General features: G+C 45.5%; 2 protein-coding genes across 3 annotated transcripts; both read left to right on the plus strand.

Annotated features, from left to right (window-relative positions):
- The first annotated feature begins 7,530 nt into the window (after window positions 1-7,530).
- On the plus strand, window positions 7,531-28,915 carry OSER1 (oxidative stress responsive serine rich 1). Of its 2 annotated transcripts, XM_066586470.1 has the most exons (4): window positions 7,533-7,702; window positions 24,881-25,004; window positions 26,374-26,487; window positions 27,577-28,915. In XM_066586470.1, the coding sequence occupies exons 2-4, from the start codon at window positions 24,928-24,930 to the stop codon at window positions 28,241-28,243; spliced, it is 858 nt and encodes a 285-aa protein (XP_066442567.1). In that variant the 5' UTR covers window positions 7,533-7,702; window positions 24,881-24,927; the 3' UTR covers window positions 28,244-28,915. The 2 variants fall into 2 exon arrangements, with proteins under 2 accessions (XP_066442568.1, XP_066442567.1); XM_066586471.1 differs by lacking the exon at window positions 24,881-25,004 and having other exon boundaries at window positions 7,531-7,702.
- A 17,248-nt stretch (window positions 28,916-46,163) lies between these two features.
- Window positions 46,164-114,108, plus strand: JPH2 (junctophilin 2). The gene is made up of 6 exons (XM_066586388.1): window positions 46,164-47,041; window positions 54,275-55,046; window positions 107,265-107,383; window positions 107,787-108,661; window positions 110,870-110,959; window positions 113,183-114,108. The coding sequence occupies exons 1-5, from the start codon at window positions 46,663-46,665 to the stop codon at window positions 110,948-110,950; spliced, it is 2,226 nt and encodes a 741-aa protein (XP_066442485.1). The 5' UTR covers window positions 46,164-46,662; the 3' UTR covers window positions 110,951-110,959; window positions 113,183-114,108.
- The last annotated feature ends 30,071 nt before the right edge of the window (window positions 114,109-144,179 follow it).

Below are 144,179 nucleotides of genomic sequence, written 5' to 3' on the forward strand. Positions count from 1 at the left end.
AGCCTATTAATGACGCCATAATAGTTTGGCGGGCTGCCCTGCACCTTAAAAGGTGAACCCCATTGGTACTGCCACCCTGAGCTCCCCGACGTTTTGTTTGTTTTTATATTTCCCATTCTGTGATATGTCCTCCCACCTGAGACCCTAAGGCTGGGTTCACACAGGGCGGATTTGCAGCGGCAATTCCGCGTGGAATTTTGCCGCGGCAAATCCGCCCGTGGCCGCTAATCTCGGGATTAGCCAGCCATGTGGACGAGATTTCTCAGAAATCTCGTCCACACGGGACGGCCAATCTGCTGCGGTAAGTCCGGCTGAAACTTTCCACCGCGGCCACGCTCTCCTCTATGGGAGCGCCAGCCACGGCGGAAAAGCGAGCGGCCGGGCCGCTTCAAAGCCGCCGTGGGTTTTTCCGCGGCGGTTCTCCCGTCGGAGATCTCGCGGTTTCGGCTGCGGCCAAACCGCGGGATTCCGACGGGAATACACCTAGTGTGAACCCAGCCTAAAAGTGGTTCCCCCTTGGCCTATAAAATTCTCTCGGCGGCTCCTTGTTTGTAGTGACCTCTTCTGCTTGTAGTGCTTGTTGACCACTAGATGCCTCTACGACGCAGAGAAGAGATTTCCCCCCCGTGACCAGAGTCTGAGAGGGGCGCATTATTGGGAAGTGAGAAGCTGGATGGTCGTATCGACGAATTGTCCCCCACCAGGCCGTTTTGACTAAACTGTTAGGGGGTGTTGGGACCAGTGGATGTGTGAGGGTACACAAGGTGACCAGGCTCAGGCCCCCCGACAGACCACCAGTAGAGAGGAGCGTCTGACCAGACTGTTAGGGGGTGTTGGGATCAGTGGATGCATGAGGGCACACAAGGTGACCGGGCTCAGGACCCCCCGACAGACCACCAGTAGAGGACCGTCTGACCACACTGTTAGGAGGTGTTGGGACCAGTGGATGGGGGCACACAAGGTGACCGGTCTCACGATGCCCTCTACAGACCACCAGTAGAGAGGAGCGTCTGACCAGACTGTTAGGGGGTGTTGGGACCAGTGGATGTGTGAGGGCACAGAAGGGGACCGGGCTCAGGACGCCCCCTACAGACCACCAGTAGAGAGGAGCGTCTGACCAGACTGTTAGGAGGTGTTGGGACCAGTGGATGGGGGCACACAAGGTGACCGGGCTCAGGACGCCCCCTACAGACCACCAGTAAAGAGGAGCGGCTGACCAGACTGTTAGGGGGTGTTGGGACCAGTGGATGTGTGAGGGCACAGAAGGGGACCGGGCTCAGGACGCCCCCTACAGACCACCAGTAGAGAGGAGCGTCTGACCAGACTGTTAGGAGGTGTTGGGACCAGTGGATGGGGGCACACAAGGTGACCGGGCTCAGGACGCCCCCTACAGACCACCAGTAGAGAGGAGCGTCTAATCAGACTGTTAGGGGGTGTTGGGACCAGTGGATGTGTGAGGGCACACAGGGTGACCGGGCTCAGGACACCCCCTACAGACCACCAGTAGAGAGGAGCGTCTGAATGTCCGAAAAAGCACCAGCAGCTCCAACTGTTTCGGTGTCCACCATCCAGAGACAGGGGGCGCCATCGTTACACCCGTGTCTGTCTGAAACATTTCCAGGAGCTTGACTGAAAACGGAATCCATAATAGTGGCCGTAATAGAGACGGAAATCAGAATCGCTAGCGCAGACGTGAATTTAGTCTAAATAATATTTCTTAATACCTTGGAATGAGACAGAGTTGCAAAAAGTTAAGAGTTTTCCTAATTTTATGGAACTACAGCAGGCACATTGCAGAAGGGGTGGCGTTTATGCTAATGTAGTATAATAAAGAGCATTTCTGGGTTGCACATTGTGGGGCTCAAAATATCCCATAATTTGGGATTCAAATGTTGGAACGTATGCTATTATAGAATTACATATCTGCAACTTTCCAATACAGTTTGGAGATTTTTGAAAGATGTGTAGAAAAAACTGCCTTGGTTGCCTACAGTAACCAATCACAGGGAAGCTTTCAGTTTACAACAGCAATATTAGTAATAAAAGCTGCTCTGTGATTGGTTGCTTAGGGCTGTTTAAATCATAGTGCAAATGTCCTCAGGCTGAAGATACAGTCAAATCTACGTATAGTGGAACAGCCTGCCAGACACCGCCATCTGCGCAGAGCAGTATGAGAAGTATAGCCCAATGGACGCCGACATGAATAATGACATTTCCACTACGCCGCTCGCTGGGTGAGTTTGCAGAGAGAACATTAAAGGGTCAGTATTACCTAGTGGGGTACAAAGGGGACATTATTATATTGTGGGGGCCCTATTAGTTAGTGGGGACACAAAGGGGGCACTATTACTGTGTAGATTAGTGTGGGAGTACTATTACCCTGTGGCAGCACAAGGAAGACATTATTACATTGTGGGGGTACAGAGGGTCACTATTACTTTGTGGGGGCACAGAATGGACACTATTACTTTGGGGATACATAGGGAGTAATATGACCTTGATATGGCATGAAGTGGGCACTATTACCTTGTGGGTGGCACAAAGAATGATATTATTATTGTGGGGCACAAAGGAGGCACTATTACTTTATAGATTAGTGTGGAAGTGCTAGTAACCTGTGGAAGCACAAAGAAGACATTATTACATTTTGGGGGTACAGAGGGGACACTGTAACATTGCAGGATGCAAAGAGGTACTATTACATGGTCAGGGCACTATTATTTAGTATTAGTGCGAACTCTTATTTCATGGGGTACAGAGGGGGAACTAAGTTTGTGGGGACACAGAGGCGGCACTACTACTTTGTGGGGCACAGAAGGGGTGCTAATAGTTTGTAGAGACACAGAGGGGCACTATTACTTTGGGGATACAGAAGGAGTAATATTACTTTCCTAGGGCATGAAGTGGGCATTATTACTTTGTGGGGTGGCACAAAGAAGAATATTATTATTGGGGGCACAAAGAAGGCATTGCTTTTTGTAGTGGATGTTATGCGAAAATTATGACTGTATGGGGTACGCTATTACCTTATGGGGCATAAACGGGGGTACTAATAATGTAGGGGCCATGTTATAAATGTATAACCTTTTGATTATATATATATATATATATATATATATATATATACACACACATACACACACACTTTTTATGGGGCATAGTGTGGGACATATTTTTATTTTACTGTTTTTTTCTGGGGGCGAGGGGGCCCACTCATGTCCACCAAAGTGGTAAAAAAGCCCTGTCTTGAGACAACCCCCTGAAGTACTCCTATCACCCAACCAGGAGGAAAAAGCTATTTTGTATTTAAAAAAAACTCTGTAAGTCACCTATAGATCCACAATGAAACTGTGTTGCATATGGAAGGAATTATTATAAATGAGCTGCCCCTAGTGGCTGGAGTTGTACACTGCACACCCAGATTTACAGCTCATGTTATGGAATACTGTGCAGTACTTCTTTAATGGTTCACAAAGCCATAAATATCTTGTAGGAACGTTTCCATGACGTGTCGCCCTGAAGGAACCTTAGGACCCGGAGCCTGTGTTACTCAGCTGGCACGCACACTGCTGAGGCAAGCTGAACACGAGAGATTGACTTTCCATTAAGTAACAGCAGTTGTGACTGAGCAGCAGGTAACGAGGTGACTGGTGATCATCTTCCTGTTATAGAAACGTGACATGCCATCACAGTCATCTTGGCATGGCACCTCGTGTAACTGGAAGTCAGGCCCTAAGTATTAACCTGTAGATTAGGTATGAAGTATTACAAGTCCATTTGTGGTCTGCAGAGAGCTGACAAATGCCTGGCGCTGGGCATGAGGGGGTAAAGCATGGCGCAAGAATTCAGAGACCACTAACGAGAGAATCCCTGTGTCATGCCCCGACCTCTCAGGTACTTAACACGGTCCGGAGCGTTCCTTTATAGGGTCCATTACAAGAGCGTTCCTTTATAGGGTGCATTACACGAGCGTTCCTTTATAGGGTGCGTTACACGAGCGTTCCTTTATAGGGTGCGTTACACGAGCGTTCCTTTATAGGGTCCATTACACGAGCGTTCCTTTATAGGGTCCATTACACGAGCGTTCCTTTATAGGGTGCATTACACGAGCATTCCTTTATAGGGTGCATTACACGAGCGTTCCTTTATAGGGTCCATTACACGAGCGTTCCTTTATAGGGTCCATTACACGAGCGTTCCTTTATAGGGTGCGTTACACGAGCGTTCCTTTATAGGGTGTGTTACACTAGCATTCCTTTAAAGGGTGCGTTACACGAGCGTTCCTTTATAGGGTGCATTACACTAGCATTCCTTTATAGGGTGCATTACACGAGCATTCCTTTATAGGGTGCATTATACGAAAGGTTCCTTTATAGGGTGCGTTACACTAGCATTCCTTTATAGGGTGCGTTACACGAGTGTTCCTTTATAGGGTGCGTTACACGAGCGTTCCTTTATAGGGTGCGTTACACGAGCGTTCCTTTATAGGGTGCATTACACGAGCGTTCCTTTATAGGGTGTGTTACACTAGCATTCCTTTAAAGGGTGCGTTACACGAGCGTTCCTTTATAGGGTGCATTATACGAAAGGTTCCTTTATAGGGTGCGTTACACGAGCGTTCCTTTATAGGGTGCATTACACGAGCATTCCTTTATAGGGTGCATTACACGAGCGTTCCTTTAAAGGGTGCGTTACACAAGCTTCCTTTATAGAGTCCGTTACACGAGCGTTCCTTTATAGGGTGCATTACACGAGCGTTCCTTTATAGGGTGCATTATACGAAAGGTTCCTTTATAGGGCGCATTACAAGAGTGTTCCTTTATAGGGTGCATTACACGAGCGTTCCTTTATAGGGTGCATTACACGAGCGTTCCTTTATAGGGTGCATTATATGAAAGGTTCCTTTATAGGGCGCATTACAAGAGTGTTCCTTTATAGGGTGCATTACACGAGCGTTCCTTTATAGGGAGCATAACACTCAGGATAGATCATCAATGGCACATCGGGGGGGGGGGGGGGGGTTCCGACACCTGGTGCAAAAAGCTGATGGGCAGTGGTGCCAGGTGTCAGACTCCCGCTTATTTCCTATTGGTGACCTATCCTTTGGTTAGGCCATCAATACGGTTACATCATGGAGCTTTGGGGTTTGTACAGAGGGGGATCAGAAGCCAATCCCGCTCCATACAATGTGGGTTCCGGCTGTTTCTTACAGCTGACACCCGCCTGCAACAGCTGGGATCAGCACTCCCGCTGATTGCGACTGTTAACCCTTTCAATTCTGACAGCAGTATTTAAATACCCTGACCAGAGTGCAGGGGTTCCCAAACAGTGGGGTGCCGTTTGTTTGCCACTGCAGCTGGCGGCATTCTGAAAGCCCCTAGAGTTGCCATATCAGATTACCTATCAAGCCTTGCCAGTGGAGTGGCTTGGTAAGATTGCCTGTTAGATCGTGGCATAGTGTAATACTGTAGTGTTACATCGTACTGCCGAAGCGATCAAACCATCGCAAGTTCTTGTCCTCGATAGGGACTAAAAAAAATGTAGAAAATCAGTTTTAAAAAAGTTTCAGTAATTATTAAAAAGAATAAAAAGGGTTATTCTTTTAAATTAGTGAATATAAAACTGCGCTGCGCAGACTCTCCGTTCCCTGACCTTTGAACCCCATCATGTAGTTTAAGGCTCAAAGGTCATGACAGTTCCCATTAGGACGTCGCCCCTTATATATTTTTAGTTTTTACTCCCCACTTTTAAAAAATCATAACTCTTTTATTTATCCATGGATGTAAATAACAGAGGACTTGTTTTTTTTTGCGCGACGAGTTGTATTTTTGACTGTCAGGGCTTATTCACACGTCCGTATATCGGCCCGGGTTTTCACGCCCGGCTGATATATGGTATCCCTTTCTGCTCTGCCCCCGTCCCACCCCTCCCATTGCAAACAGTGGGGCGGAAAGGTGGCGGGAGCTCAGGGCACTGCTCCCGGCCCGCCTCCTCCCCCTGCAAAAAGGGACACCGTATATGGGCCGGGCGTGAAAACCCGGGCCGATATATGGACGCGTGAAAAAGCTCTTACTATGTAATGTAACATATAAGGTACTGAAAAACCTTTTAAAAATTCTAATTGCAGTGAAATGGAAAAAAACACAATTTCGCCATCTTTGGAAAAAAATACCATTTTCTGCCGCCATCTTCTGGCAGCTATAAGGCCGGCTACACACGGCTGTGACGGGCTCCGCCGCGGAATTCCGTGGTGGAGCCTGTCACGGCGCCCCCCCCAGAGTCCCCAATAATTACCTCCGGATCCGGCGTCCTACGTCCCGTATGATGCTTCAGCGCGCATGCACAATAGAGCTCGTGACGCGCCGGCCGCGTCTTATGACACGCCCACAGTGTCACATGACGCGGCTGCGGTAGGCGGGGAAGCGGTTTCACGCTTTCTTCCGCTGTGCTACATCGGAAGATAGCGTGACGGACGGCTTCCATCTTCCATTGACAGTTGTCCGCGCATACACCCGCGGCAAATAGAGCATGCTGCGGGCGAGGACGGGTGGTTTTACGGTGCGGAATTCCGCACCGTGAGCACTGAGCTTTTAGGTTCAAAAGAACCTAATAGCTGCGGGCAACGCAGCGGATTTCCGCCGCGTAAATCCGTCCATGGGAAGGAGTCCTAACATTGGTATTTTTTGGTTGTGTGAGGGCTTGTAGTTTTGCAGGACGTCCGGACGCAGCGATGCCAAATATGTTTTTGTTGTTCTTTAGCTGTTTTTTTTTTTAGTAAATAATGGAAAAGTTTTTAAAAAAACAACTTTTATTACCTTTTAATTCTTTTTAAAACTTACTGAAACTTTTTTAAAATTGATTTTCTACATTTTTTCTTAGCCGCTAAACAAGAATTCACATTGCGGACGGCCCGTGGATTCTGCGGGAAAGCAGGAGCCGCCGAGGGGGAGAATCTGTTTACATAGCATGTCTAGGGACGGACATTGCTGCGGAAATCGTGGCAGGTGTCTGACCGCGATTTCCGCAGCGATAATCTGTCCGTGGGCATTCGGCCTAAGGCTGCCTTCACACTTGCGAGAAAACGCAGAATTATGAACCCCATGCTTTTCAATGCATTTATTCCCATTCGCAACGTTTTCTGTCCTGCGATGTTGCGAGATTTGGAAACCGCTGTCTGCCCTATCTTTCTGCGTTTTGCCTTTTTCACCGCCCGTTTCCCTACGGAGCCTCCGTTTCGTGCGATGTGTCTTTCACATTAAAGTCAGCTGAAGGCGATAGGAAAATTTATTTTTAAAGTTATGGGGATGAATTAACACGAAAACCTGAAAAGTGGCTAGTGATTAAAGGGTTAAAAGAATGCTGTGACACCAGAGAGAAACTATTTACTAGAACCCTGTGAGGTAAACTCCAGCACCCCATACAGTAGATTGTATAAACAGCAATATGGCGGCCAGCCCAAGCGTTCCAACCCAGAGTGAGAGCTGACACGCAAGCCCGTCACGTGACCCGCTCCGCCTCGCTCGCCGCTCTAGCCTGTGTTTTGTCACGTCTCTATCGCCGCAGGCCCATGACGTCACCCCCAGCAGGCTGCAGAGTCACCGCCGGGTGTTCTGCGCAAACAAGGAGTCTTGGAGGAGGACGGAGCTGTGAGTGCGGACCGCCCGGCAGCGGAGAGGACGAGGACGGGGAGCAGGCCTTCATGGTGAGGGGGAATGACTGGCAAAAGCGCGGGAAGAGGGCGGGGGAGGGGTGTTTAGGAGGTCCTCGGGTCGGGGTGACTGTGGGTGTGCCTGAGGAGAATCCCTTTAAGGGGGTCTCCAGATATAGCAGGAAGCACGTGACAACCTCTTACTGGAGCCCCCATCTATTAGAGGGGCACACTGGTTAAAACTGGAGCCCTCCTAATGACTTCCTCCAGGGATTTGCTTATGGTCATGGCTGACCGGTGACAACAGCCGGATCCCCATTTGTGTTGTGTGGGTCATGTGTCTGACCGCAGTCATGTGACCGATCTGTGTGGTGACAGGGGGTACCAGCTGTACATGTGTGGCGCTAGAGAGCGGCTGGGACGTGCCAATAACTTTCCCGATATCGTGGAGGGTTCTAGCGACCGCCATAATATGGTAATAAGCGGCCATGAGGTCTTAAAGGTGCAAACTGGTGCAGAGGAGACCTGGAGGTGTTGCCCATAGCAACCATACTGATCGGATCGGTTGCTATGGGCAACACCACCTGTTCGCACATAGGAGGCCTGTTCAGACCGCCAGGCTCCGGCTCTTAACAACCGGGAAAGAAAAGACCTCAAAGTTTGGCAGGTTAACCCTTTACGTGCCACAATCTAACTGCAGCAAGTAAGCAGAGAATGGGGTGGGTTCTTTCTGCCACCCGTCGGCACCCCGCCGTGGGATCACAAGGTACCGATGGGTTCCCATGGCAACAGGAAGCTTGACAGAGACCTCCATGTCTGCCATGTAACTCAGTCTGTTAGACCCCGCCTCCCTAGTAGACTGCACTACATGGGTAATGCAGCGTACTATCCTGGCCAGTGACCAATCGCATCCTCAATCCTCTTCAGCGAGTAACAAAAAATAAAGTGTTTAAGGAAAGAAAAAAGTTCAGTAAAGTTTAATTTTAAAGGAAAAAAAAATTCAGTTGTAGAAAAGTTGACGTTTTTTTCCCACAAAAACCCTTTTAAATGGATAAAACGCCCCAAACCATTTTAGGCCTCCTTCCCACGAACGGATTTCCGCCGCGTAATTCGCGGCGAAAATCCGCTGCGTTGCCCGCAGCTATTAGGTTCTATTGAACCTAATAGCTCCATGCTCACGATGCGTAATTCCACCGCGGAATTACGCACCGCGATTTCTCCCGTCCTCACCCGCAGCATGCTCTATTTTCTGCGGGTGAGGACGGGCTGTACGCACTGACGGCTTCCATTGCAGTCAATGGAAGCCGTCCATTCACGCTATCTCCCGCTGTAACCAGCGGGAGATAGCGTGAAAAAACGCTTTCCCGCCCACCGCCGAGCGTCATATGACGCCAAATGACGCGGTCCGGCCGCGTCACGTGACACGGCTGGTGACGCGAGAGCGGTGGGCGGTGACGAGCGGTGACGAGCGGTGACGCGGCGGTGGTGGGCGGGGAAGCGATTTCACGCTATCTCCCGCAGGTAAGTATAGGGGCTCTGGGGGGCGCCGTGACGGGCTTCACAGCGGAATATTACGCTGCGGAGCCCGTCACGCTCGTGGGAAGGAGGCCTTAAACTCCAAAACTTTATAGATATGACCGCGTTCGTGACGACCCGGACGACGGCAATGTGTTGTGGATCCTGCAATGTGCCAATGAAAGTCACCTGGTCCTTAAAGGGGTTGTCCCGCGGCAGCAAGTGGGGGTATACACTTCTGTATGGCCATATTAATGCACTTTGTAATGTACATTGTGCATTAATTATGAGCCATACAGAAGTTATTCACTTACCTGTTCCATGCTGGCGTCCTCGTCTCCATGGTGCCGTCTAATCTTCAGCGTCTAATCGCCCGATTAGACGCGCTTGCGCAGTCCGGTCTTCTCCCTTCTGAATGGGGCCGCTCGTGCCGAAGAGCGGCTCCTCGTAGCTCCGCCCCGTCACGTGTGCCGATTCCAGCCAATCAGGAGGCTGGAATCGGCAATGGACCGCACAGAAGACCTGCGGTCCACCGAGGGAGAAGATCCCGGCGGCCATCTTCACAAGGTAAGTAAGAAGTCACCGGAGCGCGGGGATTCAGGTAAGTACTACCCGTTTTTGTTTTTTTTTATCCCTGCATCGGGTTTGTCTAGCTCCGAACGGGGGGGGGGGCTATTGAAAAAAAAAAAACCCCGTTTCGGCGCGGGACAACCCCTTTAAAGAGACAGTCACCTACTTGTAGCCCTCTGAGCTCAGGCTGTGGACTGAAGGGCGACGGAGTCTCTTTAACCCCTTAAGGACACGGCCTGTTTTGACCCAAAGGATACAATGATTTTTGGGGGGGTTTTCATCTCTACTTTCCAATAGCCAAACCTTTTTTTATTTTCTCATTAACATGACTGTATGAGGGCTTGTTTTTTGCGGGACAACCTGTAGTTTTTACTAGTAGCGGTGTTGGGTACAGGTAATATAATTTAAGACTTTTATGTCCCGTCCCCCCCCCCCCCCCCATTTTTTTTTTTTTAAGCAGGTAGAGAAATCAATTCTGACTTTTTTTTTGTTGTTGCCATGGCAACCCACCAGCACTCCGCGATGTATTCAGAGGTCCGATGATGTCACAGAGGGAGCTGCCCTCTCTGTGAACCATTACACACCGCGATCTACATGGCTCACTTTTGAGACTGCGCCTTCCACATGATGTAACTTTACGTCCTCCTGCATTAAGTACCCCCTAGTTGGAGTGTAAACATACGTCATATAGTGATAAGGGCTTACGGTACAAAATAAGTCGGTCACTAAGAGGTAAAGGGGTTGTGCCAAGTTCTAAAACTATATGATATGGGAGAATTCTATAATCGGAGGTCTGACCACTGGTATTTCCACTGATGCTGAGAATGGGGGTCCGGGCGGTCCCCGAGTGAGTGGGGTGGCGGTCACACAGACGCGTTGTGGCTCCATTCACTTGACAGTGCCAGATTACCGATTCCAAGCTCTTCGGCGCTTTCCTTGAAGTGAACGGAGCAGCAGCGCCCGCACCATATCCACTCCATTCATTCAAGGATCGATCGGACGCCGTTTTTGGGACCAGGGAGACCCCACTGATTATAAAGTTACCCCGATCCTGTGATCCTGGTGCAACCCCTTGTATGAAAACTGCGGAAATGGAGATGGTAGGTGTTCGTTTCAACAGGTTTGCATCCATTTCCAGTATTTTGTGCCGGAATGAATAACATGGCGGACTGCGCTATTCTTCCTGGCGTGGAATGCTGGAAACGAAGGGAAACCTGTAGAAATGAAGACTTACCCGTCTCTGTTTCAGCAGTTTTCATTAATGGCCAAGATCGCACCGAGGACAGGACCCGAACCTTCTTCAGGGTAGTAATGGGGACCCAGTCGGCACGCGGGACAGAACCTAGCGAGGTGGACCGGGCCCTGAGGCTGCTTTCACATTGGGTTTCCCCTGCAGCGCCGGTCCATCTTCCATGGAGATGGACCTCTGAAGGCCCCGTGTATGTGCGATCCCTGTGGTCTCCATCGCTTCCATACCGATCGCTTATTTACACCGGAGGGACAAGTGCTCCCGTCCAGTGTAAGGCTGAGTAAAGAGATCTCCGTCTCATATTCTCCACTTTAGCGCGTCCAGGCTCCGCCCCCGTACAGTTTTTTGCATGGAGGACAGAACCAGCGAAGAGGAAACGTAATGTGAGGGAATATAAGAGTACCTTCACACATGGCGGATGTTCCCACAGTGGAACATTCATAGCAGAGTTCACACACTTGGTACGGATTTTGGTGCCGATCCCTTCAATTAAAATGGTGAAATCTGCTGCGGATCCAAACAAAAAACGGCTCCAAAATCCGCAATGTGAGAACTTACCCTTATGTGTGTTTTCAGGCCATTATCACACAGGGCTGCAAGTTCGCTGCTATGGGAGGATCTGCATCTAATCCGCCGTATGTGAGCATCGCCTTAAACTGTCGGATTCATGGCGGAGCAGGTCGGGCCCTTAGCCATCAGACACCGCCCAGGACAGATTTTTTTATCTGCTTCCGCCTTCTCCTTTACTTAATGAGCCCTATGTACTAAAGAGTGAAAGTGGAAGTATTACTATAGGACCCAGCGATCACGTGACCATCGGGTGCCCTCTGTCACAGAAGGGCTGCAGAGTCCTTGCAGACCCTGATCAGCTCTCTTAGTGACTAGGGGATGTCTTCCCCTGCAACTGCAGCTACTATAGATGCCAAAAAGACCATGTGAATGACCCCCAGAGGTCTTATGTGATGTCATGGGGGGCATAGATGATAAAAAAAATGGTTACAAAAATAAGAAAAGAAGAAAAAATTACAGAATACAATTTAAAATATCTAAAAAAATGAAATGACCCAACGCCAGCAAAAGCATCGCCGTATGCGCCCTGTAATCCCAAACTATACACATTCTATATCAAAACATCCCAAACACATTGAGGAAGCCATTCCTGTACTTTTTCACATAAGCCGATTCTCCTTTGAATGAGCGGGTGACGTCGCTGCTAATTCGTTTGTGCGGAATGTGTAGCCGGGCAGATTACCGATGAGAATCGCTCAGTTCTCGTTCCGTGCTTCGCTGTCTACGAGCGGCGAGTGCTTAACGACATTCCATCTTTCGGTGCGTCTTGTTTCTACGGCGCACAAACTGCAACAAAAATGACATGATGGCTTTATTCTATGGATCAGTACGATTACTACGATACCAAACTTGTATAGGTGTTTTTTTTTAGCTGTACTACTTGTATTTTTTTTAAGATATTTAATTTTTTATAATTATTTTCTGTCTCTATTTTCTGCGCACAATAACGTTTTTTATTTTTCTGTCGACATAGCTGTGTGCGGGCTCATTTTGTGCGGTACGTCCTGGCGTTTCCATCGGTACCACTTTCACATACAATTGACTTTTTAATCGCTTTTTATTACATTTTTTCTCGGAGGTAGGGTGACCAAAAAAGTGCATTTCAGGCGTTCTTTATTTTTTTTTTTTCGGACCACGTTCACTGTGCGGGGTAAATAATGCATTACTTTGATAGAGTGGACTTTTACGGACGCAGCGATACTAAACACGTATTTTTGGTTTATTTTGATTTTTATTGCAAATATGGCAAAAGGTTTTTTTTTTTTTTTACTTTTATTACTTTTTTTTTTTTAATATAAAACTTTGATCTTATTTTTACACTTTCTTTCAGTCCCCAGGGGGGACCACAACCAGCGATGCTTTGATCGCTCCTGCAGTATGACGTAATGCTATAGCATTACGTCATACTGCATTCTGACAGGCAGCCTATCAAGCCACCCCACGGGGATGGCTTGATAGGCAGTCTCCTAAGGCAGCCCTGGGGCCTTTTAGAAGGCCCCCGGCTGCCATGACACCTGCACGGCCGAACCGATCTCACCACAGCGGGGGCCGTACGGGACCCCCGAACACCGTTCGGGGGATTTAAATGCCGCTGACAGAATTGACAGTGGCATTTAAAGGGTTAATGATCGGCTGATCGCGGCTATTGCCCGCGGGTGTCAGCTGTAATAAACAGCGGCGCTATCTCCCTCCATACACGTCCTGCAACAGCTGGACGTAAAAACACTATTGGGCCGTCACTACGGGGTTAAACATAGCGAGAAGTTAATGAGTCGGCTAAAAATGAGCGAAAAATAAAAAGTGAATGCGAGTGTCTGACGGCGGGCGTTTAGACGTAACCATGTTGCACACTTTCGGTCATTCTAACAACTTTTCCAACTATAATCAGTCCGTCTAAATGGCCAATTGAGGCCATCATGGTGCCTCGCCAGCCTGCGGTCACATGATTGACATGACGGATGTGAGGCCTCCTGCACACGACCAGGTCGGATCCGGCATGTGGGTCTGACCCTGTGCCCGGCCGGTGACCCCGCTTACCTGTCCGGATTCTTCTTTACCTGTACTGTGGAAGCATCGGCGTGCAGGCGCAGTACAGATTATGCCGTGCGGGCCGCTAGGCTCAGTGCGGGACGGACGGCGTCCATTGAAGCCCTCGGAGCTGCCGTAAATGATGCCTGTCGAAATGTGGTCTTACATTATACTGTAGGAGTGATGAAGCGACCGAGGTGGCGCTGTCTTCCTTTGCAGGTACCTGCGTGTTCTGCAGACTCACAACCTTACTGAAGATGGAAACAAATAAGTGTAGAACCCTAAACCTCCAATGGGGGAAATTACTGCAAAGCAAGAGTGTCTCCTACCAGCCAATCAGATTCCAGATATCGTTTGTCAGGGGCTCCTGGAAAATAAAATGTACAATGTTACTGTCCCTGTTGAGCGGCGCCCCGCATCTCCTTTGTCCTAGTTTTGGTAAACCTCCTCCCTTCGCCTCCGACTTGTACGGCTGGTTTCTCCTTCCGCCGTCGCGGTCGGTGGCCGTACATCAGGGTGCAGCGATTACATAACCCGGCGCTGGACTTCGGCTCCTCTTCTTGTTTACTAATGAAATACCTGAGTAATTACTGGGCCAAGGGTCAAGGTTTAGTTGTGACATGAATAAGTGCTTACAGTGCGCCACACACCTGCTTGTTGTCAGTGAATGAAAGCATTGATGGTTCATATTCAGATGCTGAGAAGATTTAGTTGTTTTTGTTTTTTTTCTTTTTTACTTTTTAAGAAAATTTTCCTTTATTTTGAACAAGCTGAAAATACCATGGTGAGGTTTTTTTTTTTCATAGGAATTCCTTAAAGGGGTTGTATCGCGGCCAGTTTTTACCTGAGGGCCCTTTTGCACCGGATGGTCTGCCGGGCATCAACGACTGCCTGTTTACACGGACCGGTCCGTCATTCAGGTTTCTGCATGCAGAAACTGAACCGCGAACGACTCCTCGCTCAGTCGGAGCATCTATACTGAACGATTTATAGGCACATGTAAAAGGGCTCTATATGGAAAGATGGAACAATGCCTCTATGGCGCCACCTATTGGAAGTCTGCATATTTGCAAGTCAGCGTCAGACTTTTTAACAAGGCTTTTTACAATGCTTGTTAAAACGTTTGCCATTGACTTGCAGGAATGCTGTCTTCCAATAGGTGGCGCTGTTCCATCTTCTCATTTGCATATTTCCCAGAGGAGCATACATTGCCTTATTAGTCTCCCTAAGTAGAAACTAGACCCGTCCTCATCCAAGTTTTTACCTGTCATACAGAGTCCAGCCATATGGTAGCGGCAAGTGTACCACCAGTCCATTCACTTCAATGGGTCCGTGGCTCATGAACTATCCATGCCCCCATATCCTGTCCTCTTTCCCCGCTCATCACTCCCCCGTGTATTTACTTCCTAACTTTATGGCACATTTATTAGGACCGGCATTTCAAAAGTCGCTCTTTAATGTAGTTTCTCCCGGCGCACGCCTCTTCATATATGAGGTGGATCTCGTCCGCGCCATCGCCCGTGCAGAAATCTATGCTGCTCAGAGCTGGCGTGGATATCTGGTAGGTAAATAATACATAAATGTTGTTGGTTTGAGGGGCCACGATCCCCCTCTACAAGCCCCACCCCTTTTTGGGAAAGTGGCATGGAGGAGCAAAATTCACAAAGCGAGCAAGACTTGTGCAAAATTTAGCAACACTTCTGTACCGGACGCTGAAGACCTGGGAAACCATGTAGGAATGAAGCATGGTGCTGATTGGCCCGAGTCTCAACCAATCAATGCTAGGCTTGCATACTGCACTGTCTAACAGCTCTTCAATGACCGGTAAACTGCCCAGCGTCCCCTTCGTCCCCAATATCACCGCACCCTAGATCCACGGCATGTTTTGGTCACATGACCGCAACCATCATGAGACCTCATTGGGCCCCTGTGAGTAGAGGGTTGCAGGCGATGTATGACGATCTGCGCTCACCCTGTTTCTTGGGATTGTACTATATTAATTCCTCCATAGGAGCAGACTGGTTGCGACCAAACCTCGCCATGGATCACTGACCTTAGAGCTTTCTGTTGGTACGCACCCTGCGTATGTTAAATGGGTTGTCCCACCAAGTAATGTTGTCCCCCATCTACTGGATCCGGAATAAATAGCTCTGTGCTGGGGGTCTCGCCGCTGGAAGCCCCACCGATCCTGAGAATGGGGGCACTGAAGGTCCTCAAGAGGAATGGCGCCCCGCTGAAGCTTACACGCCTCCACGCCATTCATTTCAGTGGGGCGACCAGACATGGCCAGGCGCTTGCTATCCCTAAAAGTCCCATTGAAATGCTCAACCGCTACCCATTTATTTGGGGACCTCCACGACCTCTGTTCTTGAGATTTTTGGGGGTCCTACTGGTAGGTCCCTAATGACTAGTTAGCCCCTATCCTAAGGCATAACCTTGTTTGGTGGGATAAGTGCTATAAGGACAGGATTTCATCCTCTAAATGAATGTTTCTATTTGCTGACAGCAAGCAGAGGTTTTCATGACTCCTAAGAATTGAAACAAAGTATATTTAAAAAGTTGTGAAGCGTTTCCACTGGATGGGTCATAAATAGTAGACTACTGGGACCCCGTAATTACCGGAAGAGCAACCCCAGTTCCCCTCAGCTGTAAGGTTAGGAGTAGTGTGACTAGACCCCGTTGTGCTGGCAATTAGTGGGTGTCCCAGTTCTTGAACCCCCCCAACAATTTACCCTCTATTGCCTATCCAGTGTAGAGCTGATAAATGCTTCTACCTGGAATACCCCTTAAAGGGATTAACCGGACATTTACTAGTACTAATGACCCATTCTCAGAATAGGTCATCCATAGTTGTATGGCGGGTGCCCGCTGCCCATCGGACCCGTGTATTCATGAGATCTCCCAACCTGTGTTCTGAACGCAGCTGTTGAACCCCGTCGTCGTGCCGAGCCTCGTTGCACATTATGATCCTGATGTCTCCGTCCTTCTATCTAGATATCTGCATTGTGGGGGCCAACACATGCCCTACTTAGGGGGTATGGTTAATGCCAAAGCAGGGAGCTCCTGCCTTTGCGCTGTGATGCCAGTATTGTACAGTCCGCTCCATTAGTGACGGCCCATTTAAAGGAGAATTCCACCTCCCGCCTCGCTCCGTGGTGCTATAAGAGGTTGTGTGAATCGGCAGCCGGGATTTGTGGTTGCATAAGACTAATTAGATTACCTAATGAAGGTTGTATGTGTTCTGCGCTGACTCACCGAGGTTCCTGCTATTTTTGCCCCAGGGAGTGTTTGACGGTCGGGTGGTCACGTGTCTCCTCACATGACCCTTCACCGTGAGCAAGGCTGCAACTTTGTAACACCTTGTTTCACTTGGTCACTCTTCTGACGCTCTGCGGAGGCTTGTCGATCCCTTGTACTGCACACGGCACTGCATGCAGTGTGGCCGATCTGTGCGCTGAACTACTCCGCTGCACAGTCTTCTGTCCTCATGGTTTGCTACAGTGTATCAGGACAGGTAAGGGGCAATACGCTGTGTTTGCAGTGTACGTCAGGAGGATGCCCCTGATGAGGATCCCCTCCCGCAATGTGCAGCAAATAGAACCCATTGACGTCACGTGGTGTTTTTTTTTTTTTTTTCCCCCACCTATTTCAAGCAAAAAACAAAAGCGACCTGCTTCATTTTTAAGTGAAGGCGCCCATCTGCGTGATTTTGCAGGGTTAAACGATACCACCTGGGCCTACTAGTTCAGCTGACCCACCTGCCAAGTCGGCTGCCCCGTTCTACTTAAATGTGGGCTGCTGGGACCGTGCCAATGTGAGCGGCACAGCAGTGCAATAACGTACAGTTAAATACACCCATACCGGCGCAATAACTCTCGCAATAGTGAGTGTATATGCGCCTACGCCTGTGTGAGGCCGCCCTTGGGGCTTATTCACACGGACTAGAGTCTCTCGTGTTGAGATGCATGAAACTCGCACACGTATGAACGTTCTTTTTGAATGAAGTTATTCACGTGAGTGATTTTTATTCCCCGCAGCGATGCCGCAAACACTAAAACTGCAGCTTGTATTATCTTTTGGCATTCCCGCGGAACGTCTCACCTATTGTTCTCAGTGTTTTAGTTATTTTTTTTAAATTAGTATATTTACGCTAAAATAAAGTATAGCAATGGACGTTTTGATATATAATATGGTTTTGGATTACAGGGCGCAAACAGCGACGGTTTTGGGTTATTTTATTTCTTGTGTATATATTTTATTCTGTAATTTTGTTTTACTTATGTAGTTATTTTTATTTTTTTCTATGTCCCTCATGACATCATATAAGACCTTGGGGGGGGCATTCACATGTATTTTTTATTTATTTATTTATTTTTATTTGACATTTTTGCACTGAACCTGGGGGATCCATAGGAGCCCCAGTTACAGGGAGAAACCTCCCCATGTAGTGACAAGTCACTGGCAGAGCTGATCAGGGTCTACGGAACCCTGCAGCTCTGCTGTAGCAGGAAATCCTGGCGGTCATGTGACCCACAGGCTCCTGTTGTGGAAGAAACACTTCCATTTTCACTTTTTAGTAAGTAGCACTCATTGAACACTGTGTATTAAGAAAGCAGGAGGCAGAAAGGGTTAAAACCTACTTCTCCCTCCTCCGGGTTCTCAGCTGTGTCTAACAGCTGAGAACCCGTCCTGCTTCTAATTGATTGCAGAAGCAGAAAGCTTTAATCCCCACTGTAATTCTACATACGCCCGGGCTTTGTAAATTTTCAGTGCTTGGTCCTTAATGGGTGAAGGGCATCACATGGCTCTTGCATGCCGGCGAGTGCGGTGCAATGTTTCCCACGTCACAGACCTCTCACCAGCCAAACCAGAATCCAACTGCACACTGATGAGGAGCAAAACCCCGAAACAGCTGTCTGTGTATGGATTCTGGCTTGCTTTACAATTCCCAATCATTGCTCTAAAGACCTATATAAAGGGTTGGACATTGATTTGAAGGAATGCTGCCATCCAATAGGTGGCGCTGCAGAGGTATTGTTCAATCTTCCTTATTTGCATATTTCCTAGAGGAGCATGCGTGGCCTTATAAGTCTCACTCACTTCTTGGTACTCCCCTGTCTGATGTGTACACACGGCACATCGCAGGTCCAGTGGATAGAGATAGGACAGGCCTTGATTCCCCTTCACAGTCTGTGTGAAAAATAGCTTGTGTATAGCCTCATAGGTTATAATAGGGCCGTGTGCCGTCCATGGAATATACAGACAACGCACAGACCGAAATTATGGCTGTGTGAGTTGGTCCTTAACCCCTTCATGACACGGCCTATTTTGGGCTTAAGGACGCAACAATTTTTGGCGGATTTTCTTCTCCGTTTATTTTTATTTTTCCGTCGACGCGGCCGTATGAGGGCTTGTTTTTTGCGTGGCGAACTGTAGTTTTTATCGGTGCCACTTTTGGGTACATTAACTATATTGTAAAACTTTTATTTTTTTTTTATGATAGCAGGGAGAGAAAACGCATCAATTCTGCCATCGCTTTTTTTTTTTTTTTTTACACCGTTAATCATGCAGCATAAATGAGACATTCCATTTTTTCTGCGGACCGGTACGGTTACAACGATACCCAAATTCTTACTTTTTTTTTTAGGTTTTCCCACTTTTCTGCAATAAAAACCCTTTTTCTTGGAAATCTTTTTTTTTTTTCTAAATTGCTGCATTCAAAGTCCCGTAACTTTTTTATTTTTTGATGTACAGCACTCTATCAGGGCTTATTTTTTGCGAGACGAGCTGTAGATTTTATTGGTACCATTTTGGGGTACATACAGCTTTTTTGATCACTTTGCCTCAGTTTTTTAGCGTTTTTTTTAGCGTTTTTTTCCGTGCACAGTCAAAAGCATGTGCAACTTATTGTACGCATCGTTACGGACGCGACAATACCAAATATGTGGGGTTTTATTTTTTTTTTTACCTTTTTTTATGCTAATCTGAGAAAGTATAAAAAAATGTTTTTTTTACTTTTTTTTTTTAATTCTTTTTTTAAATCTTTCTTTTTTTTACACTGTTTGTGTCCCTCTGAGGGACTTTAACCACTGCCCTGATGATCGCTGTCATAAGGCATGGCAGAGCTACTGCTCTGCCATGCCTTATCGCTTGTACAGCGATTATAGGCATAGGCAATACAGGACGCCAGTGTCTGGCGTCCTGTTGCCATGGTGACAGGCCGGGCTCTCGCGATGACATCGCGAGTTCCGGCCGGAGACACAGAGGGAGCCGCGCTCCCTCTGTGAACTTTCTCTGCCGCGATCTACTTAGATCGCGGCAGGGAAGGGGTTAACAGCGGGGGGCGCATCTCCGATGCCCCCCCCGCTGTTGCAGCGGGACGCCGGCTGTGACTGACAGCCGGCTCCCGCTGCGGGATAGCGCGGGATCATATGTGATCCTGCGCTATCTTTAGGACGTAAGTTTACGTCCTGTTGCGGGAAGTACCAGGCTGCCAGGACGTAAACTTACACCCTGCAGCGGGAAGGGGTTAAAGAGAGTTTCCCAGCTTTCGCTAATCATGGCTGAGATGGAAAAAAACCTTCCTCTAAGAGCTCCTTCACCCGGGCGGGTGCAGTCGCAGTGCATGAAAATAGCATTGTTTCCACGAGCTGAAACTGCGCATATTTACTCTGTATTTTGTTCTTGCTGTCTTTTTTGCACACATTTTTACTGCGTATTTCGCGCGTGCCGAGATAACGGGGTTCGTTGCTTTGGTTTCATTGCTTTCTCCTGCTTTCATGTGGAATAGAAGTTTATCATGCGTATTCACTGCTTTTTTTACATGAAGGTTCCCGCATCAATTCATTGCAAAAAACCACATGTATTTCAGCCCGTTTTCACCCTTCAGCTGTAGCGCTGGCCGCACGCAGACTTCAGATCCGTGCTGTAGAAGTAAAAGATAAGTGACGTCACTTACTGATGTGGAAACTGTCAGTAATCTACGTGCGGATCCACGGGGTGCAAACTGCTAATCTCCAGCAGAAATCTGAGGATCTCACTGTAAGCTAATGTCATTACCCCATCGAGGCTTCCTTTCTACAATTACCGTATATACCGGCGTATAAGACGACTTTTGAACCCCGAAAAATCTGCTCTGCAGTCGGGGGTCGTCTTATGCGCCGGTAATTCAAAAAAAAAAAAAGTGTAAAAAAAAAAAATCAGTACTCGCCTCCCCCGGCGTTCTGTCGCGCTCCGGCAGGATGTCGCTCGCTCCTCGTCCCCGGCGCAGCGTTGCTTTCTGAATGCGGGGCTTGAAATCCCCGCTTCCAGAAAGCTAGTACACACGCCGGCAGCCATGACAGCATTGAATGGCTGTTATTGGCTGAAGGCGCACGTGTGTTAGCAATCACACCCATTCAATGATGTCATTGAATAGTGTGATTGGCTGAAGCCACGTGTGTTTTAGCCAATCACAGCCATTCAATGATGTCATTGAATAGTGTGATTGGCTGAAGCCACGTGCGCCTTCAGCCAATCACAGCCATTCAATGCTGTCATGGCTGCCGGCGTGTGTATTAGCTTTCTGGAAGCGGGGATTTCAAGCCCCGCATTCAGAAAGCAACGCTGCGCCGGGGACGAGGAGCGAGCGACATCCTGCCGGAGCGCGACAGAACGCCGGGGCAGGTGAGTAAGGATTTTTTTTTTCTCCTCTGTATATCGGCGTATAAGGTGAAAGTTGGGGGGTCGTCTTATACGCCCCGTCGCCTTATACGCCGGTATATACGGTACATTCAGATTTTGTTCAGCAGTTTCTTCCCCATGTTGTTGCAGAAGTTCCCACAAATGTGCTGCACTTGTAGTTGCTTTACTGTCTCCCTTCTGTCCCGTTCACCCTAAACAAGCCCAATGGGGTTTACGTCTGGAGATTCTGCAGCCGTTCCATTCTTAAGCCTACCGGCTTCTGCTTGTCTTCTTAGGCCTCCTGTCCACGGTCAATATTTCACTACGTTACCCGCAGCGATAATCCGCACGCGGGTTACACAATGAACGCTTTCCATAGGATAACTATGGAAAGTGCAGCCCGATGTACATAAGCGGAAAATCGTGGCAATTTTCCGCTCTCGTATAAAAATCACGGCATGCCTCAATGAACCTATCATAGTGATGGGTTCATCACGGAAAATCGCAGTGACATAATGTTCCCCCCATGGCGGTATATCGCTACGCGTGTGGATAGCCGTTAAGTAGTTCTGATATAACCTAGAAGTATGTTTTGGATCATACCTCTGATGTACGCCTTGTTGGCCCTGACCAAGAAGGCGTACACCAGAGGGTATTGCATGGTGTATCAAACTGCTGTGGTGGCCCTTTCTGTCCAGTGTGCCAGTCATCCTGTATCTTAGACTACCTGAAGCGTACTATGCACTATGTAGTCAGACAAGCAGATCAGCCATCTTTGTTTTCCAGGCCAGAGGGTCACTTTAATGTATCAGCCTGGAGTCCAGACTGTTTATCTCTCAGAGGATCGTTTAGACTAGATAATATTGTAGCTGTGAGAACAGCCGGGCGCTGCGAGCAGGGAACAGCTGGATGCAGAAGACAAGCGGGGCCACCCTGCTTGTCTTCTGCATCCTCCGCTTGGAGCATAAGGTGATCGCTCAACATTTGAGCGATCACCTTACGCTGTTAAAGAACGCAACGATCATCGCTCAAAACATTTTTTTGAGTGATGATGCCTGTGTCTAAACCAGTCTTAAGAGTACCCCCGTTCACTGACTGCAAGCAGAGGTTTTGAAATTTAATTGCAGCCAATGTGTGTCTATAGAATTTAATTTTACATCCGGTCGGTTCCTCCACTCTGTAGTTAGATTCACAAGAAAGCAGCCTGGCACATTTGGCCTCCACACTTGGAAGACTTCTGAAGACAACTCCTATTCATGTGTTCTGTTACCCTCTTGGTGCCACAACCAGTTTACATTTTTTTTACGTAGGCAGGGTGTAATAGGAGTGCTAAGATGGCAGAGCTGTAAGCCTTTATGAGGTAACCAGTTGCTATAACCTCCTGCCGGCACCCTACAGGTGATCTAGGGAGCCCATATCCCTCTAACGGCTTGGATGCCATAGTTGCCATTGACCATGGCTTCTAAGTTGTTAACCATCCAGGATTGGAGTTCTCTCTGATTACAGCTGTTGCTGCAGGGTGCCTGCTGTAATATGCAGCTGACACCTAATTTGGATGGAGCACACACACTCTGCTCCTGAGCCAGCATCATACACTCCGCTACTACATGTGACGTACATACGTGTCCTGATGGGCTTAAAGCGTTCCTGTACCTTCGACTGTTCAGAGTAAGCTGCCGTGTGTACATGAGGGGTAAGGGGCGAACTACACTGCCATATCTTTTTCTCTGTTTAACGTACAGAATTTGAGTGGCCTGAGCTCCTACTTGGAGTTTGGGGCAGAGGACCCGCAGTCAGCCTGGGTCACACTTCCAAATTTTGTACGTTAAATGGAGGCAAAATACGGCGGCCTGTATTTGGTCATTTTATATGTCTTGTATCTTGCCTTTACCACCCGTTCTCCACTCTCCAGGCTGTATTACTCTGTTTTCTCCGAGCTGGTGGGTGTAGACTGCTGCTATGATGTCTCTATACACTGTACACATAGGAGAGCAGGATCTCTTCTCTATCTCTGAGCTGGTGGGTGTAGACTGCTGCTATGATGTCTCCATACACTGCTCACATAGGAGAGCAGGATCTCTTCTCTATCTCTGAGCTGGTGGGTGTAGACTGCTGCTATGATGTCTCCATACACTGCACACATAGGCGAGCAGGATCTCTTCTCTATCTCTGAGCTGGTAGGTGTAGACTGCGGCTATGATGTCTCCATACACTGCACACATAGGGGACCAGGATCTCTTCTCTATCTCACTGAGCTGGTGGGTGTAGACTGCAGGGATGTTTCTATACTCTGTGCAGATAAAAGAAGAGTTTTTGCTCTCATCTCTGTACTGGTGGAGGTTGATGGCTGCTGTGATGTCTTTTATACGCTGCACACAGATAAAACTGCACATTCTGCTCACTAACTGTCTCTAGTGCACACACAGAGAAATAACTACATCATAGTGTACAGCAGTACAGAGCAGTGTAGATGTAATTTCAGTAGCTCTAACACAGTAAACACTTACTATTACCTGTAACGGCACGTCTGTATGAGCCTCTCTCCCTCCCCCTCCTCTGTAGACTTCTATGGGCAACATTAGTCCTCACCCTTCTCCACTTCCAGCTCTGTCTTGTCTCTGTTACTAGAGACAGACTTCACATGACAAGTCATTAGACAGCTAATTAGTAGGGAGGGAGACCCCTAGCGGCTGGCCCTTTAGAGGAATTTTTCAGTACAAAAATGTCAGTTTAGGTAAATTTGCAGTTTATTGTCATATATAGTAGAGTATTAATGTGATCAGCTCATAGGCAGCTTCCTCACACTAACAGCTGATAATTAGGCCGTCCAGCTTTTAGTCTGAGGGTCCCCATATCAACTGGAGTTACTCGTTCATTCTACAGCGGGTTCCCCCATACCCGAGTGTTCGGATTGTCTGATCGGTCGCGTGTTTGGGGAGGTAAACAGCAGACAGATAGCTCGGGGGGAACAAAAGGATCGGACATTGAATTTCACCCATTTCTTCTTTCCCCTGACATCTGTTGGGTGAGAATTGAGCCGCCCCCACACACATTAGAGAGTTGTCCGGCACCACGGTTATCGGACAGTTTGGACAACTAAACTATCTGTATGGGGGGGCCCTAAACAAAATTTATTAAATAAATGTAAAAAGGAGACCGCCTGTCCATATACCATAATTGGAAGCCCCTCCATGAGCAAAAAGTGCAGAGGCGCTAGAAAGGGCTAATCGCCCCTGAAGTGTAGGACAGTTGCGTCCAATATGGCGATGGGCAGATAGCGGTTCAGCATCTCCCTCGGCTGGCCGGCCAGCTCTGTGGATGACGCACTACTCATTGTGGGTTGATGACGGCACAGATTGGGTTTAGCGGTCCCTGTCTGATCGTTTAGACTCTGATTTGTAGAAGTGTGACGGGTAACGGGCCGTCAGTACGAGAGCGCCGGTCTGAGCTAGAAGGCTTCACCTCGTGAGACCTCGCAGCATCTGTCAGGCCAGAGCACACAGACACGTTCATGGCACTCGGCGGCTGCATCTCCGCGTCCGGCGCCGGACAAGACGCAGCTTTGTTCTTATCATGCCCATTCTGTACGACATAAGAGGTTGTTTTGTCTCACCGGCCTCCCTGCTGTTGTATTCCAGATCTCAGCTGCAGTTCTTGCCTTCACATCTGCCTGCGAGAGTCAGTGATGGAATCGGAAGCCAAAGATGGCGACGAGGACAATCTTCAGAGCGCGTTTAAAAAGCTGCGGGTCGACGCTGAAGGGTAAGCGACTCCGCTGCATTTCAGCTTTTATCTCTGCAGTGGGCAGTGTCATGCCATCTGTACAGCTCTGATGCTGAATGCCATGTCTACTAAGCTGCGTCATCGCCAAACTCTGATGATATTGATAAAGTAGCGGGAGGTCGGTGAGACGTGGTTTTCTAATCCTCGCATCATCTCGATACGACACCCAAATCGTCAATTTTTTTGAAACGAACAAAATTCGCCCGAAGTTCGTGACAAATGTGGATTTATGTAGGTGATTTGTGACTCGTAACTTGCACATCTCGAAAACATCTGTCCAAATGATCCCAAAGTAGTTCTCTCGTCCTTCTCTTGATTGAACATACTTTTTGCAAAGATGCAGGTAAGTTTTGGATGGTTTACTTGCTGCAGTGTGAAACCACAGGAAGAGCCGACAGCCGGGATCCTGCTGTTGGTTGCGAGCAGAGAGACCTCCGTTCCCGACCGCTTAACACCTTCCATTCTGAGATCGGTAGCAGTCGCAGAATGTATGCAGGTGATGGAGGAAGAGGGGCTTCACCCATCAGCTCCCTGCAATCTGATTGCAAGATGCCAATGAGCTGAGCTACGTGGCAGACATGGGTGTCTTTGTCTGACCTCCCACAGCCATGGGGACCCCTCAGACCCTTCCTCCGGGAGTCTGGTGGTAGGCTGATGGTATATGCGTAGTTCACTAGATTATGGAAGCGGTGCAATGTGCTATGCTAGTGATTGAACGATCGCGTCTTCAAGTTTCCTTGAGGAACAAAAGTGTCAAATGTTCAATAAGCTCAAAGTTCAGTTAAAAAAAAAACTAATTAAAAAATGCACATAGTAGTAGGTATCGCCTTGCCCAGAACGACCTGAATAATGAAAATATTTAGTTATTTATCCCACACCGTAAACATAATTTCTCTTTTTCTTTTAAATCCAGAATTGCTATTTTTCATCTGTCTGAGTTGCAAAAAAAAAAAAATACAATCAAAATCTATTTAAAGAGTTATTTATGCAGCGCAGTGAAGGCTGTAAAAAATTCTAGAATTGCTATTTTTGCCAATCACACCTCCCAAAAAAATAGAATTAAAAGTGTTTACTACGGTATTCCGAGCTGCGGCATATATGCGCCGCAGTCTGAACAGGCGACAAAACGAGAGATGCAGCCACAACTTGGTCGCGGCTGCCTCTCATTCATGCGTGTTTGTTTTATTTTCGCATTGCCCGTGTGAAGGAGCCCGCACTCTGGGAGCTGCAGCTCTGTTAAATCATGCCAAATCCTGCGCCGTGTGCTTCTGGCCTTAATCGGATCTAGCTGCACTGGAGAGTCAAGGAGTTAAAGATTTGGTTTAACCCAAGGCTTCTTGTATTACAGATGTACGGCATCAATGTGTGGAACCGACGGCTCTAGTTCAAGATCATGCGGACGAGCGACCCTCGAAGATGCCAAACCTAAAGTATTGAGTTCTATAAAGGAAAGCTGGCACGGGTAAGACTTCACCGAAGCGGAGTGATAGGTGCTCGCTGGCTGTCCATTCTCTTATTAGGATGCATTCATATGTGACATGCGTATATGTAATATATATATATATATATTTTTTGGTGGGTTTGAAAAGCCTAGCCTGCAAAGTTTTTTTCTGTCCCACAAAAAATGTGTGGAGATGTTTATTAGAGAAGAAGTAGAAGTGAAAAGGTGTTTTTTGTTGTTGTTTTTTTCCCCCTATAAAAAAAAAAAGGAAAAAAGCATCAAATTGCACAGCGCATATACGATTTAAAAAATATAACCGGATGCTTAAAATGCTTGCGTTTTATACTCTATTTTATTCTTTTTCATATACATACCTGAATGTGCCAAATTTCTTAAAGCAATCTTCCAGTTTCGGGCCAAAATTCTGCCCTGGGACCAGAGGGGTGGAGAGGATACATTACCTGTGGTTGATTGACAGCCGTCATTTAGTTTTGCCGGTTTGCACCTCTCCTTTTTTTTTTTGGGGTGTCCAAGATAACCGCCACCATCTTCAGACTACACAATTGCCCATATTGCATTGGGAGTGTTAGGACTACTGGTGCACTATACCTGCTTTATGATTGGCCCAGGCTGCTTATGTGATGAGTGCTGGCCAGTCACAGAGCTGTGCATGGTGTACTTGGGAAATGGCGGCAGCCATCTCGGCTACCTGAAAACAGCACCTGGAACCAGACAATGGCCAACAAAATCAGTTATAGTTAATCTATCCCTTCCACCTTCTGGTCCTTATACCAAATTTTGTCACAAGCCTTGAGGGTTGCTTAAAGAGGCTCTTAGCCAAAGAAGCTCCAAAGTTATTGTCTGTGCACCAGAAAATGAAATCTCTGCTTGAGAGAGCCGGACCACCATACTGGGCCTCTGCGCCCCGGATGGCATCTTGAGCCTCCCAGGTGACCAGCAGCTGCCTCAAATCATTAGATCAGTGAGGGTTCTGTGTGGCGGACCCTCGCCGATCTACTATGGATGACTTATCCTGAGGATGGCCTATATTTAGAGTAAGCCCTATGCAGACTGAGGTCCGTCTATTCATCTATAACCTTTTGTTTGCAGATCGTCAAGAAAAACCACAAGAGGAGCTGGAAGAACACCACGAAGACGACGCTCTAAATCCCCAGTCCTTCACCCCCCAAAGTTTACACACTGCAGTACAAAGACCACATGCAGCACTCAGCTAAAGCACAAGAGCCTTTGTGACCCAGGAGAAGGAGCCGCCACCGGCAGCCGTCCTGCTGTCAGCGACCCTTCCGGCACCACCATCAACGGCTACAAGAGATTTGGTCTCGAGCCTTCAGAGACTCCATCACAAATGGGTAAGACAGATTCTTCGGTTCCTCTGGAGCCCACTGGAAACTCAAAGACCAGCAGCCTTCCTTCGGATTTCCACTCTGTATCTAAGCTGGGCACGGCCGCAAAATGTACTTGCAACGGTAGCGACTGCCAGTGCGACAACTGGCAGAACATGGAAGTGTATTCCTTTTCTGGCTTGCGGGACATGCTTACAGAATGCGAGAAGACGGTGAAGGAGGACTACTCTCAGTCTTTACAAAACAGAACTCAGACAGCAGGCAACGGCTCTTCCGGATCGCCTCGCTCCTGCTCGGAGCAGGCCAGAGCGTCGGTCGATGATGTCACTATAGAAGATCTCGCCGGATACATGGAATACTACCTGTATATTCCAAAGAAGATGTCGCACATGGCCGAGATGATGTACACCTGATTGTCCAGCCATGAGGCATGGGTGAAAAGTAACCGCATGTAGGTCGCCCCTCAGCGACTTTGACACCCTACACATCCACTTTTCACCATTTTGTGTCCAATAAAATCCCAGCGTTGCATCATTCTTGTTTGGATGACGTCTTAAGGCCCCAATAAAACCGCAAGCAATCGCGCCATTTAAATGATGTTACGGCTGGTTAACATACGGTAACGTTACCTTACGGTGTCATTGGTGGTCATACGCCCTGAGTCTATGGCCACATTCAATGTCACTAACTGATCATGTAGTTGCATGGAAGCGCCAGTCTCCACATACCGCTGTATTTTTAAGGGTGGGGCAGGGGGATTTCCAGCACCCATTACAAAAATCTACAAATGGAATTTGGGAGGGTGGGGTCGGACCGGTATAATTTTTCATGCAGTCTCATGGGAAACCCTTCTGTTCATTGCAGTGTTACTTGAATGTCGGTCACGTTAGGTGAGCATTTTGCGTGTTAAACAAATAGAGGAAGTAGGGTCTGGATTGTGAAGTGAGAACGGCTTCTATTTAAAGTAAGGTAGAGTGTTGCCCCGCCCCCCACCTCCCCGTTCCAGCCGATGTATTGAAATGTTCTCGAGCCTGATGCTAAGGCTCAGTAGATTAATGTTGGCTAATAAACACTCGTTGAAATGACGTCATTGTCCTGTACAGCGTCGTTTGTCCCTTTTTTCTTTGGAGTGATGATACAATGAATGGTGCATGGAAAGAAGGTGTAAGTATGTGCCCCCCTCTCCCCGGGGTAACCTGACTAATGCCCCCTCAGCCCTCTGCTTGCACTACTGGAATGCTTTTCTTATAACATACTCATTGAGTTTAGACCACTTATAAAAAGGTAATGGTTCAGCTAAGGCCCCCAATGTGCATGGGCCGGTTTGCGGAATCTGTACATGGGACCCAAGCTGCCCGTAGGGAGACATGGGCATCCGCTAATAACATAAAGCATATGGATTTGATTTGTGGACCTTTTCGGTCCGGAAAAAATGCAGCATGCACCCTTTTCAGTGCGGATCCCGCACGGATGACTTCCATTGAAGTCAATGGAAGCCGTCCAATCCGCGGCCCGTCCGCAATTAAATTGTGGACGGGCCATGGATTTCGTGGGAATGCAGGAGTTTAAAAACAAAACTCCACTGCGCAGGTGTAGCAGCCCAGTGCTTCCGCACACATCCGCAGTGAAGAAAATGAAAACCCAGACGGGTAAGTAGAAGACCTGCTGTGACCACGGCCGCGGGCAGGCTCCGATCTGCCCGTGGACATGAGGCCTTAATCACACACAGAGTCTGGATGATCTCCGGACTCTTCTCCGTCTGTTGTGTGCTCAATGTGAACCTGCTCAGAGAATGGCGCCCAATGGTGGACCTGCCAATTCTGGTGTTCTCTGGTGAAGGTAAGTCGAGCTGCGCGGTGCTGGCTGTGAGCCGAGGGCCCCCTACAGCAGGGGTCCCCAACTCCAGTCCTCAGCGCCCCCAACAGGTCATGTTTTCAGGATATCATATAGTAAGAACACCTGTGGCAATGTCTGAGGCACCGACAATAATTACATCACCTGTGCAATACTGAGGAAATCCTGAAAACCTGACCTGTTGGGGGTCCCTGAGGACTGGAGTTGGGGAACGCTGCCCTACAGGACGTCCTGTAGGCGGTGTATGATAGTTTGGTCACTAGACCGCTGTAGGGCTCTTCCTTCAGTTCAGGGTTGATGCCCTTCTCCTGTCCGGCTCTCCTTGTGTAACGGCCGTGTCCTGATATCTGCTCCAGGCTCTTGAGATGCTGGGAGACATGGCAAACCTCCTTGTGCCATCCTGGAGGAGCAGAACTACCTGTACAATCTGATTGGGTGCAGGTAGCGCCTCATGTACTGGTAGTGACAAGGACACTAGCCATACATGGAACTACAGAGGAATCGGGAAGAAGGAGAGGAATTGTCTGCAGTCCCTTTTTTGGGGTCTCTTGCTGTTCGCTCTCTGCTGCTCCTGTTGTCACTTCCAGCAGGTGAAGCTGATCCCCAACCGCTTCCTGACTGCGCAGGTTGCTGTCTATGAAGTTGGGGTGCGCTCACACACACAGGTTTTGTTCAGGTTTCTTTTATGCAGTTTTTGAAGCCAAAACCAGGAGTGGATCCAAAAAAGTTCTGTCTCTATATTTTTTTCTTTCCCTATTTGTGATCCTCACTTGGTTTGGGGTTCAAAAACTGCATCCAAACACCTGAGCAAAACCAACAGGTGTGAGGGCGCCCTGCGGCCAAACGTCTAATCGCACGCTGTGCTAATTCATTGTATAAAATGCTGGAGGTCCTATCAGAAGCCAGAAGGCCCCCGGTATAGTTGATGGGATCCCTTCACTGCCTTCATAGGATCCATGGGGGTGGAGCTTCCGTTTTGCTGCTACCATAAGGGAGTAGGAAAAAAATCGAAATGGGAACCCTTTAACCCCTTCACGCCACAGGACCTATGCTTACATTCTGGCTGGGAAGGTGCTCCTGCCGATGGACGTAAACTAAATCCCATGGATGGCATGGGTCAGAAGCTAAGCCCATGTGGCCGCCTGCTGTTAACCCCTTACATGCTGCAATCAATGTTAATCATGGCATGTAAAGAGTTTACAGAGCTGAGGGCGCTCCCTCTGTGATGTCATTGGCCCACTCACGGAGAGCTGGTGAGTCGCCATTGTGACTGGCCGCCAGCCATGGTCTATGATCGCTATAAATAACATAACTACTACAATGCATTTTCATAGGATCGCAGGTTCAAGTCCCCTGTAAGGACATTTAAAAAGTTCTTAATTTTTCTTTAATAAAAAAAAAACTAAACTTTTGAACACTCCACTCTATTTTAAAATTAAAAAACAAACACATTTTGGTATTGTTGCATCTGTAACAACCGATGCAATAAGTTGAACTTTTGTTTTGTTTTTAATCTTGTACAACAAATTCTATTTAAATAAAGGATCCAAAATGCTTTTATTAATTTCACCTTCCAAAAAAATGCAATCGGTGATAAACAGCCGCCTGTTACCCTAAAATGGTACCAATAATCCCATAACAGTGAGCCATAGTGCCAGTCCAAGTGCCCTCAGAACCGGCGGTCATCACAGTGCCTCAATAACTGCTCTAGCTGCCCTGCACCTTTAATGGAAGCCAGTGCTCTATAATACCAGCCCTGACATCTCTGTGTTATTAAACCCCTTCTCATATGGCTGCACCCTGACACAATTAGGGCTGGTATTGTGCCCCCCAAATCGTGGCAGTCACATTGCCTCCTTACCAATTACCCCATAACTGTGCCAGTCACAGTGCCCCAATAGCTTCTCTAGTTGCAATGTGTCACTCATAAAGCCCCTTAAACATTGACCCCATAATAGTTTCCTACCTAGTGTCATATCGGTGATGGCTATAGTTCCCCCAATAGTAGTGCCAGCCCAAGTTCCTCCATATTAGTGGCCATTATAATGACTTAAGTTTATATTCACACAGCCAAGTGCGATATCGAGCCAAGAAGATGTGCAGGAGAGTACCCGTATATCCACAGTTCCTCCAGCACAGATTCAAGGTACCTGGGAATAAATGGGCCATTTAGGAAGAGCAGAAGTTCCAACAAAGTAATAGTCTGTAATATTCTTCTTGAAGATTGGCGCATATTAAGGCCTTTGAAACCTTTTTTTTGGCTGAGAGCCATTGGGAGATGGGGAAGGTTTTGTGCGGGTCTCTTGCTCAATTGATTATACGCATTTTTTTTGGAATTCTCTGCCTCTCCCTTTACATGCACATATATCTCGTAGAACAGAGTTCCTGTTTAGGATCATCCAAGACTTGTGGAAGCCTTAAAATAGTTTATGGGTGAGACTCCAAGTCGCGTCCAACCCTGACATATATGTAAAAAAGCCTCATGGAAGGAGATGAAATTCTTGCTCCAAAGCTTGAAATGTCTTAATTTTCCCTTGATGGGTTCAATCAGATATGAAATTTTACAGTTTTTTTTTAACCCTTTGCAATCCAATTTTGGATTAAGGGCTTTCTAGGGGGCTTTGTCTTTCTGCCATTATACAATGGCGCCATCTGCTGGCTAGTCGGTACTGCAGTGTGTGACATACTGGAGAGGCCCCCAACAACAGAGCGTCCAGTAATATACAAGTAAGAAAACCCCGCGGAACGTCTTCCGACATCGAAGCTGTACAGCCTTTGATCGGAATGTCTTCAGACAGTGGATTGGAAAGGGTTAATCCAAGGTTTGATATCTGTGTGAAGGACAAACCCCTCCAATGGGAGTTGAGCAGAGACTTGCTGGGTAGAGTTGTTAATAGACTCTATCCAGGTGAACCAAGATGAAAAGGAAGCCACTAAAGGTGGACTTCCAGATCCAGGTATGTGCCGTACGGAGTCATGAGATGTGTGCGTAGGGATATTCTACCCATTAGGTTGTGTTCGATAGCGGCTAACTTTCTATCGGTGAGGGCTTACACCATTGCCTAAGACGTTCTCCAAGAGAGAAGCCAAATTGGAGCAAATCTTTAGAAAGGGCTATTCAGACCATTGGTATTCAATGAGGTAAACCTAACCGACCTTACAATATGGGCAGAGCTGCGGATAAAGATACCGGGCTGTATGGTAGCGGTATAATAAGTTGGTGCTCAAGCTAAAGCAAAAGATAGAACCTTCGAGGCACATTTTGAGTCATTTGGTAGACCGGTCTGGAGAGAGAAGTAGAGACGCTTTCTGATCTTTCGGCTGGGGAAAGATTTCATTGCTTGAGGAGGGAGAGGCCTTCTCTTCCACGTATGATGTGGGTTTTGCCTCCTTTTATTCTCCAGGAGCTCCATTTTATCCTATCAGGATGTGATGGCTGAGAATTTTCATTGCAACTGGATTGTGGTTTGGGATAGATCCGTGAAGAGTCGGACAAACCAAAAGGGTTCCGGAAGATCTGGTGGCATCCTTGTAGACTTTCTTAATATGGTGGTCATCCAATCTGGTGATGACATCTTTGGATAATGCCTTGGGTAGTCTGTGTGCCCGATCTATCAGTAGATCTAGAGGTTGGGAGAGCAGCTTTTATAAGGTTTTGTAAATATGGTGTTTAAGGAATGCCTCTGAGCTTTATCTTGTTCCTCTTGTTGCGATCCTCGATATCCACCATCATTTTTAATGAATCTGTTTCGCCTTCCGGTGAATAATGGGCATCTACCACATCGTTATGGGCCTGAGTTATTTCACCCATTTTAGATTCGGCATGATCCCTACCTGCTTCCCAGCTTGTCTATGCAGTTCACTCGGGTTGTGGAGCAGGTCAGGTCATGCTGTAATCGCCCCTGAGAGCAAGAATCATCGCCTTAATAAAGGATTCTGATGCAGTCCTGTTAGAAGCAGGTAAGTCCTTAATGGGATCTTTGTCTTGTAAGACAATACTAGAGTCTCATGCAGAACCTTCCTCCCTTATGGATCTCTACTTAGCAGGGCTGCTAGAAGGTATTGCAGGGCAGGTACTGCAGTCTCTAGACCTATCTGTGAGGCCTTAATGGAGTCTGGCATCCCCTGCATCTGCTCCGCGGGGGAGTCATTTCTGGGGCTCCCCTCTACCATTTCCTCAAGAGCAGAGGTTGACCATGGGGCTCCGTGTGAAGAACTGCTTTCCCTAGCTGTGAAGCTAGGCGAAGAGGCCGTGTGTAATATGCAGTCGGCACCTCCTTGCCTGGTGTTATAGCGTAGGTCGTGGCAAGTGAAGAACTCTGTTAGCCTCCTGGGCTCCTTCTTGGCAGTCCTCTTACTGATTGTGGCTGTCACTGTGTCTCTCCAGCCCGCTGTAAGTGCGCTGAAGATGTCGCTGGGCACTGCTCATGGAGGTATGGGCACGGAGTTCAGTGACACTTGTTTTGGTTACTTTTCGAGCTCAGTTAGGCAAATGAACGTGCCTTGGGGGCACAAAACGTACAGTAAAATACGCCCATGCGTGCACAAAAATGTATAGTCCATTCCACAAATACGCAACCATTGGGAACGGTCATTAACATTTGATCGTGGGGGTCTACCATTTGGGACCTCTGTCGATCAGCTGTTTGAAGGAGCTGCAGCACTCAGGTGAGAGCTGTGGCTTCCTCACTACAGTGCTGTACATTTCATAGTGGCTGTTTCTGGTATTGTAGCTCAGTCTCATTCACTTAAACAGGACTGAACTGCTCTCAAGCCATGTGATGAATGTGTCCTCATTGGCCTGACAAGAGGCCACAGTGCTCACTTGAGCAGTGGTCCCAAGCAGCAGACCCCCACCAATCTGATATCGATAGATTATCTGTCCTCAGAATAGGTTATCTCAGTGCTGCACGCCCCTATAAATTTAATTTCTGTTACAGAAAGTGCCAATAACGGACTGGCGTAGCGCACACAATACATGGGTTTTTATTCCCCACTATTAAAGGGTTTGTATAGGATTAGAAAAACATAGCTCTGTTGTCTTCCAATCACAGCGCCACTCCTACCCACAGGTTATGTGTGGTACTGCAGCTCAACCCTATTCAATTTGATGGAACTGAGCTGCAATACCAAACATAACCACTAACCATGTGTGGCGCTGTTTGTTGAAGTAGCCTTTTTTTTTCCTTCTAATCCTAGTATTTCTTTTCATGAGCGTTAAATTGCTCCCTGCTACCAGCTATGTCAGACCTTAACTGATGGAAAGTCCAGAAAACTCCCCTCCTTCAGAATCACTACTTTATCCAGAAACAAAACTATGGACTTTATCTCGCGTCCTTGGAAAAATAATGTAGCATGTGCTCATGTCAGAAGCCATAACGATCTTGACACCTTGTTATAAGATGAGCCGGGAGGTCACCGAACTGGATCCTGAGCGCAGTAACTGTGGCCTTCCGTGCCGGTGCCCATTGGGGTAAGCGGTGCCAGCTTAGGTTTCGCAGCCAGATAGGGTTCACCAAGCAGAGCTGAGCAGATAATGCCGCGGGAATGTGGAGCTGAACAGGTGCCTCAACCACCAACATCTACGCCATCCACTCAAATTATTTTTACTTCCTCTGCTGACGGCTGCTGGCTAATTTTGTTCAGCCGCAGAGGGGTTAATAACAAACCAGCAGCAGGGGGGCGACGGCAAAGCTACAAAGAGTTAAGACACTGAGGATGGAATTTCCCGTCTTGGAGCCTCTCGGATCCTTCTACGGAATGAACTATTTTGTGGTTTGTTTCTGACGCATCTGAAAACTGGCATCGTTAAAGAGGTTCTCGGTTTCCTACAGTCCCTACATGTTAGAAGCGTTCCTTGGCACTAAGCTGATGATAGGTTGTCACTCTTTTAGGACCCCTTGTGCCCAGCTTTAATCTTAAGGAATGTTACATTTACCTGCAGCTCCTCCGCAGGAGCTATAGAGCATTACACAATGCCCAGTCACATCAATGAGTTGCCTGTATAGTATAGGGCAAGGCAGTCCTCCAAAGCGAGAGATGCTCTATTAACCACTCTTGAGGAGGATCTTGAACAGAGCCCCTCCCCCTCTATTAAAGGGAATGTATCGCCTACATTTTTTTCTTTACTAATTGAAATCCTGTAGTAAAACATCTTCCATTTGTCTAATGTTTTTATATTCTTATTATAGTTTTTTTTTTCCATTCCATTTTCTGTACATGACTTTGTGGGTGGTCATCTTACCTGAGCTGCTCTTAACAGCATTTAGAGATATGCTTTACAGCAGCCTCATGGGCCACAGACACAATGGACAGGAAGATCTCATTGACTTCTATGGGAGAGTGTTGTGGGCATACTCCGTGATCTGTGCAGAGAGGAGGAGGAGGTGAGATATGATCTTTACGTATAATGAATGGTGGATCCTGTGTTCTCTATATATAAGTGTCACCTCTCAGTGTATGGCCGGCTGCACACAAATGTGTCAGATTCCGCGTGCGGGAGCCTACAGCGTTAGCCAGCTCTGACCCTGCATACCTTCGCTTTCTGGTCATGCGCCATACAGATTTTGTTTTTAATTGTTTTTCCCGCTCCGTCGCTAGGCAATGACGCAGTTTCCCGTGGCCTATCTGCAATGTCAATTGCGGATGGGCTGCGGGTCAGATGGCTTTCATTAACTTCAATGGAAGCCGTCTGTGCGGATTCGATTCAAAAATAGAACATGCTGCGATTTTACATCTGCTCGCGGAAATCGCAATCGCTATCCGCTTATCTAAATGGACATGTGAATATTCTATATTTTCAATGGGTGCGGAATACCGCATATCGTGCGCGTGGGTGACAATGGCAGATTCCACAATTGAAAGTCAATCGTGTGAGACCAGCCTAAGGCCCCCTGTCCACGGCAGTGTATTCGCCGGTGGTAAACCACCGGCGAATCACGCCAGCCAACGCTTCCCATAGCGTTGCTATGGAAAGCGCCGGCACTTGTCCACGAGCGGAGAATCACTGTGATTCTCTGCCGCACCGGGCAATTCGCAGCATGCTGTGAATTGCCTTGATTCTCCACGGTCAGCCTATTGCCCGTGAACAGCCGACCTTATCCTGCCTGTCACAATAGTGAGATGACGGCTGCAGAGTTTTCTCTACAGAAGAAGTGGCAGATCATTAGTAAGCCTAGTGGTCAGGGTGAGAACTGCAGGATTATAGGATTTTTAAAAAAAAAACTTCATTTCATCAGAAATAATAATCATTAACAAACTTTTCTCAAAAATGTTTATAAGAAAAACCTGATTTTATACCACAGGTCACTTTCCAATGCCACATTCCCTTTAACTCATAATTCACGAATAAGGTATATGACAATGCGTTTTCTAAACTGAACATCCCCTTTAAGTGACTTCACGAGGAAGGAATCACGGTGAACACTACAACAGTCATTTATGGCATATCTGTAGGATAAAAGTGGGGGACTGAGCCCCATGAACCTGCTTTGCAATCCAAAGTTGGCAGCAGTGTCCCAGAGAGAGGGCCTTTCATTGGACGACCTCTCAGCTCTCCTGACATGTCTGTTTCAGCACATAATCTACTTGTAATCTTCGTAAAATAACAATTCTGAAGCCTCTGAATTGTGATGTCCCTCTGTTATTCCTCCTGGAAATGCATGACTACATTGACAACTGGGTATTACCAAACCTATTTCAAATAGGAGTGTCCTGATACAATCAGTACCCATCGTCCAATCAGTGCTGATAGTAGACGCCAACACTTTTGTATTGGGGAACTATCATTAAAGGGGTATGCACAACTCAACAACATGGCCACAATGGGAACACTGATGAATATGTAGTGCCAGGAGGGCAGAAATAGCTGAGCGGGGCTGGGCTGGAGTCAAAGGGGGCAAGCGATGGGACCATTATGGAATATCCTGTGGATATGCCATGAAAGTTGCAATGGAAACCCCTTTAATTTATGACTAGAAGGGCCAGAATTCCCGACACGGAAAGAATAATCACAAGTGGGAATGTAGACCAAGTCCTGAGAATCCTCCTACCTATTTAGTTCCATATTTGTGTCCGTCACGGGGCAACATTAAAGGAACGACTAAGGACTCATAAACATGGCCAACAGTTGAATGGAGGCCATACGGCTGCAACGCATGGAGTTGGAGCTGCACAACCTCCATATGCTGCCGTAGAGGCGATGCTGAGTGCCGCATGTACGGAGAGATTCTACCCTACAGGCATTGCTTCTAGGTCTGGCCTCCATGAGGGTGGTACAAGTCGTACTGTCCTTGCCAAATAAAGGAACCACCGTGCCACCACTTTCCTAATTCCCTAGAAAGTTGGCAGACCTGAGCGGCAGCCCCTGGGGCCCTGAACATTTCTCTATATGGGGCCCAGAAGTTTCAAGTGACATTTTTATTCTCATCCTACAATAAACCTAAGTAGGTCTCCATGTGAAATATGACATGGTAACCCTACTGGCGGCTCCATACAAGGTTTATCTATCAGACAGCTCTGTGCATGAGGCCAGGACTGTATACAGAGCATTTGTATACAGGGACCCTTCCCACACCCTGTTGGGGCTCCTAGCGATTAGCTGTAATAGATAGCAGCTAACTGATTGGCCCATCGCTGCTGGCCACTGACCACAAGAACGGGGATCTCAAAGGTACCTGAAAGAATAGAAGGGCGCTTGAGCATGCGTGCTGCATCTCCATTCATTTTGGTGGGACTGCTGAAGATGGCCGAGTACATCTCATTATCATCACGGGTAGGATTACAATGAAAGGTGACACCTATATATAGAATACGCAGGATCCACCATTCACAATAGGTGATGATCCCAGCACACCTCCTCTTCCTCCTTGCATAAGTCTCAGAGCATGCCCACAACATTATCCCATAGAAGCTAATGGCTTATCTTCTGTCCATTGTGTCTATGGCCCAGGAGGCTGCTGTAAAGCATATCTCTAAACGCTGTTAAGAGCAGCTCAGGCTAGATGGCCGCCCACATACTACTTGAAGACAATAAAGTTGCTCTCCCACAAAATTAAGTTAACCAATATCCACAGGATAGGGAGTAACGAGCAGATCTGTGGGGGACTGAATACTGGGATCCCCACTAATCAAGAGAACAGGGTTCCCCAAGGTACCTTAAAGAATAGAGCGGTGCTTCAGCATCTGTGCTGCATCTCCATTCATAACAGTGGGACTGCTGAAGGTGGCTGAGTACATCTCATCATCATCACAGGGAGGATTACAATGAAAGGTGACACCTATATATAGATAACACAGGATCCACCATTTATAGTATGTGATGATCACAGCTCACCTCAGCCCCCTCCTTGCACAAGTCACAGAGCATGCCCACAACACTCTTTTATAAAGTCAATGAGTTCTCCTCTGTCTATTGTGTCTATGGCCCACGAAGCTGCTGTAAAGCATATCTCTAAAAGTTAAGAGCAGCTCAGGCAAGATGGTTGCCCACATACTCATTGGGGCAACTACAAAGTTAACCTGTATCCATAGGATAGGAAATAACAGGCTGTTCAGTGGGGGACTGAATACTGGGATCCCCACTAATCACGTAAATGGGGTTCCCAAAGGTCCCTAAAAGAATAGAGCGGTGCTTGAGCATGTGTGCTGTATGTCCATTCATTTCATTGGGACTCTTGAAGATGACTGCAAGTGCTTAGACATATTTGGCAGACCCACAAAATGAATGGAGCGGGCAAGTGCATGTGTGACCAGCATTAATTCAGGGGTGCCCAAAAACCCTGTTTTCTTGACCGGTGGGGTTCCCATCAGTCAGACCCCTACCGATCAGTTAGTTAGCTCATATCTATAACTTTATTTCATGGGGGAATCCCTGTAACATGTATGAGGCAGGATGGGGGCAGCTTTTTGATCTATAATTTAGTATTTAAGGTCTTCCTTGTCCACAAATAGCGCCACTCTTGTCCATAAGACAGTTTTGGGTATTGCATTGACTTGAGTGGATCTGAACGGCAATACCATACACCTCCTATAGACAAGGGGGGCACTATTTCTGGGAAAAGAGCCCTGACCTAAGTGCTGAGATCGCTCCTTATGGTGGAGCCGGGTCAGGCAGTTGTCGCCGGTTCGGTCACTTTACCTCCCAGTTGTGCCATAATCTGCTTCTAAATGGAGAGTCATAAAAAGTCTATTTTGTGAGGCGCATTCTGTAGTAAAATGCACGGGCGGCCGGGTCACTGAATCACCGCTCTTCTATTTCAGGAATCTCATTTCATAAATACAAAAAGTTCTAAAAATAAGTTGGGATAAATAGTGACGGTCGCCGTGAGAGCGCTCCGCTGCGGCGCCACATTTAAGGTGGCTCTTCGATTTCTACAATCCTACTTGTTTTAAAGGGTCACTTCAAAATCTCAGTGTCCCCCCCCCCCCCCCTCCTGCTTGGGCTTCCAGTAATCAGCTGTAATATGTGGGGCAGCACGTGTTTAGGCTAGGGCTATATGGCGGCTTTGGTCGTACGGCATTGCATCTAATAGCCAAATCTCAGGTCTAGAACAGTCATGTGACAGCAAGTCACAAACTTCTTGATGGAGTGACTTTCCTGACACTTGATGTCATGCGACCAAATTCGCTGCGCAGCCATAGGCTAAGGCTGCATGGCATCATGTGTCGCACCACATGAAGAACGCAACGTCGAGTTATGATGTGCTATCTAATGATTGTCTATGTGGTCGTTATTTCGCAATGCCCGCTTCCATGGTTGTAAGGGCTCATTCACACGGGCGTATTCTCACCACCTATTTCACATGCAACTCGTGAGCTGTGACCAAAATGGACTCTTGCGACTGCCGTGTCACAGTCGTGGAAAGTCGCTTACCACAACACAACCACATAGACAATCATTAGAGGTGATGTCGTAGTGCAACACTGTGATCTACATGCCGCACGACACATGTTGCCGTGTAGTCCAAGACTTAAAGGGGTTTTCCATGCAGCGTTGGCTGTCAGTGCCAGGATACATCAGGTTGGAGTGGAAGCCGCTACTGTGACTCCTGTGTAGCGGCCGGCGCTTGTGATTGCAGCTCCAGATGATTTCAGTGAGACCACAACCAGCAATTACACGCATCGGCCACTACACAGGGGTTGGAGCAATGGCTTCCGCTCCAATTCCAGTGTATTTCGGTACTGACAGCGGGCGCTGCCTGAAAAACCCCTTTAAGGTGTCCATCAGGTCCATTTTTTGATGGTGTTTTTACACGCTAAAAAAATTCATTGTAAAAAAACTATAATTTTTTCAAAATGGTGCTTTCAGTTTTTAGAGGTGATTTTTAGACGACAGTCGGCTAAACAACAGCATGAGCGCTGACATCACCGATAAGGTCCTTAGCGCTCGTGCAGAGCGTTTAGACAGATAGACCTCGCCGCTGGATCACTGGGTTCTCGCTGGCTTCTCGCTCAGCCCTTCACCAGGGACTTTGGAGGAGTCACTTGTATTTATTTACTGCTTATCTATTTGAATTCCTGCATAAATTACTTTTCTCTAATCTACCTGTATGATCCCCATTTAGAATGTGTCCATGATTGACAATGCCGTCCAGTGTACATCTAGTGCCATGTATGCAGTCCTTGAACAGGCCTTCGAGCGTGCATACTGCTGTATGTGAACGTGGTGCGTCTTTGGAAGCCCAAAACCTGGATCTAAATGAGCAGCTTGTGACACTGAGATCCACTGGCCACATGGAAAGGAGTTTGCTGCTCACTGAGCGGGCAATCACTGGGGTAGATGTGGGGGTGGAAGGTAGTTTGGGAGAGTAGGACAAGCACACAGCTAGCTGGGTGACAGTAAGAAGGGGTAGAGGGAAGAGAACCAGGGAGGCGAGTTCTGACCTGGCACACCCCAATAAGTTTGAAAAGTTGGCTGATGAGGGGGATGTCATTACAGGGTTAGCACTGCTGCAGCACGATATGCCCTCTGACCACCAGGGGGATGTCTGCTCCAGTAAGAAGGGGAATAGGAGCGCAGGCCAGGCTAGACAGGTCCTGGTCGTGGGAGACTCAATTATTAGGGGGACAGACAGGGTAATCTGCCACAAAGACCAGGATTGTCAAACGGTGTGTTGTCTTCCTGGCACTCAAGTTCGACACATCACGGATCAGGTTGACTGATTACTAGAGGGGCTGGTGAGGATCCAGCATTCATGGGACACATTGGCACCAAAGACAAAGTTAGGGGTAGGTGGAGGGTCCTTAAAACGATTTCAGGGAACTAAGATGTGAGCTTAGGGCAAGGACCTTCAAAGTAGTATTTTCTGAAATACTACCTGTACCACGTGCCACACCACAAAGACAAGGAAATTAGGGAGGTAAACAAGTGGCTGCAGAGTTAGTGTAGGAAGGAGGCGTTTGGGTTCCTGAAGAACTAGGCCAACTTTGCTGTACCATAGGGATGGGCTGCAGCTGTGCTGGGATAGAAGATGGCTAGAAAGTAGCATTTAAACTAGAGGCTGGGGGAAGGACAGCCATATAATCATAGATTCGTAGAATTGGAAAGGACCGCCAGGGTCATCAGCTTCAACCCCCTGCTCCATGCAGGATTAACTAAATAATTCCAGACAGATGTCTATCCAGCCTTTGTTTGAAGACTTCCATTAATGGAGAACTCGCCACCTCCCGTGGTAACCTGTTCCACTCATTGATCCCCCTCACTGTCTAATATCTAATCTGTGTCTCCTCCCTTTCAGTTTCATCCCATTGCTTCTAGTCTTTCCTTGTGCAGATGAGAATAGGGCTGATCCCTCTGCACTGTGACAGCCCTTCAGATATTTGTAGACCGCTATTAAGTCTCCTCTCAGCCTTCTTTTTTGCAAGCTAAACATTCCCAAATCCTTTAACCGTTCCTCATAGGACATGATTTGCAGACCGCTCACCATCTTGGTAACTCTTCTCTGAACTTGCTCCAGTTTATCCATGTCTTTTTTAATTTGGGGTCCCCAGAACTGGACACAGTATTCCAGATGAGGTCTGACTAAGGAAGTAGAGGAGGATATTTACCTCACATGATCTAGACTCTATGCTTCTCTTAATACATCCCAGAATTGTGTTTGCTTTTTTTACTACTACATCACACTGTTGACTCATGTTCAGTCTATGATCTATTAGTATACCCAAGTCTTTTTCACATGTGCTGCTGCTTAGCCCAATTCCTCCCATTTTGTATGTGCTTTTTAAATTTTTCTTACCCAGATGTAGGACTTTGTATTTCTCTTGTTAAATACCATTCTGTTAGTCGCCACCCACTCTTCAAGCTTGTCCAGATCCTTTTGAATTCTCTCTCTTTCTTCTCCAGTGTTAGCTACCCCTCCTAGTTTTGTGTTATCAGCAAATTTGATCAGTTTCCTCTCAATTCCCTCCTCTGGATCATTTCTAAAAATGTTGAAAATCACTGGGCCCAGGACAGAGCCTTGGGTACCCCACTTGAAACAGTCTTCCACTCTCCCTTAAATCGATTTCAGAGACCTAGGATTTAAACTTAGGGCAAGGACCTCCAAGATAGTTTTCTTGGAAATACTACCTGTACCACGACCCACGCCAAAAAGGCAGCAGGAGATTAGGGAGGTAAACAAGTGGCTTCGGAGTTGGTGTAAGAAGGAGGTGTTTGGGTTCCTGAAGACCTGGGCTGACTTTGTTGTCGGCTACAGGCTCTATCAGAGGACAGGCTGCATCTCAATGGGGAGGGTGCAGCTGTGCTGGGGGAGAAGATGGCTAGAAGGCTGGAGGAGTGTTTAAACTAGGGCCTGAGGGGAGAACAAAAAGAGTAATGGGGGGAAGACAGTGTAGACAGTGACCTTGGACCAAGTAATAAGAATGGGGGTTGAGCAGAGGGTGGGGTTAGTACAGTTAGAACTGACAGAACAGCTAATAGGACCATACGTAGCATAATAAATAGAAAGAACAACAACAACCATATAAATTGTATGGCAACGAATGCAAGAAGTCTGATTGGTAGAGTGGGTGAGCTTGAAGCGAGAATGCCTGAAGAAATTTATGATATAATAGGAATAACGGAAACATGGCTTGATTATAAGTGCGATTGGGTGGTGAATTTACAGGGTTGCATTCTCTTCAAAAGAGATCATGGGAACCAGAAAGGGGGAGGGGTATATCTCTACGTTAAATCGTACTTATTGCCGAGGCTACGGGAAGATATAGGTGCAGGAGAAGAACACGTGGAATCTCTATGGGTAGAAATACAAGGAGGGAAGAATAACAAAATCCTGATAGGGGTTTTCTATAGGGCACCAAAATAACAGAAGAAACTGAAAACTTATTAATAGGGCAAATAGAAAAGGTGTCAAACCGCAATATAGTAATCATTGTGTGAGATTTTAATTATCCAGATATAATATGGGAAGACGAAACCTGCGAATCTCACAAGGGGCAATAAGATCTTGAGTACAATTAAAGATGAAAAATGAAGGAGGAAACCAAGGGCAAAATGATCCAGCAACGATGTAAAATCCTTAATACTTTATTGTGGAAAAATCATTGAAATATGTAGAGACATACAAATGTCGGCTAGCAACCGCTAACGGATGTCATTGATGAATTGATGAATGGCTGAGCACTGCTTGCGATTGGCTGAGCGCTGTGACCATTCACAGGCAGCGCTCAGCTGTCATTCAATGATGTCTGGGCGCTGCCACTGATTGGTTACAGCACTCAGCCAATCAGAGGCAGCGCTTTCTGGAGGTGGGAATTTTTCAATCCCCAGCCTCCAGAAGACAGAAGACGACGGACAGAAGAACCGGACAGCTCATCTAGATGAGTTTTTTTTCTTTACAGCTAGGGATGATTTTCAGGGAAGGGTGTTATATTTGAAGCCCTTTCCCGAAAATCATTGCTGCGGGGGTTGCCTGCAACTCATTGCTTTCAATGGGGCGGTAGCACCTCCTGCAGATGAATGTGATATAATTCTGCTTGCGAGAGCGTGACATCCTTGCACTCTGAATGGAGCCCGATCACATCCTCTCTTGAGCTTAACCATGCTCCTTCACTGTACTTTTATGCGCTGCCAGCCTGTTTGAGCAGGTGGGGCAGCCTAAAACCATGCGCAAAATCACCCATGTGTAGAAGGCCTGAAACATAAAATCTGCACCAAAATCCACAAATAGAGTTTTGTTGCGGATTTTGAAGTGTTTCCGTTGCGTAAACTACTGTATTTGCTTAAAAATCTGTGTAAAGGCTCCTCCACACCGGCGATTTTGCATGCGTTTTCGCACACGAAATCACTTGCGCAAACTGCATCCAAAAGAACTCTTAGTCGTTTCAATGGGTTTCTTCAAATGGAGTGATTTTGTGCCCGCATTTTCGCCGGGCGAAAAAATACGCAACATGTTCTATTTTTGTGCGCTTTTGTTCATTTGAAGCTCAATAGGAGTCTATGGGGGAGCGCAAATGCACCGCCCCCCTGCATAAATTGTGCACATAACTGCGCGATTTTGCGGTGTTAATTGCTCACACCGAGGACTGATTAGGCTGTTAGCTGGTTCAACAATGTACAGTAAAATGCGCAGAAACGCGAGGGAAAATACATGATCATGCGCCCTTCAGAGCGCAATTACGTCATCCTCCTCTTGCGAGCGTATCTACGCGTACGCTCGTGTGCAGGAGTCCTTAGTTGATGTTTGAAAATAAAGTTTACCAGCGTGACCTCAGTGCAGGAATGACCGCGACCAGAACACAAAAACGGAACACAATCCGCAGCAGAAAATCCGCACATAAAAACGCAATTACAGATACAGATTCTGCAACAAAAACTGCAGCAAATTCCGCAAAGATCGTTAACTGCGGCCGTCGGCAGAAACGCAACAGAATTTCCGTAGCTCAGACGCCGTGAGTGAAGGTAGCCTAGGAGTGAAGAAGTCCTAATCTGCATGTAATATACAAATAACATACGGTACAGAAAATACGCTAAGTGTACATGTAGCTTAAAGGATCACACAGCGTATTTTTTTTTAAAGAAAACTCAGTTTTGGTGAGTTTTTTTAGATGCATGGTGTTTTTATTTTCCAGAAATACAGTATATTCCCGGTATGGAGATTTTTTTTTTCTTTAGATGTTTTCTTATAGACTTCTCAAAAATAAATATATATATAAGTATAAGAAAGTCATAAAGAAATCTTAAAATTCATGATTTTTTTTACAAGCCACAGAAAAAAGTTTTTCAAAGAAACCCCAAGTCTCCTCCAGTGTATCTCAAGTGTCTCACACACACACGCACACACACACACACTCACACACACACGGCATGAAGAATTCCCAATCAGCCAGCAGATCTATTTTAAGACCCCCTCCTTTTCTTAGCAGGCTGCCCCTCTTCTCCACTTGTTCTGCGCTGGTCGGAGAAGTAGCCATTGAGCAGAGCAGCGATTGGGGTTTATTTTTGGAACAGCTGGGATGCAATAGCCTTGTTAGGTCTGTTCTAACATTCACTCATCTGCAACCCTCACACATTGTGAAGCCTGGGACTCTGCCCTGCTCCAGCCTGAGCAGAAAGAGGGAGCTTCGCTGCGAGAGGGGAGGGGAGGGGGGTTCATAGCCAGGACCACCGGAATGATATCATGATCAATAAGAGCCAAATAATGCACGGATATGGACGGACTGCAGGGCAGTTTAACCCTTTCGAAACTTTGACTCAACTCAGGCTGAAGATATCCAATCAGATTCCTCATCTCTACACCGTGAGAACTCGGATTCCCAGCAACTACCCCATACAAGCTTTATGATAAGGCTTACTAGCACCCCTTCGAATCCTGTGCTCTATCTATGAGGATTTGTGATCTCCCATCATCTGCGGTTCTGAATAATTTTAGATTCATTTTAATGTAATTCTTAATTTTTTAGAATTTCAAAAAAAAGTTTAAATAATTTTTTTCGAGTTTACCCCTTCTGATCCGAAAGTCTTCCTATTTTTGAAGGTACAATGAGTGGCGGTCGGTTTGATTTTGATGACGGAGGAGCATACTGTGGTGGGTGGGAAGGTGGGAAAGCCCATGGTCATGGAATCTGCACTGGGCCAAAAGGCCAGGGTGAATATTCGGGTTCTTGGAATTATGGATTCGAGGTGGTAGGGATCTACACCTGGCCCAGTGGTAATACCTACGAAGGATATTGGTCGCAAGGAAAAAGACATGGCTTAGGCATTGAAACCAAAGGACACTGGGTGTACAAGGGTGAATGGACTCATGGATTTAAAGGAAGGTATGGAGTCCGTCAGAGTATGACCAGTGGAGCCAAATATGAAGGAACATGGCAGAGTGGACTACAAGATGGATATGGGACTGAAACATATGCAGATGGAGGTAAGAACCTATGAATGATGGGGTAGGGGGAACTACAGATTCCGGCATGTCATCCCAATCAACTTACAGAATGTTCAAAGTATCCCGATCATCCCATTGAGGGAGATGTACTGTATGTCCTAGTGTATAGTAAATGACTAAGCAGAAGTGGAGCATTGTATGGTGCCTGGTCCTCTGCACAGTGAGTATGCTGTTATATCAATGAGTCTTTTACTTCTAGTGGGGTTTGTTATTTTATCCAGAGCAACACCCTATACCTTACTACATGTGTACAATGGTCGATAGTGCATATTACTCCTATGAGGGAGGGTGAGATAAGCGGCTGCAAGACACCCCTGGCAGCTCGTATCTCAAGGAAAATAATAAGGTGAACAGGTTAAATCCAACCTGTCCAATCACCCATCTGCAAACCTTGGTCAAGGGTCAGGAAATCTCCATAGACTCATAAAGGGTTGGGCTCCATAGAGGATTGGGAAGCCTCTTTAGACTATTAATGGGTTGAGACTGTATAGGGGGTCATGAAACCTCCATAATCCAAATAGAAGGTTGGGACTCCATAGAGGGTTGGGAAACCCCAATAGACACATAAAGGGTCGAGAAGTCTTCAGAGATAGTTGGAACTCATTAGAGAGTCAGGAAGTCTCTTTAGATGCCACATCCCACAGATTTCATTGGAATCTGCTGCTCAAGTCTTATGTCTATGGTGAGCTAAAAGAGACAGCAAAATCTCCATACTACAGTTACAGATGTACCCATGTTTAAGTATACTGCTCATAGTTGGCCACTATTCATTCAGCCAACCATTCACTGAATCAACAACAACCCCATAGACATAAGCACCTCTTTGTGAAGGCTGCAGGCATTGGGCAATCACTCTCCACTTATTCATGCTTGGAAAGTAAGAACAGGATATGATGTTAAAGGGAGTGTCCTTTGGGTTCCACCTCGTTCCTCGCCCATAAAACAGTACCCATGAGTGAGAGGCAACAATGGGAAATGGGTGGCATAAAATGTCACCCATTCATTGGCTATCAGACGTGTTAGTGTTCATATGTCTTAACAGATCACCAAATAGTTATTGGAACTTGATATTTTCGATAAATAAATTTGACTGTTTATGGGCGCTGTGGTCATTTGTACTTGTCCATCCAGTACTTGTCATGAAAGCTCAGACATCTGATGGTGGGCAATGGATGACGCCAGAGCTGCAACCTTCCACTTGGCCACCAGTCTTGGAAACGTTCAATTGTTTAAAAATGTCCCCCATCACTCACCCGAAGGTGACTAAACAACTCTACACAACAAACGTACTGTCAAACATAGGGCTTAGTGGTAATGAATGCCTTTAACCAGCGACCTCCAACCTGCGGCTGTCAGGACATGCTGGGAGTAGTAGTTTTGCAACAACTAGAAAGTCCTATGCTGGAGACCGCTGTTTATGGGCTCATTAGAGAGTCGTATATATGCAGCGTATTAAGTGCATATATTTTACCTGCATTATGTGCAGTGAATAGAACCCGTTGATTCCAATGGGTTCATTCAAAGCTGCATATTTTTTACGCAACTACTGGTCGCGTGAAGGAAACGCATCATGCTCTATTTTGCTATGTATTACACACCGAGATAGCCCATTGCAATTAATGGGCTTGCTTAAATATGCAGGAAACCTGTGTATTTGCTGCATATTTGCGCTTGAAACCAGGGGAGTTTAGGGCGTTTTTTGCAGCATTTTCGTGCTCTGTTACGCATGGAATATGCAATAAATATTTCAGGTTTCGGTCCGTAAATACGCTGTGTATGTGTGGTCCGAAACAGCATGGCTTTGTGAATGAGCTCTTAGACTCTATTTTGGAAGTTTCATGGCCCAAGATGGCTACACAAACCAGGGCCAAAGCTAACCTAAATTTTTTACCATGGCTGTGTCTTCAGTACCAGTGTCCATTGCTGGACCTGTGGGTCTGAGCAGATTAGGTTGTTGCAATGCAGTGATTTTATCCCTTTGAAAACCTTGGGAGTGGAGCTATAGAAGCGGAAGACGTAGGATTATCTCCAATTAGTGGCGATTCTGTCTGCACTGGTGGACCAAACAGACTGGTGGGAAAATAGTTGGTACTTCATGGCTATTCCTGTCTGTGGTCTTCAGTAAGCCATAGAAAGCCCTAAATGTTTATTAGGCAAATAGACCAGATGGAGAAAGTCTTGTTGAAAGTAGCCAAAGCTGGTCCCGAAGCTACACTAGGACTCAACATCCATTAGTGTAGAAGTAAGGTCATCATGATAGCAAACTAATTGTAGAGAAGCATAGATAGACAGATGCCTCACCATCAATTGTGGTTGGTTTCTACTCACTATAGGACCTTATTAGACTGGTTGGGTTCTCGACTTAAATTAACCAGCACTGATCGAAATGCATGTTGACTGGTGCTTAGTAGACTTTTCTTTCACACGGGCCAAGAGTTAGCGTATGAGGATGAGCATCCATAATTATGACAGTTCATCTCCGTAGGCTGGCTGTACATCTTCCTGTTCACATGGGGAGATGTACAGCCAATCAGCAAGCAAGCTGACACAGAATGATTGGCTGACGAACAATTATATGGTCCAATTGTTGGGTGAAAAAGTGTTTAGAGGAACATTCAAGTGTGATAATCAGCCCATGTAAAAGGACCTTCTATAGTATTTCTCAGGTCTGAATGTTCCTTCGAGCTCTCATTCGCCCAACAATCAGGCCATGCAAACGGACCAACAATCAGCCGCCGAATGAGCTCATTTGTTGGCTGATTATTTAGTTTCAGTGAGCATAAAAATGCTTGCTGATCAGTTGGACATCTCTGTATATGAACAGGATGATGTACAGCTAGCCTATGGGGACGAATGATTGTAATTATGAATGTTCATCTCCATGAGCCGATTCTTGGCCGATGTGAGGGAAAATGACATGAGTGCTAATCGGCTTGCATTTCAATCAGTGCTCGTTGGATTAGACCAAGAACTTAGCTAGCCTAAAAGGACCTTAAGCTTTGGCCACCTCCTGGAAGGATCATGATCATTGCATGAAGATTCTCCAAGATATGTATAAGACTTTAGATGTCAATAAGTTATGCTTTATTTGCACATCCAAACATCTTCTCATTAAGACAATGTTATCTGGAGGATCCATGAGCTGAGATCTCCATCGGTTCCCTAGAATGAAGGGAAGAGCATTAGTTAGATTTCTGTATTGGTCATGCACCACCAGCTTCCCCCACTTGCATTTCCAAGTGAAATACAGTTTTTTAAGGGGCACATTGCTACCACCTCTAGTGATTGGTGGGGGTCATGGCCCTCTGACTCCACGCATGAACTTTCCTTGTCCATGTAATTCCATATAAGATACATTCCCATAGCTGATATTTGGGAACACTAATTGTACCTTGCAAATTACTCTACTGGTGACCAAATGTTATTACACCATTGACCTGTCTGAACATATTTCAACACATACAGACGCCAAACAAGGTGATTGGCAGTATAGTCCATTCAAACAGGTACTGAGTCCTACAAAGTGTCTGAGGACATCTTGCCCAACCTTCCAGCCAGAGATGTAATATGACATTCCTGAACCCAGATGCAGAACCTATTACAACCCTGTCTGAGCCCTTACATTTCATAATCTCAAGTAGAGGTCCTGTATCATTAGCACCCCTATAACTACACCAATACATACTTAAAGTAGTAGTTACACAATGACAGAAGCCCAACAGGCTGGAGAGCTCTGCTCTAAAGTGTATTCACAATATACAGATATATACTGACATGCCAAAAGTCATGAGACTAGAACTAATATAGTGTAGGACCCCCTAAGTGCAGCAACTTGATATTACATTGATTTCACAAGTGGATAGAAGATGTTTGGAGAGATGTTCAGCCGTCTGGATAGACACTTACAGCTCTGTGGCATTCATAGGTACAGGATCTCAGGTGCGAATGGGAGTCCCCACCACATCTCATAAATGCTTGATTGGGCTCGTATGAACTCTCTAGAATGCTCCTTGAACCAATTCTGCACAACTTGGGCTCAATAGCATGATGGATTATCCTGCTGGATATCCCATCATTGTGAGGGTACATGAAGTCATGAAGGGCTGCAAATGGTCACTATGAAGTGAAACGCAGTGGGTACCGGTCAATAACATATTTAGGTGAACTCAAACCACACCATGAGAACCCACCCCACACCAGTATGGAACCACCACCAGCCTGAGCAGTGCCTTGATAACGACTGGAGTCCATGGCTTCATGGGGTCTGCAGGACATAGAAACCCTACCATCAGCCTGGAACAATTGGTACCATGACTCATCGGACCATGCCACACGTTTCAAGTCCTCTAGGGTCCATTTAGCAACCTCACAAACCCAGGGGAGGCACTGTGTAGTGGTATAATAGAAGCGCTGTGTTGGGTCTTCTGCTCCCATATCCCCTGGAAGCTAAAGAACGCTGTACTGACCCTTGGGATATGTGCCTGAGGCCTCCTGCATTGTATGTGGATGTGATTTCTGCCGCATGGAAAATTCTAGCCAGACGCCGTTGGTCATAATCATTAAGCATATATGGTCGGCCACTCCGCTGCTACTGTGGGTGGTAATGTCCTCTATGACATATTTCCAGTACACACGTGATACTCTGGATTGAGGAATGTTAAATGCCCACACAACTTCAGAATTGGAATGTCCCATTCGTCTGGCATACACTATCATGCCTCGCTCAAACACCGATAATTCACTTCCCCCCGCCATGAACACGCTGGCCAGTTTGCAAACTTACTCACAAGATACCATCTCAACCCATACAAGTATAGGCGTTCCCAAGTCATCACCTTCATCATCAATTTATGTACTTTTATCCCATCACTTTTGGCACCTCAGTGTATACAGGCAGTTCATTGAATATAAGCTATATAAAGTGAATATGACGCCTTCTTCGTATAAATAGGACATATTTCCCCTTAAGCTTGAAAATCAGTCAACAGAAATATCAGATCACTGCTCAGACTATTCAAGGGATCAGTTGATCCAAAACATGCTAGATCAGCGTTATATATATTGGGTCTGTAAGATATAATTTCTAATGCTGTGTGTTATAGTATGGGGTGTAGGAACATGATACGTCTGGAGTACTGATACTGGCTCTGACACCTTATATTTATAATGTGTAGTGCTAAGTGTATGGAGAGCGCCATTCATTCAATATGGTCATCTGCTACTTCTCCTTCTTGGACATGATAACCCCAGTGAAGTATGTTGGTGTCTGATGGACTTCTGACCTGAACTAAATTAGGGACAATGTCGCTTGTGTATATGAGAAAAATCCTCTATACAATTGTGGCCAGCGCTAGAGCTGAGGAATAAGTGGCGCGTTATTTTTGAAGAATGGCTGCTTGAATAATACGGAGGGGGGAATGAAGGCGAGATTGTTCTCCGAGCTTACACTCATTGGCAGGACTTCAATTATGGTCAGTACAGACATTTCATACAGCAGGGTCTAAAACCATTCTCCCAATACTAGCTGTGAATGGCTCATTGTGTCTAGACGCGGTTCACTGTTACTGGAGATATGAGAGTGTTACCATTATTGATAGGAATAGTAACTGTTATTATTATGCCGTCGTCAATAGACATTTCAGTATGTGCTATGTCTACTACTACAGGGTGGACCACGGTAAAGTTGCCAATACTTCAACAGTATAAGAAATGAAAGCTGCGCTGTGATTGGTTGCAACGTTTCTGTGGTCCACCCTGTATTATACTACAAATACTAGTATTGCTCCAAATATTATACTCTCCCCACCACTACTATACTACTACTACTACGATGACTCCCAACCGTCCCAGATACTGCAGGACAGTCCCAGATTTGGGATGCTGTCCAGTGGAGAGGGCAGAGGTCGCACTGATTACAGCAGCTACGCCGCTGGATCGGGGCTACAAGTGAGTTAAATGCTTCTCACGTGGATGGAGGTTCACAATGGGGGTCACTATTAAGACTGGGGCTACTAATAGGGGCACTATTACTACTGGAGTTACTAATAGGAGTTGCTATTACTACTTATGCCACTGTGTGTGTGTGTGTGTGTGGGGGGGGGTGTCACAATTTTTACTAGAGCTACAATGGGAGTTACTATTACTACTGGAGCCACTATGGGGGACCCTTACTACTGGGGCCACAATGGGGGTCACTGTTACTATTGGGGCCACTAACAAATGTGTATGGCAATTGTTCATTCAACAGTTGCTTGACTGCCAACCTGCTTCTGTCTGATATGTGTGGCTACCTTGAGGTATCAGATCACTAACGAGGATGGTCTCAGAGGCAAAGGAGGTGATAGGGGGTGGGGACGAGGTAATCACAGGGTTTTGTGCCAATGGGCACCAAAAAGTTCAGTCGTGGCTTCTACTTCTTTTTCAGGAGAATGTGGTAGGATATCATGTAAGAAACAAAATTTGTCCACTCTAAGATCCTCACAAGATCAAGTGCAAATTGTAAACGTATCCTCCAGGTCCCTTAATAAAGGTGAAAGGGAGGGTAGCTCCTTCACGCCAGTAAATTCCTTTGATTTATTTACTTGGATGAAGGAAGTGTATTTACTTTTAGATGGCATAAACTTTTTTAAACAAAGGCACTTGAAGAAGGGTCAACAATCGGGAATTCCGATGGAAGAGATGCCACATATGAGAGATCTGGTGGAACTTCTAGAGAGTAATGATAGAGATAGACGGGAGAGACCAGTTACTTCATTACCATCATAAGTGCAAAGATGCCCCAAAAACAGATGTTTCACCTATTGATTTTTTTGGTATGTTTGTATTAAGCGAAATGGAAAAAAATAACTTCTAATAGGAAGGTTCATAATCTGACATATACTAAGAATGATGAGTTTGGATAAAGGGGGTAATTGTGTGACTTGACTAGGATGACTACAAAAATATGTGCTTGAATATTATGAATGACTTGACTTGTTATAGAATCTGTCCCTCCAGCCCTCTACCTGAGTTTAGGGTGAAATTAAGAATGATTCTTGATACATTTTGATGCTTAAGATCATATCTTCGAATAAGATGTTCTTTTCCCATGTGCATATGGTGATCCCCAATGGATTGTCTAAGTCTGACACGTGATTTAATGAATCTGTGTTATATATTTTAAAGGAAAAAAAGAGTTAAACTTGTTCTTTTTGTTTACCTTTTTGTCTTCAGGGACCTACCAGGGTCAGTTTGCAAATGGAATCAGAGAGGGCTACGGCGTCCGTCAGAGTGTCCCATACGGAATGGCTGCCGTTGTTCGAAATCCTTTGCGCACCTCCCTCACCTCCCTTCGTAGCGAGCATAGCAATGGGACTTTGGCCCAACACGATGCCATGTCAACTTCTCCAGATAACATAGTGTCTCCAACTATCACAAGAGGTGGTTTTGCCCTTTCACTCTATGCAGACGCTGAAGCCCTAAAGGGGCAAAAGAAAGGTCTTTTCAGAAGGGGTTCCCTACTAGGTAAGCTAAAGAAATCTGATTCAAAGACATCGCTTTCATCTCAAAGGAGCAAACTGAGCTTCTTGAAGAGTATTAGCTCTGGAGCTAGTGATGCAGCATCTACTGTTAGTTTTGGAGATGGGGCTGAACCAGAAGAATTTCCACCAGTTGAGGCTGACATTGATGCCACCACCACTGAGTCCTACATGGGTGAATGGAAGAAAGACAAGAGATCAGGATTTGGAATCAGTGAGCGTTCCAGTGGGCTGAAGTATGAGGGAGAATGGTTGGACAACCTGAGACATGGCTATGGTTGTACCACCTTTCCAGATGGCACAAAGGAAGAAGGAAAGTATAGGAACAATGTTTTTATTAAAGGAATGAAGAAGAGAGTGATCCCCATAAAGAGTGCGAAAATCAGGCAGAAAGTAGACAGAAGTATAGAAGGAGCACAGCGAGCAGCTGCCATAGCACGACAGAAATCTGAGATTGCCGCATCCAGGTAAGAAATCATAGAAGGGGATGGTATTTTCTGTTCATATGTGCTTTGAGAATCTAATGTTAAACTAGATATATAAAGTGTGATTCTACCTAAAATATATACCCACCCTACTTTGGTTTATCTGTATGACTGTTAATCAAGCATTCTTGAGATCTGCAATCCTTGAGGTTTACTGCTCTTGAGATCCAGCATACTTGAGGTGTCTTATTCTTGACATCCACCATTCTTGAGGTCCACCATCCTTAAGGTCCACCATTTTTGAGATTCACCATTCTTGAGATCCACGATTTATAAGATGCGGCTTACTGGGCTTCCTTGGTCCTCCAGAGAAGGTGATTTTAAGGGTCTACTCTCCATATACACCGAATCTGTGCATGTCCACTGTTACTTGTATTGTAATTCTTGTTGCTATAATTGCAAATAGAACTTAACATCAGTAAGATCTAATAGGGCAAAGTGGTCAGTGCTTGACTTCAAAGTTGCCTTCAAATTTGGTTGTCTTCTGCTGGACCTTTGAGGGCCGAGAAGATGTATTTGAGGTCACCAAAATCAGATTCTTCCCTATTGGATGAATTGTTAGCACAGCTGGGAGTACCGCTGTTACTGGGAATCATTGCTACCTTTATTCATTGGGGCTATAGGCTGAAATCCAAGATGTATGAAGAGTTTATATGTCTTTAAAGGAATCCTCTATTGTTTTTTGTCATCTGCATGTTATAAAGGAATTTGCCTACCAAATTATAGTCGAGATGTCCAGTTGGACTGACATTTAGAGTATTTAAAACATAGGAACAGCGCAAAACCAATGGAATTCTAGATTATTATTAAAGATTTCTCGAAAGTCCAAAGAATGCCCAATAATGAAGAATATCCAATAGACTGGCATCATGTTGGTTTCTTGGGTGCCAATCTATTGGAATATGAACATAACACAATGCTGCAAGTATGAAGTCATTATGATAAGTGACTTACGAGGACTCCGCACAACCTCCGAGTTGTACAGAGCCATAACGTGCTTCACATGCCAGTTTTTAGGGCCATACCGTACCTTCATATGCCTCCGACTTCATATTTCTGTTGAACTCCAAGGCATGCTTCATTGAATGCTGTATTATTCTATACATATATAATATCTATTCTTTATTCTATATGGTGGACCACCGAACACTATATGGCAACACATTGGTTGCAGAACTATAGGGACTGCATGTACCCTATGCAGTGGAGTAACTTTAGGAGGTTCAGAGGTATCAGTTGCACCCAAGCCCTGGTTCCTGATGGGGCCCCAAAACCTTTCTATCACACAAATATTTTGTTTGGTATATGGTAGGTGAGAGGTCCAAGTCCAAATTTTGCATTACTGCCCAAGAGCTTCAATTTACGCCTCTGGCTGTGTCCATGAGGACTTAGTCTGGAAAGCCTAAAAAGAAAAACAGGTGGACACTCAGCATCCTCTTGAAAATCAAAGTAATTGGAGATCAGGAAGTCTATGTGTAGAATGTGGCTGGTGGTCAAGTGGACGCTTGGTATGAGGACGCTGATGGATGTGGATAGTGAAGACTTCCATAAACCTGTCAAAAAACATAATGAATAATTCACTTTAGTGAAACTGAGCTGCAATACCAGACACAACCCATGAATAAGTATGGCGCCGTTTCTGGAAAAAAAAGCAGCCATGTTTTTTTAGAATCCCAGACAACCCTTTGATATAAAGGACATTCGTACTTGTGTTCTCCAGGACTCTTGAACGAATGTGTTAGTAGTGGTGGTGGAGGGGGTTGCTAAGAACAGGGATGTATCAGGTCAGGCACCAGTGATGCCATTTATTTTAACTTTTGAGACTTTCTCTGTCAGAAGTTTCCTTAGTGGGAATATTTGGCTTCAACTCTTGTTTCACAGTAAGAACAAAACAGAGTGTTCTACCGGCTGACGAAGAACAGATCAGGCGTCTCTCGATTGTGTTTGTCCTTATATAACGGCCTATTGTTGGGGAATGAGCTCCTACATCATTAGTCTTTATCTTGTAGTTCTCCAACTGTTGCATAACTACAACTCCCAACCTGTGCCGTCATGCCATGCTGGGAGTTGTAGTTTTGCAACAGCTGGAGAGCTACAAGTTGGGAACTACTGCTCTAGATACATTTTAAGATAATATTGGAGAGGATAACTCAGTATACAGGGTTGATCGAATAAGACATCTGCAGGGACTTCTATGGTCGGATAGAGGCACAGAGGTCTCTGGGCATATAGACTTTATACAACGCCAATTCTCAAACACAACTGCACAATCAGAAAATGCAAGAACAAGTACGGAAATATAGAGAGGACATGGTGCAAGAAAGTCAGTAGATACAAAAATCCCTGAAAGTTACTCTTCTAGTTACTTGGAACATAATTTGGTTGGCACTCTAGGGCATCTCTGTGGTAGACACCATGGTGGACTTCTCTGTGGTAGGCACTATGGTGGACATCCGTGTAGTAGGCACTATGGTGGACATCTGTGTAGTAGGCACTTTGAGAGAATTCCTGTGGAAAGCACTCTAGGCGGTTGCTCTGTGGATGTCACTATGAGTGGCACCTGTAAGGCTGGCAATCTAGGAGACAACTCTGTTACGGGTGCTCTAGAGAAACTTCCGGTGGCAGGCACTCTAGTGGGTCATCTTTGTGATATACACTCTAAGGCTAATCTGGTTGGGATTCTGGCTGGCACTTTGTAGTCAACTCCATGGTAGGCTCTGTAGAGGGCATCTTGGTGACAATCACTAGGGGGAACTTTTGTGGCAGGCACTGTAGACATGTCTGTGACAAGCACTTTAAGAGGTATCTCGGTGGCAGGCATCCTAGGTGGCAGCTCTAAGGCTGGCACTTAAGGAAGCATTTCTGTGGCAGGCACTCTGGAGGAATTTCTGTTGCAAGTGCTCTAATGCTTATCTTTGTGGCAATCTAGCAGGCATTCTGTTGGCATTATTTGGACGTAGCTCTAGATGTCACTTTGTATGCATCTTTGTGGCAGACTCTCTACGGGGCATTTCTGTGGTAGGCACTCTTCAATCATGTCTGTGATGCACACTATAGACTTCTCTGTGGAAAGCACTGAGGGGGGTATCTCTGTGGTAGTCACTCTTTGTGGAATCTGGTAAGCATTATGAAGGCATATGGAGGCATTGTATGGGTGCATCTCTGGTCGGCAGTTTGTAGGCATCTCTGTATGTCTGTGGCATGTTCTTTAGGGGTCATCTCTGTGGCAGACACCCCAAGTGGCACCTATAGCGCTGGCACTCTGTGGCAGGTACCCTGGGCGTCATCTTTGTGGATGGCACTTTTGGGGGCAATCTAGCAGGCATTTTTTTGGCATCTAGAGGTGTTGCATGGGTGCATCTGTGACTGGCAGCTCTGTAACAGGCACTCTAGAGGGAATCTGGCAGCTGTTCTGGGCATCTGAAGGCATTATATTGGTTCATCTGCGGTAGGCACTTTAATGGCTCACCGATGTTAAATGCTGCTGACCTGGAACCTATCTTAACTAGTACGAAGAAGTATAAAAATACTTTTTTTACTTGATGACCTTCAGAAAGTCCAAAATTAGTCTAAATGATTTTCCATTTCCATATGGAATTTTTCCACTGCTTGTTCTACAATATTTAGCTGTGTGGGAAAACTTAAAATTAAAGGACTTATCTGAGATTAGAAACAGGGGTCTCTGTTTACACTTTTGACTTGAATAGAGCTGAGTTGCAGGACTGGACACCGCCTATGTACAAGAGTGGCACTGTGTCTGGAAACATGGCAGAGCCATTTTACTAATCATGGACAACCCCTTTAAGTAAATAATGAGACCAAACTGAAAGGAGGTTTCACTCCTCATTGGTATATATTGTAAAGTCAGCTTGTTGATGGTTTCCAAACCCAAATCTCAAAATAGGAGAAATCACCAGAAAAGGTAAAAGAAAAATGTATATTAGAAAGAAAAGTGAATTTACATTTGTTGACTATAAAGCTAATACAAATCTAAAGTAGAGTTTCCCTGGCACACCTATGGCAATATATGAAATTTAAAAGGTTTTTCCTGAACTACACTCTTGATGATCTAACCTCAGATTAGGTAATCAACAGTTGATTGTCAGGGGTCCGCTGGTTGGGATCCCCACCAATCAGCTAACTAAGGAAGCTGTGGCACTAGGGTAAGCCCTGCTGCCTCTTCTCGGGCATGTGATGTAATATTCATTGGTTACATGGCCTGAGAGCAGCTCAGTCCCATTCAAGTGAATGGGATTGAGCTGCAATACCAGACAGAACCACAATAAAATGTATGGCGCTGTGCTTAGTATGGACTAAAGTGATGGCAACACTCTGCTATCACTTCAATCAGCTGATCGGTGGGGATCCCAAGTAGCAGACCCCTGATGATCAACTATTGATGACCTATCTCAAGGATATATCATCAATAGTATAGTCCCTGAAACCCCCTTTAATATAGCTCATATTGTGAAAGCATATCCTTCATCTTTCAGCCGCCTGTAGTTCCTCCTTCCAAGCTCCTTGTAAATGTTCAGAAACCCAACCATCAATAATAAAGTCATCTACTGTAAAACAGTAAATAAAGGTGGGGAGGAGGAAGAGGAGGGGGATGCAGCTGCAGATTCCTCATAAGTGTTTAATAAAGGGGAGATTAGAAGGAAAGTAGCAGGAGAATCATTTGATTGAGCTGCCTGAGGAAGGATTGTGATTTTTTTTAATGATAGATACACTTTGAAAAAAGTGACATGGACATCCCCTTTAAGTCAATAGTATTATATGCCAATTACGATACGTATGTCTCTATAATAAGTGATTGTGCACATGATGTAACACAGTATGGCAGTACAATGATATAAAAATACCCATTTTACTAGACTGGCCTAGGCAAGGGCACATATCTGCTTTTATACTATTTTTCTTGGCATGGCCACGTGCCCCAGTGATAGGATGCTGCCAGGGGTCTAAACATTTGACACTTGATGAATTGATGGTTTTTGGCTGCAGAGGATTCTGTATCAGGTGTCACAAACAGATCCATTTGCTCTCAAAATAGCCGCTCCCCGTCTCAGTTTGACTCCCGCTTGCTTTTTTTCAAGCAACTCTTTTGCACTTTGTAGAGCGATTTGTGAAGTGCCAGTAGTCATTTCTTAGCGCAGAAATGTCTTTAGTAGCCAAAGAGACTAGCAGCATGATGACAGGACCCTCACACCGCAACATAGCCAGAGTCTAAGTAGTTGACATGCCAAATTAAAAAGTATAAGTGTGTGACTGTGGGTTGGCATGATGGGTGCAATTCAGGACAGAGAGATACGTATGGGAATGGCGAACCCCATGTCTATGTTGGCCGTTTTATTTGGCATCCTATGTGTAGTAATAGCAACTTGGAGAAGGAAGTATATTAGATGGAGAACCCAATAATGTAAAAGGGATAGGGAATAAATTGAAGATCGGTGGGGTACCAACTGCCAGGACCCTCTTGACAATGGGGATCTGGCTCATCCCTGAATGAACGGAGATGTTCACTGCCGCTCCATTCGTTTCAGTGGTACTGCTGGAAATAGTTGAGCGCTTGAACTATGCCATCTCTAGCAGTCCCATTGGAATGAATGAAATGGCTTTTGCATGTGCAAGACTTGTTGCATTCATGTAGAGGCGCTCTAGAGCCCCATTCTCAGGATCAATGGGGATCCCAGTGATTGGTCAACCATTGATCAGCTAGTTATCCCTTATCTTATGGATAGGAGATAACGTGTTTTTGTGGAAAACCCATTAGAGGAATAAGATAATTGCAGCTACACAGGCAAGGAGGAGAGGAGATTTTGGGGAAGGTTGTACCATTTTGGGATTTCGGATTGCTGGACGGTCACTACGAAAGATCATTTTAATTAAAAGTAATTGTCCAGGATTAAAAAAACATAGCCACTTTTTTCCCCAGAAGCAGCGCCATACTTCTCCACAGTTGTGTTTGGTATTGCAGCTCAGGTCCATGAAAGTGAATTGGGCAAAACTGCAATACCACATGCAACCGGTGGATGGATGGGGCACTGTTTTTAAGGGGAAACCAGCCACGTTTTTCTAATCATGAACAGCCCCTTTAAGTATACCCATGTAATACCCTATAGAAAGCCTAGTTTGTGCATCTGCTCCATCAAATAGAGCCTCAAAGTCGTGACCATGGGGACCTTCCATTAACATAAAGGGTCGAAATGCAGATAGGTTTTGTCAGCCTATAAAGTTACCCCTCAATTCAAACAAGTCTATGAGGCAAGGAAGCTCCCAAATATGATCCCTACTAGTCCTTCTGATTGATTGGAGAGCTTATTACAAGGTAGTGGTGGTCTTTCAGCCCCCTAAAGGCCATAAAGCATAGTTCTCTGCTCACATTTATGTTCGGAGCAACCGCAAATTATTTTTACTTTCAGCATACCTGATGGACCCCATTGATACCTTCACTAGGTCTTCTCTCATCTTATAGATGACCTCTGTTAAAAGGGAGCTTCCATTACTAGCCTAACATATAGTGCACCCAAAATATGGAGGCCATCCACACTAATGGTGTATGATTTGGGGTTGGAGATCTACTCATGAATTAGAAAAAACACTCATTAATAAAAACATCAAGCACCGAGAAAAAGTTGTCGGAACAGAAATAAACTTTTTTTCTGTGATTGTAACGTTGACATAAGTAAGTGGTTACACTATCAGAGCAAAAGGACCATTTATTGAAGAAAATTGACCCCTTGAAGGGAGGCTCTAGGACCCCGTTGTACCACCTTTAGCTTGGATACAAGATGTGATGCCAGTGGGCATGGAGGCTCTAGGACCCCATTGTACCGCCTCTAACTTGGATACAAGATGTGATACGGGTGGGCATGGAGTCTCTAGTACCTTGTTGTACCGCCTCTAGCATGGATACAAGATATGACACGGGTGGGCATGGAGTCTCTAGTACCCTGTTGTATCGCCTCTAGCTTGGATACAAGCTTTGATATGGGCGGGCATAGAAGCATTCAGGTTCTCTATGGTACCCTGCAGCATATCACTCTACATTGGCTGTAACTGAGCCTCTAGATCGTGCAAACTCGTAGGCTGTGGAAGTTGGCATCCCTGATGCCATGTTCTATTGGTGATAAATCTGACGACCGTTTTGGCCACGGAGGTGTGACAATGTTGTGGGGCTCCTGTGCCTCCCTTGTGTGTGCGGCTGGTCATTATCCTGCTGGAAGCCACTTGGAAGCCGCCATGAGAGGAACACACGTGGCTGCAGGATGTCCTGAACATTTCGCTGAGCTGTCATTGTCCATCACTCATCGACTAACTGTCGTATGCGATGCCCCCCCCCCCCCCCCCCAGACCATCACACCAGCAGGGGGGGGGGGGGGGCAGTGTGCTGCTCCACAGCAAAGCCAAGATTGAGGCGCTCACCCTGGGGTCTCCAGACACAAACACAGCCGTTGTCGGCGCCCAAACTAAACCTGGATTAATCGCTGAAGACAACCCGGTTCCTCTCCGTAGCATCCAGTTTTGTTGTTCACGAGATCACTGCAAACAGAGGCGACGGTGGGTGTCAGAACCCGTACATGTAATGGGGGCCGTTAGACCAGATATCTTTCAGTCAAGTGCCTAGAAATTCCAGTAGACACAGGGGTGTAACAATGGTGCCACCTGTCTCTGAATGGCGGACAACGAAAAAATTGGAGCTGCTCGTGCTTGTCGGACAAACAGACGATCCTCTCTACTGGTGGTCTGTCGAGCGCGCCCTTGTATGTGTGCCCTTATGTATCCACTGGTTCCAACACCTCTTAACAGTCTGATTAGAACAGCCCAATGTGTTGATATGACCATCCAGCTTCTCCCATCCCAATAATGCGCCCCTCTCAGACTCTGGTAACGGGGTAAAATGTCTTCTCTGCGTTGTAGAGGCGTCTAGTGGTCAACAAGCTCTACACAAGCGGAAGAAGAGGTCACTACACACAAGGAGCCTCCGAGAGCCTCTTATAGGGCAAGGGGGAACCACTTTTAGGGCCTCCGGTGACAAGACCGTCCATCTAATCACCACAACTCATTTACAGATCTGCCTGAGATGGAACTGCAGGACGGGTTTACAGCAAAATGACAACTTCTTCTAGGGGTCAGATTTTCTTTTTGATAAAGAGTGCACATAATGTTTTATTACCGATGACGACCACATTACATGTACTGTATTTGAAGTATGTGACTTGGCGCTTGGATATATATTTATATATTCCTCTGGGTGCACTCGGACACCTTGGAATGTGCGGGGTGTGTCTAGGTCACTGTAAGTTGATGAGGTGGCACAAACTGTTCAGTTCCAGTTTCAGGTTGCAGTAATGTTCAGCCGAGTAGGCACTCAGAGTGGTCGCTCCCCCGCCGCCACTCTAGAGCCTCGTGACGGTGATATTTCATACCATGCAGTGCTGCAGTCATGGGCGACTCCTCTGAGTGCACGTCTGGTGCACATGGGGCGGCCCGGATAGACATGGGTATTACTGTACCTGTATATTTTCTTTGCTCTGTGGCACCAGAAGTTTTAATACCGGGCCACTTTTTAATATTTTTTTTTTCAATTATTTTTTTCAAATTGATTGCCTAAAATGAAGAAAACTCCAGAGAAGTCGCTGTGATTTACCAATCTGGGGAAGGCAGTGTGGGAAATGAAAGCTGCTCCGTGATTGATTGTTATGGACAGCAAAGACAGGTTTTTTTTAAGACAGTCTCATAAAGCTGCCTGAGGCGGGCACTATGGGGACCTCTGAAACATGCACAATAGGGCATCTGAGACTGGCACTATTGAGGCACTTGCGATTTAAACTATGGGTGTAGCTGAGACTGGCACAATAGGAACATGTGACACTGGCACTATTGCGGCATCTAGGATGTGCACTATGGGGGCATGTGAGACTGGCATTATGGGAACATCTGATGCAGGCACAATAGGGCATCTGAGACTGGCACTATGGAAGCATCTGAGATTTGCACCATGGGGGCATCTGAGACTAGCACTGCGGGAACATCTGAAGCAGGCACAAGAGGGCATCTGACACTGGCACTATGGTGGCAACTTAGATTTGCACTATAAGGGCATTTGAAGCAGACACAATAGGGCATGTGAGATATCAAAACTTGTAGAGACATCTGAAACTGGCACTGTAGGGTTGTTTGAGGTTGTGGCCCTTTAGGGCTATCTATGGCAGAAGTACTATGTGGTTGTCTGCGGTAGGCACTATGGGGGCATTTGAGGCTATAAAACATGGTAGCATCTGAGGCAGGCACTATGCGGGTGACTGTGGCAAGCACTAGGGGGTAGCAGAGACAATGGTATTTCGTGAGGCATGTGGCTGGCACACACTGTACCTCCCAGATATTTTGTGCTGCCCTCACTGAGCACAGCATAAAGTAGTGACAGACATGCTGCAATTGAGATAGGTCTGGCATATTCATGAGTTGCCGCTCGCCCCAACTGCCCGCCGTGATTGACATTTTTCTGGCTGTTACATTGAATATAGATAAAAATGTCAATCATGATGGATGGGCAGGGCAGTTGGCACCGCATGAATACACAGGACCTATGTCAAGCTGGGCGCTGTGGACGTTGGACTTCTGTCATGAAAGAAGTTTTTGCTATATATGTGCGAGAAAACTACAGAACATTGCCTGATACGTGACAGACCGCAGCAATCAGAGTGTCTGTTACTACTCAATAAGGGAGATGGAACAATACCGCTGCAGCGCCACCTATTGGAAGGCAGCATTCCTGCAAGTCAATGTTAGACTCTTTATACAAGCCTTGTAACAATGACTGTGAATTGAAAGACAAGCCAGACTCCATACACAGACATCTGTTTCGGGGTGTTTGCCCCTCATCAGTATGCAGTAGGATTCTGGCGTGGCTAGTGAAAGGCCTGTGATATGGGTCAGAAATGCTTAGGGAGAGTAGGGGAGTGAGTTAGGCTTGTATAAAGAGTCTAACATTGACTTGCAGGAATGCGGCCTTCCAACAGGTGGCGCTGCAGAGGTATTGTTCCATCTCCCTTATTTGCATATTACCCAGAGGACCATGAATGGCCTTATAAGTCTCCTCACTCATTCACCTTCTAGGTGTCTGCCTAAGGAGAAAAGATAGCGTTCCGTTACTACCCAGTGAGGGGTATCAAGTGCCTGACAGGTTCCCTTTAACGCCTTCCCACTACAGGACGTAAGTTTACATCTTGCCAAGGAAGGTGCCCCCGCAAATGTATGTAAACTTACGTCCTACAGCCTCCCACAGTAACAGTGGGGATCGATGAGACACTGATCCCTGCTGTTAACCCCTTACATACCAGGATCAATGTTGATTGTGGCATGTAAAGGGCTTAGACAGGGAGGGTGCTCCCTCTGTGATGTTATCAGGCTAATGGGTTGCCATGGCAAACGGATGCCAGACAATGCTGTCTGGGTCTGCTATGGCCTATGATTGCTCATAATAGCGATAATACATTTAATAGAAGTCATACAATATATAATATGTACCCAAAAAAATGGTTCCAATAAAAACTACAGTTCGCCATTTAAAAAACAAGCCTCATATGGCCGTGTCGACGGACAATCAAAAAGTGATGGTTTTTGAAAAGTGGAAACGAAAATCCCCTCCTTAGGACCAAAATAGGTCTGTCGTTAAGGGTTAAAGCTTACTTTCGGGACAGTTGGGGCAAACAAAAATCTGCTGCTCTCATGTGGACCGATTTACGTACTTGATCACTATTTATAAAACTGTAGGCTGGCTCCATTTCGCTTCATAGATTTTAGCAGTTTTATCGGGTTACTCGCTCCGTCCTCCTTAGACCTGCTGAGAGGCCCCGAGACGATGGCTGAAGGGTTTATACAAAAAGTCCAAGCAGTTGTGGAATTTACAAGATATAATCATGGTCACCTCATACTGTATCTATGCAAACAATGTCCTTTCCTTGGTATGGAAGTGACAGCAGCATATGAGACAAGTGAGAATATCCAGCTCATGACTGGTCTGGGCTGACGAAACCTGGAGGACAGATTAAAGAAATCCACTAAATAAATGTTTATACAAGAAGCTGGCGCCGCAATGACGTAAACCATCTGAAAGTCTATAGGAAGTCCGCGGGAGTTTTTATCATAGAATTTATAGTTGTGGAGACACTTTCTCATTGCATGGACTTCTAAGTCAGATCCTACATGGGAGAAGAAGGTTGCCATCTTTCAAAGACTTTCATAGTGGAGACTTTCGTAATCCTAAAGACATTCCCAGACTCCAAGGCTGATATTAGGACCTGAAATTCGGCACCATGTCCATTACCCTTGCTAGTGGGCTCCTCATTTAACTTCCAGCCTTGGAAGATCCTAAACCTTGACTAGAACTATATTCTTCTTGGCCATAGTATGGTGAAAATTGGGAAACAAACTCTTGTCTCTTGTCTAGCCCAACAATTACCTGCTGCTAAATGTGCTAAGGTCTTCCACCTTGACCAGGATAGCGATGTTCTTATTGGCCATCGTATGGTGGAAACTGGGTGACAATTGGGTGTCTCTTGTCTAGCTCTACATTCTTCTGGTGCTACAGGTGCTAAGGCCAATGGTTGTCTTAGTCATCTGAGGGTCAAAGTACAGACTGTCTTCTCAGAGGACAGACACTGAGGAACAGGAATGGATTGAGGCAGTCTGGGCCCCCAAGTAATAATGGTCATTGCCCCCTTACCAATCACCATATTTCTAATACAAGTTAGCCGGGTTAACGCAATGCCTTTGAGTAAACCCTGCAGTTGAATTTTAATGGACTTCTGGTCCTCTTCTGGACAAGGACCTCTCGGCACTGTGGTGATGCCCAAAGGGTCAATTCATGAGCATGCAATGCAAATGCTCATGCCTATTCCAATGGTTACTGCACCTTGTTTTTTTAACTCTATGAGAAATGATGACAGAGGCAGTACCTTGGACCACCAGTACTACCCCGATCCCATCTGCCAAAGGCTATGCAGAAATACACTCATTGTAAAAATAAAATCCATCCCCTAGAAGGAGTTCTTAGAATCAAATGAAACTTTCTCTGTGTGATTGTATCATTGCTATAAGTAAGTGATTACAATCTCACAGCAAAAGGATTTTTCTTTTTGTGAAAAATTGAACATCTGGAGGGAGGCTCTAGTACCTTGTTGGGCCGCCTCTAGCTTGGATACAAGATGTGATACGGGCAGGCATGGAGACTCTAGTACCCTGTTGTACCGCCTCTAGCTTGGATACAAGATGTGATACGGACGGGCATGGAGACTCTAGTACCCTGTTGTACCACCTCTAGCTTGAATACAATATGTGATACGGGCGGGCATGGAGGCTCTAGTACCCTGTTGTACCGCCTCTAGCTTGGATACAAGATGTGATACGGGCGGGCATGGAGGCTCTAGTACCCTGTTGTACCGGCTCTAGCTTGGATGCAAGTTGTTATACAGTTTCAATGTAGAAAGAAGGCAGCGTCCACACTGCTAGATGAGATAAGACCGACTTTATTCCCCCTGGTCCATGGTGGCAAAGTTTTGATCTCAACTGAGATCTTTGTCAAGCCCGACAAAGATCTCAGTTGAGATCGAAATGCTGCCACCATGGACCAGGGGGAATAAAGTCGGAACTGTTGGAACTGTTTGTTGGATCTGGGTCCGATCCCAATCTGGGCTGGCGTTCACCAGGTGATCCAGCGCTGCAGCAATGGCAGTCCTTCCCGTCTTTGTTTAAGAACGGCTATTACCTGACCACTACAGCCAATCAGCTACAACTGCTGCTGGGAGCCAGGAGAACAGCATGTGACTGCTGCGGCCTGTCATTGGCTGCTGTGGTCAGGTGGTAGCTGTTTGTAAACAAAGGCTGGGGATTGTGGGAGCTACAGCCCAGGATTGTCAGGGGAATGAACAGGTGAGTACAGCTTTTGTTTTAACACAGTTGCACCAACATTTATAGAAATTGTCCGCAGCCGGACAACCCCTTTAATGCCTCTCCCTCCCATTCCCAGCACCCTATTTATATATGATGGTTTTCTTCCCGGACTGTATGTATCAGGGGCTTTGGATAGAAGCAGCGACTTGGCTCCAGCTGTCATGCTCTCCGCAGCTCTGATAAACCATGGCTGTGCAATTCCTAATATAGTCAGGGAGTATGTGCTGACTGCAGCGCGCCCGGGACATCACTTATCCCATGCATCAGGGTCCCTGGCGGAGTCATTCCCACCGCCTGCTGCTGCTGAAATGGAGATTTCATAAGCTGAGCAGAAGGAGACAGAAGTAACTTGGCCTGTGCAGAACGTGACACCCAAGTTATAGGAGTGTCATCATTTCCCAGGGCAGCTGGGGCTCCGGTATTTCAGGGCGACTGTCAGCGCAGATTGGACAATTGATATGTGAATTTTGATATGGAGGATCAGTCATGGCGATAAGACGTCGTAGTGGTGTATTATGGAATTCTGAGGGTCCCTCAGTCATGACCTAGCAGCACATATATAGGAGACACACAAAGACATGCATACACACATACACAATATTATGCTACACTAAACATACACACGTTATAAGTGGATACATACACACATAGTAACATAGTAGGTAAGGCTGAAAAGAGACCCCAGTCCATAGAGTTCAGCCTGTCACCCACAATGTTGATCCAGAGGAAGGCAAAAAAAAAGCCTTACAGGTAGAAGCCAATTTTCCCCATTTAAGAGAAAAAAATTCCTTCCCAGCTCCAATCTGGCAATCAGAACAATCTCTGGATCACCGCCCCTTCTGAGCAATCAGTGATATCACATGTTATATTGTTACACTCAAGAAAGGTGTCCAGTCCCTTCTAACACTCTTTTAGTGAGTTTGCCATCACCACGTTCTCAGGCAGAGAGTTCCATAGTCTCACTGCTCTTACAGTAAAGAACCCCCTTCTATGTCGTGTAGAAACCTTCTTTCCTCTAGACGTAGAGAGCGCCCCCTTGTTACAGTCCTGGGTATAAATAGATGATGGAAGAGATCTTTGTATTGTCCCTTGATACATTTATACATAAGCATTAGGTTGGCCCTCGGCCGTTTTTTTTTTCTAAACTTAACAATCCTAATTTTGATAACCTCTCTGGGTATTGTAGTCCGCCCATTCCATTTATTACTTCAGTTGCCCGCCTTTGTACCCGCTCAAGCTCTGATATGTCCTTCTTGAGCACCGATGCCCAAAACTGTCCGCAGTATTCCCTCTGTGGTCTGACCAGTGACTTGTAAAGAGGAAGAACAATGTTCTCATCATGCGCCCCTAGACCTCTTCTGATGCACCCTATGATCCTATTTGCCTTGGCAGCAGCTGCCTGACACTGGTTGCTCTGTTAAGCTTACAGTTAACTAAAATCCCCAAGTCCTTTTCCATGTCAGTGTCCCCCAGTGGTTTCCCATTTAGTGTGTAATGGTGACATGGATTTCCTCTGTCCGTGTGCAGAACCTTACATTTACCAGTGTTAACCCTCATTTGCCACTTGTCTGCCCCCAACTTATCCAGCTCCTCCTGCATTCTCTCTTGTGTTAATATCTTTACATAGTTTTGTGTCATCTGCAGATATTAGTATGTTACTGCACAATCCTTCTACCGGGTCATTAATAAATATATTTAAAAGAAGAGCCAAGCATTGTCCTGTTATATACCAACCTTTTATGCGTCACGGTATCAAACGCTTGGAAAAGTCCAGATACACAAGATCCGCACAAGTATAGTCCACCAGCAGCAAAAACCCTTCTTGGGGTCAGGCTGATATATGCCAAGCCAAGTCGGAACCAAAAAACCAAAAGGTTCCAAGTATAAGTCCGTATAGAATAATGACCGGCAGCATAGGCGGACATGCAAGGATACAAAAAACTCCTTTATTGCCCTATTACACGGATAGCGACTAGAGATGAGCGACCGCACTCGGCCACGCCCCTTTTTCGCCCAAACACCGTGATTTTCGAGTACTTCTGTACTCGGGCGAAAAGATTCGGGGGGTGCCGTGGGGAAGAGGGAGAGAGGGCTCCCCCCTGTTCCCCGCTGCTACCCCCCGTGCCGCCACGCCTCCCCCCACCCCCCGGCGCCCCCCAAATCTTTTCACCCGAGTACGGAAGTACTCGAAAATCGCGGTGCTCGATCGAGTAATTACTCAAAACGAGTACGTTCGCTCATCTCTAATAGCGACGTTTCGGCCTATGTGGCCTTCCTCATGCTAAGGATGAGGAAGGCCACATAGGCCGAAACGTCGCTATCCATATAATGGGGCAATAAAGGAGTTTTTTGTATCCTTGCATATCCGTCTATGCTGCCGGTCATTATTCTATACGGATACACAAGATCCGTTGACTCTTCCTGGTCCGGTCTAGAACTTACCCCCTCGTAGAAGCTGATCAGGGTGGTTGGACAGCAGCGATCCCTCATAAACCCGTGCTGATACAGAGTTATACAGATATTGTTCTTGCAGATGCGCAATAAAAGACATTTACATACATAATATATGAACATATACACATTCGTTATACATCTGTAGACACACAATATTATACTGTACACACACGGTATAAACACAGATGGATACATACATACACACAATATTATACTGTACATACACGTTATACACAGAGATGGATACATACTTACACACACGGTATACACATAGATGGATACATACATACACACAATATTATACTGTACATACACGTTATACACGTAGATGGATATATACATACATACACGGTATACACATAGATGGATATATACATACACACACGATATACACATAGATGGATATATACATACACACACGATATACACATAGATGGATATATACATACACACACGGTATACACATAGATGGATATATACTTACATATACGGGATACACATAGATGGATATATACATACACACACGTTATACACATAGATGGATATATACATACACACACGATATACACATAGATGGATATATACATACACACACGGTATACACATAGATGGATATATACATACACACAGGGTATACACATAGATGGATATATACATACACACACGATATACACATAGATGGATATATACATACACACACGGTATACACATAGATGGATATATACATACACACAGGGTATACACATAGATGGATATATACATACACACACGATATACACATAGATGGATATATACATACACACACGGTATACACATAGATGGATATATACATACACACAGGGTATACACATAGATGGATATATACATACACACACGATATACACATAGATGGATATATACATACACACGGTATACACATAGATGGATATATACATACACACACGTTATACACGTAGATGGATACATACATGCACGGTATACACATAGATGGATACATAAATACATACAGGGTATACACATAGATGGATATATACATACACACACGGTATACACATAGATGGATATATACATACACACACGTTATACACATAGATGGATACATACTTACACACACGGTATACACATAGATGGATACATACATACACACAATATTATACTGTACATACACGTTATACACGTAGATGGATATATACATACATACACGGTATACACATAGATGGATATATACATACACACACGATATACACATAGATGGATATATACATACACACACGGTATACACATAGATGGATATATACTTACATATACGGGATACACATAGATGGATATATACATACACACACGTTATACACATAGATGGATATATACATACACACACGGTATACACATAGATGGATATATACATACACACAGGGTATACACATAGATGGATATATACATACACACACGATATACACATAGATGGATATATACATACACACACTGTATACACATAGATGGATATATACATACACACAGGGTATACACATAGATGGATATATACATACACACAGGGTATACACATAGATGGATATATACATACACACACGATATACACATAGATGGATATATACATACACACACGGTATACACATAGATGGATATATACATACACACAGGGTATACACATAGATGGATATATACATACACACACGATATACACATAGATGGATATATACATACACACGGTATACACATAGATGGATATATACATACACACACGTTATACACGTAGATGGATACATACATACATGCACGGTATACACATAGATGGATACATAAATACATACAGGGTATACACATAGATGGATATATACATACACACACGGTATACACATAGATGGATATATACATACACACACGTTATACACATAGATGGATACATACTTACACACACGTTATACACATAGATGGATATATACATACAAACACGGTATACACATAGATGGATATATACATACACACACGTTATACACGTAGATGGATACATACATACATGCACGGTATACACATAGATGGATACATAAATACATACAGGGTATACACATAGATGGATATATACATACACACACGGTATACACATAGATGGATATATACATACACACACGGTATACACATAGATGGATACATACATACACACACGGTATATACATAGATGGATATATACATACACATTATACACATAGATGGATATATACATACACACAGGGTATACACATAGATGGATACATACATACACACACGTTATACACATAGATGGATACATACATACACACACGTTATACACATAGATGGATACATACATACACACACGGTATATACATAGATGGATATATACACACACACACGGTATATACATAGATGGATATATACACACACGTTATACACATAGATGGATATATACATACACGTTATACACATAGATGGATATATACTTACACACACGTTATACACATAGATGGATATATACATACACACAGGGTATACACATAGATGGATATATACATACACATTATACACATAGATGGATATATACATACACATTATACACATAGATGGATATATACATACACGTTATACACATAGATGGATATATACTTAGACACACGTTATACACATAGATGGATACATACATACACACACGGTATATACATAGATGGATATATACATACACACACGTTATACACATAGATGGATATATACATACACACACGTTATACACATAGATGGATATATACATACACACACGTTATACACATAGATGGATATATACATACACGTTATACACATAGATGGATATATACTTACACACACGTTATACACATAGATGGATATATACATACACACAGGGTATACACATAGATGGATATATACATACACACGTTATACACATAGATGGATATATACATACACACAGGGTATACACATAGATGGATATATACATACACACACGGTATACACATAGATGGATATATACATTCGCACACACAATGTAAAACACTTATATACACAATATTATACATGAACATAAGCATATTCAGGCTGCCTTCACACTAATGCTGGGTTCCCACTGGACGGCTTCCCTGCGAAAAACGCGAGATTTCTGCGGGATAAGCGCAGTTTCAAAAACCTGCAGCACTTAGCCACGGGTTTTGGAGCGGCTTCGCCGCATGCTTTTCCGTTGTGGTCGGCTCTACTATAGAGGAGTGAGGCCACAACGGGAAAAAAAAAGGAACTGACATGCTGCGCTTTGGGAATCCGTGCTGCAGCGCCGGCTAGTGTGGGCTTTGCCGCGACAGATTGTCCGCCCCGTGTGTACGCGATTTTTGACAAATCTCTTCCATATGGCCGGCTAATCCCAGGATTAGCGCCCGCAAGCGGATTTGCCGCAGCGAAACTCCACAGTGAAATTCTGCGGCAAATCTGCCCTGTGTGAACCAGCCTCAGGCCGCCTTCATGCGAGGCACGAGGGATTTTTCTCCCACAAGGCACCGCAATGGTGGAATCAAATCGCAGCATGTTCTATCTTGTGCGTGCTTCGCATCCCAAAGGCCACCGCCTCTAATGGGGCCGCAGCAGCATCACACCACATGCTGGGTGAACGCCATGCGAGGTCTCCCACTGACAACAGTAGGAGGAACTCCACGGCCCTCCAGTGTGACTCCCAGCCGCGGCGGGGGGTACCTACATCCCAAAAGTGATGGGAGGCTGTTTTGACATGAAAACACCTCACATCCTCGGGGATTTTACATGGATGGCGAGCGCGATATGGGGGCGGGATTCACGGCACCATAACACGCTCATCTGTGTGAAGCTAGCCTTACTCCTGAACACGCACATTTACTCTACATAGACACATACAGATACACACAATGTTACTGCTTAGGCTACCCACACACGGGCGAGCGTGATATCAGGGCGTAAGACTGCGATGTACCCACGGATGCCAGGCAGTTTTCAGGCAATAACTCATCACATTGGGGAAGTTTCGATCCTCTTGCTTAAGTTTACAGGATCGGAAGTGTTCCCCATTGATTTCAACGGGACACCCCGCATCGCACTCACATGTACATCGCCCGGCATGCCAGAGCCATTGGAGGCATTAAAGCTCCCATCGAAATCAATAGGCACCGCGTGCGTCATTTTTTTCCAGCACTGTGATACGGTACGTGGAAAAAAATCGCTCATGTCTATGTCTTCATTCAAAAGAATGGGATTCATATTCATGTGCAATTTTCTCGGCCGCGTGAAAACTGCCTTATTCAGACTTCCGAATGCGCAAATGCGTGTGAACACGGTACTGTAGTACTGTACTTTCTGTGCACGCCAGTTCACATGCGTGTGCGTCATACCCTTTCCGTGGATTAAAAGGCTATTAGCCTACTGAAGTCCAGATGTGTTATCTTTCGGTTTTGCACAGTGTTTCACGCATCCCCTTGCGTATTTGAGCACCTCCCATAGACTTCTATGGAGGCCATTTTTAACCACGCGACAAAGGGTTAATATTTACTGGGATGTTATGCTCCGCAGACTATATCAGTCTCCATTCCCATGACTGTTGATCCCTGGTACAATGGATGGCATCTTGTGTTCTTACTGCATGGTGTAAACTATCTATTTAGAGCGCGCCCGTAGCGCAGCCCGGGGGTCATGTGGGCGCTAATGCCTAAATCACTGCTGCTCATGAGTCACTCCACTGTTTTCAGTAGCTGGATGGGAGTTGGAGTGACTCCCATTGACTCCCATACAACAGACTTTGCTTCGGTTTCCTTATAAGGGGATAAGCCGGGTCTAGTGATATCTGGAGGTTGGAGCCTCAGACCTCCGAGGTCACCGCCGGCGTCACTATACATAAGCACCTATAGCCTCTTCACGGCAGTATAAGGGCTCCTTCGCACGGGCGTATTTGTGTGTGCAATACGCAGAGAACAGAGCCCATTGATATCAGAGGGTTTGTACACATTTTCCATTTTTGCGCCCGTTCAAAAAAAATAGGACCTGCTCTATTTTGTACGTATTTGCACACCAAAGAGGTCTATGGGAGGTGCGCAAATGTGTGGGCAATACGCTGCACAGTTCCGTGAAAGAAGAAGACATCAGGAACTCGTTAGGCTGCGCACAAGTGAACGTGAAAAATACAGTAAAAGGCGCCGATGTGAGCGCAAAGAGGGCTTCTTCACACGACCGCGTTTGTACGGGTATTTTGTGCGTGCGCTAAAACACAGAATAGAACCCAAAGTAGGACCTGCTCTATTTTCCTATGTAGAAGTCTAGGGGATATTCGCAAATACGCAAGTGGAAGCGTGAAACACTGCGCTAATCACCGGCAAAAGAAGACATCTCGACTTCATTAGGGTAATTAGCCTTTTAATGCATGGGAAGGGTGTGTCGCGAGTGCATGAACTGGCCCTGCGTGCGCAAAAAGTACAGTAATATGCGTAGATGCGCGTGCAAATGTACCTCATCCAACCTTCATGCACAAATATACTGTGCTGCGGCGAGTGTTTCTGCGCACACGGTTGTCTGAATAAGCCTTCATAGCGCAAATACGTTGCGCAGATGCGTACACTAAAATGCAAACGCCGCTGTGAGGGAACCCGAAGGCCGACTTCACACCGGCGCAAGTGTATTTATCTGCGAATTTGCGCACTGGGCATTGCATTTCTGCGCACGCGCGTGCGTATTTTACTATATTTTTTTCCGTGCCCGGAAACACGCAAACATCCTCTTGATAGGCAACTAAGTTTTATTCGTTTTTTGACAATACGCACGAAAATAGAACATTTTTTTTTCGGCGTGCGCAAAATACGCTTGCGTGGACAAAACCATTCAAATCCATGGGTCCTATTCACTGCGGGATGCGTGGGCACATTTTGCACTTGCAGTACGCAGTCCAAATGCGTTCCGTGAATAAACCCTCAGGCTGCCTTCACACTGGTGAGACATTCACGCGATTTTTAGGCGATCCGAGAGTGCGTGAAACCGCAGAAATATGAAGCCCTCGCTTTTCAATGGTTGCATTCCCATCTGCAATGTTTTTTGTCCTGCGATGTTGCGAGATTCGAAAATCGCCGCCCGCCCGATCTTTCTGCGTTTTGCTTTTTCTTAGTTGTCCATGTTTTCCTGCGGAGCCCCCGATGTATCGCAACGCGTGAACTTGCAATGTTCGTGCGATGCGTTTTTAACATTAGGATCTCCTATCGTCTATCACGCGAGAAAAACAAAGGCGTCAGCGATGCGATGCTCGATGTTTTTCCAGGAAAAAGACATTGCTGACGCTCAGACATGGCGGTCGCTGGCATGAAGGAGCCCTCCGTGTACATTCACAGGGGTGAGTTTTTCGCATTGCAAGAGGCACATAATTCGCACTGAAATAGATCTCATTGTTGTCAAGATGGAAAGGACGGGGCGGAATCTATTTTTCGACAGATTCGAAAGGGGCACTATTATGATGGGAGCCACTGACGGGGGGCACTATTACTATTGGGGCACCGAAAGGGAACAGTATTACTATTGGGGCACTATTATGATAGGTGCCACTGACAGGGGGCACTATTACTATTGGGGCACTGAAAGGGAACACTATTACTATTGGGGCACTATTATGATGGGAGCCACTGACAGGGGGCACTATTACTAGTGGAGCACCGAAAGGGGCACTATTATGATGGGAGCCACTGACAGGGGGCACTATTACTATTGGGGCACCGAAAGGGAGCACTATTACTATTGGGGCACTGACAGGGGGCACTATTACTATTGGGGCACTGAAAAGCAACACTATTACTATTGGGGCACTAAAAGGGGCACTATTATGATGGGAGCCACTGACAGGGGGCACTATTACTATTGGCTCACTGAAAGGGGCACTATTATGATGGGAGCCACTGACAGGGGGCACTATTGCTATTGGGGCACCGAAAGGGAACACTATTACTTTTGGGGCACTGAAAAGCAACACTATTACTATTGGGGCACTAAAAGGGGCACTATTATGATGGGAGCCACTGACAGGGGGCACTATTACTATTGGGGCACCGAAAGGGGTACTATTATGATGGGAGCAACTGACAGGGGGCACTTTTACTATTGGGGCACTGAGAGGGGGCACTATTATGATTGTTATACTGTGAGGGGGCACTTTTACTATTGGAGCACTGAGAGGGGGCACTATTACTATTGGAGCACTGAGAGGGGGCACTATTACTATTGGGGCACTGAGAGGGGGCACTATTACTATTGGGGCACTGAAAGGGGGCACTATTACTATTGGAGCACTGAGAGGGGGCACTATTACTATTGGAGCACTGAGAGGGGTATTGTTACCACCGAGCCACTGCAATAATGGAGATATAAATGACGTCATGATAAGCCACGCCCCACTTTTACCTTAGCTGTTATTTTTTGGGGACAACAGTGGCAGCCCTATCTGCACCCCATTTAGCCCTGATGAGTGATGTCACTGCCGGACACATAATATAATTACTAATATAAACTCCAATCACACAACTTTGGTAGAATCAGTTTCCCCCATACTTGTGCTGAGACAATAGCGCCACCAAGTGGTTATAGTGCTCACGGTACGGCCAATATCAGATGACAAGATGTTTATTACTCGCATAAAATTATCAGTTTGTTCGCCAAGAAGATCCTGTAATTCATCGCTTCTACCAGATGGAGACGTAACCTGATGCTCCTAGATTTCAATGCAAAATCTGTAACTGAGACCCCCATGGGGGAAGGGGTCCTCATATGTAGCAGAAGAGCTTCTGGGCCCTTGAGGCACCAGGTCCTGGGTGCGACTGTTATCTTTGCACCCCCCTCTGGATAGGTCACCGCTTAGGGTAATGCACTGTACTTTGCAGTATGGCAGAGAACATCCAACATCAGTAATGAGTGCAGTCCAACACTAGAGGGCAGTACTCTACTATATATAGCCGCTGGCAGTATACCGTATCCTACTCTATTAGAAGCAATGTCTTTCTCTATATAAGACCCAGACTGTATATAAGACCCGGACTGTATATAGAGCCAGGCTTCTTTACATTAAGGCTGCATTCAGAGCGTATACGAGTCCGGCACGCAATATACTGTATGACGGCGGAGTAGCTTTCACCTGGTTGAATGCATTTACTGGATCACAGATTGATATGTCTCTTCCTTCGGGTGCATTAACGTAGGCAGGTTTCTCACACTGCGAGACGCACATAACTAAAATAGACCTCGTTTTTTAAAAATGGCTCTATTTGCGATTTTTCTCTCGCAGCGAGAGACAGAAAAGTCGCCCGCTTGTTGTATTTTTCTGCGAGTCAGCAGAACCCTCGCCCATTGTTTCCAATGAGTGAGAAAAAAAACTGCATCGCATTCACATGTTCGTGCAAGTTCCACATGAGTGCGATCCGACTTTTAGATTTTTTACCTATTGAAAATAGACGCGATTTTCACGCTGATGCGAAACGTGCGTGGAAAAAAATCGCATATCCTGCGAAGCGAATTTGAATACGCTCACAGTGAGCATCACAATTTTACAAGCGTAATATCGGACCAATATCGCACTCGCCTGTATGAATGCACCTTCATTTACATAAATTATAGTGGAGAGAGGAATATGTGCAATCGTGCACTTCTCAGCGCAACATATTTGCGCAGTGAACAAGGTAGATTTGCGCACGTATCGGCGCGTACCGTACTTTATGTACACACAAGGAGCGTGTTCACACCGATACGCACCGCCCTGATTGAAATGGTTATTTAGCCTAATGGGGCCTCATTGTGTTGTTTGTCACAGAATAGCGTATTGCGCATTTCTGCGCATATTTGCGCACCTCCCATAGACTTCTATGGGGACCTCTGCTGAGCAATATGCAGAAAGCTACAACACGGCCAATTTTTTTTCAAGCGTACAAAATCCACATGCAAAATCGTTGAATGCGCCTAGCGCACATAAATTGCTTGTACACGAGCAAAAGCGCACAAATACGGTTGTCTGAAACCGACACAAGACAACAAAAAGTTCCAGTTGGTGTGCAGGAAAGCTGAACAATACAACCACTAGAGGGCGGAGAAGAAAAGCGCAAAAATAGACTTTAACCCAAAAATAGCAAGCGGATATTTTCGGTGTGATGTATACGGGACGCGCTTCATACCGCAGTGCATTCTGCCAACCTTGAATTAGGCCGTTTTCACACGAACTATAAATTCGCGTGAGATTTTTGCATTGCAAGACGCACAAATCTTGCAGGATAATGAACCCCATTCTGTTGAATGGGTTCATACACATGAGCGATTTTTTTTCCCCCCTGGATTGCAGCATGGAAAAAAAATGGCGGCATGTCCTATCATTGGGCATTCCTTTAGAATGCATTGCATCGCCCGTTGTTTTCAATGGGGCCAGCAAAGCATCGCACGGCGTGCGAGATGTACATACGTGCGATGCGAGGTTTTCCATTGTAAGACACTCCACGGCTAAACGCTGCTTCCCTGAAGTGAGCCAGGGGAGGGCGCTATGTAATGTAGGACGAGGTGTGTGATGAGCATCAACGTGGGGCTGCTCTCACAGCGGTGTTAGGGTCAGGTCAGGATTTCCGTCTCTCTGCTCCATTTTTGGAGGAGAGGAACTGAAATCAAACCGTAAGAGAGCGGGTTCGTTATTTTCCCAACTGGTTTCAATGGTGTTTAAAACAAGAGGAGAAGCTTCTGTTTGCTTCCATTTTATCAGTTTTCCAGCTTTTTGGATAGAAAAATAACGCTGCAGACTGCGCTATTATTCCATCCGAAAAAACGTAAATCTGACAGAATGCAATCGATATGCAGAGAACGGAATGATTTCAGTCGGCTCGTTCTCACTTTCCATTTCGTGCGCATGGAAAAAACAAAGCATGCTTTATTTGGGTGCACATTTGCACACCAAAGATCCCCATAAAAGGTCCCCACTCAATAAGTGAAAGAAGAACACATGTAGACCTCATTAGGCTAAATAGCCGTTTAAATGCCAGCAGGGTGTGTCCTGTGCCCACGTGGACGTGCCCTGTGAGCACAAAAGGTACTGTAAAATGCACTGATACATACACAAAAGCGCCTCATTCACGGAGCAAATGTGTTACACTGAAACGTGCACAATTGCACATACGTATGTCCGAGTGAAGGACTCCTTATCCTGTACTGATCCTGAGTTACATCCTGCATTATACTCCAGAGCTGCACTCACTATTCTGCCGGTGTAGTCACTATGAACATATATTACTTATCCTGTACAGATCCTGAGTTACATCATGTACTATACTTCAGAGCTGCACTCACTATTCTGCTGGTAAAGTCACTGTGTACATACATTACTTATCCTGTACTGATCCGGAGTTACATCCTGTATTATACTCCAGAGCTGCACTCACTATTCTGCTGGTGAAGTCACTGTGTACATACATTACTTATCCTGTACTGATCCTGAGTTACATCCTGTATTATCCTCCAGAGCTGCACTCACTATTCTGCTGCTGGAGTCACTGTGCACATACATTACTTATCTTGTACTGATACTGAGTTACATCCTGTATTATACTCCAGAGCTGCACTCGCTATTCTGCTGGTGGAGTCACTGTGTACATACATAACTTATCCTATACTGATTCTGAGTTACATCCTGTATTATACTCCAGAGCTGCACTCACTATTCTGCTGGTGGAGTCACTGTGTACATACATTACTTATCCTGTACTGATCCTGAGTTACATCCTGTAGATCTTTTATTATAAAAGTATGAAACATAACAATAAAAGCAAACTGTAACAATAGTAAATAATAATAATACAACCGTATGCAGAGATAAGGCCCTTCACCCAGAGTCCATGGTCCACAAACAAAAGAAACCCCATGTCTGGACTCCCCTCCCCCCGGCCGTACACTCGCACACACACTCAAAGCAAAACACAATATACCTAAAAGAAGAGCATCCAGCTATCCAGAAGAGAAAACTAAAACTAAAACTACAGGTCCAGCCGTACCGCACTGAAACCCCATCATAAACAAAATTAGGCAATAACGTAAACATAACATATATATATACCAATAATTAACTAAATATGAAAATAAAGACCAAGCCAACCGGCATACAAAAATAACTAAAGAAAAATTTTTTTTTTTTGGGTCCCCAGTGCAGCTCGGGGGCCATGCCCGCTCCACCAGTCCGTGCCCAGAGTTCTAAAGTTCAGGACGTGCCAAGCCACACCAGGGTTTTTGTTTTTTTTTAATATATATAAACTGTACAACACTCTGCCTGCCGCAGCCTGGGGGCCATGCCCGCTCCACCAGTCCGTGCCCAGAGTTCAATGTTCGGGACGTGCCAGGCTACGGCTCAAGGCGTGAAACCACTCCCCCCCAACCCCCCACCCAACCTAACTACCACCCAGAACGTGAATATATACATATAAAACATACAATAACCAATATACATGACATACACGATATATTAACATAACCCGAAAGCCTAAGGTCGGCTCACCTGCAGCCCTACTTCACTCCATTTTGCCCAAATCAAAACAAAAAGCTTTATGGTGCACTCACAGCCCGCCACCGGGATTGGAGGTGATAAGCCGGGCACAGATATCTTAATGTACTATCCCTTGCATTTTCTCCCTATTCTTTCCCTAATTTGCCCTAGACTGTCCTTAGTCTGCCCCTCAGTCTAACCCTTCATGGAAAACTGTCCCTGCCCTATCCCTCCTCTCTCCCTATCCTGTCCCTATTCTCTCCCTACTCTGCCCCTAGAAAATTAAGAAAAACAAACTGTCCCTAACGAAATACAAGCCCTCTCCATAGGAGAGAAGCTTTAGATGTGCCCAGCTTCTCATACTCCAAAGAACGCACCTTCACCAGGTCACCCAGGATGTTCCTACAGACCGTATCCACGGGGAGGACTTTCAGTTCCGTCGAGATTAAACACCGTGCACTCCAGATGTGGAACCTGACCACTAGGCTAACTAGAAATAAAGTGCAGCGGTCCCTGCCACCAAGACCTCTGAACGCTCCATAAGCCCACTCCGCATAGGAGAGGTGTGCCAGCTGAGGCCAGCCTATGGAGACCCCTACCCGTTGGTATACCTCTGTATTAAAGGGGCACTGAAGCAGGAAATGCTCCATGCTTTCCAGCACGTCGCTGCACTCCTGACGGGGGCAACCCCTGTCAATCAGAGGCCTGCTCTTCAAGTTACCCCTTACATACAGTCTCCCGTGAAAGCAGCGCCAAGCCAAGTCCCAAAACTTCAAGGGGACCCGGGTTGAATTCAGTAAACGTAACCCTCCCTCCAGGTCCCGACTTGGGCAGTCCTTGAGCGCCAGGGGCTTCTGGAAATGGGTCAACAGGACTCTTTCGTCGAGGAGCCTCCTCGTCAGAGTCCTGATCTCCCACATCCCCAGACCCCACCGGCGTATCACCTTCAGAACCAAGGTAGCGTAAGCCGGGAGATGTCCGTGCTGCGTGCGAAGGTCCTTCACTCGCCCTCCTGTCTCCCATTCCTGGAAGAAGGGCCGAAACCATCCCCTGCAGGAGTAGACCCACGGAGGAGCCCTCTCTTGCCAGAGGTTGCCTATGTTGATCTTAAAAAAAGTGTTTACAAGAAACACCACGGGGTTGACCATAGATAACCCCCCTAGTCTCCTCGTGCGGTATGTAACATCTCTCCTGATCAGGTTCAACCTGTTCCCCCACAACATTAGGAAGAACAGGTTGTAGACCCGAGTCCAGAGAGGCTCTGGCAAAATGCATACGCTGCCCAGGTAGATGAATAACGGGAGCAGGTATGTTTTGATCAGGCTAATTCTTTCCCGAAGGGTCAAAGACCAACCCTTCCACTGATTTACCTTGTGAGTTGCACCATCCAGCCTGTCCACCCAATTTTGCATGGGGTAATCCCCCTGGCCGAATTTGATGCCAAGTACTTTTGCTGAAGTTTGGGGCACCGGAAGGGTGTCCGGGAGATCAAACGTAGGATCCCCCCTTCCTAACCAGAGACTTTCACACTTATCCCAGTTGACCATAGACCCGGAAGCTTCCGAGTAGCGGTCCACCTCCGACACCACAAACTCCGCCTCCTCTCTCGAGGACACGAAGAGCGTGACATCATCGGCGTATGCCACTGCCCTCAGGGTAGCCTCCGGCACCGCCCGGTCCATCCCGACCCCTGCTATAGGTCCACAATCAACCCTCCTAAGGAAGGGATCTATCGCAAACACATACAACAGGGGGCTTAGAGGACAGCCCTGACGGACGCCGGACCCCACCTCAAAAGGGCGGCCGGGCCAACCGTTCACCAGCGGGAAAGTCTCAGCCCCTGCATACAAAGTTCGCAGCCAATCAACAAACCCCACTGGCAGGCCGTATCTCAGAAGGACGGACCAGAGGTACTCGTGATTAACCCGATCAAACGCTTTGGCCTGATCCAAGGACAGCAGGTACCCCTCCCAGTGACCAGCCCTACCCTGCTCCACTGCCTCCCGGACACCGAGAACAGCGCTAAAGGTGCTACGGCCTGGAACAGAGCAATGCTGCGCCCCCGAGAGGAGCCGGGGTGCAAACTTGACCAGCCGATTAAACAGCACTTTTGCCAGAACCTTCCTGTCCGTATTGAGAAGCGCTATGGGACGCCAGTTCTCAATACGGCTCGAGTCTTTACCTTTTGACAGAATGATCAAGGCCGACCTCCTCATTGACTTTGGCAGAGTGCCCGAGGAAAGACACTCATTTAATACCTCCGTCAAGAGGGGACTCAAGAGGTCCTTGAAGGTCTTATAATACTCAGATGTTAATCCATCCGGACCTGGCGACTTTTTGGGCCGGAGCCCATCAATCGCCAGTCTAACTTCCTCTTCTCTGATCTCTTCTGTCAAAACGCCAAGAGAGGTGTCTACCCCTGGCCCAGGGACAGCTTCAGCCAGGAAAGCCGACATCACTTCCGAATCTAGATCCCTCTTTCCCAAGAGTTGCGAGTAGTAGGATCTGACGACCTCCAGAATCCCTGATCTGGATCGATTCAGGGACCCCGTACTGTCAATCAGTCCAGTGACCACTTTACTATTCACTGACATCCTACAGTTTTTGTAAGGGTCGGGCGAGCGGTACTTCCCGAAATCCCTCTCAAAAACCAAGGATGCGTGTCTGTCATACTGGCACGTCTTGAGTAAAGATTTCACTCTGGAGATCTCCTCGCGGCTACCTCCAGTCGAAACGAGATGTTCGAGTTTCCTCCTCAGGCCATTGTACAGGCGGTACCTGTCCAGGCATCTGAGGTTGGAGAGCTCACGGAAGAACCTCGCCGCCCTCCTCTTGAACATCTCCCACCACTCTGACTTACTGCTACAGAGATCCAGTAATGGTACCTGGCTCTGCAGAAAATCCTCAAAGGACTGTCTTATCTCTGCTTCCTCCAGGAGTGATGAATTCAGTCTCCACAAACCTCTACCCATCCGGGGGGTCTCTGCAACATTCAGAGAAAACAAAATCAGACAGTGGTCGGAGAATTCCACCTCAACAACGGACACTGGTGAAGAGATGGCTTCCTCCTTCAAATAAAACCTGTCTATTCTAGACCTGCTCTGACCTCTATAATAGGTGAACCCCTCGTGGCCTGGGGTGTGCCGGATGTGGACATCCACCAGGCGAGCCTCGCTAGCTACACTATTAAGTGCGACGCCATCAAAAGTCAACCGCCTGTCTCCAGAGCCTCCCCTATCGCGGGCTCTCGTGACTGCATTAAAGTCACCTCCAAAGACAACTTGGCGGCTGGTAAAAAGGTAGGGCTTGATCCTCATAAAGAGACTCTTCCTGTCCTTTTTTGACTGGGGACCATAGATGTTTACAAGTCTCAATTCTTGTCCCTTCATGAGGACATCTAAGATCAGGCACCTTCCCATTTCTAATTCAATTACTCGTCGGCATTCGACCGCTGCGGTAAAAAGGACCGCCACTCCGCTATACGGCTCGGCCGCAAGAGACCAGTAGGAAGGGCCTGACCTCCACTCCCTTTTTGCCTTATGTATGGCTGCCAAATCAGACAGCCTGGTCTCCTGCAAAAATAAAATGTCGGCTTCAACGCGGCCGAGAAAATCAAAGGCCGCAAATCTAGCCGTATCCGACTTAATGCTGGCAACGTTAATTGATGCCAGAGTCAGCGGAGTGGGTGCCGCCATCATGAGTGATTAAATTAGATGGCTTTCTTCCTCACACCCGCTTCTTCGGGGTCGGAGGAAAGCCCCTTGCTTCTTTTTTTGGACACAGATGTGTCCATAGCAGGGGATCCCCCGACCCCATCGTCCTTGTTTCCAGGCTCCAGAGTAGCCCCCTCCCCGGAAGGAACTAGGCCTCCACGAGGAGGAGACTCAGTGCCCCCTGTTGACCCTTTCTTTGCCCCAGGCACCTTGCCCTTCGCTTCCCCCTCAGAGGAGGAAGAGATGTCTTGAAGGGCCCGGTACCTATTGGAGAGTCCAACTGGAGGCGAGCAGGCTTCTCCTTCCAGTACTTGGCCAGGGGTGGGAGAAGATCTTGAATCCCCCCTTCGCTTTCTCCTAGTGGCACCTAGCTTACGCCGTTTCTCTAACCACCTCTTTCCTTCCTCATCCACACTCTCATAGTGGGAGGAATCTGAAGAGTTGGTCTTTCCCTCCTCCCTCTGGATCCTCCTGTCCTCTTCATCCACTTCGCTGTCCCTCAAAGCCTCAGCCGCGAGATTTGCTTCAGGAACAGGGGCCACCATTGATCCACCTACTGTGGGCGCTCCTGTCAGCTCCCTGCTCCGTCTGCGCTTGTCCTGACGCCTCTGCTCAGCAGGCGTCTTTTGCCGGTTCTTCCCTGGCTCCTGAGCTCCTCCACCTCTGCTAGTCCCCTCACCCCCAGAGGCCGCACCGTGGCCCCCATCCGTAGGTGCTGAGACCGCATTGGCAAAGGAGCGTGGACAGCGACTGAATGGGTGACCAAGGTCACCACACAGGTTACACCTAATCTCTGCACAGGAGGCGGCTAGATGACCCACACCCCCACACAGAGCGCACTTCAAGGTCTTACAAGCGGCGCTCAAGTGTGAGGGGTCGCCGCACCTGTGGCAGAGCTTCGGCTGCCCCTGGTAAAAGGCCAAGATACGATCCCTGCCGAGGAAGGCTGCAGAAGGTATGTGTGCCACTGAGTTTCCTGAACGCTTCAGCTTGACCATGAATGTCCAGGCCCCGGACCAGATGCCGTGCTCATCCCGGTTCTTTCTGGGCATGTCTGTCACCTCTCCGTATCGACCGAGCCACGTCATAATATCAAAACAAGAAAGCGACTCGTTACGAGTCAAAACGGTCACCTTCTTGACTTCGTTCTGGCGAGACACCACCTGGATGGCAAAGTCTCGCCAGCCGGGCTCGCTTTTCATCAGCTCGTAATTCCCCCAGAAGAGTTCTAGCCCCTCTGGGCGAACGAAGCTGATGTCAAACTCAGACGTGCCGAAGGGATGGATCAGGGCAAAGATGTCAACCGCCCTGAAGCCCATCTTCAGTAGAAGCTCCACTACTCTCGCCCTCGGGGGGCATGTATCATTGCCCCTCCAACGAAGACGGACCACATTCCTACGACCTGCGTCCTGCCCGGGTGTTGGTAGGGACCATACGGTCTCCCCCCTTTGCTCTCGGAAGGCTCCTAAGCCGTGTCTCTCTGTCCAAAGAGATAGGTTCACCTCTCTTCCTCCAACTGTGATTGAACTCTCCCCCTTCCGTAGAGCCCCCAGGAGGCGCTGTTGCAATACGCCCTCTCTAGAGCCTGGAGACAAGGAGGACCCCTCCCCTCCAGCGGCGACACTGGCATAACTCCTACCAGCTGTGGTCGCCACCGGAGGGGTGACTGGAACCTGTGATGTGCCCTGACCATCCCTAGAACCTGTGCCTATATTTACAGTGGGTGCCCCTGTGCCGGGAACAGTAGCTGCAGCCCGTGCCTCCGAGTGCGTCGGAGCATCAGACACACGGGCCGCACCAGACATATCCACACCTTTCATACCAAGACCTTTCATACCAAGACCCTCTGGACCAGACTTTGGGTTGGAAGCAGCTTTTTTATTTTGGGCCTTGGTAGACCTTGGGGGTGGCACTGCTGCCCCATCTTGCGCAGCTGCAACCACCGTAATGACCCCCCCATGGTCAGCACTCTGCATTCCAGCACTTTTAGTATTTTTATTTTTGCTTTTTTCCTTATTTTTGCCAGCAGCCTCCGCATCACTGGGTGCCTGGGACCTAGACTGGGACCTAGACTGAGGGACCCCTGCAGACCGACCTGTCGCACGGGGGACCCCCGATCCCGACCCCGCAGCACCCTCCGCATCACTGGCCTTACTGGTGCTGGCAGTTCCGCCACTGCCAAATTCTTTTGCCACCTTGCCTTGTCCTGTGCTGGCCGCCCTGCTGGCTGTTTCTGTCACTGCACTAACTGAAACAGGGACAGAGGACCCGGCCAGTTTAACTCCTTTATCCCTGTTCCCATGTTCAAAACCCACTGCAGAGTCAGAAACCGGGGTTCTCAGGGTGGGGGTGCCCTGATCCGACTTTGCAGCCAAACCAGTGCCCCCCGTCACATACACAAATTTCTCCTGCACCAAATTCTTTTTTTTTCCTTTTTTTGTCTTGATTTTCACATCCTCTTCTGGTAAATCATCACCAAACTGAAGGCCGCTCATATTAGGGGGGGATTCCAACAGCCTTATCTGCTGCATTATTAAAGCGCCCCCATCGCTTTTATCTTCCTCTGGATCTGAATCCCCGGAGGTTAGAGGCAGCGCAACCTGCTCCGGCCGGAGGCTGCTGGTGGTTGTAGTGCCACTCTGGGTCTGCTCTCCTGAGCAGACAGGCTGTTCCCTCAGGCTATCCTCAAAGGCATCCTCGTCAGTACAGTCACCACCGCTGTCTCCATCGCTGGAGTGATCAGCCTTCTTGTGACCACTGTATCCTGATGCCATTTTGGAAAATCTATCACCGTTAAGTAACTTTTCCCTAAAGGGACCACTTTGCTCTAGAATCCTGTCCCTCTCTTCCTTGCAGCTCTGTATGCAATCTTTACAGTCCTGTATAGTCTTGCTTATTACATCTTTCTTGCCTTTAGCAGCGGTCTGGTCCTTTAGCGACCTGGCCGACCGCAGCTTCTCCTTCTGCAGGAGGATTTCTCTCCCCGCACGCTCATAGTCCGCCATGCTGGTGGCCAGACGGGAGGCCAGCTCTACCACCGACTCCCCTTTCCTGCGATCACTCCACTGCGGCTTACCTCCTTTGCTGAGCGTTTGGCTGCGAGTTTGACTGCGGGTCATCATTTCGCTTCCGGCGCTGTCAGATGCAGCTGCACCAACCTGCTGGGCCATGTCACTGCACCTGCGACCCGGACCCTCTCTCTTCGCAGCTTTACTAGCTGCTCCGGCTTTCCTGGTTGTTGCTGTTGAAACCACGTATGCCGCCAGCGCCGCTGATGGTGTTGTCGCTGCCTTCTCAGCATTCCCCCCCTCCGACCGAAGCCGGGGGGGGGAATTGCGTGGCTCCATAGAACAAGAAGCCCAGATGAGTGCACTGATCCTGGGATCCAAAACAGGCTTCCAGCTGGGACTGCAGCCACACCCTGGTTCTCTGAGGAGCTCCAACAAACCACACCTTACTCCAGAGATGCACTCACTATTCTGTCGGTGTAGTCACTATGAACATATATTACTTATCCTGTACAGACCCTGAGTTACATCCTGCATTATACTCCAGAGCTGCACTCACTATTCTGCTGGTGGAGTCGCTGTGTACATACATTACTTATCCTGTACTGATCCTGAGTTACATCCTGTATTATACCCCAGAGCTGCACTCACTATTCTGCTGGTGGAGTCACTGTGTATATACATTACTTATCCTGTACTCATCCTGAGTTACATCCTGCATTATACTCCAGAGCTGCACTCACTATTCTGCTGGTGAAGTCACTGTGTACATACATTACTTATCCTGTACTGATCCTGAGTTACATCCTATATTATACTCCAGAGCTGCACTCACTATTCTGCTGGTGGAGAATAGTGTGTCGGCCCTCCTCTTGCTTGTATTACAGTGGTAACATGTCGGGGCATACTTTCCACAGGTTCTCTGTAAGTCTGGCCAGAAATAAATCGCCATTCCCTATGCCAGGCTTTGAAAAGAGATTGTTGTGATGATGGGCGTGGGTGGCAGGGTCATACCCGTCGTACCAGTCCGTCCCACAAGAGCTCGATCGGATGAATGAATAGTTATTACAAAATGAGCAGCTTTTTGTTTTACCCATGCCCTTCCCAGCATGCCGTTCAGCAAACTCAGTATTTGCCTATTTGCGGATTTTCCGCAGTGTCCAGATACTCTTGTCCATATAGTGTATATATGTTGAAAATGTTTGTTCAAAGTTTACCAAATCCTTTAACCCTTTCCATTCATGTGACTTAGATTGCGCTCCGCAGGCACAGCCGTTATACACCTGAACCATCCCCATGGGCTGCTGAGATGGGCGGTTGGCACCCCATGGTAATGACTGGGGCTGGAGAAATCTCAAGTACCAATCAGGGGGAAGTAAATGGCGCTCTCCATAAACCCCTCTTCCCTGAGAGCTCTCATATTCCTTACATGGGAGCAATGGCGCCCCTAACCTTTCTAGGGCAGGGTGCAGATCGCCGATGTGAACCTGCGCTGCTTATAGGTTTCCCTTAGGAATGAGTTAAAAGACTTGATAAAAAATGTTATTTCTCTCTCCGGAATGACTGGGACTAAAGTATCTGCAGGACAGGAAAAGCAATTCAATGGATATTAAAGTGTATCATTCAGAACAGCAGCGCTCCATGATGGCTTTGTCTGCGGGGATTACAGGGAGGATGACGGATTCAGGCGAGAACCACCAAAATCTCACAAAATTGTACAGGGAAAATCCCAGTGTAAACCCTCCGCAGATCCCTCCATCTGCCTGCTAATGTCTGGAGGACGGTCTCCGGAATATTCTCAAATATCTCTTTCTGTACTGATACATGATTTATGTGGTGATATTCATGAGGGATGGACTGGCCCATCAGAGGGTCCTTTGGTGGACATGTGAACAGGGTCCAAACACAACAGGGCTCATGAGGTCCTGCTATAGGTGTCTGCTAACTGGTGACACAGTATATTGCACCCATTCCATGGTGAACCAGTGGGAGAGGGTTCAGTGAGCAAATATTAATTCCCAGATTTCCCATTGATCTGATGTTTACACATGTTTGAACTAGGTATGTACTTCCCCTGCCCTGATGACCTAGAGGTGTCCTGCCCCTGCCCTGGTGACTTAGAGGTGTCCTGCCCCTGCCCTGGTGACCTAGAGGTGTCCGGACCCTGCCCTGGTGATCTAGGGGTGTCCGGACCCTGCCCTAGTGACTTAGAGGTGTCCTGCCCCTGCCCTGATGACCTAGAGGTGTCCTGCCCCTGCCCTGGTGACCAATCAGTGTAGTCTCTTGTCCCTAGTGACCCAGTGCTGTACTAGTCTTTCTCTTGCAACTTAGTAATGTAATGTCCTGTCTCTTGTGACCTAGTAGTACAGTGTCCTGTCCTTGGTGATCCAGTAATGTAGTGTCCTCTTCCTGGTGACCTAGTAGTGTCATGTCCTGACCCTGGTGACATAGTAGTGTAGTGTCCTGTCCCTGATGACCTAATAGTGTCATATCATGACCTTTGCAACCTAATAGTGTAGTCTTCTCTCTCTGGTGATTTAGTAATGTAGTGTCCTCTCCCTGGTGATCTAATAATGTAGTGTCTTCTATTTGGTGATTTAGTAATGTAGTGTCTTGTCTCTGGTGACCTAATAGTGTAGTGACCTCTTCCTGGTGACTTAGTAGTGTAATGTTCTGTCTCTGGTGACCTAGTAGTACAGTGTCCTGTCCTTGGTGATCCAGTAACGTAGTGTCCTCTTCCTTGTGACCTAGTAGTGTCATGTCCTGACCCTGGTGACATAGTGTAGTGCCCTCTCCCTGATGAGCTAATAGTCTCATATCATGCCCTTGGCAACCTAATAGTGTAGTGTTCTCTCCATGGTGATATAGTAATGTAGTGTCCTCTTCCTGGTGACCCAATAGTGTAGTGTCTTCTCCCTGGTGATATAGTAATGTAGTGTCGTGTCTCTGGTGACCTTATAGTGTAGTGTCTTCTCCCTAGTGATCTAGTAGTGTTGTGTTCTGTTCCTGGTGACCTAATAATGTAGTATCCTGCCCCCTGTGACCTAGTAATGAAGTGCCCAGTCCATGGTGACTTAATAGGGTGATAGAGCTGTCCCGTTGGGCCATTGACTACCTTCAGGACCTGTTAATCTAATGTTTTGGGCCAAGTTGGGGTCGAGTTATCAAGTATCTGTTACATGCTTCTGTAGATTGATATCAGCGTCCGGATGGGTGCTGTATCAGGCCTGCAGGTTCGGCCTATTGTACTAAGGCTTACAGACTATGAAGCCTTCTGTGTTAAAAGTCCCTCTTTGGGGTATTTCCATGACTGTTAGTTGTCAGTCTTTCATCCAGGCGCCCAAGAAACCCCAGGTGTTTCCCAGCTGCCATCAAAACTCACTCTACATTCTGATTGGGGCTCTTTTTCTACCAAGTTTTCGCTGAGGTGCCTTACTGTATTGTTAGCCTAAGAATTGATATCACCCCTGCTGGCACCCGAATCTTTTATGACGAGCAGGCAGGTACTCGAAAAGGACGAGACTCGCTCGAGTATTTTCCCTTAACGAGTATGCTCGCTCATCTCTAGACAGTACCTATCCTCAAAAATGAGGGGAATTCAGACGTTCTAATATAGGGACGTCTAGTTATTTCATTGTGCAACGTTTGTGTTCTAAAGTGCCGTACCTCTGAGTCTTTGGACGCCATCCTGTTCTTCTTTGGCACAATAAACTATATGGAGAATCCGCCCACCATACTTATGTATTGAGATTAGCCACTGTCATTTTTGATGTAAGGTGTTAAACGGGCTCATTACTTGGCCAGTAGCCCAACAGTAGAGCTGCATGTTTGGATTCCGAACCTGACCCCATTGGACAAGGATGCAGTCCCCATCACACCAGCAGTACCCACCATGGCCTTGGATAAGAGACCGGTTGAGGTAAGGCCCCTATCCTTTAGGGAGAGCCCCAACACCACCTTCGGGCCTTCTGTTTAAACATTCTTACTTGCTGTCTCCTTCATTAATCTGAAAGATCAGTGCGGTAAATGAGAATCAAGCGGCTGTCACCTGGCAGTAGCTCGGTTATTTCTTGTTGTCAGCAGGAATGTGTCTGCTGGGACCATAGATGGAGAGTAGGAGTTCTTGCAAGGACCAGCAGTGACGTTGGTTGTGTACGTGAGAGCGAATTCCATTGATATGTATAAGGTTGTGCACAACTGCATACATAAGTCATCATTCAGGACTAGAGATGAGCGAGCATACTCGCTAAGGACAATTACTCGGTCGAGCATTGTCCTTAGCGAGTACCTGCCCACTCGGAAGAAAAGGTTTGGCTGCCGGCGCAGGTGAGCAGTGAGTTGCGGCAGTGAACAGCAGTGAACGGGGGGGGGGGGGAGAGGGAGAGAGAGATCTCCCCTCCGTTCCTCCCCGCTCTCCCCCGCCGCTCCCCGCCCGCTGCCGGCAGCCGAATCTTTTCTTTCGAGCGGGCAGGTACTCGCTAAGGACAATGCTCAACCGAGTAATTGTCCTTAGCGAGTATGCTTGCTCATCTCTATTCAGGACTTGGAATTATCCATACGTATGTCCACTCCTGGAGACGTGAACCGTCATCTGTGATAGTTGTACCTGACAAAATGCCAGAACTTCTGAGAACAAGCGGCGTAACGATAATATCTGGATAAATGGCCAGTCAGCCCAGAGCTTAGCGAGGATTTAGCCTGTAATTGCTGCTAAACATCTAAACGATCACCCATTGTAGTGCATTGTGCTTGTGTGATATTTCCTGTGGCTCAGAACAACGGCACAAACTCTTCCAGCTTTAGAGATAAAGAATCCCCAAGGATAGGATCAATCAGCAGACACGTCTCTGGCATCTCCACCTGTTCCTCTGCCAGAATCTCTAGTCACCATGAAAGGTCATACGGTAAGAGGTTAAAAGCCAAAAGAAACAATGACAACTGCATATTCCATACAGATTAAGTACACAGAATTGCCCCTTTCACTATTGGGGCTTCCCGGTAAGAATATTATCACTGTGACCCTAGAGTGAAGCATAAAATCACGTGAAAAGTTTTCCGTGGATCAGTTTCAGTGTGAATCCACATTAGATGGGAAAATCCAGCAATCTGAGCAACTTCCACCAAGGTCTGGTCATCAAGGCTAGACTAGCCGGGGCCAGGATTTCACTGCCAACCACGTGGGGTTTTCTGAACCAACCCAGCCACACCCTACTTGCTAAAAATGGGGTTTGTCGCAAAACTGAACTTCAGGTGGTTTGTCTTGGTGGAATCTGCAATAAAATTTTCTTCCTGAAGAAGAAGAGCAGGAAAAAGAAAATCTTTTTCCTTTTTTTCCCCTTCTTCTTCCTTCTTTCCTCTATTAATGTTGTTGTAAAAACAGCTCAAAAGTACTTAGAGACACCCCCAGGTGACCTACGAGCGTTATAAAGGGCTTTTATGGCTCTTAGACAGCGTTATACCCCAATTTTAGAGGTATTTGTGAAGTTCCAGTTCGTTTCAAACTAATTCGGACCATACCAAAACCTGGCGAACCAGTGTGGTAGCCAAGCGCAGACCTTCATGAGGAGACAGCAGGGAATTAAGATGGTTGTCAACGGCAACCCTACTGTCCCTCCTCTGAATGTCCAAATGCGGTCCGACCTGGGTGCGCACAGTGGCAAAATAATAAAAATGGTAGTTACTGTTATAATTTGAAAGTTCTCGTGACGCCAGTGGCTCTCAAAGGTAATGAAACATTGTAATCAAATAAAGAGTTAATACCAACTGCTGTTTGAACCAGAGGCACACAGTTTACTGAACATCTGTAACATTTGTTTTCTTAGTATATGCTGTAACAGTCTTAGGTGACAACAGATTTGACCCAGCTGTCCCTCACAGTCACCAATAAATTTCTGCCTGCTAACGCTCCTTCCCCAGAAGCTCGTTAGCCATCAGTCTCAGTTATCTGTTGAGTGCTAGACCCTCTCATAGTGGACCCAACTGTCATTCCACGCACTCACTCACGCCAGACTTATACTCCAACCGGCAGACACATAGTGGGTCTTGTCTTACACTTCTGTAGTTAAGTGGGGGAGTGGGTAACATTCTCTGACGACTCCTTCCTGGAAGTTCTAATGGTCCTTCATCCCCGGAGGGGTCACATCCCATTTCCAGGTGAGATGGGTTTGAGCTTTTGGCTAGGGCAGTGTCAGAGCCGAAGTCTCCTCCACACGTCCTCCTTCCTTGAATACATAGGTATGCCTAATATGCTTGAATGCACAACTTGTCATTCTTTAGCACAGATGGGCTATAACAGCAGTCAACCAGTTCCAGCTCCATTGTGTCTAACAGAAACAGAAAAGTGAAACTCCAATGGGCAAAACAGCAAAAAAATTGGATCACCGAACAGAGGAAAGACATCTCCTGGTTAGATTGATTCAGATTTCTGTTGCACCTTGCTGATGGGAGGGCTGGAATTTGACTTAGGGGGCATGAATAGATGACCCCTTCCTGTAGGCTGGTGGAGATGAAGTAATGGTTTAGGAAATGTTTCCTTGGCATACCTTGGGTACAATACTCCCCCAAAATAATTTCAACACCTAGTGAAATCTATGTCATGACAAATTGGTGCAGTTCTGAAGGCCAAAAGAGATCAAACATGCTTCTAGATGGGGGTCGAAGCCCTCATCTATTAGCTAAAGCAGAGAGTGGCTATCAAGAGCATCTCTCACTCCGGAGAACCCAATATGTCCATCCAGTACATGCTTTTAATGGACGCTGTGTAATACTTCATTTCCACTGTGGTGGCACTGTTGCAAAATTGAACACTCACTGCTACCGTGCTTCCCTAAAAATAAGACCCTGTCTTATATTATTTTTTGCCCAAAAGAGGCGCTATGTCTTATTATACTTACCTAGCAGGCTGGGTCCAGGTCCGTCCCGCTGCTCTCCGGAGACCAGGATTGTCTAAAGTGGAATATCCCTTTAAGAAATGCACACAGATGATAGGTGAAGAATGGATGTGTTTCTAGTTCCTAATTTTGGAATCACTGCACATTTTTTCTTAGAGCCCTAGCTGTGTAGGATTTACTAAATTAGCACTTTTTAGTGTCCTAATTTCCCTGTAGCAAGGCGACCCCCTTCCTCTCGCCGCCCAGACATCTGGGTATTTGGAAAATGTGTCACTTCAGTCAGTATATTAATAGAATCAGCTGTCAGAGGCATTACAAGGGAATTCCAGTGGACAAATATACAGTATATTAATGGGGTGGTTGGAATGTGTCTTCTGAGCATTGCACTTTTTTAAACAGACCCTCTGGGTTTGGGGACAAAATTCTGTCCCAAAGCCGAAGAGGGAGGGGGGTGTATTACCTACACTTGTTCTCTGACGTTCCTCCAATCTGCCGGTTAGGCCCCATTTTCAAACATCCCAGATGTCTGCAGAAATTCTAACACTAGCAATGCATTATGGGGATTAGGTAGTCTGAAGATTACATTGGCCATCTTGGATGGCTAAATATGGATCTTCTAACCAGCGGGTCACAGAGACAGCAGAGAAGAACGACTGCAGGCAACTGAACAGAGCAGGAAAGTGGAACCCCGAGCACAGTTTTGAAACCACCTTAAATTTCAACCAATCAGCTTTGAATTAAGAGAGATTTAGCTAGAGGATTCTAGAAGGGAGGAGCAAACATATTATAGGCCTCGGCAAAGTTGCAGAAGTTTCAGTGCAGAAGAGAGAAAAGTAGGTGCAGTGACAAGTGAGTAGATAACTAGTTTAGGGAACAGAGCTTCAGAGTTTCCGAACAGCCAATTCCTGGATCGGATGCCAGGAGGATAAAGGGTGCTTAGTGCAGATGTTAGTATCCTGGGGCCCTGGTGTAAACCCTGGCTCATCTCTAAAGATTCTGGGGCCGACGCGGGTGACAGGTGAGTTGCGGCGGGGAGCGGGGGGGAGAGAGGGAGAGAGAGATCTCCCCTCCGTTCCTCCCCACTCTTCTCCACCGGCCCCGAATCTTTAGAGACGAGCGGGGAGATACTCGGCTAAGGCACTACTCGCTCGAGTAATGTGCCTTAGCGAGTATACTCGCTCATCTCTAATTTTGAGTTATTATCATCGAAGGGCAGTCAGTCAATGTGTTCTATGCAGTATAGCCATACATAAGGGGTGACCTGAGTCTCCATTAGTTATATAATGTTTCCTCTATAATGGTGTTGAGTGGGTTGGCTCTTTCTGGTACAGAGCTGGAGAGCTGTGCTGTTTGCTTGCTGCCTCTGGCTGCTCCCCCTCCCCTCTCACAGCAAGAGCTCATGCACAATCACAGACTGTAGCCTCATACCTCCTCCTACCCCCCCTTTCCTTTCTGTATCCTTTTTCCTTACCTGAAACTTTCCTGAAGTTTTAATCATCTCTAACAGTGGTTAACGTGAGGTCAATCGAAAAACTTGACGGTCTCATAACAGTCTATCGAGCTAATGGCTTTTTAAATATGAATGAGGCTTTCTCTGCACAACTGAGTAATTTTTTTTTTTTATATTTGGTCACAGAGCTTCCCCCTGGGACCCCGGAAACCCGGTGACTTTCCACACACCTTGAATTTTCTATTAGTCGCTAAAAAAATAATAAGCTTATAAAATTTTTAGCGATTTCTAAGTTTCACTAATATGTCCCAGCGAATCGCCGGCGGCTGCCGCACAATGATATTTTTTTTTTTTCATTAAGGCGTTTCCTGTTTTAGAAAGTCGCTGCATTGTTGCCGATGCTGCTTGCCAAGATATAATCATTTCCATGGAGTCCAATTAATTAAAATTCTCAGCTGCAAATTCTAAAGCAAACAAGCCCACAGCGAAATCAAAGCGAGGGAATTTTCAAGAGAACGCAATTACAAAATTCTATGTGATAGCTGGAAAAAAAAGCCTCCTCTGGCTTCACTGAGCTACTACAGCCATGGCTCCATGACAATTAGTCCCCGTGGAACGAGACCTATATATAGAACTGATTAGTCAACAACATGACTTCCTCAATAGTTTTAACACACAAAGTTCCTCCAAGCTAGAAAAGCTGACCAATATCTCACAGGCTAGAGGAGAATGACTTAGAAAAACATTTTCTAAGCCTGGACAACTCTTTTAACTCTTCTATACAAGTTCCAAATGGTAGAACATAATGATAGGAGAGAGGGTGGGAATACATGAGACTGTTCTTGGTGGTTCGTTCTTCCTTTACCAATGTGCAAGACTTGATTGATGTCTCCAGAAGGTCATGAACATTGCTCTTCTGTCTTCCTGGTTGCAAGCATAGATTAGGCAAACTTGGCCATTGACGTTGAGAGCCAACTTTATTATAGACACCTAGCTAGAAGTGTGTTGGACCTGTTACACCAGAAAACCCCACAAGGTTGGCAGTGAAATCCTGGCCCTGGCTAGTCTGGGACCAATGACCAGGCTTCATTGGAAGTCGCTCGGATTGCTGGATTTTCCCATCTAATGTGGATTCAGACCCAGACTGGCCCAACAGGTGAATCTCCCAGTGGGCCCTCAGTCAGGGTGTACCCCCATTCTCACATCCCCATATGAGCTGTGCATAAGATATGCACATATTGGGTGAACAAGAGTCTACTATTTTCTACCCACTGCATTCTTATACACTTAAGTGGAAACAGGGCCACACGCAAACCCAGCGACCTTTCTATTGAAGTTTATTGAGACTGCATTGGAGAGTAATTTGTGAATGGTTAAATTTGCATAGTTGTATAGTGGCCCCCAGGATAAATTTTATTGGTGTGTACCGGGCATTCCAGTCTGGCATTCACACTGAAACTTATCTATGGTGAACTTGTCGTGTGATTTTATGCTTCACTCCGGGGTCATGGGTCTAATTTCCATACAGGAAAGTGCCAATTGTTAAGGTGGCAGGGTCTCTAAAGGCCCATTGAGACACAACGATTATCACTCAAAAGATGTTGAGCGATCACCTTGCGCTGCAAACGGAAGATGCAGAAGACAAGTGGGGTGTCCCCGCTTGTCATCTGCATCCAGCTGTTCCATGCTGCTAGCGCCCGGCGGGCGCTACGAGCGGAGGATGCAGAAGACAAGCGAGGTGTCCCAGCTGTTCTCTGCACGGAGCGCCCGGCTGTTATACAGCCGAGGGCTCTGAGTGGGATAGGGAGAACAGAGCTGGACCGCTCTGTTCTTCATACCCAGCCTATCTTCAGGGAGCGGGATACAGCTGAAGCAATAGTATCAGCTGTATCCCGCTGTGAATCCCTGATAAAGCTCCTCTGAACGCTGGGTATGAAAGACAACGATGAGTGACAGCTTAACAAAAACTGCACAATGTCAGTGCAGTTACACACAACTTTTTCTTTTAAAGCATCATTATTAAGGTTGGGAAAGTGGGGAGGGAGGGGTATGCTGCTGCAGTTTCTTGATGATTGATTGTGAAACTTCATGCTGTGAGAGGGGAGAAGGAGCAGCTAAGGAAAGGAGACTGATAGGTTAGAAGAAAGGCACACTTTTCTCACTCTGCACAATTATGGAGAGAAAAGTATAGAAATGGAGAGAGGAGGAAAAGACCCCAAAGGTTACAGGTTGCAGGTTACATGCAACACTTCTGGTTGTCTACAACTGACTTAGCAGTGGTTGGGATTTTTCTTTTAATGACAGATACTCTCATCATGTTATTGGTCCAACGACGAGTATATGTACTGTATATGTACTACATATATGTAGTATTAGTACTACATGATATCAAACATAAAAAATTATGTGTGAACACAGTAGAGCCCTATTTACACGCAAAGATGATAGCTCAAAATTCGTTCAAAAGATAGCTTGAATGACAGTTTTGAGCGATCATTTTGCATAAACTACTGATGGGCCCTAATGCCTATTAGTAGCTTCATTTGCGTGCAAATGAGCCTCCCTTTGCTGTATGCAGAAAACAGCGGGTGATCTCTTATCTGCATGCAGCTCCATTGCTCTCTCGCTGGAAAGCAGTTGAATACAATGTTATCAGCGCTCCCCGCGGAGAGTCACAGCATGCAATCCCTGCTATCAGCGGGCCGGACGAATTATGATTTTTTCGTTGGACTAAAAATCATCGTTCGTCAGAAAAGCAAACGATGGTAGCATTTACACGCAACGATTATCGCTCAGAATCCATCATTTTAACGAAGTTTAAGTGATAATCTTTGTGTGTAAATGGGCCTTACACAAGAGGGATTATTACTGATGCAGTGTTCATGAATGGTAGCAACTATTAGTTATTTCAGGAGTAGAGTTAGGTTTCAGCATTTTAAGAATGTCCAAGTCATCACTGCCCGGTCACTTTTCTGCACTCAACCTCAATGATAATCCCTTCATGTACCTAAATATCAATCCTGAAACGTGATGCTTTACCTTATTTCTGTAGCATCCTTCTCTCGGCTCAGTCCTCTATATGGATTACTGGTGTGTCGCAGAAGGTTTTTCTAGGCAACAATTAAATTAGGATCCTATGTTTGCCATAATACCGCCATATAATGTAAAGGCAATTCTGCCAAATAGAGCCCAAATAATGGTGTCAAGATATTACTGCTATATACAACACTCATAATACCACCCTATAGTGCCAAGATAGTACCGTCAAATAGAGATCACATAACATCACATATATAGTATCATATAGTACTCAAAATACGGTAAAAAATACATAATACTGCCATATAGTTTTGCAGCATCCGAGGAGCAGGCCTTTAGGCCTCATGTCCATGGGCAAAAGAACAATGAAAATCCGCAGCGGATCACCCGCACGCGGATCCGCATTCCCATAGGGATGCATTGACCACCCGCGGGTAGATAAATACCCGCGGATGGTCAATAAAAGTGAATTTAAAATAATCTGGAGCATGAAAAAATCCGGACCATGCTCCATTTTCGTGCGGGTCACCCACGGGGACGGCTCCCGCAGGCTTCTATTGAAGCCTATGGAAGCCGTCCGGATCCGTGGGAGACCTAAAATCAGAATATACTCACCTGCTCCGGACGCTCCGGATTTTCCCTTCTTCGCGGCTTGATCTTCTCTCCGTCGCAGCCGGATCTTCTGTCTTCGGGCCGGTGGATGTGCCCGGCGCATGCGCGCGGCATGCAGCCGGCGTGCTGAGCACATCCGCCGGGCTGAAGAAAGAAGATCCGGCCGCGACGGAGAGAAGATCAAGCCGCGAAGAAGGGAAGATCCGGAGCGTCCGGAGAGGTGAGTAATTGTTATTTTCAGCCCTCATGTCCGCGGGGCAGGAGGGACCCGCTGCGGATTCTCCATGGAGAATCCATAGCGGGCCTGATTTTCCCTGTGGACATGAGGCCTTAGCTTAGGAGACAGCGGGGTACAGTTTGGGACTTGTCACGGGGCTCTACCATCTCCGTCCAAGTAACCGAGGGCAGGCCGTCAAAATGGTAACCCACTACGCAGTTTACCTTGGCAAACTGTTGTCACGGGTGACGCCACCGTTCCTTCCTCTGCAGTAAATCCGGGCGATGAAATAACTGGTCCACACGCGCAGAGTAGGTTTAAGTAGCAGAGCAGGAACGGTCAGCAGTGCTCCTTTACTTGTGAAACTTATTTACAGTCTAATACGGTACAATTCACGCCAGCAGGACAATTGGTGTAGAAATCACAAAGTGGTGCGACAGGGAGGAAATCACGGGTTCACTGAGGAATCCACAGTCCCAGTTATCTGTGGGGCTCCATGCCCGGTATGAACGCCTTTTTCTCTCTCCAGCTATCTACCTATCAGCGCTCACGTTTGGCATACACTCCACGCTGTGATGGCGGTTCACTCTCTCTCTCTCAGTTACTCAGTGGGTTAGTACACCACTGGCATCTCCTGGGAACAACGGGCCCAGGGACGACTGAGGATGTCTCTTAGCCTTCTCCATTCCGGCCCATACAAAACGGAAGCTGTCTGTATGGGTTTCTTGTCAGGCTGGCATCGGAACCAGAGACCTCACACTCAGGCCTCGCATACAAATATATATTGCACGCTCATGTGACAGACAACCAGATACATTTCTCAGACATCTCACATACCAGACAGAGTTAACTCATTCAGTGCTGCAGAGGTGCAATACACATCATATTCATGCAACATGAAAGACACTGGCAACATAAAGCACGATACAAATGCACTCACACACTATAGTGGGGCCCCGTTATTCTGGGCCACTACAGTTTCAACATGGTACGGCAATTCAGTTTACAAAAGAGCACCACTTGACATCACTGAATTGGACCACTAAGATCCGCCCACCCAGACGATCTTCCTTCATGTGGCAGCATCTTGTGGGGCCACATGACTCATCTTCCTCCTGGCTCTGTCTTCTCTTCTCTGATATTCCAAGGTGCTGCCGCCAGCCCTTCAGTGCCCCCACAACAAAATTGTCTTATCCCACTGCTGTATTTATGTTATGAGTTTAGCTTGGGTGCTATATTTATGTTATAAGCTTGGTACTTGTATTGTATCTATGTTCTAAGGTTGGTTCATATTGTATTAATGTTATGAGCTTGGTTCTGGTGCTGTACTTATTTTATGTGTTTGGTTTGAGTGTTGTATTATGAGTTTGCTTCTTGTGCTGTATTTAAGTTATGAGCTTGGTTTTGGAGCTATATTTATGCTATGAGCCTGGCTTTAGTGCTGTATTTATATTATCAGCTTGGTTCTGGTGCTGTATTTAGGCTATGAGCTCGGTTCTGGTGATGTATTTATGTTATGCTGGCTCTGATACAGTATTTATTCACTGAGCCGTTCTGGTGTGGGTATGCTGCTATATTTCTGCACAGAAAAAAAATAAAAGCAGACTGCCTATCAGGGAATATATATATATATATATATATATATATATATATATTTTTTTTTTTCTTATGACATGGGGGGAAGCAAAATAATCCTGCACAGGGTGCCATCTAAACTAAGGCCAGCATGGCTATCTATTCTTGTGAGGTATCTGCAAAGAATATGACTGTAGGAGCTCTAGAAGTAGTTTATCCTTTCTGCTCACAAAAACAATATAATCTAAGGGGCTTGAGTAAATTTTGATTGCAACATTATAGGTAATATAGGATCTGACTATCTGACAGCCTTTCCTGACCCTGAGCGGCTGGAGCAGATGGGTCAGGCTATATATGCCATTCTAGCTATATATAGGGTATGCAGTATTTGTTGCAGTAGGCAGCTGTTGGATCAGGGGGTGATCAGAATAAAGTGGGATACAGCATACCACTCAATATTTTATATCCTAGGAGGGTTTATCTATCTATCTATCTATCTATATAAAGACGAAAGCCCTCACTGACTCACTGACTGACTGACTGACTGACTCGCCAAAAGTTCTCCAACTTCCCAATGTCGTAGAAACATGAAATTTGGCACAAGCATAGATTATCTCCAAAATAGGAAAAGAAATTGGGTCCCAACTCGATTATTCAATTCTAACGCAAAATAATTGGCGTAGAAATTTTACGTACATAATCTAAATCTGTCACTTCCCAATGCCATAGAAACGTAAAATTTGGCACGGGCATTGAATATATCATAAATAGGAAAAGTTAGTAGGTCCCAACTCGATTATTCAATACTATGCGCAAAAGAATTAGCGTCCAAATTTTACGTATGGAATCTAATTCTCTCACTTCCCGGTGTTATAGAAACTCGAAATTTGCCACGAGCATTGATTATGTCATAAATAGGAAAAGCTAATGGGTCCCAACTCGATTATTCAATTCTAGCGCAAAAGAATTAGCGTCCAAATTTTACGTGCGGAATGTAATTTCTTCACTTTCCGGTGTCATAGAAACAGGAAATTTGGCACGAGCATTGATTATGTCATAAATAGGAAAAGCTAATGGGTCCCAACTTGATTATTCAATTCTATGCGCAAAAGAATTAGCGTCCAAATTTTACATACGGAATCTAATTTTCTCAGTTTCCGGTGTCATAGAATCGGGAAATTTGACACGAGCATTGATTATGTCATAAATAGGAAAAGTTCATAGATCCCAACTCGATTATTCAATTCTAGCGCAAAAGAATTGGCGCCAAAATTTTACGTGCGGAATGTAATTTTTTCACTTTCCGGTGTCATAGAAACGGGAAATTTGGCACGAGCATTGATTATGTTGTAAATAGGAAACGCTAATGGGTCCCAACTCGATTATTTAATTCTATGCGCAAAAGAATTAGCGTCCAAATTTTACGTGCGGAATGTAATTTTCTCACTATCCAGTGTCATAGAAACGTGAAATTTGGCACGAGCATTGATTATGTCATAAATAGGAAAAGCTAATGGGTCCCAACTCCATTATTCAATTCTATGCGCAAAAGAATTAGCGTCGAAATTTTATGTACGTAATCTAATTCTCTCACTTCCTGACGTCATTTTATATAAAGGAAACGTCGCATGGTTACCTCCACGTGGTGTTTCCTGGGTAACGCAGAGAACTATGCAAAATGGTGAACATATTTTTTTACTCGGTATCTCTAAAGTAACCACGACTTCATAAGATTTTCCGTGTGAACACCAGATAAACACCAGTACCAAAATAACTCGGGCGAAGCCGGGTATATCAGCTAGTACTGATATATAGGAGCTTATCAGACATGATTTTACAACTGTTATATACTTTTAAAGGGGAGTCCTGCCATTAGAATCCTTTTGTGTTAGAAAGGTCACTGGCAATAAGTTCATGAGAAGGTGTCCTGTTGCTCGAAGTCACAGTAATCTGCTATAATCACCAAGTGTTCAACTCTTCTGCAGCACCCCCACAGGGCAAATAAAGGATTACGCATTTCTCATTAAAATCCATGAACTGTTTGTATAATATAAGTCCTCCAGAGTGAGAGAGAACTTTCAAGGTAACCACTCTGACTAATAGTCAAAGGGCTCACCTCTAATTTTCTGATAAAGTCTTTAAAAATAGGGTCTCTAAACCGGAAAACAGCTTTAAATTCAGTAAGTTAAAGGAGTTTTTCGTGGCTGAAGTATTGATGCCCTATCCTCAGGTAATCGATACCTGGAGTGGTCAGGAGTGGTCTGCCGCCTGGGACGCCTGCCAATCAGTTGATCACCAGGTTGCTTCTCTAGTGCCCAGAGTTGACTTGTTGCCGAAAACAAACAGCTCCTTGCACACTAATGTGGTCTGAAATGGTATTGCAGGCATAGTACCCATTATAATTTTCAGCGATACCATCCCGGGCAACTGCCGTGTGTATGGAGCTGTGTGTTTCCAGCAACATATTAACTGCATTCAGCCTGGTGATCAGCTGATCGTCGGGTTCTTGCATTGCAGACCTCCACCCATCAACTACTAATGATCTATACTGAGGTTATGTCATCAATAGTTTAGTCCCAGAAAGCTCCCTTTGAACATTTCTTGCAAATGTGGGACTAATCAGTCAGTATCAGACTGAACTGAAAAAGCTTGATCAGGGCAGATTGGACCTCCAGACTACTGCCTGGCAGTGGCACAGGTTGTGCCATAAGAACAGGGACCTACCTTATGGGTAACATAAGTAAAATTATTATCCTCAATGCATAGCTCACGAAGATACCTAAGGATCGGCAATTGCATTTCCCCACAGGAACAGCACCACTCCTGTCCAGTTTTGGGTACTACCGGTCAACCCAAGATTGGGATTGAACTGCAATACGTGATACAGTCTATGAATACCAGTGGCGCTGTTTTTGGAAGCAAACTGCAGACCTGTTTCTAATTTTGCACTAGCCCCGTAATATTTACTTTGTGTGTAAGAAATAATTAAACTGGAGCCATGAGCATTTTAAGGAAAAGGCCAAAATAAACAACCTTTTAATATTGAGGCTGATTGAATCATTCTACATCACACCGCTGTGTGGATATATCTCATTGCCGGATTCCTAGCACTGTCCCTTCCAATTTAATGTGCGATATATTATAGTTGGTGTTTAGAAAATCTCGTAAATGTCTTCATGGCCTCGATTATAAGCAGTTGTTTCCAATAAAAGCAGCAATGTATATGTATACATATCGCTGTCACTGGAGCCTCGTCCCATCTGTCTATGTCACAGCAGGAGAAATCTTAATTCATATTTTGTTTCCAAGATCCAATTACAGCAGTTTAACAAATCAGTCGGATAGGTATATAACCGGAGAGGCACATCTATCTATCTATCTATCTATCTATCTATCTATCTATCTATCTATCTATCTATCTATCTATCTATCTATCTATCTATCTCATATCTATCTATCTATCTATCTATCTATCTCATATCTATCTTTCTATCTATCCATCTCATATCTATCTATCTCATATATATCTAATATCTATATTTCTATCTATCTATATATCTATCTCATATCTATCTATCTATCTATCTATCTCATATCTATCTATCTCATATGTATCCAATATCTATCTATCTATATCTCATATCTATCTATCTATCTATCTATCTATCTATCTATCTATCTATCTATCTATCTATCCATCTATCTATTTATCTCATATCTATCCATCTCATATCTATATCTATCTCATATCTATCAAATATCTATCTATCTTATATCTATCTAATATCTATCTTTCTATCTATCTCATATCTATCTTTCTATCTATCTCATATCTATCTATCTATCTATCTATCTATCTATCTATCTATCTATCTATCTATATATCTATCTCATATCTATCCATGTCATATCTGTCTATCTATCTCATATCTATCTAATATCTATCCATGTCATATCTATGTCATATCTATCTATCTTTCTATCTATCTACCTATCTATGTATATATCTATCTTCTATCTATCTATCTATCTATCTATCTATCTATCTATCTATCTATCTATCTATGTATCTCTCTCTCTCTCTCATATCTATCTATCTATCTATCTATCTATCTATCTATCTATCTATCTATCTCTCATATCTATCTCCTATCTATCTATCTATCTATCTATCTATCTATCTATCTATCTATCTCATATCTATCTATCCATCTATCTCATATCTATCTCCCTTCTCTATCTATCTATCTATCTATCTATCTATCTATCTATCTCATATCTATCTATCTATCTATCTATCTATCTATCTATCTATCTATCTATCTATCTATCTATCTATCTATCTATCTATCTATCTATCTACCGTATCTATCTATCTATCTATCTATCTATCTATCTATCTATCTATCTATCTATCTATCTATCTATCTATCTATCTATCTATCTATTCATCTTCTATCTATCATCTATCTATCCATCCATCCATCCATCCATCTAGGTTTTTTTCTACAGCATGTCCATTAATTTCTACAACCTCCATTTAGATGAATGGCACAATTGCAAAAATTTCTGAAGCACACCTGGCACATGTGAACCTATGCTAATATAGTAATAGTGCACCTATTTATTTTGGACGGCCTCCTTTGCACTTAGGTTTTAATGATGGTAACATCTCTATCTTATTTGTAACCCAGAATATGTGTTAATCTAAAATTAATGATAAACACAGTACTATCTCACTGATGTTATATATTTCCATTTTAGGACCGCACATGCCAAAGCCAAAGCAGACGGAGCTGAGCAGGCAGCCCAAGCAGCGAATAACGAGTCCGGCATTTCAAGAACTATGGCAAGAGAGCTCTCTCCAGACTTCTACCAGCCAGGTACATAACCAAATCTCACAAGTAATGCCTGATGAACACCTATACATTTACATAGTAACCATTGGGCCCCATCTACTACCTTACACCGACACATCCGTGTATTACTGCCCATTGATTTCAATAGGAATTGTGTTAATGCTTCATGTCACCTGTGGGGGCACTGCAGCGAAAATAAATACTTACTGCTAAGTTCTCACTTAATTTACACTTGATCTATAGTGGTTCCTGTAGTGAAACACACTTCAATCAGCCTAGCATTGAACGAAAGCCTTTGGGTTCCTAGCGTTTAAACGTGACTGAGCTGCAATACCAAACACAGGCTTTGGACAAGAGTGGCACTGTTTCTTTTTTCTAATCCCATACAATCTGGCAAGTGCTCATAAATGTGCTTTATTGCTTTTAGGGCCAGAGTACATAAAAAGAAAGCTAATGCAGGAAATCATAGAAAATGCAGAACCCATGGAATTAAAAGAACAGGTCAGTGCCGGAAATGAAGGGCCGCCTGCACCGACACCTTCTGAAAGTCCTCAGGTAGCAGATAAGCAACCAACTTCGAAGGATGTATCTCCAGTACGAACCCCATCCCCACCAGCTGCGACTCCACCAGATGCCAAAAGACTTAAGACAAGCTCCCAGAAGGAAAGGTCATTGACTCCCAGGAACTGGAATGGGGAACAAGCTCGAGGTGGAAGTCAAACGGCCTCCCCACCCAACAGCCCATCCAAGTCAAGTAACCAAGGAAGCCAGAAGACAGCACTTCAACACATAGGAAAGACGTCAACCGATTCAGATGCTGAATTTCACAAGGGCTATCACAGCTACGCTGTGCGGACCTCCCCAGTAACTCCTCCACTGGATAATGAGGAAAAAGCATTCCCTTCACCAACAACACCAACCAAGTCAAGAACTCCAGAATTAAAAGAGGACAAGAAGGACAATTTACCTTCTCCAAAACCCCAAGAACAGAAGGCTGCTATAGAACCCCCCAAAAAAGACGCCAGGCTGGATGTGAGTGTTTTAGAAGCCAGGCCGGAGACCAAGATAGTGCAGAAACAAGAACCCAAAGCTATTCTGAAGACTGAACCAAAGGTTGTACAGAAAGCAACTCCTACCAAAGCAGAGCCAAAAGTTGCACCTAAAGTCGCTGCTCAAAAACCTGAAACCAAAGCTCCAGCCAAGAACGAGTCCAAGGCATTGGTTAAGTTTGACCCTAAAAGCTTACTTAAAAAGGGTGCCCAAGCTGAAGTTGCTGAGAAACCGGAAGAGGAAACTGAAGAGGTAGGCACCATGCGTGGCATGCTTGTTTGTTCATATTTTTCCCAGTTTTTGGGTAAGGGGTATTAAGCCAGGAGATCTTGGACTGGAGCTGGCAGGTCTTGGTGGAACATCTCAATTTAAAGCAACCCTCTGATCCTGGACAAACAAAGGTGGCCGAACCACTTCTTTGACTACTTCATGCACACTGTGCGTTACTACGCATTGGTAGTCTAAGACACACACACTGACATGGGCAGATGAGATGAGCGAGCAGGCTTGTTTAAGGCTGATGCTCGAGCGAGCATCGGTCTTTTCAAGTAACTGATTACTCGTCTGAGCACCATGCGGGGGGGGGGGGGGGGGGGGGAGGGGGAGGGTGGTAGCCGGGGGGAAAAAGAGAGAGATCTCTCTCACTCTCCCCCCTGCTCCTCCCCACCGCCCCCCCGCATGGTGCTCAGACGAGTACTCAGTTACTTGAAAAGACCGATGCTCGCTCGAGCATCAGCCTTAAACGAGCATGCTCGCTCATCTCTAATGGGCACCAATGGCCAATCAAAGCAGCATGTAGTGTCTTAGACTAATGATGCATACTAAAACAGTGTGCATCAGGCAGTCAGATAAACAGTTCGGCCATCTTTGTTTGTCCAGGGCTGGAGGATCACTTTAAAGGGCTATTCACAGAATTGACTTTTATCACCTATTTAACCCCACCCTCACCCCCTGCTATCTCTAGCCCAGGCGTACCAGATATTTTCCACTCCAGATTTTGCTTGAATCTGCATGTGTAGATTTTGTTGCTTATTCAACGATGGATACATTGAAAATGGTAAAATCCACAGCTTTTATGTAACCTAATGAGCATGCTGGGGATTTGAAAGTCAGGACTGAAATATATATCTCAATATATACAATATATGAATAAACACCCTGTGACCCAAAAGAACCCCCTTGCTCTATATACATATCCTGTGTCCCCCCTGTATATACCACCAGCATCCCCTATATACCTCTATATAACCTGTTTCCCCCTCTATATACCAGATCCCCTATATCAGTGGTGGCGAACCTACGGCATGCGTGCCACACACCGCGGCTCCCCTGCCAGTATTCACTCACTGCACTGCTAGCAGCGCTGATCCCGGCGCACACTGTGCCATCAGTGTGCAGCCGGGATCCTCCTCCCCCCTCCCCCGACGTCTTCTGTTAGGTTCCGCGAGAGCAGGGAGCGGAGGCTTCCTGCAGCACACTGACATCACAGTGTGAACCGGGATCAGCGCCGAGCAGCAACGCCGGGCAAAGGAGAGGTGGAGCTTCCACAAGGAGGTGGGGTAAGTACGGGGTTCTCAGGGGTGGGGAGGTCACTATCATAGTAGGGGCCGCTTTGGAGTGTCGCTGTCATAGTAGGGCAGCTGTGGGGTGTCACTATTAGTGGTGGAGGCCGCTGTGGGGTATCATTATTAGTGGTGGGGGCCGCTGTGGGGTGTCACTATCAGTGGTAGGGGCCGCTGTGGGGTGTCACTATCGTGATGGGGGCCGCTGTGGGGTGTCACTATCATAGTGGGGGCCGCTGTGGGGGAGGTCACTATTACGGCAAGGGCCGCTGTGTGTATGTGTGTGTGAGGGGTCACTATTACTGCTGGGGGGTAACTATTACTGCTGAGGCCGCTAGAGGTGGGGTCACTATTACCGCTGGGGGGTCACTATTATTGCTAGGGCCACTGAGGGGGGGTAAGGGGTGTCACTAGTATCACTGGGGTGGGGGTCACTATTATCGCTGGGGACACTGTGTGGGGGGGGGGGGGACTATTACCGCTGGGACTGCTCAAGCCGGGCAGGTGTCCACAGCAATCTACTAGTGCAGTTTCTCTTATGATGGTGAGTGGTTTGGGCATCCATGGGCCCCAAGCTGCCACCCAAATCGTCCACATTATTGCCTATCCCGTGGATATGTCTGATGCAACCCTTTTGATAAATGTCTGATACAACCCCTTTGAATGTCCATCATGTCGATATTAGGTCCTACATCTTGTGCTAATGCATCAATCAGCAGAGAATTTTGGACCTATGGGGATACAAAAAATGGCGCTCATCGGTGGAAATTCACTCGTAAACTCTAAATCTCTGTCCACAGATTCAAGTTACAAGGATATAGTAAACTTTACGAGGAATATCTGTTTATCAGAGATTGGTCAGTCTGGGTTACTCATGGTGTCTTCTTCTGTATTGCAGAGACCTGATACCATCATGATCTGCATGGTGATATTACTGAATATTGGTCTGTCTATCCTATTTGTACATCTACTGACATGAAGAATAAGAGTAAGTATCCCCTTCCACAGTATTGAATTATTGTCTTAGATGTACTGAAGCAATGTAAAGAAAAGCTTCCAAAAGTCTACATACTCTTTAACCCATTTAGGACCAAGCAGTGTAAATTTTCCGCACTTGCTCCTCCGATCGTAAAAATACAGCGGAGTTGGGGGTGGGGGATTAAAGACCCTGCTTCTGCAATCAATCAGAAGCATGTTGAGTCGTCAACTGTTAGTCACAGCTGTGAACCTACAAGGAGAAGGCAGGAGGAGTTTTTAACCCTTTCTGCCTTCTCCTTTCCCGAGTACAGAGCGCTCAATGAGTGCTATGTACTAACAAGTTAAAGTGAAAGTGATTCTTCCCAGGGAATCCCATGACTGCCAGGAATCCCTGGGGCAGCAGAGCTGCAGGGTCCTAGAAGACAATGATCAGCTCTGCCAGTGACTAATGTCACTATAGGGGATGTTTTTCCCTGTAACTGGGGCTCCTATGGAATCCCCAGTTACATTGGGAAAGTGTGTAACAAAAAAAACAAAAAACATATGAATGTCCCCCGGAGGTCTTATATGACATCATGGGGGACATAGATAGTGAAAAAAATAACTAGATAAATAAGTAAAACAAAATTACAGAATAAAACAATAATATATACATAAAAAAGAAAAAAAAAACAAAAGCTGCCGCCAAGCAAAACCGTCGTTGTATACCCTGTAATTCAAAACCATACACATTATATATCAAAATGTCTGAAACAAAAGGAGGAACCCGTTACCATACGTTATTTAAGTGTAAATATACTAATAAAAAAAACAAACTATAAATGTTAAAAGAATCATTTTTTAGCTTTTTACCCCAAATAAAACTAAAAAAAAAAACTGAAAAAAAAGTCAGTGAAAAAGATATATAAAAAAAATAGCCCTATATGTCAGGGGGAAAAAAAGCAGCAAAAATAATTTTCGTAGCTGAAGGAAACAAAATAGGGGAGAGGTGGGACGGGGATGGGGCTAATTCCTGGAATTTAGCCCCGGCCTGGCCCTCCTCCTTTCATTGCAAATAGTCCAGAGGGGCGGAGAGGAGGCAGAGAGGGGGCGGGAGCTCAATTCCTGCTCCTGGCTCTTCCATCCTTCCCCCCTGCAGATGAGGACACCGTATATTGGCTCGGCGTGAAAACTGAGCCGATATACGGTCGTCTGAATCCAGCCTAAGGCTGTGAAAAAGGATTAGATTTTTTTTCTTGCCTAGAAACAGTGCTATTGTGTTTATAGGTTTTGTCTGGAATGGCAGGTCACCTTGAGTTTAAAGGGTTTTCTGGGACTAAAATATTGATCAGCTACCCTCAGGACTGCTACTGTTTCTAATCCCATCCCCCTAAAGATTTGTGTTGAGTGAACTGAAACAGAGACGTAACTTGAAGCTTCCGGGCCCCAATGCAAAACCTGTAACGGTGCCCCCAAACTATAATGCTTTATTCATAGTACTGGGCTCTCTATATGGAGAACTGAGGCCTTATGAGCCCCCTAAGGCTCCTGGGCCCGGGTGCAACCTCTATAGTTACGCCCCTTAGTGGAACCTTGTTTCAGGTCTCACTTTGCTCAAAATGTAGTTAAGGACAAACCCGAACCTCAGGCGTTTCGTCTCGGCCAAACTTACTAGAAGGTGGTGGTGGACCGATGTGGCTCAGTGGTTAGTATTGCCTTGGGGGTCGTAGGTTCAAATTTGACCAAGCACAATAGCTACATTCAGTTTGTATGTTTTCCTTGTGTATCTTCTCCTTCTCTTCCATGCAGTTGTTGTCCTCAATTCTTGACCAAGGACAACATCTACATGGAGTTTGTATGCTCTCGCTGTCTTAGTTTCTCCATAATAATCACATTATATAGTGTATATATTTATTGAAAAGAAGAAACACAAACAAGAAGAGAACATACAAACTCTATGTAGATGTTGTCCTTGGTTAGATTTGAGCCTAGGACCCCAGCACTGCAGAGCAACAGTGCTAACCATTGAGCCACATTGGACCACCATCACCTTTTAGACAGTGTCATACACTAGTTTTGTGGGCATTGGTGAAGTTCTGGTTTGTTCAAACTAATTCTGACCAAACCTAACCAAACTTTTTACCAAAACTGAATGAAGTGGCCGAATGAAACTTTTAAAAAGTCCTCTCATCTCTACTGATTCTATCATTTTATGGTAGACCTTGTCACTTGTGGTTGCATTTCTACCCTGCAGGAATGACGAATCAATGGATTTTCCAATCAATCTTTCTGATACATGGCGAGAAGTCATCAGGAAAAAAAGCCGATTTGTGCCTTGACGGTTGAATAAGAAGCCAGGAGACAATAGACCGATCCTTCAGCCTTCTATCCGAGCAATGGATTTGTACTTCTTTCCGCTGTCGCATTGCACTGAGGTGTTCCGCCGTCTTGTTTGCAAAGAAAGATAAAAAGTTGAGGTATAGCACAACGACAAAAAGTTAAAAAAAAAAAAAAAAAAACAGAAAAAGGAAAAAAAAAGTTCTATCTGTGAATATGAGCACAGAAACTTGGGTGTGCGGTGTTCTTTCCATGGACACATTGACCACCAGGAGCCATGGAGCCCCCTAACCCAATGCACAAGTGTAGCTTTTGTGTTTGGACAGGTTACTGGGTATTTATTTTCTGCGTGCAGATTGCAGGTTGGCGATCGCCTGTCGGAGGAAGCAGACAGGAGATGACATGTTTACACGTTTTCATGCTATATAACATTGTAACACCATAATCAACCCCATGTCTTAAAGGATAGAATTTTCTAGATAGATTTTGCATGTGTGACTGGTTTGTCCTAGAGATGTTTCTACAATACAGTACTAACTGAGGTGCACATTGATGTATGTTGTAAACACGTGTGGGATTAAAAAAAAATATAAAAAAAATCAATAAATTGCACTTTCAGCGCATTAAACAGCACCCCTGGAATGTTCTTCTAATCCATTAGTGGGTGGTATCAGGTGATCAGACAGCTATCGTGGATGTTGCATGTTTTTTAGGAGTGATTATAGTTCAGTGAACTGCGTGCTATTCTGTATTTGGGTTGGTGTTTAGATTGTTTTCTATATTAGATGTAATTTTCATATTTAAATTGTTGGTTATTTAGAAAGCGATGAAAGAAATAGATAGATAGATATGAGATAGATAGATATGAGATAGATAGATATGAGATAGATAGATAGATATGAGATAGATAGATAGATAGATAGATAGATAGATAGATAGATAGATAGATATGAGATAGATAGATATGAGATAGATAGATAGATAGATAGATAGACAGATAGATATGAGATAGAGAGATAGATAGATAGATATGAGATAGATAGATATGAGATAGATAGATATGAGATAGATAGATAGATAGATAGATATGAGATAGATAGAAAGATAGATACTCTTATTTCTCATAGTTCTTATTTTACTTCTCACTTGCTGTTTTATGTCTGAGATATCTATCTATCTATATCATATCTATCTATCTATCTATCTATCTATCTATCTATCTATCTATCTATCTATCTATCTCAAATCTATCTCATATCTATCTATCTATATCATATCTATCTATCTATCTATCTCCTATCTATCTATCTATCTCTTATCTAATCTATCTATCTAATATCTATCTATCTCATATCTGTCTATCTATCTCCTATCTATCTATCTATCTATCTATCTATCTATCTATCTATCTATCTATCTATCTATCTATCTATCCCTCCATCTCTATGAATCAAGCCAACTAATATCTATCTGTCTGTCTAGGAATCCATCCGTCTTAAATCTGTCAATTTATTCAACTAATATCTGTCTATGTAGCCATCCATATTGTATATATTATCTAATATCTATGACACCAGCCTTCTTTCCTTCCTTCCTTCCATCCATCAATCAATCATATCTATTAATCTACACAACTAATATCTATCTATCTATCTATCTATCTATCTATCTATCTATCTATCTATCTATCTATCTATCTATCTATCTATCTATCTATGTATCTATCTCATATGTCTGTCTATCTATCTATCTATCTATCTATCTATCTATCTATCTATCTATGTATCTATCTCATATGTCTGTCTATCTATCTATCTATCTATCTATCTATCTATCTACGTATACCTATGAATCCATCCACCCATTGTATATTTAGATCTATCAATATCTTCAACTAATATCTATCTGTCTGTCTAAGAATCCATCCGTCTTAGATCTGTCAATTTGTTGAACTTATATAAATATATCTTTTATCATCGATATTTTATCTATTCTTCTTATATCTATGACACCATCCATACTTACTTCCATCCATCATGTTGATTAATCTACTTCCACTTAATATCTATCTATCTATCTGTCTATCTCTATGATTCCATCCTTCCTATATCCATTAATCTATCCAACTATCTATCTATTTATCTATCTTATCCATCCATCGTAGATCTATCAATCTCTTCAACTAATATCTATCTACAAATCAAGCCAATTAAGATCTATCTATCTGTTTAAGAATCCATCCGTCTTAGATCTGTCAATTTATTCCTAATATCCATCTATCTATCTATCTATCTATCTCCTATCTATCTATCTATCTATCTATCTATCTATCTATCTATCTATCTATCTCATATCTATCTATCTATCTATCTCATGTCTATCTATCTATCTATCTCAAATCTATCTATCTCATGTCTATCTATCTACGTATATCTATGAATCCATCCACCCATCGTATATTTATCAATCTATCCAACTAATATATCTCTCCTTCCTCCCTTTCAATCTCCCTGATCTCTTCATTAGTTTTAGCTAATGTATTGTATCATATAACCTGTACCTCCGACCCCTTACATTGATGTGTAGTCCGAAGACTTGACCAAGGGTGTTTTCCGCTGTCATCAGGAAGAGGTTGCTCTCAGGTAGTGTCATACAGAGAAGGCAACAGGCCCCATAGCAAAAAATTTAAATGGGCCCCCATTATGCTACCAAGGACAGAGCGGCCAGGTGATTATTATCCCCTTTAATAGCCGTTGAGCAATATCCCCCTTTGTTTGCTAACAATGCACTACCTCTGGAGAAGGGGGTCCTATACAAGTTCTTGCCATCTACTAGTAAAGGGCATAGCACAAACCAAAACTGGGTTCTCTCTCCAAGGGACACATAGCAACTGTAGGGTCTGCCTTTATAGTAGAAGCTTGCTCCTCGGTCCTTTTTTATCTGCTTCATAGACAATGGCGCATATAGATGAGATAGGGCTTTATAGAAAAGCTTAACCCCCCCCCCTTCAATGCACTGCCCAGTTTTGCCACCCATAACAGGAGGGCCCGGTGTTTGTTTCCCATTTCATACCCCTTAAAATGACCCTTGGGCCAATTCTCTACCTCCTTGATTGCTCAATGCAATTCACCTGTGGAGAGAGATCCTGCATATATTTCTAGCAAAAGGGATGGTGTAATTAGACCTGAGGCCCCTTTTCTCCAAGGGCCCCATAACAGTCACATGGTCTGCCTCTATGGTCCGTACCTTGTTCATAGACAAAGGATCTGCTGCTTAAAATACTAATGCTGAAATAATAAATCATCACCTGCATCAGCGTCCATACACACACACACACACACACATATATATATATATATATATATATATATATATATATATACATACACGGGTCCAGATGTGGATGGTGATAAACAGGATATGTTGATAGTAGGTAACAGAAGCTGTAACCAGTACTAATTTACCCGTACACGTCCCCTTCAGTGACTTTACCTCTTACAGAACTAAAAAATAACACATACAAATATCTCATGCCAGAAACAGACATGCCGCGTAATATTTGTATATTGGAAGTACTGACCGCCCAGAGAGCCTCGGATGTGATTATGTGCCAGGATCTGTAATCAGGATATGATGGTGGTCTATACTAGGGGAGGTGGGAGAAACCGCCCAAACCATGTGAACTACGGACAATAACATTGTTTTCTATTATGTAAAGTACTGAGAGAGGGTGTAAAATATAGAATGTGGATATTAAGAAAGTTGATGCTGTCAGGATTTACCTATCCATCTATCTATTTCATATCTATCTAATATCCATCCATTTCACATCCATCTATCTATTTAATATCCATCCATCTATCTATCTATCTAATATCCATCCATTTCATGTCTATTTATCTACCTATTTCATATCATCTATCTGATATCTATCTATCTATCTATCTATCTATCTATCTATCTATCTATCTATCTATCTATCTATCTATCTATCTATCTATCTATCTATCTCATGTCCATCAATCTATCTATTTCATATCCATCTATTTCATATCTTTTTATCTATCTATCTATCTATCTATCTATCTATCTATCTAATATCCATCCATTTCATATCTATCTAATATCCATCTATTTCATATCTATATATCTATCTCATGTCCATCAATCTATCTATTTCATATCCATCTATTTCATATCTTTTTATCTATCTATCTATCTAATATCCATCCATTTCATATCTATCTAATATCCATCCATTTCATATCTATATATCTATCTCATGTCCATCAATCTATCTATTTCATATCCATCTATATCATATCCATCTATTTCATATCCATCTATTTCATATCTATCTATCTATCTATCTATCTATCTATCTATCTATCTATCTATCTATCTATCTATCTATCTATCTATCTAATATCCATCCATTTCATAACTATCTATCTCATATCTATCTATTTATCTATCTCATATCTATCTATCTATCTATCTATCTCTCATATCTGTCTGTCTCATATCTACTTGGTGGAATTATTTTGTACATGGACTAGAGTTACAAACCTCCTCTGAGAGGAGCCACTGTGCCTTTGTAACTATAACAAAATGTTGTCCCCTGTTACTGTTATTATATACTTCATGCTGTGTAACAAATATCAGCATATCTTATTCAGTAAGTGTTGTCATGGGGACATGAGATCTGTAATTGCATTAAAAAATTTGTGAAAAAACTTTAAAAATTGTTTTAAAAACAACAATAAAGGGGCTTCGACAGAAACTTCATGATGCTGGGGCTATTAAATAGGGAGGGGTAGTGAATGCAAAGTATTGTATTCAGGGGCGTGTTTATTTATTCAGACATCTAACACTGATGAAAATCCATCATGTATGATGCTGAATTCTACACTTTTTATGTACTATATTTGATTCTCTGGTCTCACCTCCACCTCCAGTATTGGTGATTTATGATCTAAGTAATATTATTACACGTGTCTTGTATTTCTCTATATATTGTAATCACTAGTTTTTTAGTCTATAAACCAATGCTAAATGTATGAAGCCACATAGCAGCCGCTGACTGGTTCTATACTCATGATGTGGCTGGGTGTGGCCATTTTATATAGACACGCCCACTGGTATTCATTACCTGTTTTTTGCAGGTTAGTTGTTGCTGACACTGAATGTGCAACCAGCATACTTGCCAACATTTGAATTTGAATGTCATGGGGCTCAAATTTAGGGAACAGAGGGTCCGGGGAGCTGTGTCTCATAAGGTCCCCAATTCCAGCGCTCTCCTGAAAAATCAGCACGCACACAGCGTGACTCCTTCCAGACGGTATTGTGCATGCGCTCTCCTATAGAGTGCGTGAACACAGTCTTCTGAAAGGAGCCATGCTTTGTTAAACAATGTAATAATGTGGTACCAGGTGAGTATGAGACACAGCTCCACAGACCCCCATTTCCTCACAAGTTTTCTTTAAAGGGGTTGCTCCACTTCTAACTGTTTCTCACTTCAATATGACTGAGTACCCTATAGCCTGCAATACCAACCTGGGCCACTGCACAATGCATGGAGCTGTCTACTTCCTGCAGCAAAACAACTAGAAATGGGACAGCCACTTTAAGCCCCACCCACACTCTACACAGCAACACTCACAAAACCACTCAGAGATGTCCATATTTTGGCCTATTTACATAAGTTCCACCTCCTGTGAGGTCTATTTCATGAAACAATCCCGCGAAAAAAAATAGGACGGTTGTGTGGTATGGTAACTGATATTTTCTTTGTAGGTTCTAGACATCAAAAATGTATTCATGTTACATGTTTTAGTTGTTTGCCAATATTCCCAGCATAAGACCTCCCAGGGTTCTGCTGAACTCATTCTAGGTTACCAGTATGGTGATCTAAGTCCGTTTTAGTAGAACTCCAGACGGTCTGGGCACCTCAGTCGCCCCATGACTGCCTGAAACCGGTCTGAACTTTGTAATCGAGGGCTAACTTTTATTCTCCACTTTGTTGCGCACTTTTTGCTTTTTGTTTTTGTCAATGTTAAAAAAAAATAAAAAAAATTGTTGATAATGGAATGTTTTTGGGACTTGCTGGTCATGCGGCGCTTTTATGATCGATTTAAGGGAAATGTGAATAAAAACCATATCTTCTTTCTTTTTGGAGCACATTACTTTATGGCTTATAGTAGATTACTTTTTAAAAAGTTGAGATGACATCATCACTGGAGACCTGTAAGGATTGCGTTTTTTTTTTTTGGAGCCTTCACACAATATTAAAGGGGTTTTCCCACCATTTAAAATTGCTTCACAGCCACTCTACACTTACTGGTTGCTGCTGACCAGGACATGTGACTCCTGCAGCCAATCACTGGCCACAGCATTGACTTTAGCCTATGATTGGCTGTAGCAGTCACATGTCCTGGTCAGCAGCAACCAGGAAGTACAGAGTGGTTGTGAAGGATTGTCCAGGTAGCCTAAATACTAAAACAGATTCATGGTGATGCAATCTCTACTACTAGTCCAGTTCCAACATCGGGTCACGTGGTACGGACCGTCTCTGTGGCCGTCATATCATCAAGGGGCTAGCTGTCCAACTCATCTTTCTTAATAACTAAGTCAGCCCCCTCCTCTGTCTCTGCATCAGCCATGGCTTAGTAATTTAGATACACTAAACAGCTAGCCCCTTGATGGTATGACGGGCACACACAGAGAGAGGGCCCATAACCACATGACCCGGTGTTGGAACCACGCTGCAAGTGGAGGTTCCAACACCACAGCTCTGTGTAAGTATTTAGGCTCCCTGGAAACATCTTCAAGGTGATTTATGGAATTGCTCTTTAAATTTAGAATTATTCCGGCTTCTACAACCAATCAGACTTCATAATTCTTATCTATGATTGATTCTTATACCAGCTTCACATAGAGGTACAAATCCCAGCCCGAACCGGGTCTATTGACCGGAAATACCACCATTATAGTGAACTGTCCCCATCTAATGCTGACCAAAAATATGATGAAAAGACAATTTGATCAAAAAAGTTCAAAAACGAGTTAGTTTTCTTTTTGGGAAGTCCTCCATCTTATATGTTCATACAGTGTACCATCAAACTGTCTGAATTTTGCTATTAAGGTCATTCTGTCTAATGTGCATGGTTGACTTTACTAGACTCATCACATAGAGCTGCTTTCACATGAGTGTATTATGGGTGCATTCATGCTCCTGTAATATGGACGAATGTCCCAACTTGACCCTAGTTCTACTGACTTGAACTCATGGCATCATGATGTTGTCTAGGTCAGTAGCCCCGTGGTCAGGCTGGGACATTCGTCCGTATTGTGCCCATCTGAAACTGGCCCAAAGTTGAGTTCAATGTGATCGAATGGTATAATGTTACACATACTTGTTTTCTTTACCCCTGAATTTTGTACATATGTGCACCATGTTTGTCTTAGTAGTCAGACTGTTTGTATTGAGCTATATCTACAACCGTCCATATTTATCCTGTCGATGTTGTTGGACTCAATAATAAACTGTTGAACCCTCACCCAATCCTCAGCATGATTCTTTCTAAGAAGTAATATGAGTAGTTCACCTTCAGACATACCGTAGGCCAGTTTCTGGAAATATCATAGAATTCTAGAATGGTAGAGTTGGAAGGGACCTCCAGGGTCATCGGGTCCGACCCCCTGCTCAGTGCAGGATTTATGTTGTACCATAAACTTTATGCTGCTTTACATACAACTTCCAACAAATCTAATAATGCAAAGACAAATTTCCACATAAAACAAAAACCAGTTGGGACTCAGAATTGACCTTTGTGGAACATCAAGTGCGGAAACTTCACCATAACTTAACCGCCATAAATATGAGACGCAGACAATTAATGTTACTGGCATTGAGTAACTGTCTGACTCACCCTGAGGAACCTCAAGATGTTTATAAGAAGAAATGAAATGATGAAGGGTTTGATTCAGAAACCTGTCATACGTGGTGACCGCGGGTCACAGGTCCCAATAACAAAAACTCTGCCTGGAAGATATTTCCAATCATGGTGAATAAATATTACTGTCTCCACCTGAATATTTATGTTTTGCTCAAACAGTCATCATGGTGACTGCAAAGGGAAGACAAAAATTACAAAGTGAGTCCTCCAGAGCGATACAAAAAATTCCAAAAATAGTAGCTTGCATTGGATGACGTTTGTACCCAAGTTCACTCATTTGTTGACCCCATTTATTCCAAAGTAGTGCTGAGGGAACTTAACCAGTAGAGTTCACTGTTGTGGGTCAAACTTTGCTTAAAGTTTGGTTTGGCACAAGCTTTTAGCAAAGTTTGGCAAAGTGATTGAACTAAACATTTCAAAAGTTGGCTCATCACTGTTCTTGTGGTTCCTGCTAGGTATCATCTTAGATGGCTTTTGTTCGAAGCTGATGTGAATTCAATGAATTGCTACACTTTTGACTTCTGTTCACTATTATTCCTCTTTGATCCTCCTGGATACCTGAGTAAATAAGGTCCAAACTGTGATGAATTAAAGGGGAGGTTTGTTGTGGAGCAATTAAGTTGAACCACAGTTATATGGAAGCTATTGAGGACAGAGAAAGATTAGTTTGTTGGATGGGGTTGGGGGATTTACTAGAGTATACATGGTGGGAAGAACATACCCTCCTACCACCAAAAAAATAAAATAAACTATGCAAGCACTGGTGGAGCTGGCACTGTGAGCCAACTCATCGGGTACCACCTCTGTGTACATATTACATGGAAGCAAAATTTAGATTTTTTTTTCCAAAAACAGATTGGACTAAGTCATGGAATGGTGGGTTTGCCATGTCAACCATCATCAGCAAAGTGAAGAATAGATGCCAGTTTATAGCATTAGAGTGCAAATAGTGCTTACCTTAAAGGGGTTGTGCCAAGAGGCAAAACCCCTTGGAGAATATGGGATTGCTCCAAGTCCATTCCAGTTCTTGGCACCCTCAGAAAATGGCTGATTTTGCCAGGGAAAGCTGTGACAAGCCTGACATTATCCCTCTATTGGCCACTGCAGGGAAAATGTAGTATTACAAGATAGCCATTCACATGAATGGTTGGCCATGTCCAGTAATAACAAGAAGACAGAAGGTCCACCAGGACAGGAGCCATGCTTCCATTCTGGAACACAGAGAGGGGTCCTGAGCAGGGGACCCCACTCTGCGATGTTCATATGCATTAATAGGGCATATGAACAGGGGATGCCATTTTTGTGACCATGAATTTGGGATTTTCGCGTGATATTACTACGTGCAGGAATAGAGAGGGCAGGACCTATCTTCTTGCTTTTTTGCTTCTGCACGCAATAGCGCAAAATTTAAATGGTAAAAAACATAAGTAAAAAAATTTCACTTGTTCATGCAGAAATACGCTCTATAGCGGCGAGCTCCGTAGTGGCGAGCATATTTGCGCATGCACTCTTCTGAAGCTGCTCTCAGACACAGGATGTAGTATGGGTGACAACCATAGGCAGTTCGGACAATGGGACATATAAATACGTACCGTATGGATACATTTTCAAAAATTGGATGGACTCCTTAACATGATTAGGGACCTTTCACACGGGACGGAATATTCCGTAACAGCGTTGCGAATTCCTGCGGAATATTCAGCACCCAAGTCAGCAGGGCTAACGTACGGATTTTTGTGCAGAACTGAAAATAGCAGATTTTGGTGCAGAATTCCGGGGCGGCGTGTTCCACAACGCCGTCCCGTCTGAAAGCTCCCACAGAATATGTTAAGACGGAACATATGGTATTCGTATCACACCCGGTAACATTGGCGCTTCAGAGCGGGTATACGCACTTGCCGCTGCTATTACTGTGAGAGGAGTGTTCGGGGGGGGAGGGGGCTTTCCAAGAACTAGGCCGGTATTTTGGGATGCAGCGCTGTACTATTCCTGAAGGCGCTGAACATTTCGTCTATTTGGCCAACAAAGCATTTCTTAGATATTAGTTTATTTAAAGAAATGACAAGTTAACCCCTTAACACCCAAGATATAACCGGATACAGTTTAGTTATTTATGGTCCTTTTTTAAATTCCTGCAGTGGTCTTAAGTATATCTAGGCCAGTTTTAGTAATGGCGGGCAGGGGTAGAGAGAAAACAGTGCATGGAGATAGGATTTTTTATCTCCTTTTTGTAAGTTTTTCCTAAATTTTTATTTAGATATTTTTCATTAAAAATTCTAAAAGTTTTTGATTTTTATGACAGATTATTTAACCTTTTCTTTGAATTTAGGATTAAGGGCGGCTGCACACGGGCATAAGCGCCTATACACTCACTATCACTGCGCGATTTCAGGCAGCCGGGGGCCATCTGTGCGCAATTACACACCGAAATAGAGCATGTCCCTTTTTTTCCCCTCGCACGAAACGCGCCCGGAAAAAAAAAACACATGTGAAGGAGCCAGTTTAATTCAATGCGTCGTGTGCGGCTGCCCTAACGTTGTATCCCAAGAGGTCTTCACAATTCCATTTCCAGAAGAAAACTACCTTTTGGGGCTTTTTCAATGCGCAGAGAATAGAACTCATTGTTTTCAATGGATTCATTCTCACTCACGCTTTTGCGTTCGCATTTCGCGTGCCCACAAAATAAATGCAGCATTCGCACCAAAGGCATGTCTAAGGGGGATGCACAAATGCAATGAAGAACTATGCAAATTTGTGGGGAAAACACATCAGGGACTAATTAGGCTGCACAGCCTTTAAAATCACATCGCGTTCCCCGTCAGTGCAAAAAATACAGTAAAATGTGCAGATACGCGAGGGATACCGCGACTGCACAAAAAGTAGCGCTATTGCAATCACACTCACCACAGCACAACGCATTTGTGCATGAACGAGAAAGGATGCGGTACATTTGCGCACGTGTCTGCGTATAGTACTGTATTTTTTGCACCCACAGGACCAGTTCACACACGGGCAACACATCCTTTCCGTGGATTAACCCTTTGCAATCCAATATTGGATTCAGGGTTTCCTAGGGGGCTTTCTCTTTCTGCCATTAGACAATGGCGCCATCTGCTGGCTAGAGCCAGTACTGCGATATATGACATGCTGGAGAGGCCTCCGACATTAGAGCGGCCAGTAATCTACAGTAAGAATACCCTGCCGGACGTCTTCTGACATCGGAGCTGTACAGCCTTCAATCAGAATGTCTTTAGACGTCAGACAGTGGATTGGAAAGGGTTAACAGGCTCACTGGTCTAATGAGGTCCAGTTATGTGCTTTTCCTTGCGTAGTTGCACAGTGTTTCATGCTTCCACTTGCGTATTTGTGCAAAACACAAGAAAATAGAGCAGTTCCTACTTTTTTCCGTGGCTGAGAAATGAACAAGCAAAACGCAATCACGAGAATTAACCCTTTGCTGTCAATGAGTTCTATTTTCTGTGTTTAGCATACATATATTTTATGCACATGCAATCACCGTCGTCTGAAGAAGCCCACACGGCACCCTCCTACCTGATGCACCTTTCTGTGATAGGACTGCACCTGCTCCGGAGGACGAAGCATCGACCCCCAGAAAGAACTGTTTTGTGACCTCCGGTCGATGCGGCACGAATGCAGACAAGAAAGCTAATTTTAGGGCTTGAAAAGCGGATTCAGCTCGGCATCAGTGAGAACAGAGATGGGCGACATCAGGGTGGAAAAGTGCGGAATAAACTGCCGGTAGTAATTTGCAAAGCCCAAAAATCACCGAATTGCCCGAAGACCTGATGGACGGGGCCAATTCAGCACGGCAGAGACCTTAATGGGTTCCATTTGCAAACCCTTCTTGGACACAATATATCTCAGGATAGGAAGAGATTCACACTCAAAAATGCACTTCTGAAATTTAGCAAAAAGGCGGTTCACTCTTAACCGCTGGAGGACTGTATGGACCTGTCTTTGGTGGGAGTGAATATCCGGCGAGAAGATCAGGATGTTGTCCAAGTACTGGACAACGCATGTGTGAAAAAGATCCCTAAAAAAGACGTTAATAAACTCCTGAAAGATGGCTGGAGCATTAACTAGCCCAAAAGGTATTACCAAGCACTCATAGTGCCTGCCTTGTGTATTGAAAGCAGGCTTCTACTCGTCTCCTTCGCGATGCGGATTAGATTATTAGCCCCGTGCAGAACAAGCTTGGTGAAGATCTGTGTGCTGAGCAGGCGGTCAAACAGCTCTGGGATCAAGGGTAAAGATATTTGTTCTTGATCATTATCGTGTTCAAACCCTGATAGCTCGATGCAGGCATGAAGCGACCTGTCCTTTTTGAGAAAGTCTGCTTAGGAGGTTGGAGGAGGAGGACGTGTAGGAGGAGGTCAGCAGAGCGAGCAGCTTCAACACGCGTTTTGTCCAGCAGGGAAGCTAGGATTCATCAGCTCTCTTGCCTGACAGCAGTGCGGGTGATAAACGGGGACCCAGTCCACTTAAACAGTGAGTTACATAAAAAACAAACCCGTTGAAGTCAAAGCCAGGGATAGCCAGTAGGTCCACTAAAAGCTCCATCTTAAACTGCATCACCAACTTTCCAGTAAGCCTAACATTTAACTAGGTCTGTCGGAATTGTTACTGTGTCACCTCTAGAGACAGAGAGAGAGTGTGTTGAAGTACCCAAGAGTTCAGCTGTTTTGCACCGTGTTGTATACTGCAGGCTCAATTGCTCTGCTTAAGACTGCTTGTGCTATACTCTGTTCATTACGTAAATGCTTCAGTAAACTGTGCACTTCCCGTTTACTACAAAAAGCTACCAGGACTTGTGTCAAGTTATTTACCGCCATTGACTATTACAGTTCTGGGTGAAGTGCTGGCGTCACGTGACAAACCACCGTTCATTAACAATACTGCATCTATTATTTGTGCCACTGTGCATGACCAAGCAGGCAGCTTGCCACCATTGTTAGGAGAGATTACAGAGCCACCTGAGACATCCATCTTACAGTCTTTGTGGTCTCCCCTTCTTTGGAGCGTCTGGCTCAGGCGCTGCATGATGAGCTGTTCATACTGTACTCTTGTATACTAAACAGAGATATACTGTATAACAGGAGTATTAAGATTCATTAACAGCAGGTTATTGATAGTTTCCAAGGAAACTTATTTCTACCTCCTACTTAGAAGTGGCGTGCCCGGCAGGACAATATCCAGCTAATCCAGGCTGCTAAGGATGTGGACAGGAGAAGGAAAAGAACTGAGGCTTGTTGCCTCTGGTACATTGTGTAACATATATAAAATTATTACAGTTCTACATGAGCTTTGAATCCTGATTTATTAAAGAGGCTGTATGATGAAGGGCATGTGCAAGTCATAGAGGGGGTCCAACATTTGTTTCAATGGCCTTCATATAACACTATATGTATGAATGGAACTGCAGTGATAAACTAATCCCCAAACTGGCTTCAATTTAAACAATGGGTTGTTGTCTTGAGACCATGCCTTCAAGTCCTTATTCAGCAGGATAACCGCTTTGGTAAGATGTAAGATACCTATAGAAGACATATACACATCCTATACATTTGGCTAGTGATTACAGTTAACTGGTGTTTCAGTTTGGATTGCAGTGGGAAATCTTAAAGTAAGATTCAATAGTAATTAGCATATCAAAGAAGAGTCACATGAGGACAGGAAATTGTATTATGTAACAATTCAATGGAGACTATGATTGACGTCTCTGTAATGAAAGGAGCCCCTTATGAGCAGCATAAAATGGTGCAATTTCTTTACATAGTCTTGGGATCTCATAAAGGGAAATGGTCAGCAACCTGTGGCTCTACAAGTTTTGTGAAACTATAACTCTCAGCAAGGCCTGGTGATACTCTATTGGGTTTCTATAGTAGGGTCTACCAGTTCCTGCAGCTCCTCTTTCGGTTCCACACCTCACTTCCAGCCCTGAAGAGGATTAGCTGATCGCCAGGGATACTTAGCAGCGGACTCCCACCATTCAACTATTGATGATCTATTCCTGAGGATAGGTCATCAATAGTAAAAGCTCGAAATATTCGTTTGATGCAAGAACATTCAACCATTGCCTGATCATCAGAGCAAACAACTAGCCAATGACTGAGCAAACGCTTGTTCATTGGCTGATTGGCATTGAAAAAAATCTGATGTGGATTTCAGTTACAACTGTGGCAGAAATCTGTTGCAGATTTGCATTTCTGCAGATCACAAGGCAGATTAGACGCAGTCACTGGGGTTAATCCACATGTGGAGAATCTGGTTTCAGGTGGAATTCACACCAAGAAGTGATATGTTACTTCTTTTTATCAAGACATGGATTTCAAATCTGTGCCTCAAAATAATCTGTGCCGTATAGACTATTATGTGGATTTCAATTGGAATCCATTAAATATTTTCTTGATGCAGATTTGCTGTGGAATTCACATAGGTAAAGATAAGATCCCCTGGTGCAAGCACTGACTCCTAGGGTGATGTCACATCGTGATGTTTTCTCAGCAGACTGTTTTTTCCTGGGTGGTTTGCCATTGCCTTCCCCAGTTATCTTTTACTCCCCCCCCCACTAAGCTGGGTACTCATTTTACCGACCTCGGAATGGTGGGAGGCTGAGTCAACTTTGAGCCGGCTACCTGAACCACACAGGAATTGAACCCATAACCTTCAGGTCATGACTGAGAGCTTAGGACTGCATTTTTGCTGCCCTAACATTCTGGGCCACATGAGGTGCAGATTCCATATGGATGCCACAGCAATTCAGTAGCATAATTTTCTGTGTAAACATGGCCTAAGGGTTTTTTTTTATTCTCCTTCCCCTGGTGCCTTAAGTAGTTGCCTAGTTGGCCTATCCCTTGTCCTACTCCTGAAGATGAAAACCAATACTCTCAAGACCTCCTCTACTGTGTTTGTAGTAGGGTCTACCAGCTCCTGCAGCTCCTCTCCTGACTCTTTTCTTTGCATATTTTTTTTCTAAATCCATAAATACTGCCCCTGCTTAATGATGCCTTAGACAGTTGCCTACTCTGCCTACCTCTTGTCCCTCCCCTGATGATGAAACTCATTGCTTTCAAGAGCTCCTCCACTATGTCTATAGTAGGGTCTACCAGCTCCTGCAGCTCCTCTCCTGGCTCCTTCCCTCACCTACCTTAGGTTCTTTTTCAAAATCCATAAATACCACCCCTCCTCAATGGTGCCCTAGGTAGTTACCTAAATTGTCTGCTCCTTGTCCCACCCCTAAAGATGAAACTCATTACTTTCAAGACCTCCTTCACTGTATTTGTAGTAGGGTCTACCAGCTCCTGCAGCTCCTCTCTTGATTCTTTTTTTTTACATATTGTTTCTAAATCCATAAAAATAGATCCAACTCAATGATGCCCCAGGCGGTCAACTAATACGTCTACCCCTTGTCCCACCCCTGAAGATAAAACTCAATACTCTCAAGACCTCCTCCACTGTGTTTGTAGTAGGGTCTACCAGCTCCTGCAGCTCCTCACTTGACTCTTTTCTTTGCCTATTTTTTTTCTAAACCCATAAATACTTCCCCCTGCTTGACTTAGACAGTTGCCTACTCTGCCTACCCCTTGTCCCACCCCTGAAGATAAAACTCAATGCTCTCAAGAGCTCCTCCACTATGTCTATAATAGGGTCTACCAGCTCCTGCAGCTCCTCTCCCAGGTCCTTCCCTCACCTATCTGAGGTTCTTTTTCAAAAATCCATAAATACCGCCCCTGCTCAATGATGTCCTAGGCAGTCACCTAATCTGTCTACCCCTTGTCCCACCCCTGAAGATGAAATTTGATGCTCTCAAGAGCTCCCCCACTATCTCTATAATAGGATCTACCAGCTCCTGCAGCTCCTCTCCTGGTTCCTTCCCTCACCTATCTGAGGCTGTTTTCTAAATCCATAAACACGGCCCCTGCTGAATAGTGCCCTAGGCAGCTGCCTACTCTTCTATAACCCTTGATACATCCCTGATGGTGAAACTGAATGATTACTAGACCTCGTCTACTACTAATAATCCCATATGATACAGGGAATGCAGGATACTGCTGGCATTTATAGGTGTTGTAATTCCAGCAGTCTATGGAATCAATTTGTCTATGAAGAATACATTATGCAGTGGATCAAGTGACATTGACGTCTATGGTTTACTTGTGAAATTTGGCATTTATGATTTGATGTTTGCATCTTGGGTGTGGAATATAATTAAAATAGTTTTGTACATGTTTGACTTATTAGGACTCAACTTTCTGAATTGTGGATAATTGTGAGGGCTGTTATGACAAGTAACGGTGATCACTTCAATTACGGAGACGCAAATCATCTTGTCAGACGGAGGGAAGAGCCGTCTCAATGCAGCTGGTTTAATTACATTTTAATGGCGTTTACTGTAAAGCTTCAGCGTGGAGCACAACAGGAATGCTTATGAGGACGGTGGGAGTCACAGTCCACCAGCATCTGCAGCAGCCGCTCAATGAGCTAGTGCTCGGGGCGTTCTCCATTTACTATGGCAACCGGGATATAATACTTGAACTGTTTACAGAAAATGAGGAGAAAATATTTTTTTCGTGCCAGTAGAGATTATTCTAGATATTTCTCATAAACTGGTATAAATATTTTAGCCTTTAGCCCATCAGAACTACACATACCAGCATATGACAATGCTATATAGGAGAAGTGCTATCATAGTGTCCGTTTTCTGGTTTAACACTTGAGAAAATAGGGAAAACCCACAAAATAGTACGATGCTCCACAGCAAGTGAAGTGATGCCCCAAAAAGTGTTAAAGGGACATTCCGGCGAAAACACATTCCAACCACACACCCCCACACCTCTTTGCCTGTCACACTCTGGAGGTCTCCGGTGTATTGCAGTCACTTCCATGTAGTGCAGCCCCCCGTCTGATGCTTATTAGCCACTATCTTGAGAGTGAGATTTTTTTACTTTGTGTCACATCAATCCAATGATACATCATCACAGCATTAGTTAGAGACTATACTATACTTACATGTGGGGTCCTGGAACATTGATAGACTTGGGGGTGTAGAACAATAACGCACTGATAGTTGTAATTCTAGAATAATGACACACTGAAATTGGAGGTGTAGAACAATGACATAGGAATAGGGAGAGTCCAAGAAAAAATATACATTGACACTTGGAGTCTTAGAACAATGACACAATGATAGTTTGAGGTCTAAAACAATGGCATACTGACATATGGGGTTCTAGAACAATGATATACTGACACTTGAGGGCATAGAACAATAACATACTGATACTTGGAAGTCTAGAATCATGACACCCTGATACTTGGAAGTCTAGAACAATAATATACTAACATGTAGGGTCTTAGAACAATTACACAATGATACTTGGTTTCTAGAATAATGACACATTAACCCTTTCCAATCCACTGTCTTACCTCTAAAGACATTCTGATTGAAGGCTGTACAGCTCTGATGTGGGAAGACATCTGACAGGGTATTCTTACTGTAGATTACTGGCCGCTCTGTTGTCAGGGGCTTCTCCAGCATGTCACATACCGCAGTACTGGCTCTAGCCAGCAGATGGCGCCATTGTATAACAGCAGAAAGAGAAAGCCCCCTAGGAAGCCCTGACTCCAAAATTGGATTGCAGAGGGTTAATACTTGGAGGTCTAGAACAATGACATACTGATATGTGGAGTACTAGAAAAATGTTACGCTGACACTTGGAGTCCTAGAGTCCTGGAGTCATGATACTTGAGGGCATAGAACAATCACACATTGATACTTAGAATTCTAGAGTAATGACATATTGATACTTAGAGGTCTAGAACAATGACATAATGACCTGTGAAGTCCAAGAAAACGTATACACTGACACTTGGGGTCTTAGAACAATGACATAATGATGTGTGGTTTTAGAACAACCACACTGTGATACTTGGCGTCCCAGAACAATGACACACTGATACCTGGAGGTCTAGAACAATGACACACTGATTCTTAAAGTTCTAGAACAATGACACCTTGTGTCCTAAGTTTCATAATCTAATGTAATAGAGTTGAAGACCACTGCAGTTAATAAATATTTGTCACTTTAGGGCTTGTCTCATCATGGTCACCCTCGTTTATGTTGACATGGACCTGCAATTAGCTGATAATGGAGGTTCTGGCTTCAGATACCCTGCATTCAGCTGTTTTATTGGGAAAGCTGCAGCTGGCCACACAGCAGTATTACACAATAATATTAAATGCTGACCATGTAAATGAATGGCTGTCCATGTAATATATAGATATGTCAGGGTCCGAGATCCTCTTTGTCCTATTAGCTATAGACAAGCCTTTTATCTAGTGACTGCTCCGTATATTATAAAATCAGCATACTGACTCTTAGTACTGGCTTATGGTCCATTTGCACAGTGGTAGTAATTGCCCCTTTATATTCAGCATATATGTATTATTCATGACCAATAAAAACAGAAGCATTCATTCTATTACTCTGCGCTCCTCTGTTTGTCTTAGAAGCTGTTTTGTTCTTGGGCACTTCCATAATTCAGCAGTCGTTTGAAGCGAGTCCCCTCTGGAATCCATCACTCTGTTCTCATTGCCCTCCCTGCACCATCTCACAGGGTGTATGCTAATACTGTCTTATAGGCAGAGAATATGTAGCACCCTTTGCTAAAAACAGCCACGTCTTATGAAGTACGGGCTTCATGCATATAGCCAATTATACATGCTGTCAGTCCGGTAAGTGACGTTGTCTAAGAAAACCTTAAGATACTCTATTAGGCCATCCTATGTTAATAGAAGGGGTTCCTCATTCAGGATCTTCATCTATTAGTGAAAGTGAAGAAGGGCTACAAAGGGCTTATCTCTATCTCTCTCTTTCTGGAGGACCTAGCTTCATGTACATGAACAGCCTGTGGATGTCATTCATCACTATGCAATCCTTCATTTCTCCTGTGGAGGCACTGTGTCACATCTGACAAAACTAACCAGGACAACTGGAAGTGGCATTTCCAGATCAGAACACAACCAGTAGGCAGGAAATCAGAATCTAAAGGGTCTAATGTAAGAAGACTTTCATTGAATGCAATAAGAAATTGAAATAATGTCTACCTAGTATATTAGAACTGTCGGAACCAGACCGGCCCATCAAATCGAGCACCCGCCCTGAAAAGGGGGACCCCACTGCAGGAGAGAAGCTGAGAAGCAATGGTGATACCTAGCATTAAACCCTAATCCACAAAGACTTAGGGTACAGAGCTGAACTCTAACAGAACTACAAAACACAGGTCCATCGAGAAGTATAACACAAAACACACTACTACAGCGCAATGACCAATACATAGGACGTATAACCGGCATACTGAACACAAAGGAGCGGGATTAAACACCTTTACACAAGAATTGATAAAGTAACTGGGTTGAAGGACAAGACAGCTAGCCAATCAGTGCTGAAAATGAAAGGAGATGTTATTCTCTTATGAGCTGCCCGGCACAGCATGTGGTTAGGGGCGTTGTGGTGATACACTGCAGAACTGACTTTCCACAGTAAAAGCATCCGTTTTCGACTTTTCCTTCACACTCGTGGATATGAGTTGCGTATTCCGTGAGTGGAAGAAAAATCACAGCATGCTCTATTTTACCACAGAATCTGCGCTGACAGCCTCCATCGATGGGAATGGAGGTGTCCGACCCGCAGCTAATACGCGACTAACATTGTATATGGGCTGCGGGTACACGCGTCATCCTAATGAATGGTGCAGGAAATACAAGCAAAAAACCCACAAAACTGTAGTGTGCGTGACCACCTGCAAGCATCCTTGGTCATCCGCAATACAGTAAGTGAGGTAGGTATGGTCACTGGCCGGGCTCATAGCTGGAATCCACTCATGTGAGCCCGGCCTAATACTGAATTATGTAACAGTTGGACAGTCGAATGAGTAATAATATGAAATACGTATTAACACTTATAGGTAAGAAAATGACAAGCATAATAACACCAATAGATGATAAGAAAAGAATGGTGATGGCATAAGTGGATGACAGTCGTCAGATAATGAAGCAGACAGACAATGGCAATGGAAGTCTTGATGATGGCAGTCAGATGAATAATGGTGAATGTATAACAAACAGAATAACTGACCCAAACTCTGATCTTTCTCTGATGCTTAAGTCTTCTACTAATATATCCCTGACCCTAACAGCAGACACCACTGTCCTGAGTATCCCCTAAGAATATCCCTAACCCTTTATAAAAAAAACTGATACTGGCATACAATTAGAAGGCACTAAGACACAGAGACAAGAAAACCAAACTAAGCAGGGCTAAACTAAGGATAGATAGAAACAAGGAAAGAAGAGAGATAAAAGCAGGAAAACAGATAAAAGCTACTAGGCTAAGAAGCAAGGACTGGATTAGAAATAACCAGAGGAACAAGACAACACTGACAAGAAACAAAGCTAAACTAGGAACAAGATACTAGAACCATATAAAGAATACTGGATTTAAACACACATAACTTGCACTATAACCAGCAACACAGTGCAGAAGCCAAGAATATTTAAAGAGAGACTAACAAATTATGAACTCTTCTCCAAATGAGCCTGAACTCATCAGTGTGGTCAGCTAACCCACTCTAATAGATCAGCTGTGAGATAATTTCATAGCAACTGCCCCAACAACAAACTAGTAGACAAGATATGACAAGACAGCAGAAGCATTTTTGTTGGTCATAAAACTTTTATAATTACCTCAGAGGAGGTAGAGTGTAGCAAAAACAGGTAGACTTAGCCTTGCTTGGTCTCCATTGTAGATAGCTGTGGTTTCAGGAGAAGGTTTCGGCTACAGCAAGTTGCCTTCCAGCCAGAAACAAATCCACCAAACTGATACCCCTACCGTCAAACCTATTCTTCACTAGTTGTAAGCACCAGAGGAACATATTTACCATATTTACTGTCATAAGTTTTATTAGACCTGTGGCTTCCAATGATGGATCATGGTTGTTGTTCACTTTCCTATAGTCTGAATTAGTCTGGTCCTGTCTCCAGATCCGTCACACATAATTGTATTCGGGGACTCTCCTTGACCTTGTGTCGTGACTTCTTCCTCTTTGACGTGTAAAGATCAAGACATTTTATATAATCTTGAAAAAGATTATGACCGGACACTTAAAGCAGCAGAACCGAGAATCAAACCAGGGTCTTTAATGCTGCACCAACGATAGTGATGCAAATATTCAATCTTTCAGTGTCTGATACTTTTCGCCTTTTCTATGCTAATAGTAACATAATTACACACTTCTAAGAGAAATTCATGGGATGATAAATTGGCTGGTTCTCCACATAGACAGATCCTTATTTCATCTGCTGGTTCAAATATAACACAAGACTTGTTTGTTTTTCCGCCTGGCTGCAAGCATCTTTCTCCGATTCTAGGTTTTCTCCGAGTTCACTTATCTGAGACTCCAATTCTCCATTTTTCTTAGCTAACTGCATTTTCAACTCCACCATTTGTGCTTGCAACTCTGCAATTTGATTATGCAAATCTGTAGAATCTCATTCTAACTTGCGCCGTCATATCTGAGGGTAGCTTTACATGAGCGTGTTTTTGTGCGTGCATACGCGTGCACAAAAACACGCTTCTATTAGAACCAATGCATTCCCTATGGTGTGTTCACATGTCCGTGTTTTACAGGTGCGTGACAGTAAAGATAGGACATGCGTGCACCATAGGGAATGCATGCATTGTCTTCAATGGAGCTGCAGCTGCTGCCGGCGGCTCCATTGAAGACAATAGTCTGCCGACACCCCTGAATTGTTTTTTTTAGGAAAGAGCTTTACATATAAGCTCTTCCCTGAAAAACAAGAATTTTGAATGGGTGAGTGCTGTCTCTGATTGGCTGAGCACAGGGACCAATCACAGGCAGCTCTCAGCTATCATTCAATAGCTGAGAGCTGCCTCTGATAGGTCCTAGTGCTCAGCCAATCAGAGGCAGCCCATTTAGCAGGCAGGGATTTTAAATCTCCTCCTGCTGAATACTCCTCAGAGCAATGCAGGGAGAAGAGTCGGCTGGACGCGGCTGAGCCCCGGCAGCTGAAAAAAGGTGAGTATCTTTTTTTTAAATTTTTATCACCATTTTTTCATGTTTTTCAGGGAAGGGCTTATATTTAAAGCCCTTCCCTGAAAAACAATTGCAGGATGCCGGCAGCTGGATCCCCTACCGCAGCTGTTATCTGTGGTGGGGAATTCTTTATTCCCTGCAGGGATGAAGAATTCCTTTGCTGCATCTATCACAGATGTGGCAGGTGCAGCAGGGAATTCCTTTTCCTCACGGGGATGAAGGAAATAACTGCCGCATGTGGTAGATGCGTTCTTCATCCCCGCAGGGACATGACAGCGGCGAACAGGTAAGTATTTTATTTTTTTTTAACACTAAAATTCTTGTTTTTCAAGGAAGAGCTTATATGTAAAGCTCTTCCCTGAAAGTCACTTCAGGGGTGCCGGCAGGTCATTGCCTTCAATGAAGCCGCCGGCAGCAATGCGGCTCCATTGAAGGCAATGCACGGACCTTCATACATGTGTGTTTTTGCGTGTACATGGGTGCACAGCTATGCAGGCACCTATGTATGCGCACGCACGCGATCTTGTGAAGCCACCCTAAAGGCCCACTTAGACACAACGATTATATCGCTCAAAAGACGTCCTTTGAGCAATAATTATTGTGTGTAAGCGCACTGACATCATGCCATTTTTGTTAGGCCATCGCTTATCATTGTCTCTCAGCATGCTGTAAGACAACGATGAGCCTTAACAGGAGTTCACAGCGGAATACAGCTGATACTATTGTTTCAGCTGTATCCCGCTCCCTGAACACAGGCAGGGTATGAAGAACAGAGCGGTCCAGCTGCGTTCTTCATACCCTGATTGGAGCACTTGGCTGTATAACAGCTCTGAGCGGGGAACAGCTGGATGCAGAAGCTGGATGCCTTTTCACGGGGAATTACACTAGTTTGCCTTTACCTTTAGTACTACATACAGTCTTTCTACGATTTCTACTCTCTACCACTTGTGGCACATTAGCTAACTCCCACATAAGCGGTGGCTGAACTTGAACATTTTTCAACTATGTTTTCATTAGATGTTAATGAACAATGTGCAGTTTCCACCGCACCAACCTGCAAAGAAAATACATCATACATTACCCAGTACTTTGCCTTGTCATTATTACCATAACCTTTGGTACCGTGTTTCCCTGAAAATAAGACAGTGTATTATATTAATTTTTGTTCAAAAAGGTTTAACTTTTTTACATGTGTAGCTGCCTGGACACTATTTAAATTGACTTCTTTAATTAACTGTTAGCAGGGCTTAATTTTGGAGTAGGGCTTATATTTCAAGCATCCTCAAAAAGCCTGAAAAATCATTTTGCATCCTCAAAAACCCTGGAAAATCATGCTATGTCTTATTTTCAGAGTATGTCTTATTTTCAGGGAAACAGGGTATTAGACATTTCCTGCAAAATATTTGCAACATTAGTCTTTTTAAGTCCATCCTGCAGCTTCTCAAGACACACTGATGAAGCTCTTGTAACATAGTTCACATTATCAGCTAGTAACTGTTTACGGACTTGTTCGGACTGATGAATGGAAGGTTGTGTGGAAGGTTGTACCTGATCCTCTCCATTCCACAACTGCCAGAAACATGGAAAGTTTCGTCCAGAAACCAGCTCCACTCCCAAAGCTTCACACTTCTCAAATTTAAATGACACAGTCCCAACACTGACTTCCACTGTCTTACTTGTCTCCAGACTCGTCGCCAGACACGGCAGCACCTCTGACATGATCCTCGAAACTGCCTGCTTGGGATTTAGATCCACTAGTATGTGAGATTCCACCCACACAACTCTCCCTGCTGAGTAGCACACATTATGCCTGATTTTATGCCCTCTACAGGCCATCCTGTGTACTACCTTGCCACAATAAGTATTGATCTTGTTGATCTGAGCATCATCCCCCGCATTTCTCAATACTATATACATTGTATTTGAACAGTAAACAACCATATGTTCTACACTATCCTAACAAAAGTATTTGGACTCCCTATCAGTAGAATGTATTGTGTCCTTTTAGCATGTCACCTGTCCAAAACCATGCTACATAAGACGCAGACCCTTGGAGGTGTCAGCCATAGTTTGTGATGGGAGCTGCACGTTATTGGATATATGGGTTATGCTGCTGCACATAAGCCATCCGTCACAAAGTGCAATGCACCAGTCTATCTATAATGGTGTGAGGAACGTTGTCATTTGACAGTTGAGCAACGGAAGAACGTCCTATGGAGTGACGAATCACATTACTTCATCTTCACATCAGATGGAGGTACCTGGGTGTGGGGGATGCTGGGGAATGCCTTCTGCCCGATGGCTGTGGTGACAGGAACCATGAACACAGAGGTGTACATTGACAATCAATAGAATAATGTGCTGCCGACAATGTGGTAATACTCTGGCAATAGTCAGCCATACTTCTAAGAAGACAACACACCTTGTCACAAATCGAATGCTGTTCCGCGTTGGTTTGAGGATATGGATGTTCCACAATTGGACTAGCCTGCAAAGAGTCCCAACCTGAACCCAACTGATCATCTTTGGGATGAACTAGAATGTCAGATTAGAAAATATGAACAGCGTCCATCTTCTACAAGAGAACTCACTAGATGTTTGCAGGATGAACTAAGGGAAATACCAGCTGAAATATATCAGACATTAGAAAGTTGGCCACAGAGAGTATCCAATGTCATTAGGGTCAAAGGAAACCCACTAAGTATTAACGTATGGAAATAAATACTACTTTTGATCCTTGCTTAGATGACCAATTTCTTTTTGTAGGATAGTGCGTAATGCCCATTTTACACCTACCCAATCTGAAGCTGTCCAAAAATAGATACTCTCCCAAAGCTACAAGTAAATATCTCCATGGAATTTAAATCCTTTCAAACTAAGGTCTATGGACCAACACATGCCTCAAGTAAAGCTAGAAGATGGGGAAGGCAAAAACTGTGAAGAAAAACAGTGGTCAATATCTCAAAAATTTGCAAAAATTTGCAAAAAAAAACCCTGTCTGGAAATAGTGTATAAGTGTTTGAGGGTTTTTTGCTGATGGAAATGCATGACACATAACTGTTGAGCTCTAGAAAATATCATTGGTTTCATTCTGTCGTCTCCAGTACAAGGTTAACTGTACAAACTGGTATTTTGGAGAATATTGTCCTTAATAGAGATGAGCGAGCACCAAAATGCTCGGGTGCTCGTTACTCGAGACGAACTTTTCGCGATGCTCGAGGGTTCGTTTCGAATAACGAACCCCATTGAAGTCAATGGGCGACCCGAGCATTTTTGTATATCGCCGATGCTCACTAAGGTTTTCATTTGTGAAAATCTGGGCAATTCAAGAAAGTGATGGGAACAACACAGCAACAGATAGGGCAGGCGAGGGGCTACATGTTGGGCTGCATCTCAAGTTCCCAGGTCCCACTATTAAGCCACAATAGCGGCAAGAGTGGCCCCCCCTCTCCCAACAATTTTTACTTCTGAAAAGCCCTCATTAGCATGGCATACCTTAGCTAAGCACCACACTACCTCCAACAAAGCACAATCACTGCCTGCATGACACTCCACTGCCACTTCTCCTGGGTTACATGCTGACAAACCCCCCCCCCACGACCCAGTGTCCACAGCGCACACCAAACTGTCCCTGCCCAGCCTTCAGCTGCCCTCATGCCACGCCACCCTCATGTCTATTTATAAGTGCGTCTGCCAGAGGAACCGCAGGCACACACTGCAGAGGGTTGGCACGGCTAGGCAGCGACCCTCTTTAAAAGGGGCGGGGCGATAGTCCACAATGCTGTACATAAGCAATGAGAAATCCAATCCTGTGCCACCTCCACCTGGAGCTGCACATGTGGGCATAGCAATGGGGGACCTATGTGCCACACACTATTCATTCTGTCAAGGTGTCTGCATGCCCCAGCCAGACCGCGTTTTTTTATAAATAGTCACAGGCAGGTACAACTCCGCAATGGGAATTCCGTGTGCACCCACAGCATGGGTGGCTCCCTGGAACCCACCGGCTGTACATAAATGTATCCCATTGCAGTGCCCTGGACAGCAGAGCTAACGTCAGATTAAATGCAGGTGGGCTTCGGCCCACACTGCATGCCCCAGTCAGACTGGGGTTCTGTAGAAGTGGACAGATGCAGTTACAACTCCCTGTGGACACACAGCATGGGTGGCTCCCTGGAACCCACCGGCGGTACATAAATATATCCCATTGCATTGCCCATCACAGCTGAGGTAATAATGTCATGTTTAATGCAGGTGGGCTTCGGCCCACACTGCATGCCCCAGTCAGACTGGGGTTCTTTAGAAGTGGACAGATGCAGTTACAACTCCCTGTGGACCCACAGCATGGGTGGGTGCCAGGAAGCCACCGGCGGTACATAAATATATCCCATTGCATTGCCCATCACAGCTGAGGTAATGTCATGTTTAATGGAGGTGGGCTTCGGCCCACACTGCATGCCCCAGTCAGACTGGGGTTCTTTAGAAGTGGACAGATGCAGTTACAACTCCCTGTGGACCCACAGCATGGGTGGCTCCCTGGAACCAACCGGCGGTACATAAATACATCCCATTGCAGTGCCCAACACAGCTGATGTAATGTCAGCTGTAATGCAGGTGGGCTAAAAATTAATTTGATTACACTGTAGGCGAGGGCCCCCAAAAATTGGTGTACCAACAGTACTAATGTACCTCAGAAAAATTGCCCATGCCCAACCAAGATGGCAGGTGAAACCCATTAATCGCTTTGGTTAATGTGGCTTAATTGGTAACTAGGCCTGGGGGCAGCCCAGTTAAAATAAAAATTGGTTGAGGTGAAAGTTTCAACGCTTTAATGAGCATTGAAACGTCTAAAAATTGTTTAGAAAAATTATATGACTGAGCCTTGTGGGCCTAAGAAAAATTGGCCGTTCGGCATGATTATGTGAGGTTGCAGGAGGAGGAGCAGGAGGAGGAGGATGAATATTATACACAGATTGATGAAGCACAAACGTCCCCGTTTTTGATGGGGATAGAGAACGATGCTTCCATCCGCGGGTGCAGCCTACGTATTGCTTAGGTATCGCTGCTGTCCGCTGGTGGAGAAGAGAAGTCTGGGGAAATCCAGGCTTTGTTCATCTTGATGAGTGTAAGCCTGTCGGCACTGTCGGTTGACAGGCGGGTAACGCTTATCCGTGATGATTCCCCCAGCCGCACTAAACACCCTCTCTGACAAGACGCTAGCCGCAGGACAAGCAAGCACCTCCAGGGCATACAGCGCGAGTTCAGGCGACGTGTCCAGCTTCGACACCCAGTAGTTGTAGGGGGCAGAGGCGTCACGGAGGACGGTCGTGCGATCGGCTACGTACTCCCTCACCATCCTTTTACAGTGCTCCCGGCGACTCAGCCTTGACTGGGGAGCGGTGACACAGTCTTGCTGGGGAGCCATAAAGCTGTCAAGGGCCTTAGAGAGTGTTGCCCTGCCTGTGCTGTACATGCTGCCTGATCTCCTCGCCTCCCCTGCTACCTGGCCCTCGTAACTGCGCCTTCGGCCACTAGCGCTGTCGGATGCGAATTTTACCATCAGTTTGTCCGCCAGGGTCCTGTGGTATAGCATCACTCTCGAACCCCTTTCCTCTTCGGGTATGAGAGTGGAAAGGTTCTCCTTATACCGTGGGTCAAGCAGTGTGTACACCCAGTAATCCATAGTGGCCAGAAAGCGTGTAACGCGAGGGTCACGAGAAAGGCATCCTAACATGAAGTCAGCCATGTGTGCCAGGGTACCTGTACGCAACACATGGCTGTCCTCACTAGGAAGATCACTTTCAGGATCCTCCTCCTCCTCAGGCCATACACGCTGAAAGGATGACAGGCAAGCAGCATGTGTACCCTCAGCAGTGGGCCAAGCTGTCTCTTCCCCCTCCTCCTCATCTTCCTCCTCCTCCTCCTCCTCACCGCGCTGAGATATAGACAGGAGGGTGCTCTGACTATCCAGCGACATACTGTCTTCCCCCGGCTCTGTTTCCGAGCGCAAAGCGTCTGCCTTTATGCTTTGCAGGGAACTTCTCAAGAGGCATAGCAGAGGAATGCTGACGCTAATGATTACAGCATCGCCGCTCACCACCTGGGTAGACTCCTCAAACTTTCCAAGGACCTGGCAGATGTCTGCCAACCAGGCCCACTCTTCTGAAAAGAATTGAGGAGGCTGACTCCCACTGCGCCGCCCATGTTGGAGTTGGTATTCCACTATAGCTCTACGCTGCTCATAGAGCCTGGCCAACATGTGGAGCGTAGAGTTCCACCGTCTGGGCACGTCGCACAGCAGTCGGTGCACTGGCAGATTAAACCGATGTTGCAGGGTGCGTAGGTTGGCAGGGTCCGTGTGGGACTTGCGGAAATGTGCGCAGAGCCGGCGCACCTTTCCGAGCAGGTCTGACAAGCGTGGGTAGCTTTTCAGAAAGCGCTGAACCACCAAATTAAAGATGTGGGCCAGGCATGGCATGTGCGTGAGGCTGCCGAGCTGCAGAGCCGCCACCAGGTTACAGCCGTTGTCACACACGACCATGCCCGGTTGGAGGCTCAGCGGCGCAAGCCAGCGGTCGGTCTGCTCTGTCAGACCCTGCAGCAGTTCGTGGGCCGTGTGCCTCTTATCTCCTAAGCTGAGTAGTTTCAGCACGGCCTGCTGACGCTTGCCCACCGCTGTGCTGCCACGCCGCGCGACACCGACTGCTGGCGACGTGCTGCTGCTGCTGACACATCTTGATTGCGAAACAGAGGTTGCGTTGGAGGAGGAGGAGGGTGCTTTAGTGGAGGAAGCATACACCGCTGCAGATACCACCACTGAGCTGGGGCCTGCAATTCTGGGGGTGCGTAGGACGTGAGCAGTCCCAGGCTTTGACTCGGTCCCAGCCTCCACTAAATTCACCCAATGTGCCATCAGGGAGATATAGTGGCCCTGCCCGCCTGTGCTTGTCCACGTGTCCATTGTTAAGTGGACCTTGCCAGTATTGCGTTGGTGAGGGCGCGTACAATGTTGCGGGAGACGTGGTCGTTCAGGGCTGGGACGGCACATCGGGAAAAGTAGTGGCGACTGGGAACTGAGTAGCGCGGGGCCGCCGCCGCCATCATACTTTTGAAGGACTCCGTTTCCACAACCCTATACGGCAGCATCTCCAGGCTGATAAATTTGGCTATGTGCACGTTTAACGCTTGAGCGTGCGGGTGCGCGGCGGCGTACTTGCGCTTGCGCTCAAACAGTTGCGCTAGCGACGGCTGGACGGTGCGCTGAGACATTGGTGGATGGGGCCGAGGACAGCGGAGGTGAGGGTGTGGGTGCAGGCCAGGAGACGGTAGTGCCTGTGTCCTCAGAGCGGGGTTGGATCTCAGTGGCAGGTTGGGGCACAGGGGGAGAGGCAGCGGTGCAAACCGGAGGCGGTGAACGGCCTTCGTCCCACCTTGTGGGGTGCTTGGCCATCATATGTCTGCGCATGCTGGTGGTGGTGAGGCTGGTGGTGGCGGCTCCCCGGCTGATCTTGGCGCGACAAAGGTTGCACACCACTGTTCGTCGGTCGTCTGCACTCTCAGTGAAAAACTGCCAGACCTTTGAGCACCTCAGCCTCTGCAGGGTGGCATGGCGCGAGGGGGCGCTTTGGGAAACAGTTGGTGGATTATTCGGTCTGGCCCTGCCTCTACCCCTGGACACCGCACTGCCTCTTGCAACCTGCCCTGCTGCTGCCCTTGCCTCCCCCTCTGAAGACCTGTCCTCAGTAGGCGTAGCAAACCAGGTGGGGTCAGTCACCTCATTGTCCTGCTGCTCTTCCTCCGAATCCTCTGTGCGCTCCTCCCTCGGACTTACTGCCCTTACTACTACCTCACTGATAGACAACTGTGTCTCAACGTCATCGTCCTCCTCACCCACTGAAAGGTCTTGAGACAGTTGGCGGAAGTCCCCAGCCTCATCCCCCGGACCCCGGGAACTTTCCAATGGTTAGGCATCAGTGACGATAAACTCCTCTGGTGGGAGAGGAACCACTGCTGCCCAATCTGAGCAGGGGCCCGAGAACAGTTCCTGGGAGTCTGCCCACTCCTCAGAATGTCTCATTGTAATGGAGTGAGGAGGCTGGGAGAAAGGAGGAGCAGCAGCCAGAGGATTCTGAGTTGCAGCAGTGGACGGCGCAGAACTGTGGGTGGTCGATAGATTGCTGGAAGCACTTTCTGCCATCCACGACAGGACCTGCTCACACTGCTCATTTTCTAATAAAGGTCTACTGCGTGGACCCATTAATTGTGCGATGAATGTGGGGACGCCAGAAACGTGCCTCTCTCCTAATCCCGCAGCAGTCGGCTGCGATACACCTGGATCAGGAGCTTGGCCTGTGCCCACACCCTGACTTGGGCCTCCGCGTCCTCGGCCGCGTCCACGTCCTCTAGGCCTACCCCTACCCCTCAGCATGCTGTATTACCAGTAATGCAGAAACAGAACGCTGTAATTAAATGTGCCGCTTATTGGCCTGTGGTTGGAGGCTGACTTCGCTTACGGAACGCAAGGAAATAATTTTGCGCAAGCCTGCTGTAACACTTAGCTGGCTGCGTATGAATTTGGAGAACTACTACACCCAGCAGAGACCCAGAACACTGAGGACACTCACAGGCAGCCCAAATAGATTTTTTTCCACAAATTTTTTTGCAAAGGCCCACTGCCTATATTCAATCAATATGTCTTCTGTCCCTGCGTAAGCACTTCTGGCCCTAGGGTATGTCACAGAACTGCAGAGTGTTGCACTGTGAACTGCAACACAGCGGTGATTTCAGAGCCCAGACAGAGCCAGGAAATAATTTGGTGCA

Source organism: Eleutherodactylus coqui, chromosome 13 (genome assembly GCF_035609145.1).
Source record: "Eleutherodactylus coqui strain aEleCoq1 chromosome 13, aEleCoq1.hap1, whole genome shotgun sequence".
In the NCBI taxonomy this organism is placed as follows: Eukaryota; Metazoa; Chordata; class Amphibia; order Anura; family Eleutherodactylidae; genus Eleutherodactylus; species Eleutherodactylus coqui.

What these genes read in the sequence shown, in the direction of transcription:
- JPH2 (XM_066586388.1), top strand. Translation starts at nt 46,663, where the DNA reads ATGAGTGGCGGTCGGTTTGATTTTGATGACGGAGGAGCATACTGTGGT. An exon ending in TCCAGACTTCTACCAGCCAG is followed by an intron (nt 107,384 to 107,786) that starts GTACATAACCAA and finishes TATTGCTTTTAG; the next exon opens with GGCCAGAGTACATAAAAAGA. An exon ending in CGGAAGAGGAAACTGAAGAG is followed by an intron (nt 108,662 to 110,869) that starts GTAGGCACCATG and finishes TCTGTATTGCAG; the next exon opens with AGACCTGATACCATCATGAT.
- OSER1 (XM_066586470.1), top strand. Translation starts at nt 24,928, where the DNA reads ATGGAATCGGAAGCCAAAGATGGCGACGAGGACAATCTTCAGAGCGCG. An exon ending in CTGCGGGTCGACGCTGAAGG is followed by an intron (nt 25,005 to 26,373) that starts GTAAGCGACTCC and finishes CTTGTATTACAG; the next exon opens with ATGTACGGCATCAATGTGTG. An exon ending in ATAAAGGAAAGCTGGCACGG is followed by an intron (nt 26,488 to 27,576) that starts GTAAGACTTCAC and finishes TTTTGTTTGCAG; the next exon opens with ATCGTCAAGAAAAACCACAA.